The following is a 144,179-nucleotide window of genomic DNA, read 5'->3' as shown; positions in this document are numbered from 1 at the left end:
TACTTGGAAGTGACTAAGTTTAAGGACTCCTTCGACCATTCACCTAACCAAAAAACATCCAACTCCAGGCGAAACTTACTTGGAAATATCGTGGAGAATGTCCCATGTCCCCTTAAAAAAGTGAAGCATCAGTATCCATACCCGCCTTGGATATTCCTGTTGGCGAGAATCTGATTCAGGATTCAGTTCTATTCCCAATTATCAATTTCTAGGCTACCTGTGCTTAGATAACATGAACCTTGTTGAAGATTTATTGTTTCAATAGACAAGTGAATTGATGGTGTGACTCACTCACACAGTCATTTGACATTCATTATCTCGTTTTTTTTCACGCAGAGCTCGTTCGGTTGAATAATCTAGAAATTCCGGTCACCATCGCCATACCTGCATTCAAATGATTGCTGTTACCACACTTACCCACACAAGCAAGAAAGAGATAGGAAAAGAGAGCAAGAGAAAGAGCATTTATCGTCGTGTCACCCGGCTGTTTGAGTGTTGAGCTCAGCACCCTCTCGCGTCAACTGCGTATGTATCAACCAAAATTCGGATCCAACGATTCGATCACGACTGGCGCTGTCAGTGAACATTCAACGATCGGGTTGATGGTGATAGCTGACTCTCAAGTTTTTTCACATGTCAGCAATTCCTGGCTTTGACCCTTTTGAGCATTGCTATCGAATGTAGCATTGAGCTGTAAATATACCAAATAAATAATTAAATATCGTTATTTTGACAACCGTTTTTTTTTGCTTGGTTTGGAGTATGGCTACATTTAAAAAGGCGTAATATTGAATTTTTGGCCCTTTTGAAATGTTAGTCTTGATTTGAAAATTTAAAATATTGTTTTCGAAACGATTGGAAAACTTCACAAATGATGCATATTTTAACATTGAAAATCGGACATCAATTTTCCTGTTTTCGTATCAACAATGTTCAGAAAAGCAAAATACAGAGAATTTTCTCGGCTTTTCAAAAATATTTTTTTGTTCAAAAGTGGGCGAACATGGGCACTAATTTAAAAAAATGAATAACTGCGACTATTACTATTAGTTACCTAAAAATGACTATAACTTGCAAACGGTGCACTTTATCAAAATTGCACTAAAGTACTTTTTGATTGGCAATTTGATTTTACATCAAAAAAATAAGTTTAAAAATGTTTGCGACTGATATTTCGTTTTTTTAAACAGGTATTGATTCAAAAATTCATAACTCGGTCAAAGATTTTTTGCATAATCTAGAAATTTCTGAAAAGTTGGCATTTGATGTCGTTATTTTGACAACCGTTTAATTTTGGTTAAAAAAAAAATTGATGACATCTGATGTCCCCTAAAACATATTAAATAATAAAAAAAATAGTGTTTTTTTGCAAATCAAGTTTTAGTGACAAAAGTTAAATAAAAAATCACCATTTTTTTACTGTGTATCATTTTTTTCAGTATAGTCCTTATCCATACCTACAATTTTGTCGAAGGCACCAAATTGCTCAAAAAATTACTTCAAAAGAAACAGATTTTTTAATTTTCATACATCATTTTTGTATGGACAGCTGCCAAATTTATAAGGAAAATTATATGGACAAACTAATGATGTAAAATGGCTTCTTTGGGCATACCAAAAGCACCGCAAAAGTTTCAGCTGGATTGAAAAATACAAAAAATAAAATTCTGAAAAAGCCCGATTTCGTACAGAATTTTTGAGAATGACCCATTTTGACCATCTCTGAAAATATTTTTTCAAAGGGATAGCAAAATTAGGTTTCTGAGTTTTCTGACCGATTTTCAATGTCATAAAAGCCGTGTTTTTTTCGTTCGAATGTTCTATCAAGGAAGCACAATTTCATACAATTTGGAAATCAAATCAATAAAAAAAGTATCCATTTTTTATATCTCGTTTTTGGATAGGTTTTGGATCACAACAAAAATGCAATATTTCATTCATCAGATTTTTTTAAAACAGTGAAAATTTTCGATTTTTTCAGATGTTGAATCAAATTTGCAAAAGTACTTTATAAAAATTTCAAAAAGTGATTCAATTTTTCCAAGATGGCAGCTAAAATGCATAATAAAAATGCATTTTATTATTTACTAGGCAATCAACTATTTAAATTTAACTAAAATGGGGTCGCAGATCTCGATTTTAATGTTTTAATCAAGAAAAAGAAAAAACGTTTTTTTTTTTGTTCGTGATTCGATTATCCGAAGTCCCACACAAGCCTTCGGATAATCGAAACTACTTATAATCGAGGCTTCGGGAAATCGAGTCTGGACTGTATGGCCACTAAAAACAGCTTTTGCGTTTAATGTATGATTATTTCTAGTTGTAGAAGTCATAACCATGCTTTTTTTTAGAAAATATTTCAAAAAAATTTGCGTTAAATTTGCTCCAAAGATATTGAAGATTAGACCGACGGTTGTTGAGATCAAATCAGCAATCAGGAAAATATTTTCAAAAATTTCCAATCTCTGCATTTGAAAGGCCCATAAAAAACACAAATTTATTGACATAGTCATGTTTAAGGTTAGTGCCATTAAAATTAAAATTCCGAAGATTCGATCTTCAAATTTGATGTTTTAGTTGGCTCTTCAGATAACCGAATAAGGAATATATTCCGACTAAAAATGTGGACTGCAATTTCTCATATTTCCAAGAGTTAATACCGAATAAAAAAAACAAAAAGCTTGGTTTCAATATTGAATTAATAATATTTTCTTTCAAGTATATGTAAATTTAAAAATGTTAAATTCATAAGCAAAAAAAAACGACAATATATGAGAAACAAAATTGAAGAATATTTTCCATGAATCCTTTCAACAATTTATTAGATTATTTAAAACTAAGCTCAGGAATCGAATTGCACATGCCTCGAGACTCAGTCATTTTGTTTGCCTATCCCCTCCTGTTTGTGGAAATAGATCTAAAATCCCACCAACAGTAATCACTCACACTCAAACGCACACTTTCTTTAATCCTTTATAAAAAGTAAAAAGTAACCACTCATAACCAGCCACTCCCAAAACCTCGAAACAAATACACGCGCACATACTTGTCCGAAAACCGCAGCCGCAGAAATATATTTTAATTTATTCACCGCAAAATTATCATTTCCCACTCTTCGGCGCCGAAAAACCGCAGCAGGCCAGTCCGGGCGTCTTCAAGCTCTCATTGGTCAAGAATTGCACTCACACACACTCTCGCTCACATGCAATCATTATCACGGAACAAGTTCCACTTGTTAAACAGGTGTCCATTTTGTTTCCAAATTTTCCGAGGTGGTGTGAGGTTCTCGGGTGCGGTGAGGCGCAAGTGTCTGATTTGCGGTTTTGTCAGATTTTTCCTCACAAAATACACACTCACACAAGTGTGCAACCAACACAAGCAAATTGCGAACACGAACGAAAAAAAAAGTGGATGGAAGAATTTTCACCCTCGTTCCAAAACCGCAGAAAAATATATATTTCCATTTGTAATTCTTTTCACACACGTACGAAGGGGTCGAAGTAGGCGAAAGGGAACGAAGCGCACTGCCACCGAAAAGTCAAACAAAAGAGAGCCGGACACAAAGTTATTGTTTGTTTTCTTTCTCCTCCTCCTCGTATTCTTCGCGCCGAAGCCTGCTTCGGTTGAGCTCGCGCGCGTTCCAATCGGTCAGCCGGTTTGCGGTTTTGACGAATCGTAGCAGGCCGAGAGAAAATTATGCATTCGGAATATGACTGTATGTGTGGGTGCGAAGGGCAGACAAAGGGAAAAATCGATGCGCGACGTCTTACGTTTGCGGTTTGATATTTTGCGGTTTCACACGCACACATGCTCGCTTCGAATCACACACACACTCGGGTGATAAGCGGAATATTGTGGAATTTTCCGACCGTGTAGGCGGAGACTTTGCGGTTTTCGGTTATTTAACCGCAGCGATTGGTTTATATTTACGAGCGGAAGAACTTTTCCAACGTGGTGGTAGTAGGCCGCGATTGATAACGATGACGTGTGGGTGTCATTACTGCGCCAGAGAAACACTCACAGCAAGCTGTGACAGCTTGAAATGGCGAATTTCACCACCAATCATAAAAAATAGCAAACAATCTGTCAATCAAAAATCCGCGTGAAAAAACGCACATTGAATCAATTTCTTAAACGACGCGACATCTCGCGAAAAGCTCCGCAACTAATGGCGAACTTTTTCTCACGCCGTTTTTTCTCTCATTTTTATTTTCTCACCGAAAGCTAAGACAATTTTCTTGCGTCCGCTCGCGACTCATTTTTTTCAACGCCAAGTTTTCCTTGAGTTTTTCCCCTCATTCTCTCTTCGCTTTTCGGGAAAAAAAGTTACTTCAAGAAATCGGCGAGGGTGGCTTGCTTGGATGTGTGGGTGGGTTACTTTGATGGAGGGGAAAATGTCTGAGACATGACTTCTCGCTGAAGGGAAAGGGTGGGTTTGTGTGGGTGAGGGTTGCAAAATTCTTTTAATGCGCTGTGAAATGAGTGCTGTGGTGGAAAACGGAAGTGAGTTCGCGGGCGCGAAATTCTTTTCTTGAAAGTTTCTTTTCTTTGCGATTGAGTGACGGCGGTGGTATTGGTAAAAGGGGTGGGAGAAGGGTTGTTTCGTGAACCGAGCAAAAGATGGCACTGGGGGTTTGAAATTGAAGTGACTCGATTTCTAAGTTAGTTTAAAAAAACTAAATTCATAATTTTGGAAGTCTTAAGTTTGTTATGCAGCAAAAACTAAAAAAATGCTCACTTGGCAAGTCTAGGAAAATTTACAACGCTTAAGTATATTTCTGGAGTTTTTTTTTTAAAAGGACCAATAAACCAAATTTCCAGTTTTTGCTTTTTGGGTGTTTTTAGAACCGCCTTGAGTCAGGGGTATTGAAAAACACCCAAAAAGCAAAAACTGTAAATTTGGTTTATTGGTCCTTTTCAAAAAAAAAAAACCCAGGTTTAATTGATTTTATAAAATCTGGTATAAACTAGATTATTTTGCTATGTAGTTACTTTGTGGCTGCAATGTTGCTGATTTTTCACTGATTTTTTTCTTAATATTTCACACTAAGAGGAGAGTTTGGAGGTATGACCTTAGCTAGAATATCATCAATGACTTGGTTAAAATAAGAGGAAAAAAATCAAAACAAAACATAACCAGCTCAACTAACTACACTTTAATTGTGTAGAGTTTATTCATTTATGGGTTGTTTAATAAACTTAACAATGGTTTTCAAACTTCTAACCTGATTATCGTAATTAAAAGTATCACACATCATTATTTTAAAAAATAAAATAAGGAATCAACGATGTATTCTTAATGGTATACAATCGAGTTTACATTATTTTTTTTAAATTGAAGTTTCAGTCAATATTTTTTTAACCCAATTTTGAGAGTTTTGTTAACATGATCATAATTTGGCTATTTGAATGGTTTTGAATGTTTTAACTAATTCTATTTAAATAATTTTTAATGTCTCATAAAGCAGTTCTAGTTGTAGCCAAAATAATTGTAATTTTGCAAAAAAAAAACAAATTGTTTGTCCCTCGGCTCTGGCTGAGATCGAGGGGGGGGGGATAATAATCGAAATTACAAGCCAGAATTTCAACAGTTCAATTGTTGCACAATGAATTATACACTTACAGTCAATCATTAGTTTTTAAAAGAAAAAAAGTTCAGACGAAACCATTTTTTAAGAGTTGACTGTGAAAAATATTTGTAACGGTTTTATGAATTATGAGATCACAGATTGTAAAAAATATCTTAAATTAACAGATATTTTGATTTGCTTAAAAAGGCATAACCTGTATAATGTAAAAAATGAAAAAAACATCAATCTATAGAATTGGAAAAAATCTTCTATTGTTTTAGGTTTTATTTTTTATTTCAGGTATTTTTCGAACATTTTCGTCATTTAAATATTACAACACAAAAAAACAGTTTTGTACAATAAAGCCTCCAATCAGTTGGTTAAATTTAAAAAAAAAAACAGAAAACTAAAAATAATACCCACAAAAATATTATTTTACTGCTTTTCATTGCAACTTTCGTGCCTCAACAATCGTGATTTCACAAACATAACGAAAGTTAAAAGGTTGTATTTTAATTGATTTTTAAATATATTTTAGAAGGAGTGACACAAACGTTGTAAAAGTGTGTAATTTTATTTTTGAATAATGTTCAATCTTTATAATAAATAGTTGCTTGAGGATTTTGTTGGATATCTTAACAGTTTCGTGCTTTAATCAATTTCGAACGTTCTATAACTCAGATCTAAAAATATTTGATGAAAATTTTGACAAAATTGATTCTTTTTAATAAAATTTTAACGTGTTTCCTACATTATTTCAATTAGATGGATTTTTGAACACAATTTTAGTTTCATATAATTGTGATCAAAGTATGGAAAAACCATTAGTTTTATACTAACAAAAACTTCACAAAATTCACAAAAAGCATTAACATAACCTCACTTCTTAAGCAATTATAAAATCACTAACAGATTCGTCAGAGGACCATTTTACATGATCATTCAAAATGGGTACGCGGGCCACAAAAAATCACATCGCGGGCCTCTTACCTAGTACTTTTGAAAATTAGAAATCTTTACTAAATAAGAATTCCTGGGAATGTCTATATTGTATCATACTAATTAAAAAGGTATTCAGAACCTTTTTTTTTTCTAACAAGATCTTGCTATTTAACACGATATATCATAGCAAGGAAATCGTTTTATACTTTTGGCATAACTTTAAAGAACAAATTTCTTTGAATTAGTATAGTGATTCAAAACCTTCTTTAGTAGTTATAATTTTTGTCTTATATTTTAGACTTTTTCAGTTAAAAAAAATTATGTTTGCAGAAAAAAAATTCCTGCAGCATTCAAATCAGGCGGATCTAAATGCTTATCTACATTTACCTAAATTATAGAAAATTGCTCGTAGCGTACGAATTTAAATCCATGGACAAGTTTATATCTTATACAATGAAAAAGTACGGAATGTTTCAAACTATACGCTAAGTTGAAGTTTCCATAACAAAGGTAAACAAATAATTACACATGCAACTAGTTTCCCCTAAATTATCTATTCTGGGTTGCTGACTAGTGAGTAAAGTTTTTTTTTTTGAGATTGCAAATTTTAGAAAAACTAATTTGAACGAATAAATAAAAATAGAAAATAACACATAATTTCAAAAAACATACCCCAGTGGAGTAAGCTAGACCCCAAAAAACAGGCAAAGAACCATAAATTCTGCATCGTTCACTCTTCCATGGCTTGGCTCAGACTCACTGGAGCGCTCGAGGAACGAATAAAATAAAACGCTCATGAGACTTGGTTCAACAATTTTGTGGTTTGCTCCGTTTCCAAGGCTGCTCTGCACAGTTTCCGGGTTTGAGCAAGAAAATCCTCCTCGTCCGGGGGAAAAACAGTATGAGCTTGCAAACCATGCAGTTGGGTGGAGTTTTTTTCTCTCCAGCAAATCCTTTTTTAGAAGACTTGGTCCTCGTTCCCTTGATGGAAATGGCGTAAATTTTCCACAGACGACCAGCAGAACCCGGGGAAGAATCTTGTCGTGGATTAGGGAAGATAGTTGGTAGGGTTGCTCAAAATTTGAATTTCCAAAATCACCCTGCCAAACCCTCCGAAACTCAACAGTGACCACTTCTTCACAGCGCTGTAAATCACCCCCAGAAAACGAGGGAAAAACTCGAGCCCAGCTCGTCGCTTAATTTAAACCCTTTTTTCCCATCCTTTGCGTCCAGAGCAGAGTCCCTTGATCTGGCTTAGTCATGACCCGTCCCGCTCCAGATAGTTGGTATTTATCCAAACGAGGAGCTGCTGCTCCTCCTTCTTCGCCTTTTTCAAAAGTCCCGTTTTTGCCGCTTTGTCCTTATTCATTTTACGTGCATACATTTATTCATGTTTTGTGCTGCATCGTCGTCGTCTTTCATTAAAAAGCAGACCAGTCTGGAGGGAAGAGGACGAGAAGTACATTTTATAGAAAATAAAATAATTTAAAGTGTGTGTTTTGCTACCGTAACTTAGACATCGAACGAAACTGAGAAAAAGTTTGAAATTTGTAAGAAAATCCTATTTGCATAACTTCAGGCGTTTTCGCCACACGATTTTACTGGAGCAACATTTTTGTCATTTTTGTTATTTTTGTTATTTTTGACATTTTTGACATTTTTGACATTTTTGACATTTTTGACATTTTTGACATTTTTGACATTTTTGACATTTTTGACATTTTTGACATTTTTGACATTTTTGACATTTTTGACATTTTTGACATTTTTGACATTTTTGACATTTTTGACATTTTTAACATTTTTAACATTTTTGACATTTTTGACATTTTTGACATTTTTGACATTTTTGACATTTTTGACATTTTTGACATTTTTGACATTTTTGACATTTTTGACATTTTTAACATTTTTGACATTTTTGACATTTTTGACATTTTTGACATTTTTGACATTTTTGACATTTTTGACATTTTTGACATTTTTGACATTTTTGTCATTTTTGTCATTTTTGTCATTTTTGTCATTTTTGTCATTTTTGTCATTTTTGTCATTTTTGTCATTTTTGTCATTTTTGTCATTTTTGTCATTTTTGTCATTTTTGTCATTTTTGTCATTTTTGTCATTTTTGTCATTTTTGTCATTTTTGTCATTTTTGTCATTTTTGTCATTTTTGTCATTTTTGTCATTTTTGTCATTTTTGTCATTTTTGTCATTTTTGTCATTTTTGTCATTTTTGTCATTTTTGACATTTTTGACATTTTTGTCATTTTTGTCATTTTTGTCATTTTTGTCATTTTTGTCATTTTTGTCATTTTTGTCATTTTTGTCATTTTTGTCATTTTTGTCATTTTTGTCATTTTTGTCATTTTTGTCATTTTTGTCATTTTTGTCATTTTTGTCATTTTTGTCATTTTTGTCATTTTTGTCATTTTTGTCATTTTTGTCATTTTTGTCATTTTTGTCATTTTTGCCATTTTTGCCATTTTTGTCATTTTTGTCATTTTTGTCATTTTTGTCATTTTTGTCATTTTTGTAATTTTTGTCAATTTTGTAATTTTTGTCAATTTTGTAATTTTTGTAATTTTTGTCAATTTGGTCATTTTTGTCATTTTTGTCATTTTTGTCATTTTTGTCATTTTTGTCATTTTTGTCATTTTTGTCATTTTTGTCATTTTTGTCATTTTTGTCATTTTTGTCATTTTTGTCATTTTTGTCATTTTTGTCATTTTTGTCATTTTTGTCATTTTTGTCATTTTTGTCATTTTTGTCATTTTTGTCATTTTTGTCATTTTTGTCATTTTTGTCATTTTTGTCATTTTTGTCATTTTTGTCATTTTTGTCATTTTTGTCATTTTTGTCATTTTTGTCATTTTTGTCATTTTTGTCATTTTTGTCATTTTTGTCATTTTTGTCATTTTTGTCATTTTTGTCATTTTTGTCATTTTTGTCATTTTTGTCATTTTTGTCATTTTTGCCATTTTTGTCATTTTTGTCATTTTTGTCATTTTTGTCATTTTTGTCATTTTTGTCATTTTTGTCATTTTTGTCATTTTTGTCATTTTTGTCATTTTTGTCATTTTTGTCATTTTTGTCATTTTTGTCATTTTTGTCATTTTTGTCATTTTTGTCATTTTTGTCATTTTTGTCATTTTTGTCATTTTTGTCATTTTTGTCATTTTTGTCATTTTTGTCATTTTTGTCATTTTTGTCATTTTTGTCATTTTTGTCATTTTTGTCATTTTTGTCATTTTTGTCATTTTTGTCATTTTTGTCATTTTTGTCATTTTTGTCATTTTTGTCATTTTTGTCATTTTTGTCATTTTTGTCATTTTTGTCATTTTTGTCATTTTTGTCATTTTTGTCATTTTTGTCATTTTTGTCATTTTTGTCATTTTTGTCATTTTTGTCATTTTTGTCATTTTTGTCATTTTTGTCATTTTTGTCATTTTTGTCATTTTTGTCATTTTTGTCATTTTTGTCATTTTTGTCATTTTTGCCATTTTTGTCATTTTTGTCAATTTTGTAATTTTTGTCAATTTTGTAATTTTTGTAATTTTTGTCAATTTGGTCATTTTTGTCATTTTTGTCATTTTTGTCATTTTTGTCATTTTTGTCATTTTTGTCATTTTTGTCATTTTTGTCATTTTTGTCATTTTTGTCATTTTTGTCATTTTTGTCATTTTTGTCATTTTTGTCATTTTTGTCATTTTTGTCATTTTTGTCATTTTTGTCATTTTTGTCATTTTTGTCATTTTTGTCATTTTTGTCATTTTTGTCATTTTTGTCATTTTTGTCATTTTTGTCATTTTTGTCATTTTTGTCATTTTTGTCATTTTTGTCATTTTTGTCATTTTTGTCATTTTTGTCATTTTTGTCATTTTTGTCATTTTTGTCATTTTTGTCATTTTTGTCATTTTTGTCATTTTTGTCATTTTTGTCATTTTTGTCATTTTTGTCATTTTTGTCATTTTTGTCATTTTTGTCATTTTTGTCATTTTTGTAATTTTTGTCATTTTTGTCATTTTTGTCATTTTTGTCATTTTTGTCATTTTTGTCATTTTTGTCATTTTTGTCATTTTTGTCATTTTTGTCATTTTTGTCATTTTTGTCATTTTTGTCATTTTTGTCATTTTTGTCATTTTTGTCATTTTTGTCATTTTTGTCATTTTTGTAATTTTTGTCATTTTTGTCATTTTTGTCATTTTTGTCATTTTTGTCATTTTTGTCATTTTTGTCATTTTTGTCATTTTTGTCATTTTTGTCATTTTTGTCATTTTTGTCATTTTTGTCATTTTTGTCATTTTTGTCATTTTTGTCATTTTTGTCATTTTTGTCATTTTTGCCATTTTTGTCATTTTTGTCATTTTTGTCATTTTTGTCATTTTTGTCATTTTTGTCATTTTTGTCATTTTTGCCATTTTTGTCATTTTTGTCATTTTTGTCATTTTTGTCATTTTTGTCATTTTTGTAATTTTTGTAATTTTTGTCATTTTTGTCATTTTTGTCATTTTTGTCATTTTTGTCATTTTTGTCATTTTTGTCATTTTTGTCATTTTTGTCATTTTTGTCATTTTTGTCATTTTTGTCATTTTTGTCATTTTTGTCATTTTTGTCATTTTTGTCATTTTTGTCATTTTTGTCATTTTTGTCATTTTTGTCATTTTTGTCATTTTTGTCATTTTTGTCATTTTTGTCATTTTTGTCATTTTTGTCATTTTTGTCATTTTTGTCATTTTTGTCATTTTTGTCATTTTTGTCATTTTTGTCATTTTTGTCATTTTTGTCATTTTTGTCATTTTTGTCATTTTTGTCATTTTTGTCATTTTTGTCATTTTTGTCATTTTTGTCATTTTTGTCATTTTTGTCATTTTTGTCATTTTTGTCATTTTTGTCATTTTTGTCATTTTTGTCATTTTTGTCATTTTTGTCATTTTTGTCATTTTTGTCATTTTTGTCATTTTTGTCATTTTTGTCATTTTTGTCATTTTTGTCATTTTTGTCATTTTTGTCATTTTTGTCATTTTTGTCATTTTTGTCATTTTTGTCATTTTTGTCATTTTTGTCATTTTTGTCATTTTTGTCATTTTTGTCATTTTTGTCATTTTTGTCATTTTTGTCATTTTTGACGACCAAACTTCACCCGTTGCACGGTACTCCTTTTGTTTTCCCCCCTCCCGGAACGGCGACCGGTGGCCATGAATTATAGAGTTGAGAGCTGAGGCAGGTTCCTCGGGAGAGTGTTATTCAATTTACGGGCCCTGCTTCCCCCCGTTCGGGGAGCGCTCCAACTAGGGATCATCAATTTTGGCCGGCATTCTCCTTATCAATGGGCTTCTCTTGAGAGAAGCTCGAGTGTGGTGGGTGTACGAACTAATGAAAGTGTTGCGAAACTTTAGTCATTATAAAAAGGAAAATTAGAAGGGGTAGGGTGATGTGGTGTTTTGATTTTTACGTCAGATTTTAGTGCAAAATGTGAAACTTTACCCCATCGAGATGGAGGGTGGCTTCATGTGTGTGAGCTCGCTCCTTGAGCACACTGTCGTTAATTGAACGTGGCGATAATAAATTAATGTGTTTTGCTCGAGAAAGTGGTCGAAATTTATCACACATTGTTTCTTAGCCTTGCATGTCGAACTGACAGTGAAAAATGAACTTTCGGTTGGAAGAGACTTTGCTTCGCCAGATTTGGGTGGATTGAAGATTTTTTTAAATTTAAATATTTATTGGTTACGCTTTTATAATTTTTGTAACTACTATGCCAACCTTGATGTACATGACCCCCATGTACCGCTGTAAAGAGAGTCCAAATGACAGTTCGGCAGATGGCCCGACGCACCTTAACCTCAATCTTTTTTCGTGTCATACACGCAATTGTCTTTTGCAAGCAGTAACCAAGCATTTTGGCACCCTCAGCAAACGTCAAATCAGCACAAATTGCAACCGGATTTTTTCCGGGAGAGATCTGGTAGCAATTTGTATTGATTTGACGTTTGCTGTGGGTGCTGAAAAGTTTGGCTATGTTCTGCTTGCAAAAGACAATACAATCAACTCTCTGGTTGTCAATATCCAAGGGACCGTCGAGGATGAGAATCATCAGTTTACAGAACGATGCAAAATGAAGACTCGATTGAAAATACAAACAAATGTCAAACACCCTTCAAAGCTTCGTTTCTCAAAGAAAAATGTCTATGCAAGCCATGAGAATATGAAATTATTGACAACCAGAAAAGATTTTTAGAGTAAAATTGATTCAAGGGACCGTCGAGGAAGAGATCCTTCAAGCAAGAAAAAATATCGAGGAATGAAGAGAATCGTAGTATGCAGTTTGAAGGGACTGAAAATTTCATCGGTAGATGGAGCAATATTGAAATCAGGAAGATCGACAGCCAGAGAGTCGACTGTAGTACAATGTGCACGTCGAGCGGACTGCCGAACTGTCTTTTGGGATCTCTTTACAGCGGTACGATGGAGTCCTATACACCAAGGTTGGCACCGTACTCATAATTTTCTTTTTTTTAAATAAAGTATGATTCAAAATTAGTAATCGTCAAGTAGAGGCTGGTCGTTACCACAACTGGCCAGTAGCTGACTAACTTCATTCGCCCTTCCTCTCGAATGCCCAGTAGGGAATTTCTAAAGTTACAATAATATTTTGTGCTAATATGACGTAAACTTCAAGCTGATTTTTTAGATTCTCATAGATATATTTTTATTTGGATAAAACTTTATGTTTTGTCAAAAGATGCAAAAAAAAACTTTTTATTCTAAAAATATTTAAACAATCTATCAACTCTCAGTTTTGTTTAAAGTGATTCTGGTGTAGGTCCCAACCGGAAGCTCACGTACCAACTAATTAAAATCATCAATCATTTTCTAATAAACACATTCACCACTCCATGCGCGCATTTCCCTTCGCCATCGTAACGGCTTCCATTCCCCGATAAGCGTGTAAGCGTACTATGTGTGTGTAACGCGACCCGCGTAAGTGTGCGTATGGCGTGTGTTCCGGTCGCTTTCCACGTGTAGGCGAGGGTACAGGCGAGGTTGAATCATTATAAATTAAAACGTATATCATCCGACGCAGAGGCAGAGCCCTTTGGACGCACAGACAAATAACACATGAATATTTGAAAAGGAAAATCATTTTAACCCACGATAAGAATTTTTCATTTAAGCAAACTGATATAGTTGACCTGATTTCACAATTATTTCCACAAACAAGTTGCATTAAATTTATTTCAAATTTAAGTGCGAACAAAATTTAACAACCGACTATAAATTTTCCTGCTGTGATAATAATTTTGAACTTGATAAAATATTTCGAAAACAAGCTAAAATTCAACATACGTTACCGTAATATTTTTTTTGTTAACTAATGATTGACATTTACACTATAAGGCTTTCTGGTCAGAAATAACACATTCAAAGTATGTTTACATGGCAGCTGAGCGTTTGTTTGCATCAGATTTCCTATCTCTTTCTAGCAAAAGTTTTTTGTCAGGCGTCTTCTAGCTGGTTTTTTTGACTGACCGCCCGATATGTCAGCCAAAATACTTCACAGGGCTGTGACAGCTCGAGCTCGATCATTGTTTACATCAGGACACTGTGACGAGAAGTTCGTAAATTCTGGGTTGAATTATATTTTTTTCACTCGGCCTAGAAAGCCTTATCCAATAAAAAAAAAGTGCGGCAAAAAAAATTAGTTCAATTTTAGGTTAAATTTCACAGAAAAAATAATACTGAATACTGAATACTAAATACTAAAGTTATAAAACGTCAATTGTAGAAGGGGAGATGTTTCGAAATAAATAACGCCAACGCGTTGTGTTTGACTGTCCAAAACGTTCTGATTTTATTGTAATCGAAAAGTCCCCCAGAGCCTCACACACGAGGTACTAAGATTTTGCTTACTGAGCATTAATCGAGTTACTTGCTTTAATCGCGGCGAGGTAAACGAAGTTTAGCTTTGTTCGCAGTTTGGGTTACTGTTGTCGGCTGTGCTGACTATGTTGGTGGCGTCGATCAATTATGCGGAAAGCAATTTCCGTAACTCTCAATACTAAATACTAAATACTAAATACTAAATACTGAATACTAAATACTAAATACTAAATACTAAATACTAAATACTAAATACTAAATACTAAATACTAAATACTAAATACTAAATACTAAATACTAAATACTAAATACTAAATACTAAATACTAAATACTAAATACTAAATACTAAATACTAATTACTAAATACTAAATACTAAATACTAAATACTAAATACTAAATACTAAATACTAAATACTAAATACTAAATACTAAATACTAAATACTAAATACTAAATACTAAATACTAAATACTAAATACTAAATACTAAATACTAAATACTAAATACTAAATACTAAATACTAAATATTAAATACTAAATACTAAATACTAAATACTAAATACTAAATACTAAATACTAAATGAGTCATTCTCCACCAATTCAAAAAGCAGTTGCCCCGGCCCTCTTCGATTTGCGTGAAACTTTGAACATGCGAAAAAAACATGTTTTTCAATAATTTGCAGCTTGAAATGTTGATGAGATGGAAATTTTTTGTAGAAGGGACTTATATGTAAAATTGGACGCCCGATTTGATGGAATGCTCGAAATTCCGAAAAAAACGTATTTATAATCGAAAACCGATGAACGGCCATTATCAACGACAACCAAGTTAGTATTTAGTATGAATAATTTAGTTAAGTAGTTTTTTAAGTTTATTCCAATCAAAATCGATTATTTTTTCGTTCAATTTCAAATACCAGCATTTTTACTTTATTAATAAAATAATGTAGCTGAGCAATTCTCTGAGATTTCGGTCATTCAATTTTTTCTGTATTTTTTAATCCGGCTGAAACTTTTTTGGTGTCTTCGGTATGCCCAAAGAAGCCATTTTGCATCATTAGTTTGTCCACATAATTTCCCATACAAATTTGGCAGCTGTCCATACAAAAATGATATGTGAAAATTCAAAAATCTGTATCTTTTGAAAAAATTTTTTGATCGATTTGGTGTCTTCGGCAAAGTTGTAGGTATGGATATGGACTACACTGAAAAAAATGATACACGGTAAAAAAAATTTTGGTGATTTTTTATTTAACTTTTTGTCACTAAAACTTGATTTGCAAAAAAACACTATTTTTGATTTTTTTTTATTTTTTGATACGTTTTAGAGGACATCAAATGCCAACTTTTCAGAAATTTCCAGAATGGGCAAAAAATCTTTTGAAATCAATACAGATTTTTCAAAAAATCGAATATTGGTCGCAAAAATTTTTCAACTTCATTTTTCGATTTAAAATCGAATTTGCAATCAAAAAGTGCTATAGTGAATTTTTGATAAAGTGCACCGTTTTCAAGTTATAACCATTTTTGGGTTACTTTTTTGAAAATAGTCGCAGTTTTTCATTTTTTTCAATTAGTGCCCATGTTTGCCCACCTTTGAAAAACATATTATTGGAAAGCTGAGAAAATTCTCTATATTTTGCTTTCTTGAACTTTGTTGATACGACCCATAGTTGCTGAGATATTGCCATGCAAAGGTTTAAAAACAGGAAAATGGTGTTTTCTAAGTCCCACCCAAACAACACACCATTTTCTAATGTCGATATCTCAGCAACTAATGGTCCGATTTACAATGTTAAAACATGAAACATTCGTAAAATTTTCTGATCTTTTCGAATACAATATTTTCAAAAATTAAATGAAATTAAATCAAGACTAACATTTAAAATGGGCGTAATATTGAATGTTTGCATATCATAACATATTACATATAAAAAAAAAAAAATAGTGTTTTTTTGCAAATCTAGTTTTAGTGAAAAAAGTTAAATTTAAAATCACCAAATTTATTTTACCGTGTATCATTTTTTCCAGTGTAGTCCATATCCATACATACAACTTTGCCGAAGACACCAAATCGATCAAAAATTTCCTTCAAAAGATACAGATTTTTGGATTTTCACGTATCATTTTTGTATGGACAGCTGCCAAATTTGTATGGAAAATTATATGGACAAACTAATGATGCAAAATGGCTTCTTTGGGCATACCGAAGGCACCAAAAAAGTTTCAGCCGGATTGAAAAATACAAAACTTAAAATTAAAGAAAAAAGACCGATTCCGTAGATAACTGCTCATGTATGAATTTGCAAGCCAACCCGAGAAATCGTGTGAATGTTTAGAAATTTAAAAGTTATCTTCTCTTTGAATAAAAAATGAAAAAAGAAATTTATTTATTTTTTAACACGAGAAAAAAAGGACTTATGCTTTTCACCATTTGACCTTTCGACGTCTTTTTGTCTATGATCCATCGTTCAGAAGCGTTCCGTGCGAGTTTTCCCCAGAGTTACTGCTGGGCTGGGCTGGGCTGGGAAAAGCCCACGCGTGTGTGCAGATTCTACCAGCCGCTTCGTTCCGGCCGGAGAGCGAGCGAATTTTCCGATTCAACTCGTTCGCAAGTTAATTAGAAAATTCGCCGAGTTTTCCCTATTGAGAGAAGACCTCGTTGGCTGAGCGCGGAATTGGTGAGGCCGATTCGATGAGGACGATTCTAATGATGGTGCAGGATGCACTGAGTGAAATCAAAATTGTGATTTTTTTTAAAAGACTTTTTAATTTCAGTTAACCCCCGAAGATATGCAGTTTGATTTTTAATATATTTGCCAAAAACAAAATCAGTTGGGAAACATAGATTTTTGGATACTTTCCGTGCCAACTCCTTCGGTATCTCTTGCCAGAGAAACCCAGTTACGGCCCAGCAGTTGGCTAATTTGCCTAACTTCAGGCGCATTCTTCGATCAGAGTTTCAGGCTCGTTTCTACCGCACAGGTGTGATGATTTGCGCCAGACATTCCGAGCATAATTCGCGCTGCCTCTGCTGCAGAAGAGTGGTTCACACTTCTTGTCACACATACAAACCGACACACACACACACACGTGCACACAGGTGAAGGGCTGCCACTTACACGGCAGTGGTGCTGCTCCTGCTTGGTGCACGGTTTAATTTCCGATTTTAATTAAATATCATCGTTATAATTACTAGAGCTGCTCGGAAAATGCGCTCGCGTAATTGTGTGTACGTGTGTGTGTGTGTGTGCACGAGAAATATTTCAAATCATTATATGTTGCACGTCATGCACGCACACACACACGTGTGTGACACTCGAGACAAAACAATCAAATCGTGCTCATTCATTATTGATTTTCGTGAGGGGGCGCGGGCGGGGACATGCACACGTACGCACAAACACACATACACACGAGTGCGCGACATGGTGGCAATTGTAGCGGCAATTTCACACCTTTTGTCATACGCATTTGCACATTTCCTGGAATGGTGATGATGATGATGAGGATAAAAGGTGGAGTAATAGTTCATTATAAAGTGGGAGGAAATTGCAACTATTGCCGTTTTGGAATGGTGGAAATTTGTGATGACATTGTTACGTGAATGTTTGTTAAAATAAATAATATTCAAACATTCAATGAGGTTGGATTTACAAATTTCAAAGCTAATATGTTAGTAAATAAATATGAAAAAAAAATAATATGAACGTACTAAGATTATTATGATAAACAACCTTTTCCAACGACACTTTCACAATTTTTCACTATCTTTCTCGAAAAATTAACAGAGGGAAGTTGTTTTCAACTTTTTGTTTTAGATATTTCTTCCCATCATTGAAGAAGCCACTTTTGGAAAAAATGAGTTTATTGCTCCAGGTGGTAGAGGATGTTCCATTCAAAATTAGAATTTTCCAATAAATATTTTTACCAGCCCTGTTTGCGATCCCAAATCCATAACCATCTTGTTTGGAAGAGTAACTACACAGAAAAAAATCAATTCTCGTAATCGTGAATTAATTTCACGGATGCGAGAACCACGAAGGAATTTCTTCATGAGTATGGTGCATTTGCACTTAAAAACGTGAATATATTCCTCCGTGGTTCTCGCATCCGTGTAATTAATTCACGATTTCGAGAATTGATTTTTTTTTCGTATAATTGAAGAGAGTTTTAGCCTACCGCGGTCCAAGCTGTTATGCTGTAGCTATCTTGAAAAGCTCTAGTAGAGCTCCTGATTTTTTCGTTACTTGGGTGATTTAATTAAATTCTTATGATTGAATTTCTACAATTTAAAATTTTTGGGTCACGGAAAAAAATGAGTTTTGCTCAAATTAAAAAAAAAAAACAAAATATATTCTCAAAGTATTTCATTTTCTTATGTTTTCAATAAAATAAATAAAATATCTATAAAATAAATAAAAGAGCTTTAAGGTACAAACTCAAACCTTGTGATAGTCGTTTTACAATCATAGTCCAATGCAAATTTATCTACCCCATGTAGCTCCCTCCAATCAAATCCAGATTTTTTTTTGAAAAGGACCAATAAACTATTGTCTTTCATATGTTTATAGGACCTAATAAAAAAAACTCTAGAAATATTTGTCCGGAAATTCCCGGGGGGTATACTGCCTTAATCAAATTCACGAGGATTAGACTTAGGACAGTGGTCAATATGGAGACTTTTATGTAAAATTGTCTGGAGAATCGATTCCCGTATTTGGTTTTTCATAATTTTGACGTTTAGAGCACTTTTCAAAAAACCAGTTTCAGTAAATGATTTTTGTATTATTTTTAGGCGAGTTGCTCCATCCTGCATTTTTCGTGAGTCTTTTTGTAACATCTTAGGCTATTTCCACTAAAATTTTGAACGAAAAAAAATCGTGGGCTCCCCCTCAAATTTGACTTTAGACTTGAAAATCTCATAAAAGTGGCGTGTTTTTTTTTCAGTGTATTTTTCGGAAAGCCCATAAAATTTCCTACAAGTTCGTCTTTGACCACTTTTTGATACGATGAAAAATTTGAATTACGAAACACAAAAATATTTAAAACACTTACGCCCTTCTCAAATGTCATTATCGAGTGATACTGGCTTCATATACACAAAAATATCTTACATAAGCGTAGAATAACATGTCTACAAAGTTTCCTTGAAATCAGAGAGGGTTGACAAAAAAGTATCTTTAAAAATCCTGTTTTGAGCTGGAATTGCTCACACGTGTTCCAACATTTTGGAAATAAGGCTTGACATTGAAATTTTGTGTTGTGCAAATTCAGTTAAAATGTCATATCATGAGCAATTCTCTCAAGAATGACCCATTTTTTTTAAATTTTGTTGCTATATTTATCATTAATTTTCATCGCTTTGTGCGTACCTTTTTCTATAACCAGATAATTTATTTAGTCTTTCTTGTTAATCCATCAAAATCTTTATACAATTGTGGGAACCGTCCATACGAAAAGGTTTTAAAAATATTAAACAATAAGTATCTAGAGAACGGAATTAAATGATCGATTTGACGTCTTCAGCAAAATTGTAGGTATTGCTAGGACTTTTCAGAAAAAAAATTCACTCCATCAAAAATTACAATATTTGTTTTATTTAACTTTTTATTCAAATAATTGGATTGCGCAAAATAACCTAATTAGGTTTGTTTAACCTTACAAATGCTACTTTTTGTGTTATTCGATGTCAAAAAATGTGAAATGTTCGCGAATCCCTTGAATAAAAAAAAATATTTGAAATTTTCTAATCAACCCTTCCATTTAAAAATAACTCAAAAACATATGATTTACGACCACATTTAAAAAAAATGCAAATTGATTTTTTTTTTCATAAAAAAAACTCACAAAGTTTGATCAAAATGAAAAATGCAAAAAAAAAACTATCAATGACATAATGTATAATTGATGTTATTTTTGAATTTTGTCAAAAAGTTGCAAAAAACATAATTTGGCTTCATCCATAAAGTACGTAACGCTCAAATCAGCCAAAATTTACATAAGGTCGAATGCCAAAAGGTCGAATGAACAAAAAATCAAAAAGGCAAAAGGTCGAATGTTAAAAATTGAAACAAATAAATATAATTATACAGCAATTCCCCATGAAAACCGCATGATTCGCAAAAAAAGTTCTCCGATCGGGCTCGAAATTTTTCTAGGGGTTTCTTGGCCGAAATAATTAGACCCGTGTTTTTTTGTTTGGCCGTTAGGGTGACCTACGCCGTTTTAGGGTGGTCCAAAAAATGACAATTTTCGTCGATTTTCGCAAAAACCACTTTATTCAAAAAATCATATCTCCGCGCCATTTCATCCGATTTTAGCTGTCCTAGACGCAAAAGAAAGGTTATTTGTTTGGCTATTTGGGAAAAATAGGCAGAAGTTTCAAAAATCTAGCTAAATAACTGAAAATGTCGTATGAATTCTTAAAATGCTGATTTGAAGTTCTCGGGACCAAAAAGCCTATGTCTGAAAATGTTTTTATAGGATTCCTCGGAAAATTTCACATAATTTATCAAAAAATGGTGAAGTTATGTCTTCATGTGTAGGTCATCGCAGAAATTTTCAAGTTATCGCAGTTTTAGTGAAAAAAGTCGATTTTACCCGTTTTCGTCATATTTCCATTTTTGCGCGTGGCGCGTCGAAAAACCCAGTTTTTATTTTAAAAAAATCGTATCTCAGAGTAGTGAAAACATAACTTCACCATTTTTTGATATATTATGTGAAATTTTCCGAGGAATCCGATCCGACATTTTCAGACATAGGCTCTATGGTCCTGAGACCTTCAAAACAGCATTTTAATTTTTCATACGACCTTTTCAAATATTAAGCTAGATTTTTTAAACTTCTTACTATTTTTCCCAAATAGCCAAACTAATCACCTTTCTTTTGCGTCTAGGACAGCTAAAATCGAATGAAATTGTGCGGAGATATGATTTTTTTTAAAAAAAAAAAGGTTTTTGCGAAAATCGATGAAAATGGTCATTTTTTGGACCACCCTAACACGGCGTAGGTCACCCTATCGGCCAAACAAAAAAATACGGGTCTAATTATTTCGGCCGAGAAACCCCAGAAACATTTCGAGCCCGATCGCAGAACATTTTTTTCCGAATCATGCTGATTTGTGGGGAATTGCTGTATAAACTTCTAAAATATTCACATTCTTACAAAAAAAAAATCCGAGATTTTTCTGTGAGTTTTTCCATCTTCTATTAAGTGGTCATTTTTTTCAATAATTTATTTATAAATAAACAGAATAACTTCTAATCATATTTTGATAAGTTTCTCATTCCTTAAAAAATAATAGTTATCCCATTCTTTCAAACAAGAGCAATTCCTAAAAAAGCGACTTCTCCATTTATTTTCCAAAAACAACCTACTGTGTTAGTTGTAATATTATTGTGAGTTTTTCAATTCTTTCAAACGTCAGCAGATATTTGAAATAAAATCGACTTCTAAAATATTTTGGAAGCTTATTATTCTTAAAAAAAATCTAAACTTGATTGTCAAAATATTTTTGTGAGTTTTTTTCATTCTTTCAAACTAGAGCTGCTCCTAAAAAAATCGCCTGCTGAACTTTTTATTCAGTTTTTGTGAAATAAAAATGATTGGAATATTTTAGAGCCTTTACCAATCTTCAAACAAAAACAGTTCCGAAATTTGAAAAAGTTTCTTTCTTAATTGCAAGTTTGCTATCCTTTTCCAATCTACACAGAAAAAAAAATCATGGTAATATTACAACTGGGAAGGGGTACATCTTTTATGTCAAAAAAAAGGTGTAATTTTACCTCTGGAAATGTGTAATTTTACCTATTTTCTGATGTAATGTCAATTTTTCAGTCTAAATTGAGGTAAATTTACAACATAAAAGAGGTAATATTCAACCTTCCAAAATTACAGCTTCCAAATTTACATTATTTTTTACTGTGTATCCATCATGGTCACATTGGATCTTTGAAATAATTGACTTCAAAAATATAGCTGTATTTATCACATCAACCGTTTTTTGTAAATTTTTTTAATATTCGACTTTGTGTCCATTCGAACTTTTGTCCACTTTCGGCCTTTTGTCCATTTGACCATTTGTCTATTCGACCTTTTGGTATTCGACCTTTTGTCCATTCGACCTTATGCCTTCCGACCTTTTGACATACATTCTCCAACAACCGTTAGAACGTGCTAAACATTCCAGCTATCTATTTTATCTACAATAAGTTGTTATCAACATACCTGCATCACATGAATGTAAGGGAGCGTTATTTTATTACGTAATGCAAAAATTTAGACATTTGTAGCCCGTCGTAACAAAATGTCTATACATATTTAAAAAAAAAAATCGTATGAAGCGTTACACTGCCTTCGACCCACCCCCTCCAACCCAACAACGTAACGTATTTAAAGAACGCTCCCTTATCATTTTTAAGTTCATGATTCAAAAAGAGATTAACATTAATAAACTTACCTTCAAACTCTAGAACAAAACTTAACATAAAACAAACACAAATCAATTTATTTTCAGCATTTATTTATTCCTCAATTTTCTTTGGGGTTCCGATCTTTTTTTATTTATACAGAAAGTAGAAATTATCATTTTCCTACTACAACACCGGGGCTTTTTTTCTTCTTCTTTTCTTCATTGCACATTTTCCTCCTCGCCTACACGAGTGGTAACACTTTGACCAGATCGAACTCTTCACAGGTATTTATCTACTACTCTAATTTTCACCCTCCTTGCTTCGTTTTTTTTTTGTTATTTTTGTTTTGGTATAACTTTACATTTATCATAACACTACGCGCATTTTCGAGAAAGAAGAATTCCACATCGAGATTTTTTTGTTGGGGGAGTTTGTTTGCTTTACGAGTACGTTCTTCGATCTACATTTTGGCTACACGATTTGACTGGGTTTTTGTTTTTGTCTTCTTTGGTTGGACTTACGCACTAGCAATAAAAGTTAATAACAGCTACTACCTTCCGCTATCGTCATCATCAATTGGTAACTACAGTACGCTTATAAGTAAGAGTTGTTTAGTGTTAATTTGGCTGGAACAATTTTCTCTGTTTCTTTCACATTGACTTGTGTGTTTTTTTACAAAGGTATACATTTTTTCAGTGTAAAAGTTCAACTTCTAAGCAGAGTTTGACATCTAGTTTAGTAAGTTTTTAGTTTTGCTTATCTTTTTTTACGTGAACATCAACCGTGGGTTCGAATGCGATCTTTGTCAGTGGTTTGAATCGAGAAGTAACGAAAAAAATTGGCTCTATTTACAGAAACTTTGATTGGGTAAAAAATCAACGATCAGCTGTCAAACGCAGCGTACCGCTGCCAACAAATCGAAACGTGCCGCTAAACCAAAAATCAACAACCTGCTGCAAAACAACTGTCAAAAAGAAAGAAAATGTCGCGTCCCCACCTGCCAGAGAGTGTGTGTGTCGCACCTTAGCCCTACGGTTGAAGCTTTCCTCAGTACGGTCGCCACACGGAGTTCCCGTTCTCGGTCTGGACCTGGCCGCCCTGGGGCGGAACGCCACCCCGGCCGGCCGCGAGCGCCCTCGCGCCGGGTTCGTCCAGCGCTCCGCGTGCCATGGCGCCGCAGTTTCCGATCAGGGACAGGTCCGTGTGCGGGTTATTGCTCATCATTTGGCCGCCGCCGGCGCCCGTTCCGCGGCCACCGTTGGCGACGACCGTGGACGAGGTGAGGTGGTCCATGACACTTTGGAGTTCGCCGGCGTGCATGGAGGCGTTCTGGCCGGTAGCGGTGTGGCTGTTCTGGAGGTGGTGGTTGTGGAAACCGTGCGTCTGGTTGGCCGCCGTGTAGAGTTGGGAATAGAGGAGAGAGGCCGGGAGGACCGGGTAGAGCGATCCGTTGCAGCTGCCGCCGCCGGAGCCGTAGTTGGACTGGCTCTGGTTGACGACCAAGCTGGAGAAGTTCTGGTTGGCGCCGGCGCCCAGGTTGGGCGTGTTGGACGAGAGGAGGTCTTCCTGGACGGGGGATTCCGCTTGGGAGGAGTCGCTCAAACTCCGGGGACCGCTTTGGCTGGTGTGGAGGGCGTACTCGTTGGTGCTGGAGTTGCTCTGGTAGCGTGGAACTAGCAACCCGTTGCTTCCGTTGGTCGTGGTGATGGTGTTGGCCTGCGAGGTCACTCCGCCGTTGGTTCCGGCACTTCCCGGAGTTCCGCTACCCCCGTTCCCGGTTCCAGTCATCAAACTGGGATGCGTCATCTGTGCCGTCTGCTGCGTTCCCACCAGACTGCTCAGGTGCTGGTCCAGGTCGGCGGCCGTCGAGTCCGGAAGCACTGAGTTGCGAAAAAGGCTCTCAATCAACCCGGAAGTCCCCAAAAAAAGCTTCAATCTACTTACTCGGCACGCAATCCCGGCCCGTTCCTCCGGTGGTAAAGTCCTGACCGGCGTTCTGCTCGCCGCTGGAGCAGGTGAAGCCGAGCGCCGGATTGTTGAACTGAGCCGCGGTCGGGGTCGTGCAGGACGTCAGATACGGCGAGTACGGTCCCGTCGAGCTGTAGCTCCAGTGCGAGTTGGCCGTGCCCAGACCGAACTGGGACATGTCTGGAAGGAAGAGAGGGGTTGCACTTCAATTACGGACTTCAAGTTGAAGGTAGGTCACGTCGTATCTCAAGAAACTGCGCATTTCAGGTAAGTACAAGTGAGTGAGTGTTGATTAGAATTCTGGTAAGTACAACTAGTCTTAAGTTACTAACATCTGTCAAACTGTCAATTGTCATCTGTCAACATCCTACTAACAACTCGTAGGTTGCATAAATTCAGGCTTTTTTCACAACTCCATCAAGTTAACCCCTCTCAAATAGACTCCTCCGTAATCCAGTTGATTATTCCAAACCTCCAATCACTGCTCGCTTCGTGCATCATCACCACCTTCATGATTCACAGCTTCACCAGTCTATCCCAGAATGCACCTTTTTTGCAACCTCCACACAAAAAAAAATCCATAAACCCACTTGATTACATCCATCCATCCCGGTGTGGTGCAGTAGATGAATCCCGTGGACAAACAACATCCCTCGGCATTGCTCTGGTCCGACCAACGCTGGATCGACAATTGATCCAAACGACATTGCGGATTAAAAGCCGGCCACCAAACTCGCACCACACTCGAGGTTGACCATTTAGCCGCGGCGGCGGCGTGTATTACTCCATGGTGGTTTGGGGGGGGGGGACCGACCACCACCACTTGTGTTGTACCGCCCGGAAGCCGCGCCAAGAAGAATGTCAATAGCGGCTAGTCACGATAAATCAAATTCTGCGGAGGTTGGAGCGCTTTTTTTAGTGCCACGTTGTCCTGGTATCACTTTTGGGGTGACTTTCAGGTTTGGTCTCGAAAAGGGCTGAAAAGTTGATGTTTTTTTGTAGGTTCAAGTTCTGGTCTCGTTTTGCTGGTTTTATTGACGTAGGTGATACGAATAATTCAAGCTGAGCGGTTCTTTTTTAAAAACGTGTGTACAGTGTTTTTTCCCCTTGTTCAAGGATCAACGGTAAACTCAATTCTGCGTGGAATTTTCGGAGAATGGGGTTCGACGTCCGTTTGAAAGGCATTTCTGATCGAGCAAAGCTTGCTGGTCTGGTCAGTATAGCTTGTTGGAATGTTGTGAAGTTTTTGTTATTATTTTGAAGAGTGGTGCGGCGATAATTCAAGTAATGTTTTAGTCAGCTCTTATTATGAATTAAGATTATTTAATCAGATCAGATATTATATGAAGCAAGTTTACAAAATGGTTTATATTTAACTAACAGATAAAAAAAACTAACAAAATTAAGCTTTTTTTTTGCTGCACACATTGTAAATTGTGGATAGTTCAATGTTTACAGAATATAAAAAATATAATTTGTAACAAAATGTTGTACTCTTAAAATACTCGCTATGAAATTCATAAAAAAAAACTAAATTCTTATACAGTCGACTCTCTGGCTGTCGATCTTCTCGATATCATTAATTCTCCATCGATCGATAAATTCTTCAGTCCCTTCAATCTGCATACTTCCCTTGCTTGAAGGATCTCTTCCTCGACGGTCCCTTGGATTCTGTTTGCTTTAAAAATCTCATCCGGTTGTCAATAATTTCACTTTCTCATGGCTTGCATAGACATTTTTCTTGGCGAAACGTAGCTTTGAAGGGTGTTTGACATTAGTTTGTTTTTCTTTGATGGACCATGATTCTCTCCCATAGCGTGGTATCAAGAAAAAATATTTTCAATCGAGTCTTCATTTTGCATCGTTCTGTAAACTGATGATTCTCTTCCTCGACGGTCCCTTGGATATTGACAACCAGAGAGTCGACTGTATTACATATTACATCTCATGTAATTTGTTTTTTTTACACTTAAATAAAAAGTTTGCTAAAATCTTTGTAACTTGAGTATTTATTTGAAAAATTAATGTTTTGGTTTACCGATTTTAAAAGTCATAAATCATTTAGGTTTTTTTTTTAAATAACAACAAAAAAACAACAAACATCAACAAATTCATAAGAAATTCTCTGCGATTTCAGCCAGCCGATTTTTTTGCATTGTGGGTGCTTTTCGGTGTTTTCCGTATGGCCAAAGAAGACATCTGGCATCATCAGGTTGTCGCTATTATTTACAAAAATGGTATGTAAACATTCAAAAATATGTATGTTTTGAAGAATTTTTTTTATCGATTTAGTGTTTTCGGCAAAATTGTAGGTAGGAATGAAGACTACACCGAAGAAAATAAATACGCGAAATAATTAAAAAAAAAAACAAATCTAAAAAATTTAACGAAATGTCAACACAAAATTATATAATTTTCGTTGTGTTTGGGGACATATAATGCCAGCTTTTAATATAGTTTTGGAAAGGACAAAATATCTTTATTCGGAAAAAAATGATTTTGCATTTTTAAAAATCTAAAAAAGTCTAAACAAAATTTAATTTGCAATAAAAAATTACCATGATGAAATTTTGATAGCGTTCCGTTTTCAAGTTACAGCTATTTTTAGGTTTTTTATTCACCTAACAACAGATGAATAAAATTTTGTTAAATTATCTGCACTTTTCAATAAAAAGCTTTTTGAAAGGGAACACATATTTTTGACATTTAAAAATGTTGGACTAGATCATAAAAATTTTCAACCGGAATAAATAATAAAAAAAAAGATTTTGAAAATAGGCTCATTTTGCAGAGAAATTCTTTCATGTTAATGTTCTCTGTCATGTCATGTTCTCTCAAATACAAAAAGATGATAATTTAATAGAGGTGGGCAAAACCGCTCTTTTTAGGAGCCGCTCATTTTCGCTCGTTCTTAAAAATGAGCCGCTCTTTTGAACGGCTCTTCCGCTCTTTTTAAAAAAAATTGCTGAAAAGACTATTTAAAAAATGGTGCGATTTTTGATGTTTTTCTTAGACTTTATTAGACATTATTAAAAAAAAGCTAAAAACGAGAAGATTCGCTTTAAAATCATAGATCTAAACGATCGAATAAGTGGATGGGGAAAGTACCCAAACTTAAATCTAGAGTTTTTATAGAGAATGCTATCAATTTTACAAAACTGCGTTTATTTCTGCTAAAATTAATAAAATTTTATCATGAAAAAATGTACTGTGAACTCTTTTCTACATTTTTATTTAATAAAAAGGATGGGTAATTCTCTACCAACTCACACGAAATCGGGAAAAGTTGCCCCGACCCCCCTTCGATTTGCGTGAAACTTGGTCTTAAGGGGTAACTTTTGTCCCTGATTACGAATCCGAGGTTGATGAGATATAAATTTGGTGTCAAAGGGACTTTTATATAAAATTAGACGCCCGATTTGATGGCCTACTCGGAATTTTCATCGAAGTTTTCATCGAAAAAAACACTAAAAAAGTTTTAAAAACTCTCCCATTTTCCGTTACTTGACTGTAAATTTTTTTTGGAACATGTCATTTTATGGGAAATTTAATGTACTTTTTGAATCTACATTGATCCAGAAGGGTCATTTTTTCATTTAGAACAATTTTTTTTTAATTTCGTGTTTTTTCTAACTTTGCAGGGTTATTTTTAGAGTGTAACAATGTTCTACAAAGTTATAACGCAGACAATTACAAAAAAATTGATATATAGACATAAGGGGTTTGCTTATAAACATCACGAGTTATCGCGATTTTACGAAAAAATGTTTAGAAAAAGTTACTTTTTGCGTTTCTCTTTGTTTCATCGTCCGTGTCTGTCGCGGGTGACCATAAACGGCCATGATCGATGACGACCAACTTTTTCAAAACTTTTTTTTCGTAAAATCGCGATAACTCGTGATGTTTATAAGCAAACTCCTTATGTCTATATATAAAAATTTTTGTAATTGTTTGCGTTATAACTTTGTAGAACATTGTTACACTCTAAAAAATAACCCTGCAAAGTTAGAAAAAAACACGAAATTTTATAATGAAAATTTTTGTTCTAAATGAAAAAATGACCCTTCTGGGACAATATAGATTCGAAAAGTACATTAAATTTCTCATAAAATGACATGTTCCAAAATTTTTTACAGTCGAGTAACGGAAAATTGGAGAATTTTCAAAACTTTTTTAGTGTTTTTTTTCGATGAAAACTACGTTTTTTTCGGAATTCTGAGTACGCCATCAAATTGGGCGTCTAATTTTACATAAAAGTCCCTTTGACACCAAATTTCTATTTCATCACCGTTTCAGGCTGCAAATTATTGAAAAACACCTCTTTTTTCGCATGTTCAAAAATGGAAGGGGTCGTACCGCCCCTCCGTCACGAGATATCAAAAAATGGACCTCGGATTCGTGATCAGGGACAAAAGTTACCCCTTAGGACAAAGTTTCACGCAAATCGAAGAGGGGTCGGGGCAACTGCTGTGTGAGTTGGCGGAGAATTACCCGGATATAAATGCCAAAGTAAAATCGGGCAAGAAGAGTTAGGATATGGTTATTTTGTAGCTTTTGGGCAAATTTTTTTCCAAGTGAAGCATTTTGAATTACTCAAATTTGTACTCCAGTAATTCTATAATGTATCTTCCGATCAGTTATGCAACGAAAAGTTTTTTTTTTTATTTTGTTAGAAATTCATTCACTATTGTAGTAATTTAAATTCATCAAAAAGTCCACCGTGTACATAGTTCTGACAAATTTGACATAATTTATAAGCATTGAAAAATTAAAATTACGTTTTCAATCCTCAATGGAGGGATTAAAATTAAATTAATTATATTTATAAATTTTTAAATAGACAAAAGTTTAAAAATGATTCCATCTTGGAACGGATCTTCCAAAAGACCAGAGCTTCAAAAAGAACCGCGGCTCTTTTTTTGTTATCCATGGTTCGTTCGCTCTTTTTTGTGAATCGGCTCTTTGAGCGGCTCGCTCTTTTTTGCCCACCTCTATAATTTAAGTTTATGCGAAAAATACAATTTAACACAAAAAAATCTAATTTTACGAAAATCATTTCAAAATTTTATTTAGTTTCACACTTACATTGTTGATTATAAAAAAATGCGTATTCATTGAAATAAAGTTTTTTCTTTCAAAAATATTTTTAATGGCATTTCGAGTTTTTAAGTCTTGTACGCTCACAAAGTAAAAAATCATACCATATTACATTTTGAAACAATTATGGTATTCTTTAAAAAGTACTCAAATGGGACTATAATTTATTGAAATTAAATATAAATACTTTGTTCGGAATCAACAGTGGGAATCTTGAAAATTATAATTTTATTACTCAAGCATTTAAAATGTATAGAATTCTGTATAAGTTGAAATTTTGAAGGTTGAAAATTAAGTTGGTTAAACTTTTTTAAACAAAAAAGAGAAATTCAATAGAATCTGACGAAAGTTCCTGATGTAACTTTTTTAACACAAAATCTGTCACCAATTCCAGATGAAACATTTCCTTAATTTTTTTCTGTACGGAATATCGTTAAATTCATATACATTTTATGTTATTTCGTGCAAATTCTGAAAAAAGTAAACTTTTTGGATCAATCGAGTATTCTACACCGAAATCTATTTGATAACGGAAATTCATTTAAGAGGCAGTATTTGTAGATTCTGCTCGGTTTGTTCTAGAGGTCGTATCGAGGTGCTCCGATTTGGATGAAACTTTCAGGGTTTGTTTGTCTATACATGAGATGAACTCATGCCAAATATGAGCCCTCTACGACAAAGGGAAAAGGGGTAAAACGGGCATTGAAGTTTGAGGTCCAAAAAACATGAAAAATCTTAAAATTGCTCGCATTTCAAAAACTAACGTTGTAAAATGTTTGTTCTAGAAAAATCGTAAAACTATGAGAAAAACTGCGATTGGCCAAAAAGTTAATACCGTAGGCTTATAGTCCATGAAATTCCCTAACTTTTGACCTATGGGAGTATGGGTGTTGGAGGCTGTTGCAAAAAGTTATTAAGGTTTTAAAAAAATCCATTTTTAACAGTAATTTGCAAAAGCTATGAGAAAAAGTCAAACCAATCCTGGATGTCTATAGCACATTTTGAAGGGCTTTAAAATACCTTTCGAATGCATCTAAGAGAGTTGGAATTGATGAAGTTTTACGGAAATGCGAGCAATTTTAACATTTTTCATGTTTTTTGGACCTCAAACTTCAATGCCCGTTTTACCCCACTTCCCTTTGTCGTAGAGGGCTCATATTTGGCATGAGTTCATCTCATGTATAGACAAACAAACCCTGAAAGTTTCATCCAAATCGGAGCACCTCGATACGACCTGTTTCACATCGGTGAAAAACTCGCTCTTAAATTTCACTTTGTTTTATTGGATAGATTGAATTATGAAAATATGAATGTTTTAAAAAATGGACGATTTACAATAAAAATGTTTTTTTAGCATTTTATGTAATGTAAATAAACATTGTTTTTCTGAGAAAATCTTCATCGATAGATTTTTACGATTTCTTAAAATGTATTACTGAGAATATATGTGTTTAAATATTTCCATTAAAAAAAATATTCTAGTTTATTTTTTAAATAGTTTCGATTATTGCCATTTACGTCATCGGTATTATTTGTTAAACAGATAATTTTTTTTCAGGTTTATTGTAGGGACTTATTTTACTTTATTAGTTTTAGAGATCTTTGCAAATACCTATTGTTATTTATGAAAAATTTAGATGTTTAAAAACTGTTTTAATTTTATTTTGCAGAGCATTAGATTTATAGTCAAAGTTGAAGTTAGCGTTAGGGTTAGAGTTAGAGTTAGAGTTAGAGTTTGATTTAGAGTTAGCGATAGCGTTTGCGTAATCGTTTATTAGAGTTAGAGTACGAGATAGAGTTGAGTAAGAGTCACAATTTTAAGTTGAAGTTGGCGTTAGAATTAAATTGAGAATGATATGTAGTAAAGGGTTAGAATTGCAATTTGAAGCAAAATAAAGGAGTTTGGTTAAGCATGTAAATCACATTTAAAACTGCTTCATCTGAATTTGGTTGCCAATTTCCTCACAAACACAACCACTTTCAACCTCACACATACACACACACTCCCCCTTCAAACAGGCCAATGTTGTGCATTTTGTGCAACCAATAATCAACCCGCGCGAACACAAGTGGTGCTAAATTAAAAATTTACTGCAAACAAGCGTTGGTTGTTTTTGCGAAATAACATTTTAATGCCACCGTGCTGCTGGCCAGAGTGGCCTCGTTCCTGAACACCAGCCAGCGACCAGCGCGGACTATCCGGGTTAGTTGACGATGTGGGCTGGTGGTCAAATACGGATACTGTTTTGGAACCATTTATCGCGACCGACAAGCCGTGGCCGGGCCGGGAACCACTCTTTTCGGTGTCTGGCCGTAGGAATCGGGACCGCGCGAGTTTGCGGGGTCAATCGTGAAGCGATAGTGCGCGCACACACACACAAAAACTAGGCGGAGTAATTCAGCTAGTAGGGTGAACACGGGGGTTTTTGGGTGGTGACATCTGGTGGCATTTTTTTTATTGGTGGCTTGCATGCAAGTTGGACGAAGTTGAGCACTGCCATCTGGTGGTCAAAACTCAAAATCATTAGATTACATCAATTTTCTTCAAAAATTGCGAAAAGTAACTCTCGCGGTTCGATCGAACGAGTTTATGCAGTGTTACAGCGTCAGATTCCCACCCACCTCCAAAACCAAAGCTCAGCAATCTGATGGTCAGCTGCAATGTACGGTGCAGTGCCGAGGGCAGTTGCGGTTCATATTAAAAGCAAAGGCTCGCGCTTTTTCGAAGCAGGGTTGATGGTGGTGGTGGCACTAACTGAACACATCCCTTTGGCATGTTTTTTTCGTTCCAAGTTATTATGAACAAAGCGCGACCAACGAGTAGCAGCAGCAGTGTGGGCAGCATGTTGAAATCACAACAAAAAACCACATGAAATATCATAAATATCGAGACTACACGCGAAACTAGTCGTGTTCCGGAGTTCCGGAGGGGAGGTTGGGTGGGGGTAGTTTTCAATTTAGGCAACTGCCCCACCAGAGTGTTGTGATTTTTATTTTGTGGCCGCGAGTGGACGCTCGTTTCTGACGGCCAAACTGGGGGGGCCTTTGATAGTGCGCTTGTGTTTTGGTGATTGTTTTACACCACGCTGACTCAATTAATTAGTGTCACTATTGCGGGCGGAGGCCTATTTCGGAATTACATGGCAGCTGACAGAGTTTTTGTTTTGCGATGCTAGATGGTTTGGTTGAAGGTTGTCATGTAGGAATGTGACAAAAATGGATGATAGATCAAAATTGGTTTAAGAAGATTTGAAAAAATGGAAGCACGGGAAAAGCAGGAAAAAACCTGGTGTTTAAATCAAAGTACCTTTCTTTTTGTTGTCTTTTTCTGCAAACTTACATGCTTAAGAATATTTTTGTACAATTTTATACATGTTTATAGTAGAATTTTGCAATGTCTGAATTGCAAATATATGTACAATGTTAAATATTTATTCAAATGTTTTCAATGTTTTGAGCTTTTAATAGGTTTTTTGAGATGTGTAGGGTTACAACAGTCTTCAAAAGCTAAGAGATGTAAAATTTGAAAACGTTAAAATTTTTGCCGCATTTAAAAATTATTTTTAAAGAATATCGTTCAATTTTCTAGAAAAAGCTTTATTTTTAATTTGGAAAGGATATGGAAAGTGATTTACAAATTTGTAAATTTTCTGGTATTTTTTGCAAAAGTAGAATTTACGATTTTTTTTTTCTAGATAATTGAAACAAGTCTGAAGCTGTAGAAATAAGAATGCATTGGTTTTTATTAAATCCTCAAATGAATTTATGACACTATTTTTTTTAAAAGGGTAAATTTTCTACAGAGTGGGAAAATTTATAAGGAGTTGTAATGATTTTGTAAGTGTTTCTTTAACAAGTTACCAGTATCTTTTAAGTTCTGGATTTGAAGAAATTTGTTCAGAGTTTGACAGCTTTTTAGACTTTTATTTTATTCAAGATGTTGTTTAGTTGGGTTATCCATTTATTTTTTTAGAGCTTTAAATTATTTTGTATTATTGCTTGGAAGAATTGATTTGAGTTGTGATATAGAGTTTTAAAAAGTTTTAAAAAAATTCTAGATTTGTAGAAATTGTTTTTTAATATTTAGAACTCCTGAATTTAAAAGGTTCAACGATATTTTTAAGAGTTTTAGTTTGATTTTTGATTCACAGAGATATTTTTGGTATGACATAGATTTTCAGATGTTTGTTTGCCTTTTTTTTCAAAATCTAGCAAATTTCCGTATAGTTTTCAATTTTTAGAGGTTTGCAGCGATGTATTTGAATAACAATGCATTTTTTGGTTTAAAAAGATTTATTAAATATTATAAAAAGCTTCAAGCTTTATGCGCTATTCATGACGGTTTTCAAATTGTATTCTTAAGCTTTAGAGAGACTTAAACAGTATTGTAGTGCTATAAGAATATTGGTTTTATTTTAGTTAGAAATATATATAAAGTGCAATAATTTTATTGATTCTGAGTTTTATTAAGTTAAAACTAAATGTTAATTTAAAAGCTTCCATTCATGTTTGAATAATTTATATTCTTGCGAAACATGCAGAGAAATGAAGCGTTTAAAATGTTGTAATATTTAGTTTTACATTTATCATTGCAAAATGTATCAATTGGTCTAAAGCGATTTAGAATTTTCAAATCCAAAATGGCGGCCAAAATGGCTGTGATCAAGTATTGAATTAAAATGACATTAGTTTACACTGATCAGGAGTTTACAATTTAATTAATATTTTAGAAAAAATGCTTTTCTGGTTCTCAACAAAGTGTAGTAATTTAAAAGGATATTTCCTTACTTTACATCAATAATAAATAAATGAAATGCAATGAAATGAAAAAAATGCATTTTTTTATTTTAGTTTCAAATTGGATTAAAATAGGGTCGCAGAATACGAATTTATGATAAAAGCAAGAAAATAAAAAAATACGAAATATTTTTTTTGTTCGTGATTTGATTTTCCGACAAAACTTCGGTTAATCGAGTCTGCACTGTATCTCAGTAGAACTTTTTACTGGTCTTTTTGAAAGAGCTTTATTACATTCTTCAGAATTGTAGGTACAATTTCGGAAACTATTGTCGAAAAATATTCGTTTAGTTTCTCGTTGCTAAATTTATTAAAATAATTGCACGGATAGCTTTTTGATGAACTTAATCGATTTTTTTTTAAATATTGCTAACTTTATTAATTCCTCAATAAATTTCACATAGTTTTTTATTGAAAATATTCTAATTTTCATAATTTGCAATATGAATATTAAATGATGCAAAGGCTATGTTGCCATGTAAAATATCGTTTTGTTATTTACCATATCGTGCATTTTTCGAGTATTTTTCAGAAATGCGAGTAACAATCATGTTAAAGTCATTCAAATTTGGACGCCTTGGGCTTCAAGTTATAGTTTAATGTCCCCTGAACAAATTCCTGTACAGACATAGTCCATAAAAGCTTGTGTTTGGGCATGGCAGGGCGTTTTAGGGAGAAAAAATTGTATTTTTTAGCCAAAAAATTTCAAAAATCACTCCCCAAAACGAGCCAAAAAAATTTGCAGCCAAAACTAATGCATTCAGCTTATAGGAAATTTTACGGAGATCATTTTGCTTTTTTTAACATTCAATTTATGTCCACGCAAAGCCGAGATATTTGCATTTTAGTGAACAAAAAGTGACGAATTTTCAAAATTCTTGGTATATAAGCGTTTTTAGCATAAAACATTGGCTACTATGATTACAAACGGGAAGGCATATATTTTGGATATTTTTATTTTGCTCGCTCAAAAACGATATTTGTTAATAACATTTCATGAAAAAACATGAGATTTTCTCACAATGTGACGTAAACGACAAATAATCATAAATCAAAATTAATTTTATTAAAGTTCATATCTCCAAGCTGTGAACGTGATTTTTTATGTATGTACATTCGAATGAAACAAATTCATTTATAAAAAAACTTATTTTTTCAAAAAAAATTACCCATTAGAGCTTTATTTGTTCATATCGAGAAGAGCACAGAACAGTACTTATAAATATGTCGTTTACGTCACATTGTGAGAAAATCTCATGTTTTGCATGAAATGTTATTAACAAATATTTTTATTTTTCACAAAAAAACGTTTTATTTCGAAACTACTGAAATTATCATAATTTGCCATATGGTTATTAAAATACGCAAAATTAAGCGCAGTTTTTCACTGCATTAGATTTTTTTGTTGAAAAATACCAATTTTTTCACAAAATATTTCATAAGCTACAACAATGACGATAATTTTTGTTAAGATTTTCGGTTCACTGGAATTTCGAAAACTCTAAAATTTTCATAATTTGCAACCCAAATATCAAACGACGCCAAATTAAGAACATATATGCACTTCATCCAAGATTTCATTTAAAATACTAAAATTTTCACAAAATACTGAATTTTTTCTAAAACACTCAAAATTTAATAATTTGCAATAAGGATATCAAATGACGATAAATTTTGTAAAAGTTTCCGTTTCGCTGGAGTTTTTTTTTAAATTCGCAAATTTTCACAAAATATCGTATTATTTCGAAAATACACAAATATCCAAAATTTACAATATGGATTTCAAAAGAAGCAAAATGTGTGAAATGCTTAAATTTTAACAAAATGGCGTAATTTTTTTTCGAAAATGCTAAAATTTCCATAAACTGCATGCAATATGGAGATCAAATTACGATAAGTTTAAAATCGCGAGATTTTCAGTTCATTGAAGTTTTTGTGGAAAGTTGAAGATTTTGTGTAAAATACAAAAATATTCAAAAAAAAAGTTTTTTTTAATAAAACAGTTTAGAGTTTTGTTGGTAACATAATAATTTTTTTAATGATTTATCTAGTTTCGTTAAATTTCTTGTAAAATAAAAAGTAGAGTAAGGTAGTTTTTGTAGTCGTTTATACTTTACTCACCTATCGGTGGCATCCGGAAGCTGGACAGCGGGTCGGCCGGAAAGTGGAACGGTCGCTGGCCAAAGGCAAAGTGGAACTGCTGCTGTTGCCCTAGAACAATAAACGGGAAAGAAAGGGGAACAGATGTGAATACCGCAAAGTGGGAAAATTGTTGATCTTTTTGTTCTGAGAAATTAAAGTATTTAGCAAAAACTATATTTTGAGTGTGAGAAGTGAGCATAACTTTAGGCGCTTTCATCTTACAATCTTCAAGGAAAACGCATTTTTTTTATATTGAGTTTGAAGATATTTCGATCAAAATCACCCCATTTTACGGTTCACATAAATTGCATTAGTTATTGAAACAGTAGATGCAGCTGACGATGATGAATGGTATTAGAATGAAACTGAAAACTGGTCAGTCGTCGGTGGTGGTGGCGATTAAGGGGCAGTTGCATAGTGAGGTATCTGTCTGTCTGACTGTCTGTATGTGTGGTATAGTTAGTTGATAGTTGATCCCCTTTCCAACCCCATCGGTTGATGATGATAAATTGAAATTTGCACACAGTACCACCATTGGCGTGTGCAATTTAAAATGACGAATTCCATCGCGCTGCTGCGAGCGAGCGAGTGATGATAGGTATTTTGACAATTGGTTAAGGGGAAGGTCGGTTTGACCCGGCCGGACAAAGTGTGACCAAATTATGTGGTCCTGTTTCGATAGGTCGATGGTGGAATGTGATATGACCATTGAAAGGGGGGTCACCAACCGAGTGTGAATGATAATCTGATTTAGACGGACAATGTTGTCCCCGGCCTGTCCAGTTTTGTCAGTTTGGCGTGTTTTCGGTCAAATTCTGGTGTTGTGAAGGACAGCGTCCATCACAGGATCATCTCGCGCTGGGAGGCGGCTCTGCGGTTATGGAAATGAGTTTAGTGAGACTGATTTGGTCGACTGGCGATTGGAATGCCAACGCGTCTGGAATGGGTCAGATCGTCGAAATAATTCGAGGAATGATTCGATTTGTGTGTGTGTGTGATTGGTTGGCTGCCTTTCCGGGCTCAAATTAAATAGCTGGCGGTGCAGCGCAAAAATTCACGCAAAATCGATTCCAGCGCAGAATTCCGAATGCTGCAATTCACGGCAAACGTCAAGCTCGCAAAATTTAATCAAAATGATTCTGGAGACGGTTGTCCCCAAAAGAAAAGTTTTCCCCATGTGACCATCACAGCTGTCGCGTGACAACAGACACAACGAGAAAAAGTTTTTCCCTCACTCGGTGTGGTTTTCCCCCAAACCTACTTCCCGACGGTTGCAGTGGCGCTCAACAACTTTAATTTATCACACACACGGTCTCTCCATCTCTAATTCTAGAGAAAAGGAGTTGAATAGTGTTTCTGACAGCTTTAAAGGATGGTGCCGTGACACACGGGCATTTTTCACTCGGTGAGAGTTTTGCGAAAAGACATATTGTCGACGGATGGTGGCGCGTTTTGAAATTTGATAAATTTGTCAGATGAAATGGTGAAGACATTAATATTAGTGAGCATGTGCTGGTTGAATTTTAGTAATTTCAAGTGAGTGCCATTTAGATGCAAATAAATAAAATTTTAACAGTATATGTCCCTTAATGTCGCGTTTAACCATTGAGTATGCACGACTAAATTGTCTCATAATTCAAAGTCTTTCTCACACAGCCCTAACTAATTTTGAATTATAAAAAACAAAGTTTTTTCAGATTTTAATTTAATCCCAATTTTCAAATTAGGCGCAAAATGCATCACAAAATCATCAAAGCAAAGATTAAAGATATGTTACTGTTAAAATTATGCAAAATGTTTTTTTTTAATACGCGCAAAAAATTTTTGATTCTTCGCATTTTTTCTATCTTTGTCACTAAGATTCATAATTTTTAAAGAGCCCAATTAATAAAGAGGAGATATTAACCCCCTACCCCGCCTTTAGACAGGATTCGATTCAAAAAATCGCCAAAAATCAATCAATCAATTTTTCAACCAATTTTTGACCTTTAAAAAGCATTGGAAAGAAGAACCCTTGAAATTAAAAAAAATATGGGTTGGAAGTTTTACTTAATGTATATCACTTTGCCAATGTTTTTAAAAATTAAATTTTTGTAGGGGTCAACTTTGGCTGTGTTTTTAACTAACATTTCCTATATTTTAAGTAAAAAGAAGTATGCAGTAATTTTTCTAGTGTCCCAGATGCATTTTTTCACAATTTATATGATAATGGTGCCATTTTATAACAGAAAATGGAAACAACAACAAAAGTTGCTCAAAATGACCTCCTAAACACGGGAAAAATAAAAAAATTGGGTGGTAGAGGGTTAACTTCAAGTTAATTTTGTATTGATTTCATAAAACAATTTAAAAATATTCCTGCAAAGAAAAAGGAAAAAAACTGTATCAACTTTCTTAAAAAAACAAAGGACGTGATAGAATTGATCATTTTTGAAATCAATAGAATATTCAAAATAAATACTATTTTTCCCTATAATCAAATCGTTGCTTACGTTCTATCTTGTACCAAAGACCATTTTGGTAAACAATTAGTAAGTTGTGACGTTTTGCTTAACGCAACAAACCCTTCTCTTGGAAAATTAGACGATATTTCTGATGAAAATATTTGGAAAATATTTCATATATTTAAAAATCTAGCCAAATATTTGATAATGCCAAAAATAAGTAATTTTAACCCTTTGGAAACAAAAGATATTCTTCAATAAACTTCAAAATTTCAAAATCTTTTCTATTGAACTTTTTTTTTACAAGATTATCGTTTTATAAAAGGGAAAATCGGATCTAAGATATCGGTGATTAAAAAACGAGTTCCTTCTGAGCAACACGGAGAAAAAAGGCCTTATCAACAATGTTTAAAATAAAAAAATGGTTTGTAATTTTCTAAGCTTTTATTTTTTTTGTTTAAAAAATTAGCACTATTAAAACAATATAAAAAAATAACTATGACGTATAGCAAAATATCAAAGATGTGTCTGGCTTGAGAACAGTTAATTTTACCAAAATTTCACTTAAGTGATTTTTTTTCCATTTTTTTTACATAAAAAATAAAAAAAAACATCAAACATTTTTTGACCATTTTTTTATTTTTTAGATTTTTTTGAATCATCATCAATTTTTTTTCAAAAAATCATAACTTAGTTAAAAATTAATTGTCTATTCTAGAGTTTTCTGAAAAGATAGCATTTTATGTCCTCAGAAGCAAAACAATTAAAAAACCTAAAATTAGTGTATTTTTGGAAATTATTTTATTGTGGCATATTTTTGAATTTTTACATACAATTTATGAAAGGAATTCGGCTAAGTTCTTTAAGGAAAACGATATGGACAAATAGATGATGCAAAAAAGCTTCTTTTTTATGCTCAATAAGGCCGTTTCAAATATTTTTCAAAGTTTATGTCGCCCCCCTTGGAAGTCGGCCCGAAAAATATTTTTTCGAAAAACTTCATAATTTTAATGAAAATTAAAGTTAAATCACCTGAAAACCAGGTAAAATGCATTTTCCTGCGTTTATAATCATATTTAGCATGTTTGAACTCCTTTGAAAACATTTTAAATTTTCATGAAACACCAATGCACAGTCCGACGTATTTGTTTTCGCGAAAAAAAAAATCGTCGATACCTCGATATTTTGCGTTGAAATGTTGAAACCTAGCCCCCCCTCCCAACTATGGTCAGAGCCGAGGGACATAACCTTCAAAAAATATTTGCAACGGTCTAAAGGCACCCAGAAAGCCAGATTAAGAATTACAAAAATTGAAAAAATCGAAAAAGGTCCATTTCGTAATAAAAAATGCTAATCTGTGTCCCTTAAAAAGTCTTTTCCTCAGTTATTTTTTTTTCAAAATTGATCCTTATTTAAAATTTTGTAAAGTACATTTCAAATTTCATGAAAATTTTGATTTGCATTTATGATTCCAGTAAGAACACGATACGTTCTGTTCCTAGGTCATTTTTTTTTAATTTAGAAATAAATTGTCTTCACCGATTGACAAAAAAGTTGTGTTGCTAATTAGATTTTTGTTCTGTAATTTTGCGGTAAATAATTCAATATCCTTGATTGATTCTTTGCAAAAATATTCCCTTAACTAATCATCAAATATTTGCATCGAATTGTATGAATCTGCAAACAAATATCAGCCGTACACACAATTTTAGACTAAAGAGAAACGAGATATTCTCTACTGTCAAATTTTTTTTAGAAATTTTCAAAATCCAGATTCAAACTGAACTTGGCAGAAACAGAAATAGCTAGAAACAAATACTAAAATTTTGATAAAAAAAATCATTGCTGATCATAAAACCATCTAAAATCGAAATCTGAAAAAAAAAAATAGAAATATGTCTCAAATTTTAATAATTTGCAATATGGGTGTCAAACGAAGCGAATTTTTTTGATCATTTTTAAACAAAAATTAACACAAAAAAACAAAGCAAAATTTGTTATGATTTTTCACATAATAAGTGTTTTTTTAATGCAAACATTTTCATAAAATACCGTATTTTTTGACAGTACTAAAATTTACAAAAAAAATGCAATATGGGTATCAATTGAAGCAAAATTTTATATGAAGTTAAAAAGCATACGAAATTTCGTTTCGTTTGATACCCATATCGCAAATTTTAAAATATTGAGTATACAGTCCAGACTCGATTATCCTAAGGCTTCGGCGAAATTTCACTTCGTATAATCGAATCACGAAAAAAAATATTTTTTTTTGTTCTCTTATTTTTTATTGTTGGGTTTTAGTATGCCCCTAAACCCCTTAACTACTCCTAAGTGATTTAGAGTTTTTAAATCCAAGATGGCGGCCAAATTGGCGGTGATTCGACAAAAATGGGGTCGCAGAACTCGAAATTGATGTTTAAAGTAAAAAATGAAAAACACGAAAAAAATTACAAGCAAACCTTCGGATAATCGAACTGTTTGCAAATTTAGACAATCGATTTGTTTGCAAATTCAGAAAATTGAAGTATTTTCGAAAAATAAGGTATTTTGTGAAATTTAGGTATATTTCAAAAATCTCTAATAAAGTGATACATTATCAAAAAAAAAAAATCTTAGTAAAGTCATTGAAATTTAACAGGATATGGTTAAATTAATCGATTTAGAAAGATTTGAACTTGAGTTATCTTCATACCCTAAACTCAAAAGTTGGCACTTTTTTACCACTAAAACATTTAAAAAAAATGAAAATAATCGATCGGGGTAACATTTGTCAAAATTGATTTTTTTTTGTGGTAAATAGATAACATTTAAAAAAAATTTGTCCGCCTATTTTCAGAATAGTCCTAATCATAACCTACAATTTTGTCAATGAAACCAAATCGATCAGAAAATCCCTTCTGAAGTCACAGATTTTCGAAAATTTGCAAAGCAATTTTCTTTTGAAAGCCCCATCATTTGTATGCCGAAATCAATTTTGCAAAATGGATAATTTTGACTTAAGTAATCGATGGACAAAGTTTCATCAAAATAAAAGAAAGTAGATTTACGAAAACGTAAAGAATTGCTAAGATTATTGAATTTACCTTTGAAATTTAATGCATTGTTATTCAAAATTCTTGAATAATAAAGGTTTCAATGTTTTAATGAAGAGGGTAGATTGGTTTGAGAAAATTGCTTTCAAAAAAGTATGTGAAAAAGGCAAAGAAATGGATAAATTCCCGCAAGGTAAATGCCAAAATTCAGACCAAATAACTCAAACAAGTTAAAACTCAACTAAGCCACTCCATCCTTAAATTGTTGGCAGCCAACACAACCCTTCCGCACCGCTCCCTCCACAGGTCAAATCCCAAACTTTCCGAGGGGTCTAATTATTCAAAACCCCGAAGAATCACATCCTTGTTCGCACTTGAAACGTGATTCCAGTCCAGTCAGACCCGGTCCTCGGCAAAGGTCCGGGAGGTCATCCCCCGAGGGAAATTTGCAGAAATTGAAATTCAACTCCAACTCAACACCGACACACCGGGTTCCGGATATGAAATTAAATTAAATAATCAACAGCAGCTCCCTTTTTTGTTTTTGGGAGGAGAAATTGGCCCTTTTTAAAGTGTTATAATTCATACGTCAACAAAATGAACGGGGGGGGATTCAAGTCCTGGGTAGAAAATGCGACTTTCAACTTACTTGTCTTGGAGCGGGGTTCCCGGGGTCCGTCGACGGTCACCTTGATGGCCTTGTTGTAGGTGGCCACCTGGGGCGGGCTGGTCGAGACCGTGATGGTCAGGGTGAAACTCTTGCCTGCGAACGAGAGTGAGTGGAGGTAAGTGCAATACTTGGTGGTACACGATGCGCTAGGAATGAACATTGAAAGGTTTTGGACGGAGCTGCCATTTTCACTTTTTGAGATTTGATGAATTAAAACGGCCACAAAAGCACTCTGTTCCCGGCTCTGGACACGGCCTGAACTTTGACAAACAGAGAAGGGGGCCACCGATTTTGAGTTTCACTGTTTGCAGAGTTCACCGTTTTGGGGTTTGTTTAGCTTGCGGAACGATGCGGACAGAGTGCTTTTGTTTGAGATGTTTACTGTCAATTTTATGTCGTTGTAAGAAAACAAATTCAAAATATTTGTGCCAAATTAAACTATTTTTTTTATAACGAAAAATTAAGATTTTTTAAACTAACATGCCCAAAAAATATTTCTGTAATTTGAAGAATTTTCTAATTACTATTTCATATTTCCTATTTCTTATTTACTTTTTCCAATTTCCTAATTTTTATTTCCTATTTCCTAATTCATATTTCCTAATTCCTGTTTCCTATTTCCAATTTCCTGTTTCCTATTTCCAATTTCCCATTTCCCATTTCCCATTTCCCATTTCCCATTTCCCATTTCCCATTTCCCATTTCCCATTTCCAATTTCCAATTTCCAATTTCAAATTTCCAATTTCCAATTTCCAATTTCCAATTTCCAATTTCCAATTTCCAATTTCCAATTTCCAATTTCCAATTTCCAATTTCCAATTTCCTATTTCCTATTTCCTATTTCCAAATTACAATTTCAAATTTTAGTTAATCAGCCTTATTTTGAATAAACTGAAATCTTTCATTAAACTTAAAACACATACGAAATTATCCAAAAATGCAACAAGCAAATTTATTAGCTTCTTCCCAACCTGTCCACACTCCTCGGCACACACAACTAACCGAAAAAACAATTCAGCGCCAACCCGCAAAACCAAAACCGAGGTTAGTAAATTCACTAAACGTTTTGACACACCACGTCAAAGTGCCCTCCCCTCCCCAAATACACCTTCCCCCACTCACCACGCCAAACGCCCACCCACGCACCTCTACTATTTATTAGTAAACAAAACACACATTCACCTGTCTCGTTAATTCCGCGGCGGAACTCGTGAACTCGTTCGTTTGGACACATGAAAAAATCAACAACACCATAAATTGTCCACGTGGCGTGAGAGGGGGGAGGGGGTGCTAAAACATGTGTGTTTTTCCTCGTTTCTCGTTTTTTTTAACGGACGATGAAAAAACTGGGAAAGCGTTTTATGGCCTCTGTCGTGCTGGAAATCGAGCAATGTTCGAGCCCGTGGCATCACATGCGTTGAGCGTTTATGAGGATTTTTTTTTGTCTCGAGGGAGGATTTTCTGGTTTGAGGGAAATTTTTGGAGGTTAGCGGAAGGATACTCAAAATATGTGTTTTTGGTTCACCCATATTTAACCTCAAATCAAAACCGGGGTTTGGGTAGGGACACATGGTTAACGGGGGAAGGTACTATGTCGCAGTGTTTTGTTCAGTTGTGGTTATTTACTGGAAGTGTAGACTAATTGCTGATTAGCACACAAATTTGGTGTTTGGTTCAAACAATAACTTGGTGGGTGATGCTTTCTGTCTATTATTTCAAGACTATTTTTTAGTGCTGTGAGAAACAGCTCATTTGACAAATAACTGAAGAGAAACTTTCTCACTGTGTGATTTACACGTTGACAAGAACTTGCCCAAATTGGAATTTACACATTGACAGTTGACAGACTAAACTAAGTTCCAAAAACTTACCAGAGTATTCAGCTACAGCTTGAAGAACTTACCTGAACACTTACCTTGTTATATTAAACTATTGTCTATCGTTTCAGATTAAGTCATTTAGCTGTATCTTGAAGTCCGTAATCGAAACCTTCCTGCTACAAACCCCTTCTAAAAATCAACGTAGAACCAAATGTTTGAAGTCCCTATAAGAAGAGTCACTTTTTTTTTTTTTTTTTTTTTTTTTTTTTTTTTTTTTTTTTTTTATTAAAGACCGAATTGCACACTTCTCAGCATTTTGCTGGAATATTCACCTACTCCAAGATTGACCTGGGGTTAGGCTCGGCTGTCTTTTTAAGTTTGGGGATGGGCTCCCTTCTTTTCAATTGATCTTTAACCTTCCACAATAATCTGTTGCACTAGCCAGTGAGCCTAAGCTCTTTTAAGGCAGTGCATTTTCCAAGTCAAAGAACCACAAAAACATCCCAACCAATCCAAGGCAATAAAATTTTAATGAAAATTGCCTCCTTCCCAAAAACAAACAAAAAACATAAGTGGATCAGTATTTATAGCTCGCGGTTCGTCCTTCGCCGGCGGCGCTAAAAGGATAACACACCATACCGAACTCCACTCTGCTCCGGGGTAGTCCAAAGTGCCCACCGACCAAAGGACATGACCAGAGCCCAGAGTAGAGCTGCAATTTTTGTGAGCACACTGCAGATGACGGCACCGTAAATTGGATTGCAACGCGCGCCGCAGACTCTCCCGGACCGGCTAATTGCACTGACCGCGGACACTTTGTTTTTCGGGGCTGGTTGGAGATTTCGGTTCGATTGAGCAAACTCGGAATCTTAAATTAGAGTGTTTACGGGTTTGCCCTTTCCGCAGCAATCAAGCTGTCCATTTTCGGCATCAAGCCTTAATTGGATTCGTGTCGGGGCAGATTCCTACCTTCTCAGGAATAAATCGTAAAAAGCCTGCGGACCGACTCCGATGTGGTTTCCCCACCATGTGTCAACCAGATCCGGGCAGGACTTGACACACGACCACGACGACATAATTTCCAAGGCATAAATAGAGATGAATGCACCGCAGCACCACCGTTGACCGTTGTCGGGCACGGGTAGGCCATTCGCGGTAGACTAAATGCATAACCTTTCTGAAACCGAAGTGACTGCTGGATTGGTTGGTGGCAGTGGTGCCAGAATTGCGGATGTTCTAAGTAGGAAAATTGGGATTGGTTCAGTTGCTGCCCATATCACACTTTTGTGAAGTTTTATTCCAAGTGAACTGATAGCACCAGGCAGTGTTCCCAGATCGCCTGAACTTTTTTCATGTTTTAATGTAACAATTTTAAGGTCAAGCTAAGGCTGCTTCACCAACTCATTAAACATCTGGTCTAAGAGAGTTTGACTTCCGATTGAAATGGCAATATCTTTTGACAGGGTTGCCAGATCTCCAGAATTCATGATAAGTTAAAAAGTACAGTGAAATGGTTGCGAACGTTATTCTTACTGAAAACTTGAAAAACCTTAGTACTCATCATTTTAGAAATTCTTCTATAATTTCTTCAAATTTATGTTGTTTTGAGTGTCAAAAATCTGAGCCGAAACAAGTTTTTAGTATGATATTGAAACTGAAAAAAAACCTGGTCAAATCTTTATTAAACATTACTTAGTTTGGTGATGTTCTTCAAACAACAATTTAAATGGGCACACAAAAAGTTTGATTTTGAAATAACCTCAAATTTTCCTGGGCCAATGTCCTCCTACGGATACATTTAGAAACTATCTTTTACAAAGCTTTATTCTTGGTTGGCTTTTTGCATACATTCTGGCGCAATCAAGATAGCAAACAGAAAGCTTATGCAATTGATTTGTGAAATCGAGGTAAAAACGGACTTAATTGATGCCGGTCAATTAGATCATTTAAACAAGACGCTTCTTATGTGAAAAATTCCGAGGAATCGATTGGTGTTGATGATAACCCGCAAAATGTACCTGAATCTACTTTCGATGGAGTATAGAAGAGAAAAGAAAAAAAATATGTCAAAGCATTGAACATTTCAGCAACATATTTAAACCTAAAAAAACAGCAAAAAGCAGGGTAAATCGGTGACCTTAAACGGGCCTTACACAAATTTCCGCGGGTTCACCAATCACCAATCGATTCTTCAGATTTTTTCACATAAGAAAAGTATCGGTTGAAAGTACTAATTGACCGGCATCAATTAAGTCCGTTTTTTGCCTCGATTTTTCCCGCTGTGCCGATGGTTTAAATATGTTTTTTTTTCAATCGTAAAAGTCGGCCAAGATGCAAATTTGGAAATTTTGCAGTAGAATAATTAATTATTTAATAAATTAAAAAATGACCATGTGATGAATTCATACCTCTATTAATCAAAGATTTATCAAGTTTTGAAACTCTGAAAATCGCAGTTGAGTTTAATATCAGTTGACATAAATATTGGGATCAGTTTCTGCCACTCACACATAATCGGAAAAATTATGAGCCGCTTCGATTTGTGCGAAACTTTGCTCCATGGGAAATCCGAGGTTTAATCTTCGATATCTGTTTCGTGAAGGAAGCCCTTCCATGTTTTTTAATCCGTATTTGATGTTATTTGACAAAAACGGTTTAAAACGACGTTATCAAAAAACACTTTAAATATATTAAAATTCGAGTTAACTCGATTTTTTAATTTGTATTTAAAAAAAAAAAGCTGCGTGAGGATATGATGTGCTTTCAAATTTTGTCAAAAATGGTATCGAAAATCTGTATTTTGAGAAGGAAATTTCTAATTAATTTGGCGTCTTCGGCAAAGTTATACCGGTTTTTATTTTTCATTCAGAAAACAATAGTTGTTATAAGACCTTTTTTTAACTAATTTGAAAAAGTACAAATACAGATTATCGAAATTTCCCGAAGAGGCATCTTTTGGGAACTAGAATTTTTAAGACAAATATTATTCTTTTTAAGATAAAAATCTAAATTTCTTTTTAATAAATCCTCACTTTCAATTTTTTGATAAAATGGTGCACATAATGTGAATGAGTTGTGATGTCCTGGGTCATCTAAGGACTCCCTGGAGTTAAGATCTGTGGGTCTACCACCTTAACAAGCCAGAGGTCGACAGTTTTTTTTACCCCGGAACATACCCGCATAGCTTCAGTGAGTATTGTAGACTAATTTGCTGATATGTTGAGATGTTCTGGGTCATCCAAGGACTCTTCTGGAGATATGATAGACCACCAGATCTTAACTCCAAGGAGTCCTTGGATGACCCAAGTCAGCCCAACACATCAGCAAAGTAGTCTACCATACTCACTGGAGCTATGCGGGTATGTTCCGGGGTAAAAAACCGTCGACCTCTGGCTTGTTACAGCGGTAGACCCACAGATCTTAACTTCAGTGAGTCCTTGGATAACCCAGGACATCCCAACTCATCAGAAAAGTAGTCTACAATACTCACTGAAGCTATGCGGATATGTTCTGGGGTCAAAAACCGTCGACCTCTGGCTTGTTACGGCGGTAGACCCACAGATCTTAACTCCAGTGGGTCCTTGGATGACCCAGGACATCCAAACTCATCAGAAAAGTAGTCTACAATACTCACTGAAGCTATGCGGATATGTTCCGGGGTCAAAAACCATCGACCTCTGGCTTGTTACGGCGGTAGACCCACAGATCTTAACTTCAGTGAGTCCTTGGATGACCCAGGACATCCCAACTCATCAGAAAAGTAGTCTACAATACTCACTGAAGCTATGTGGATATGTTCCGGGGTCAAAAACCGTCGACCTGAATTTCGGGAGAGAGTCAATTGAGCATTTGAGTGACTTTGTGTGGCGCTCATTCATTCGTGTGTGTTTGAGCGAAAGCAGAATGTCTAGGTCAGGCAGACGTAGCGAAAATGAGAGAAGAACTCAATCAACTGTCAGAAAAAATGTCGATCCATCACAACCCCTGGGTAGCAAAGCAAGTGAAACAAACGGGCGCATATGTAGATTGCAGCAAATTTTGATAAAACGTAAATGTTCAAAATGGCATATCTCCGAAAACGCAAAAAATCGCAGGCTGGAAATTTCAGCAATGTTAGATTATGATCCAATCTTTCAAGTGATCTTAGTTTCATGTTTAGCATCGGTTAGCAAAAAAAGTACTCGATTAACAAACACAAAAAAATAAGTTTTGTCAAAAACATGCTTCAGTTATTCAATGAAAACTTCAGTTTTTGGTTTGGAAACAACATTTTATCTATTAATAGTTTCAAAGCTTATCTCATTACCTTTCCAACGATGTATAATTGTCCTAATAAAAAATTTAAAATGGCTGAGCTATGTTAAAATTAAACAATCAGCCTTTTTTTACGAAAAACGCTAGTTTTTTACTCCATTTTTTGACTTTCAGCTTGCGTATCTCCGTAATGAACAAACTTAGAGCTTTGAAAATTTGGATTTTTTTTAGTTAGAATGTTTACTTTCGAGAAAAAAATACCAAAAAATATTTGGAGAAGGTCACTTTTTTGAAACTTGGCCACCCAATGTACCATAGTGCGCGGTGGCGTTACAATAATTTTGCAAGCTTCAAAATGCGTTTGGTAGATCTGAACAAAACCTACAAATTGCTTTTAAAAGATTGCAAAAATGTTCCGTCGTTCCAGCGAAATCGATAATTTAGAAAAACGTAACGCACCGCGTAAAAAGAGGATTCTCTGTATCTAATGTAATGGTAGATTTGAAAATTTTCAAACAACTTTTTCGTTGTTTTTAAAAATATCATTTTTTTTTTGATAAAATTACAACTCTGACAAATTAATTTTGACTAATTTGTGCCAAAGCTCAAAAGATGCCTTTTTTGTTAGCCAACATATGCACAAATGAGAATTCAAAAATGTTTTTTGTGCAATATTTTTTTTTTATTAGAAAGGTTCAATTAATAAAAATGGGTAAATAGTGTTAGAGTGCAACTATTTTATTCTGAAAAGTTTTATGCAATACCTACAACTTTGCCGAAGACACTAAATTGATCAGAAAGTCCGTTCTCAAGATATTGCGCAATTCCCATTAACTTGGACTTCGCACTGAATTATTGCTATCGATAGCAGTTTTGTGACTTGTCAAATTGGTTTGGGAAATCTAAAATAAAAAAAAAAACAATTTTATAGTGCGAAAGTCTAGATTGGTGGAAAATGCGACTGGAAATGTAAATAATCATTTCATGATTAATGAACGATTTCATGTTGTCAAAAGGGCGAGTTACAGTGCATCAATCAATACAGATTTTTCAATAATTTAATGATATCCGTTTTCACAATCTATCATTGCTTTTAATCTAACGCAGTAGGCCTGGCCACTAAAATAGTTGCCGTAGAGCCGCTGTCAGTGCACCTGCACAAGCTTGAGGTTGTGAGAGCAGAAACTAGAACATGCGAGAAAAAGCGGGTTAAATGAGACAATCTGGCAACCCTTTCCCCACAAGACTGATTGTGTTCTCAAACGTCCAACGAGAATGCTCTCTCGTTAAAACGCGCGACAATTTCCGCACAATCCACGTCACACACACGCACTCACACACTTGACTAACCTCAATCGCTTGGTCAGAGTGGCGGTTGGTTCTCTGAATTGGTGAATATGGACTTGGTTTGGACTGACCAAGTTGCAGCACGCACTCACACGTGGTCCTGGGTCTGGTCCCAGTCGCGAAAAGGATATTTTATAAATGGATTCTGCGAGATGCAGCAGCTTCAGGACCGTCGTGAAAAGTTGTTCCGCAGCAACAACCCGGGACAGATTGCGCGCCAAGCTGTCAACTCGGTTGGAGGGGCCGACTCTTCAGGACAAGAGCGTTGTGTGTTTGGACAGAGAGCGAGTGCGACGTCGCGTGCGCGCGCTTGTTTCCGAGATTTAAATTATATCCGTGCTTAATTTAGTGCCGGGACCATGCACGGTCCGTGTTGACCAACCGGGACGCCGTCGTCGTCGTACGAGGTCCACATAATGCGATTGGTGGTGTGTGGCCACCGGTTAGGATTGTGGCCGAAACAAGATTGAAATTGATATTTTCGCGTGCGAGCTCAATTTACAAACAGCGCGTGCCTCCTGTGGAATCGTCGTCCGGGAAGACCAGCATCGTTGAGTTGGATCGACCGGTCCCGGTCGTCGCGGTAATTGCGAAGATTTAGGCAAATGTTGACCAACGGCGCCGCGGATTGCAATCTGTGTCGGAGACAGGGCCCTGTCGGTTGGCTCGTTATTATTATTGACATCCGGATGGGCTCTCTGCCGTTGCTCGCCGGAACATTAGCGAACGTTGTGAAGTCCGTCGGGGAAGATGCGACCCGCGAGGTTAATTAGTTTTTAGGCAACTTGTCACAACGGTGACTGCGAATGGACTTGACGACTTGCTTGGCGATGTAGGTTGGAATTATTGATGGGTTGTTGAATTTGATTAAAATCTTTTTAAAAAGCTTAATGATTTGGACTGAAAAAGACCAGACAAAGACCAGAAAAGAATAGAAAAAGACAAGAAAAAGACCAGAAAAAAAACAGAAAATTACCAGAAAAGACAAGAAAAAGACCAGAAAAGACCAGAAAATGACCAGAAAAAGAACAGAAAAGACTATAAAAAGACCGTACAAAGACCGGAAAAAGATCAGAAAAAGACCAGAATAAGACCAAAAAAGATCAGAAAAAGACCAGAAGAAGACCAGAAACGATCAGAAAAGGACCAGAAACGATCAGAAAAAGACCAGAAAAAGACCAGAAAAAGGCCAGAAAAAGACTAGAAAAAGGCCAGAAAAAGACCAAAAAAGATCAGAAAAATGCAAAAAAAAAAAACAGAAAAAACCAGAAAAAGACCAGAAAACGACTAGAAAAAGACCAGAAAAAGACCAGAAAATGACCAGAAAAAGATCAGAAAAAAACCACAAAATAAAACAAAAAGAGACCCGAAAAAGACCAGGAAAAAAACAGAAAAGGACCAGAAAAAGACCAAAACAAGATCAGAAAAAGACCACAAAATAAACCAGAAAAAGACCCGAAAAAGACCAGAAAAAGACCAGAAAAATATCAGAAAAAGACCAAAAAACGACCAGAAAAAGACCAGAAAATGACCAGAAAAAGACCGGAATAATACCAGAAAACAGACCAGAAAAAGACCAGAAAAAGACCAAAAAAGATCAGAAAAAGACCAGAAGAAGACCAGAAACGATCAGAAAAAGACCAGAAACGATCAGAAAAAGACCAGAAAAAACCAGAAAAAGACTAGAAGAAGGCCAGAAAAAGACCAAAAAAAATCAGAAAAAGGCCAAAAAACAGAAAAAAAGAAAAAGACCAGAAAACGACTAGAAAAAGACCAGAAAAAGACCAGAAAATGACCAGAAAAAGATCAGAAAAAAACCACAAAATAAAACAAAAAGAGACCCGAAAAAGACCAGGAAAAAAACAGAAAAGGACCAGAAAAAGACCAAAACAAGATCAGAAAAAGACCACAAAATAAACCAGAAAAAGACCCGAAAAAGACCAGAAAAAGACCAGAAAAATATCAGAAAAAGACCAAAAAACGACCAGAAAAAGACCAGAAAATGACCAGAAAAAGACCGGAATAATACCAGAAAACAGACCAGAAAAAGACCAGAAAAAGACCAAAAAAGATCAGAAAAAGACCAGAAGAAGACCAGAAACGATCAGAAAAAGACCAGAAACGATCAGAAAAAGACCAGAAAAAACCAGAAAAAGACTAGAAGAAGGCCAGAAAAAGACCAAAAAAAATCAGAAAAAGGCCAAAAAACAGAAAAAAAAGAAAAAGACCAGAAAAAGACTAGAAAAAGACCAGAAAAAGACCAGAAAATGACCAGAAAAAGATCAGAAAAAGACCAGAAAAAGATAAAAAAACAGATCAGAAAAAGACCAGAACAAGATCAGAAAAAGACCACAAAATAAAACAAAAAGAGACCCGAAAAAGACCAGAAAAAAAAACAGAAAAGGACCAGAAAAAGACCAAAACAAGATCAGAAAAAGACCACAAAATAAACCAGAAAAAGACCCGAAAAAGACCAGAAAAAGACCAGAAAAGACCAGAAAATAACCAGAAAAAGACCAGAAAAAGACTAGAAAAAGACCAGAAAAAGACCAAAAAAACCAGAAAAAGACCAGAAAAATTAAAAAAGACCAGAAAAAGACAAGAAAAGACCAGAACAATATTTGAAAAAAGTCAGAAAAAGATCAGAAAAAGACTAAAAAATACCAGAAAAAAAAACCAAAAAATACCAGAAAAATACCAGAAAAATACCAGAAAAATACCAGAAAAAATACCTGAAAAAGACCTGGAAAAGACCAGAAAAAGACCAGAAAAGACCAGAAAAAAACAGAAAAAGACCAGAAAATGACCAAAAAAGACCAGAAAAAAAACCAAAACAAAAAACCCTAAAAAGATCAGAAAAAGACTGAAAAAAAAAGACTGAAAAAGAACAAAAAAATACAAGAAAAAGACCAAAAAAGACCAAAAAAGACCAGAAAAAGGTAAAAAGGTAAAAGGGTAAAAAGGTAAAAAGGTAAAAAGGTAAAAAGGTAAAAAGGTAAAAAGGTAAAAAGGTGAAAAGGTAAAAAGGTAAAAAGGTAAAAAGGTAAAAAGGTAAAAAGGTAAAAAGGTAAAAAGGTAAAAAGGTAAAAAGATAAAAAGGTAAAAAGGTAAAAAGGTAAAAAGGTAAAAAGGTAAAAAGGTAAAAAGGAAAAAGGGGAAAAAGGTAAAAAGGTAAAAAGGTAAAAAGGTAAAAAGGTTAAAAGGTTAAAATGTAAAAATGTAAAAACGATTTAAACGGTAGAAACGGTAAAAACGTTAAAAACGGTTTAATCAATAAAAATGGTAGAAAACGAAAAAAATGTTAAAAGTTATAAACGGTAAAAACTGTTTAAATGGTAAAAGGTAAAAACAATTTAATACGGTTAAAAGGTTAAAATTTAAAAAAAGGTTAAAACGGAAAAAACTGTTAAAACTGTTAAAACGGTAAAAACGGTAAAAAGTTAAAACGGTAAAAAATGTACAAACTGTCAAAACGGTTAAAAACGGAAAAAAGGATAAAAACTGTTAAAACGGTAAAAACGGTTAAAAACTGTAAAACTGTTAAAAACGGTAAAAACGTAAAAAGGTAAGAATGTAAACTGTTGTAAAGGTAAAAAGGTAAAAAAGTAGAAATTAATCAAAATGTAAAATTTTAGAACTACTTCTGCGAACGAAGTGTGAAAAAGAGTAAATTTGAAAATTTAATTTCATGTCGACTCTTCAATTACGGACTTCAAGTTGTACTTAAGAAAGCACAAATATGAGGATATCAATGTGTTGTAAAGTGCTTTATGTAGTGATGCTGATTGAATTAGATTTGGTAAGTACATTTTCTAGTGTAGCCTGTCAACTGTCAAACTGTGAAATGAGCTGTTTCTCATTTATGGATTGATTTTCAAGCTGATTTATGTTATTTGTAAATTATATCTATTCATTCAAAGTTTTACTAAGCCGAAATTTAAAATTTTGACAAAAAATATTCAGACAACAGTTTCAAATCTTCTTTGCCCCCTTCAAATAATCATTAATCCTGAATGGAAGATTAATTATTCACCGTGTGCCGCCGGGGCCACATTTTCCACACACTTGGCAGAGCGTTTCCGATTGATCTGATAAACGACACATGTGAGTAGTGAACCCTCTTCGTCTGGAAACGAATTATTCAAAAAGTGTCACCGAAGGTAAAGTTGTTCCTCTCTCCGTGATAAAGGAAAGAAATTAAATTAATCGTCTCTCACTCTTTTTTTTTGTTATGAGGACGATGGCGTTGGTTCGAAACAAAGAAGCTGGATAATTTTGTATAGTAAATCTCGTTTTTTTGTTTTAATTTTAAACCATGTGTGAAAAGGAGGGGGGACGTCGCAAAAAGCGACCTTTTTTACGGAATCTTCCAACCCAAAACGTGAGGAGTGAAATCGTTTGTAAAATAGAAACACACTCATTTGCAATTCCAAGTTGGAGGTGGCAAAAAGGGAAAAAGTGTAGCAAAGTTTTTCACCACCAAATTTGCGAGTGAGAAAGAAGGAGTACAAACTTTGGAACGATTCCGAATAAATTTTACATCGGTCGATTTAATAAAATTCCGATGCCGATTAATTAGAGAAGCGTCTGGGTATTTTCGGATGGAGTAAAAAAAGATCGAAGGACCCCACAATGTGTAAAGATAACGAAGATAAATTAATAGACAAAATTAGATTGGAAAGATCGATTAAGAGTGGACCCTTCTCCAGCTTCGCTGGCAAGCGATGAATTTAATTAAACTCGTTCAATTTTGTGTGTACATTGGCGTGATAGTTTTAAAATGCTTTTTCCTTTGAGCTCGAGCAAATTCGTGCCCGAGATGCAACGGACGATGATGAGGAAAAACCGCAGGGGAATTTTAATAAAAATCTCATCTTCCGGAAGAAGCGTCGCGATTTTCTCTCCCTCGGAGGATGAGTGCATCGTTGAAGGCATAAAATGAAGCTTCCGGGGAAAAGAACAACAAGGATCACGCTGAGGAAAGTTTTGCGATGAAATTCAAATCACTTGGAAATTGAGCGGTGTGGAGAGCTATTTTTAATTTCGGCCGAGATTGCTTCTTGGGAATTATTTTTGCAGCGAGAGAAATGCGGAGGAAGTTGGACTGAAATAAACAATTTCAATGAAGCTAAAAATTTTAAGGAAAAATTTAATAACAATTCTTGCAATTTTGAATAACGTCATCTCAGTTACGGACTTCAAGAAGTACTTTAGCAAAATGGATTTGATGCAGAATTGACTCTTCAATTACGGACTTCAAGATGTAGCTTATTGAAGTAAGGACGCGAAGTCAAGTTAAGTCAAGGTAAGTCAAGGTAAGTCAAGGTAAGTCAAGGTAAGTCAAGTGAATTCAAGTGAAGTCAAGTGAAGTCAAGTGAAGTCAAGCGAAGTCAAGTGAAGTCAAGCGAAGTCAAGTGAAGTCAAGTGAAGTCAAGTGAAGTCAAGTGAAGTGAAGTGAAGTGAAGTGAAGTGAAGTCAAGTGAAGTCAAGTGAAGTCAAGTGAAGTCAAGTGAAGTCAAGGTAAGTCAAGGTAAGTCAAGGTAAGTCAAGTGAAGTCAAGTGAAATCAAGTGAAGTCAAGTGAAGTGAAGTGAAGTGAAGTGAAGTCAAGTGAAGTCAAGTGAAGTCAAGTGAAGTCAAGGTAAGTCAAGGTAAGTCAAGGTAAGTCAAGTGAAGTCAAGTGAAATCAAGTGAAGTCAAGTGAAGTCAAGTGGAGTCAAGTGAAGTCAAGTGAAGTCAAGTGAAGTCAAGCGAAGTCAAGTGAAGTCAAGCGAAGTCAAGTGAAGTCAAGTGAAGTCAAGTGAAGTGAAGTGAAGTGAAGTGAAGTGAAGTCAAGTGAAGTCAAGTGAAGTCAAGTGAAGTCAAGGTAAGTCAAGGTAAGTCAAGGTAAGTCAAGTGAAGTCAAGTGAAATCAAGTGAAGTCAAGTGAAGTCAAGTGGAGTCAAGTGAAGTCAAGTGAAGTCAAGTGAAGTCAAGCGAAGTCAAGTGAAGTCAAGCGAAGTCAAGTGAAGTCAAGTGAAGTCAAGTGAAGTCAAGTGAAGTCAAGAGAAGTCATGTGAAGTCAAGTGAAGTCAAGTGAAGTCAAGTGAAGTCAAGTGAAGTCTAGTGGAGTCAAGTGGAGTCAAGTAAAGTCAAGTGAAGTCTAGTGAAGTCTAGTGGAGTCTAGTGGAGTCAAGTGAAGTCTAGTGGAGTCAAGTGAGTGAAGTCAAGTGGAGTCAAGTGAAGTTAAGTGAAGTCAAATGAAGTCTAGTGGAGTCAAGTGAGTGAAGTTAGGTGAAGTCAAGTGAAGTCAGGTGAAGTCAAGATTATTCAAGTCAAGTGAAGAGGAGTTAAGTCAGTCCGTTTTTTTTCAAGGAGTAGAGACAAACTTTTTTTTTTCAAAAAAGATACAATAGCGTTTTTTTCGAATTCCAATCAATTAACAAAAACCAGCATGCACTCCACATTTCAGACATTGAAACAAACTGTCAGTTCGCACATTTATGCACTGTCACACAACCAAGTCACCGCCAGTAGCGGCTTCGTGAAACAATCAAAAACGACCGCGGAGGCCACAACTTTCATACGGCCAGGGGAGGTCCTCAGTGGCAACACAATAACGGGTCAAATTAGAAAATTAGTATCATTTGCTAAAATGCCACTGTGGCGAACGGCGGCTCAGCATGAATCAGTCATTTCAGCGAGCCACCAAATCATTAAAATCCCCCCAACGCCAAGCAAAATATATACCCAGTCAGACACTATAATTTGAATTCATTGACTGGTCTGCCCTCCCTTCCCCCACACTGATTGTCTGACTGACCGCGCTCGCTCCTAAAAACTAGCATTAGCTAGCTGTAGTTCGAGCGAAAAATTTATTAATTATTTTCACAATCCGGATAAAACGAAAGCCAATTCAATTAATAATAATTTCACGCACACACAGCGCCCGAGCGCCAATTTGCGCTCGCCACACCAGGTGGCGTAGGTACAAGTGTGTGTGAGTGGGATTTTATGCATGTGTTTGTGAGAAAAATTAAGCTTTTTGGGGTCGATTGTGGGGCGTAAACATTTCGAAGAAATCAGCCAAATTGTTTGAAAAAAATATCTCGACACTTCTAATACGGACTTCAACCTGTACTTAAGTAAATTGAGGATTTGAAGAAACTGATGTGTTGTAACGTGAAAAAAGGTAAGTTTTGAATGTTCCAGCAAAAGTTCCACAAACCAGGTAAGTTAAAAATCAATGAGTCTGTCAACTGTCAATTTTCAAAACGAGCTGTTTCTCGATTTTAATGTTTAAACTTGACTCAAATTCATGACCAAACATTCAAAGTTGCTACTTGATATGAATGACCCCTCTTAGTCCCCTCTCCCCAAAAGTACCAATCAGCTCAAAAGCCATCCCGAAAAACGGAATAATTTCGCTGATTGAAAATAATTCAACGGGGGCCACTATACGTTAATGAAACCCGACCCGGCGGCGCGGTTAGTTGATTTTCTAAACTCACAGGCCACTGACCGCCGCCATCGATTGAAGGGTCAGTAGTTTGGGGAAAATTAGCGAAATTGACGGCTCTCCAGGGCTTCTCGACGATTTGTGCGAATTAATTGAATTAAATGACAGTTTTCAATTTTGGAATACGCCTAGTTAATGACGCATCATTTTTAAGAATATCTCACAAAATCGTATTCTCAAATAAAAAATCAAACGCTTCAATTACGGATTTCAAGATGCACTTCAGTGAATCATAAATTTCGCAGAATCTGAAGTGTATTTTCATTAAGGTAAGTCAAAAAGTGATTAGTTGAAGATTTCAGGTAAGTTTTTATCTAGTTTTAGGTCTGTCACCTGTCAAATGTCAAGTTTCTGTCAAGTTATTCAGTATTGTATACTTTTAGGCGTTTAGAACTCTTCCTTCCAATTCGTAAAATTTCTGTGTAATCCTTCATTTCAAGCTTCAATTTAATTCACTTAGTCCAATGATTGCCATCAATTTCGCGGTCTGCTAAACACTCCAACTTGCCAAAAACATTTTCACTTAGAGTCCAACTAAAATCCCCAGCCCCATTTTGCACCAAAACCTTTCCCATCATGCACGAAAGCGCATTAGTTGTAATGATTGATTAGTTTAGAAAAACCCACAATTGGCTGTACACACGCCGGCGTGTGCATTATACCGTCCCGTGCACACAACCGACCCCTGACAAACCGCGTGGTTGATGTGCTTTGAAGCCCCGTGCTGGATCCCGAATGCTTTTGATATCGCAACCCACCCACCAGCCATCAAACTAATGTATTTTGTGCGGAGCAGCAGCTGGGAGGAGTGGGCTCTCTTTGTATAATGGGGAGTGGCGTTTAGGGTGGTTTGCTGGTTTTAGAAGTTGAAATTATGCATTTGTAAACATTTATGTTTGCAAAAATATTTTCAATACCAGAAAAGTTAAAAATGAAAAGTTATAGAATGTCTCTACACATATTTAAGTCTTAATTTAAGTATTTAAATGTTCTTGAAAATTTAACTAAGTGAAAATGCTATTAAATTTGTAAACGCTCAAATAATTAATACTCTCAAATGTCACAAACTCAAATAATCTTTCAAAATGCCAAGTCTCCAATGTTTGGAAAAAAATCTAGTTATAAGATTCCTACATCACAAGTTATAATTTAAAATTGTATCACCTCTTTAGCCTCATTTTTCCAAAAACTAAAAAAGTCTACACAAGCGACGAGATTTCCAAAAAAATATCAATTATTTTGAAGTTTTTCACAGTCTTATTAATTATGTTTTTGAAAATTGCAAAAACCAAAAAAAACTCGTTAATTCTAAAAGTCTTTCTAGCTTGAAAAGTCTACACAGATTAATACAATTAATTCTTCTGGACGCAAAAGATAACAAACATCAAATGCTTTAAATGTGAAAAGTCTACACATTTTTTTCTAGCTAAATTAAAAATCCATCTCCCAATTTTGGTTCAATTTTAAAGTATTCTTTTTATTTTAGTTACTCTCAATTGCTCTTAAAACTCTTGTATTTCATTATTCTGCAAAACTTTCAGAATTGAAGAGATATGTCTTCTGAAAACAATAGAAATATTTCAATTATATTTAAAGAGCCTTGAAAAATATTTCTGAAAAAAATAATTCACGCAATTTTAATTCTCCAATTCAAACTTTTATTTTTCAAATCTTATAAATTTGAAATCTTCCTGTTTCCAAATAATTAAATCTTTGAAAATTTCAATTCTCTATGCCTTTTTGTCTTCAAGTCATTCAATCTTCAAATCTTCAAATCTTCAAATCTTCAAATCTTCAAATCTTCAAATCTTCAAATCTTCAAATCTTCAAATCTTCAAATACAGCAATTCCATTTGAAAAGAGCCTAAACCGAAAAAAAAGTTCTCCGATCGGGCTCAACATTTTTCTAATTAGACCCGTATTTTTTTGTTTGGCAATTAGGGTGATTCGAAAGGGTGGTTCGAAAAATGGCAATTTTCGTCATTTTTCGCAAAAACCACTTTTTTCAAAAAATCATATCTCCGCGTCATTTCATCCGATTTTAGCTGTCTTAAACGCAAAAGAAAGGTGATTAGTTTGGCTATTTGAGAAAAATAGTAAGAAGTTTCAAAAATCTAGCTTAACATTTGAAAAAGTAGTATGAAAACTTAAAATGGCGTTTGGGCCGTGTCTGGGCCAAAGAGCCTATGTCTGAAAATATTTTTATCGGATTCCTCGGAAAATTTCACATTACATAACGAAAAATTGGCGATGTCGAACCGTACGTTTCCGAGATATGATTTTTTGAAAATAAAAACTGAGTTTTTCGACGTGCCACGCGAAAAAACTGAAAAATGACGAAATCGGCAAAAAATCAACTTTTTTCACTAAAACTGCAATTACTTAAAAATTTCAGCGATGACCTATACATGTTAGGGTACCAAAAGTTGCGTATTTTAATCACGAAAATTGCATAATTAAAAATCCTAGTAGTAGTAAAGTATGAAAAATTCTAGTTTTTATAACAAAATGACACATATTTAGAAAAAAATCCGTCTTAAAAATTTGGCATTGCTTTGACATTTACTACAAATATAAATTCTGAAACATGGTTTCTGAAACTGCACAAAAAACCCCCTTTAAATACTCAAATTATTTTTTACCAATTTTTCTTTACTTTACACAGTAAAAAAAATCATGGTAATATTACATCTTATTACAAAAATGTGTAATTTAACCACCGAAAATATGTAATTCTACCTCTTTTCTGGTGTAATGCCATTTTTCCAGTCAAAATCGAGGTCAAATTACATCATTAAAGAGTTAATATTCAGCCTTCCAAATTTACACAATTTTTTACTGTGTATGTATAGTTTTTCTGTGTTGCTTACCTTTAGGTGTAATAAATGTAGTTTTTAGAATTTTTACGTCTAAAAGTATTCAAATTTCTTGCAATATTGGAACAAAGAATAAAAAGAAAATTCTCTACATGTTTTTTACTTTAAGCTCTAGTCTTTAAAAATTTTCATTTATTTAAAGTTTATTTAAAGAATTCAATGTTTATGAAAATTTGAAAGGGAAAACATGTTTTTAAACGAGAAAAGAATGAAAAAATAACGCTTCAAGTACGGACTACAAGGTTGTTCTGAGTAGCTCTCTTAATTTCACAATTTTGCAATTTTTTTAATTTGTTTTTTTTTATTTGGGTGAAATTGTTTGGTAAATTGTAAAAATGTTTCAGAGAGTAAATTTTAGAAAATTTTCTCAGCCCTTTGAAACCATGTTTTTCAAGCTTTGTTTCCATCCTTAAATATTACAAAAAAAAATCCGAAAATTCCAATCAAACACAGACTATAACTTCAAAACTATGCATTTTATAAAAAAAATTATAAATTACTTTTCAATTGCTATTTTAATTTAGTTTGTAAAAATAATGTTTTAAGATGATTAAAAAAAACGTTATCGAATTTTTTTTTCAGGAATTGATATCGTTAGAACCAGCCTTTGCATTATGACCTCTGGCTCAAGCGATGTCTTTTAGTCCCCTAGAACATTAAAAAAATAATCGAAAATACGTTTTTTGAGAATGAAACTTTTAGTGTTGAAAAGTCCAATTTTTTCCGTGTTCCTGATTTTGTTCAAAAAAGTCCTAATCATAAAATGTAACTTTGCTGCTAAGAAAAGCTGATTTGCGAAATCGTACAGAACTACTCCTCTATAAACCGCCCGGGATGAAAATTGCCGGTAAGCGTTTGTATTTTTATTTTTCTGAATTATCAAAATTATTGTTTTTTAATCAAATAAGTCTCCATACAATGTTTAAACTCAATTTTTGTATTCAATTTTTGCTATAGTGTCAAAGCTTTTTTTCAGACATTATTGTAAAAATAATTCAAGATTTTTCCATAAAAAATCTATGTCAATTGTTTGCTATTGGGAAAAATCAAAATCAAAACACTGGAAGAAAAAGGAAAAGTTTTCCTCTTCAAATACGGACTTCAGGTTACAGCTCGTTAAAATCTAAACTTTAGGAAAAACTAAATTGAAATAGTCTTTAGTTATCGATTCCAGGTAAGTTTTTTGTAATGTTAAGTCTGTCAACTGTCATTTGTCCAAAATTGTCTTATTCAGGCGTAACAAATTGCACTTTTCCATGTTTCCAAGCGCCTAAAACTACGCAAACTTCCACGCATCCAAACCACTCTAACCCGTGACGACCATTCCATCACGCGTAATGCCCTTTAATTTCCGTCCCTACGAACAACAGCGTTTCGTACTCTACGGACGCGCACACCTTCCCTGTTCTCCTCTAGCGCTGCTTGCGCCAACATTTGCAAAACCACTGGCATGGGATTACATTATCATTACCGGTGGTGGTGGCGGCTGGAAACCCCGGTTTGAGGGGGGTACCAATCGATGAATCTATACGGACCTCCCCCCCCTTTGTTTCACACACATACGTGCGTTCTTTGTCCGTGGCGGACTTTTTCGCCTTTCCTGGCGAGGGCTGGCCGCGTAGTTTTCATGGAAACTCAATTAGAAGCTCGAAAGGGAACGAGGAAGATTGAGGGGTCCGTTTTGAGCCCAACTATTGCAGAGGACCCCCCCCCCCCTTGCCAGATCTTCACGGTTGGCCAGACAACAATGCATTAGCGATAAAATTGGTATGTATTTTCAGGAGCTGGACCAATTTACGGATGAAAGGTCGTCCCCCGCCCGGAATCGATGAATTATTTTAATTTCCAGCAAGCTCCAGTGAACTCCGGCAGCAGACACCATAAATTAGCGCCAGCAGGTGATTTGGCAATTTTATAATGCAGAAAACGCGTTGTTTCTACGGGGTCTGCGGACACCTGCCTGCATGGCCTGGGGTGTATCGAAAAGCGCGCTCGTCATAATTTGAGCAATTTGCATTTGCGAATCGAATGAAATAATCAGCTCTGCGGTGGCATTAGTGTGATTTCGGCGATAAATTCATTGCATTAGTTATTGTTATTAGTTGGAGGGGATATAATTTCGAAGAACCGAGTCAAGCTGAAGCTTTTCCGACTTTTCCAGCATTCACGTCACTTTTTCTTTTCTTTCCGGGAAAAAAATCGTCCTTCTCTTAAAAAGACGTCGTCAACCCACCAGTTGGAAGAAAAAGGAAAAAGAATTTTCCCCCAAACAGGAAAAAACGAGACGGCGACAGAGCTTGGCGATTGCGAGTAAATCAAGCCCAGTTTTTTCGCCGTCGGCGAAACGAAGCAAAAGCGACAAGGGTGGAAAAACTGCTCAGTTTTTCCTCGGGATACGTCTTGAATGACTAAGCGAGATGGAATGAGTTTTCCAGCATCTTTTCTTGGAAATTGAGAGGGATATTTCTTTTTTCTTTCTTTCCGTAGATGGTGACTTTTAGCACGTTTCTTGGTTGGGGCAGGTCGGGAAATGTTTTGAACTGAGGGTGAGAATCGTGGGAAAAAAGGCCGCCGGCACGGCTTGTGGTGTTGTCTAGGGCATTAGGAGAAGCGTTAAAGATGGTTTGTTGAATTTTACTTGGCGATTTTATCCAGTATAATTTCACGAAATTTTATGAATTTTTATTTTATGTATGACCTGCTCGTAGAATATTTTTCGAAAACATTCGAAAAATTCTTAATAATTTGTCGACAAAATATGGCAGACTGCAAGAAAACTGGTTTGATTCATGATATGGTAAAAAAAAAACAGTTTGAAAATAAAATAAAAAAATCAAATTTCTTGAATTTTGGAAATTTTATACAATTTTTTAACATTTTTGAACTGTTTTTTGACAATATTCTCAATTTTAACATTTTTTACTATTTTTAAGTATTTCACAATTTTTTTTAATATTTTTTTGCAATTTTTTTGCAATTTGTTTTACAATTTTTAACAATTTTTGGCAACTTTTAACAGTTTTTTAATTTTTTTTACAATTTTTAACGATTTTTAACAGTTTTTAATAGTTTTAACAGTTATTGACAATTTTTATCTATTTTTAACAATTTTTAGCAATTTTTGACAATGTTTAACAATTTTTAATTTTTTTTACAATTTTCAACTATTTTTAACTTTTTTTTTAACTATTTTCAAATATTTTCAACTATTTTCAACTATTTTTAACTATTTTTAACTATTTTTAACTACTAATAACTATTTCAAACTATGTTTAACTATTTTTAACTATTTTTAACTATTTTTAAACTATTTTTAACTATTTGAACTATTTTTAACTATTTTTAACTATTTTTAACTATTTTTAACTATTTTTAACTTTTTTTTTAAACTATTTTTAACTATTTTTGACTATTTTTAACTATTTTTAACTATTTTTAAATATCTTTAGCTATTTTAACAGTTTAAAATAAATAACAGTATTTTAACATTTTTTTCAATTTTTAACAGTTTATAAAAATTGCTTAAAAATTTATAAAAGTTGCAAAAAATTGTTTAAAATTAATTAAAATTGTTTAGAAATGTATAAAACTGTTCGAAATTGGTTAAAATTGTTTGCCAAAAATTGCTAAAAATTGTTTAAATTTATTTAAAATTGTTTAAAATTGTTCAAAGTTGTTTAAAATTGTTTAAAACTGTTTAAAATTGTTTAAAATTGTTTAAAATTGTTTAAAATTGTTTAAAATTGCTTAAAATTGTTTAAAATTGTTTAAAATTGTTTAAAATTGTTTAAAATTGTTTAAAATTGTTTAAAATTTATTAAAAAGGTTTAAAATTGTTTAAAATTGTTCAAAATTGTTTAAAATTGTTTAAAATTGTTTAAAATTGTTTAAAATTGTTTAAAATTGTTAAAAACTGTTTAAAATTGCTAGAAATTCAATTTTTTTTAAATTGCTTAATACTATTTAAAATTATTAAAAATTGTTAAAAAAAATAGAAAATTGTTAGAAATAGTTACTTTTGTTAAAAATTAATAAAAATTGTAAAAAATTGTTTAAAATAAATTAAAATTGATTAAAATTATTTAAAATTGTTACAAAATGATAAATTTTTAAACAATTTTAAGCAATTTTAAACACTTTGTACCAATTTTAAACAGTTTCAAACAATTCTAAACAATTTTAATTTATTTTAAACAATTGGGTACTAAAGCCCTATGTCAATTTTTGTGTACAACGGTAAAAAACACGATTAAAAACCATTTCTGATCACTTTTTTTTCATTTTAATGCAAACATTTTTTTTTTACGAGACTACATTTTTTTTAAACTTTGGTCCCCTTGGAACGAGCCGTCAAATAGGAGCTTTTCTGTCAAGAAGGACCAAGAGGTTAATTTTTCAAAATTGATTTAAATATCCATTTTAATCTCTTTGTGGTCGTACAAAGGGTCATTGTACTCAGAAAAATAAGCTTTAGCGCGGTAAACAATAACCCAATTTTTTACATTTTTTTTTAACAATATTAACAATTTCTTACAATTTTTAAATTTTTTTTAACAATTTTTAATTATTTTAAATAGTATTAAGAAAAAAAATAAATTAAACAGATTTAAATTATATCAGTTTTAAGCTTTCACACATTAAAAATTTAAGAAATTCAAGAAATTCAAGAAATTTAAGAAATTTAAGAAAATTAAGAAATTCAAGAAATTCAAGAAATTCAAGAAATTCAAGAAATTCAAGAAATTCAAGAAATTCAAGAAATTCAAGAAATTCAAGAAATTCAAGAAATTCAAGAAATTTAAGAAATTCAAGAAATTCAAGAAGTTCAAGAAATTCAAGAAATTTAAGAAATTTAAGAAAAACAAGAAATTTAAGAAATTCAAGAAATTCAAGAAATTCAAGAAATTCAAGAAATTCAAGAAATTCAAGAAATTCAAAAAATTCAAAAAATTCAAGAAATTCAAGAAATTTAAGAAATTCAAGAAATTTAAGAAATTCAAGAAATTCAAGAAATTCAAGAAATTCAAGAAATTCAAGAAATTCAAGAAATTCAAGAAATTCAAGAAATTCAAGAAATTCAAGAAATTCAAGAAATTCAAGAAATTCAAGAAATTCAAGAAATTCAAGAAATTCAAGAATGTCAAGAAATTCAAGAAATTTAAGAAATTCAAGAAATTCAAGAAATTCAAGAAATTCAAGAAATTTAAGAAATTCAAGAAATTCAAGAAATTTAAGGAATTCAAGAAATTCAAGAAATTCAAGAAATTCAAGAAATTCAAAAAATTCAAGAAATTCAAGAAATTCAAGAAATTTAAGAAATTTAAGAAATTTAAGAAATTTAAGAAATTCAAGAAATTCAAGAAATTCAAGAAATTCAAGAAATTCAAGAAATTCAAGAAATTCAAGAAATTCAAGAAATTCAAGAAATTCAAGAAATTCAAGAAATTCAAGAAATTCAAAAAATTAAGAAAATTCAAGAAATTCAAGAAATTCAAGAAATTCAAGAAATTCAAGAAATTCAAGAAATTCAAGAAATTCAAGAAATTCAAGAAATTCAAGAAATTCAAGAAATTCAAGAAATTCAAGAAATTCAAGAAATTCAAGAAATTTAAGAAATTTAAGAAGTTCAAGAAATTCAAGAAATTCAAAAAATTCAAGAAATTCAAGAAATTTGAGAAATTCAAGAAAGTCAAGAAATTCAAGAAATTCAAAATATTCAAGAAATTCAAGAAATTTAGGAAAATTTAACGAAATTCGAGAAACCTAGAAAAAAAAATACTTTAAACCGTTTATTTTTTTTTCTAACTTAATTATTTTTGTATTTTTCAAGTGAAAATTGACAGCTCCTCTCCCCTCCCCTCCCCCCCCCCTTGCTCCACACTTACTCTTACCTCGTCCGCTGCGCCCCACGAACCGCAGATCGTTAAACTTGGCCACCTGGTTCTTCATGACGGCGGTGCAGTTCCGCAGCTCCGCGCAGTAGTTCTCGTCGTTCCCCGCCCGCACCGTCACCATCGTCCCGTCGCCGACGTCCCCGAGCGCGACGACCTTGAACGCAACCGGAAGTGTTTTATTCGATCGCCAGTGCGGTGGCAGCACCGTGCAAACAAACAGAGGACTCCCGGTTCGAATCAGTTCGCCCGGATGCTCGGAGAGAAAATCGCCCAGCGTCCGTTCGGCCAGAATGTCGGACGTCATCTTTGTGTACGTGTCCTGCAGGATGCTGGCGGCCGACGGTGGACCATTTTCTCCCCCATTCGCCGCCGCGGACCCATTGTTGTTGTTGTTACTGCTGCCACTGTTGTTGTTGTTGCCACTACCACTACTACTCGTGTTGTTGTTGTTACTACTACTGTTGTTGTTGTTTTGGCCGTTGCTTGTGGTGGTGCCACCACCGCTGCTATTGTTTGTGGTGGCACTTGTCGAGTTGTTTGCAGTCAGATGCATTTTTCACTAAACACTGTTTACTACTAAACTATATACTTTGACACCTGTCACTTGTCACACCTCCTTTGGAAGATGTTTACTAATTGACATTCAATGACGATTCACAATTGTCTGAAATGGAAGAGAAAAAAATGGAAAAAAATTAAATTATATTTATAAATCTGGACTTTTTTTTATTAGGTTCTATACTGCCCATAATTGAAAATTCGGCTATTATGCCAAATCAAGTATTCCGAGAAAAACGCGTTTTAGTGTTTGTCACAAAATCTCCGTCAAGGCAATTTCCCATAAGAGTGGCATATTAGCCGTTTGGTTTTTCGCATCGGCAGCCAAGTCTAAACATTATTTCTGTGAAATTCAAGGTTCAGAAGATGCGTTGGAACATCCTCTACCACCTGGTGCTAATATCTCGTTTTTGCCAAAAGTGGATATTAGCCGTTTTTTCAATGGTGGGCAGTATAAGAAAATGTAAACATTGAGTGCATCCCTCTAACACCTAATGTCATTGTCCTTCGGAGTAAGTGGGATACACTCAATATTTACATTTCGATGCCTCTGTGCTCTTTTGTACTAAGCTAGCTGGTTTCCCTATCTAGTTAGCATAAGAGAGCACTGAGGCATCGATTTGTTTATAAGACCTAATAAAAAAATGTCCAGAAATGTACATCGTGTGAGTGCTAAATTGTCGTATGTCATGAAACGAAAACTAAAGCTCGTCCAAGGGTTTCCAGAAGCATTTATTACTTGCCAGTCTGTCAATTAATTACTCAAATTACTGGTCTTAAATGATTAATTACATAAATTACTTTATTACTTTTCACTACGATAAAAAACATCTAATTAAAATTTTTATATTCATTTCTACGGTTCTAAACTAAATTATTTATAAATAGCTCATTCGATAGCTCTCTCAAAAATTACGCTGTTTTTTTTTTTTTGTACCAATCTGGATATTGTGAATTTCGCGTATAATTGTTATTGAAAATAGCTATATAGGCGATAAAACGTCAAAAATGCCTCCCACTAGAGGGCGCTGAAACTTTGGGTGATGTTTACATAATTTCCTACAGCGAGTTTATTGGTTTGAAATTTGGTATTGTTTTATTTTATTATAAAATTGACATTAGTATTTAATAATACCATTTTCAGGTAAAAAATAAGTAGCTCAATTGATATGAACAATAATATTTGTTTTATGGCCAATTTAACCTGTTCATTATCTGATTCGAAATTCCATTATGTTTCACGTTTCAATCATTTGAACGCTTATCAATCAATTGCAAAAAAGATTTTTTAAGTTGACTTACGTTTTTTGAAGTCGTGTTTGTCATAAAAGCAAAAAAAAAAATACTGTACTGTTTTACTTCAAATACTGCCCCTGATCGCATAAATGTCCCATATGCATTTTCATCACTTTTGAGTTATTGATGAAGTTTGGTTCAAAATCGTGTGCCCTTTTAGAAAAGCCTATAAAATCCAGTACTTTGTTCTAGAAATCAGGAGAAAATCCAGTTTTTTCGTGAAAACTTAACACGTAGCCTTATGTGTGGGACAAACTTGTCTTGCGTTTTTCTCAGCTTGCTGTTTTTGCATATGGGACATTTATGCGAACATGGGCAGTATATGAATTTTAATATAATTTATTTATAATTTGAAATTGTTTTCAATTTATTGCAAGTCGAATGCCATTAAAATATAGAAGTTGTTTGAAAAAAGGCCTTCTGATTTTTCGAGACAAACATAAACTTTGACAAATACTTGCAGCGGCTCTTCATAAAAATTGTAAAATTCATTAAAATAACGTTGAGTTTTAAATTTTTTTTCAAACATTGGTTTGACATTACTTTGCATGTTTTTTTTCTCAAGCAAATTAAAAAAAAAATCCGTTACTGAAAATTAGGATAATGTGAAATGTGACATTTTCATTGGATTTAACTTCTGCGTCAGAATTCTAGTCGGGTTTAATCTCACTTGAGTTTGATTTTTAACATTGAAACATTTTTCTCAGAAATATTTGGAATTTTTTTGGGAAAATAGCTTAGCTCTTAATAGAGAGATATTACAGGACTGACAATTTCTGCTGATTATGAAAAAATATTAAAAAAAAACACATTTTTATTTTTATTGATTTTTAAATGGCTATCACTTGAAAACTTTGTATTTATCAATGATAATTCAGTACATTTTGGTTTTAAATATTTGATCCGCATAAACTTCAAATAATTTGGACTGTCTATTGGAAGGAAAGGTATAAAAAAATAATCAATACTTATGTAGTTCTTGCAAAACAAAAACACATATTTCTATAATTACTTCATAAAAAATTAATATATTTCGGATTCACAAAACATTTTTCACTGGGTAATATATCATCGTGTTGCCTTTTATTGTTAATAAGCTTCGATAAACAATATGATAACAATAAATTTTAGGAGAGTTTTAGGAGAGAACTATGGTGAATAAGGCCTTCTACATACAGAACCAGTCTTTTTTAATCTTTGTGTTTCACTCTTATTTGAAATTAATAAAATACTGTTATAAAAGATTATATATAAAAAGTATAAATAGTTTCGTTGAAGAAGTACACTTTAAAAAATCAATTACTTTAATTACATAAAAATTACTTTAATTACCAATTTATTACTTTAAATTACTCTAATTTCCATGAGTTACTAAGTAATTTAAGAATTACCTAATTACCAGCTAAAAATCAAAGTAATTATTAATTACTTGCCAGTCTGAGGCCTTGCTGGAAACCCTTGAGCTCGTCATGTAAACAATAACAAATACAATTTGTTTGGTTGTGCTTTGCATTGCCTCCAAAATTGGTTGATTATTTTAAATTAGATTGGTTGAACCCCGAGGTATAATCAAAAATGTAAACAGAAGACGTGCATATAAGAGTGGCAAAACGGCTGCTGACTAAAATTTCCTTTGGCAAGTTGTCGCAGTCGCAGAATATGTCATTACATGAAGTGTGTTAGAATTAAAACCAATGGGGATCTGCGAAGGTGCTCAGAAAGCTACACAAAATGTGTTCTTAACTCATTTTTACCCTAATTCACGATCTCAACTATACCCAGACACGACGTTCGAGCAGGCTCCTAGCAGAGTTCTCACAGAGGTGGATGTTCCTAGCAGAAATGTTCCACCATTCTAGCAGGATTCTGGCAGAACCAGCTCTGCTAGAATATTTCGTTACGGGCTAAGAGGAATGAATCTAAAAGATCTGGCAATTCTGTCATCGAACTTCACAGACTAAATATTGTAATTTTTGATGACGAATCCCTTCAAATATTTTATAAGTAGGCTTAGTGATTGTTCACGCTTGAGAGTTACTATTATAACAAGACCCATGATTTAAAAACATCAAATTTAACAAAAACGCGACATTTTATTAATGTAACCAGTAAAAAAGTAAAGTACATAAAAAATGTACCTGTTGAAAAAAAGTAATTCTCTATGGCCTTTTGTTTAATTTTAGTTTTTGTATTTTTCAATCTGACTGAAACATTTTGGGTGTCTATCGTATGCTCAAACAAGCCATTTTGCATCATCAATTTGCACAAAAAGTATAAAAATTTAAATTACGAGCCATGGTTTCAACATTTTTATAAAAAAAAGTTTTTTTTAAAGTCATTATACACCTGTCCAGTTGTTTTGCCATCACTAGTTTCCAAAATATCTAAGCATTGACGAAAATTTTTTTTTTTTTGCGAAAAATAAAATTTTTGCGGTGCTGTACATTGGAATTTCATAAAAATTCAAAACATTTTTAAACAGCCCAAACATGCTAAATATGCAGAAAAATGCATTTTAGATTGTTTTCAGTTGATTAGACTTCTATTTTCATGGAAAATTTGAAGTTTTTTGGAAAAATATTTTGTTTGCCCCCTGATTTTTCAGACCAATTTTGAAGGGGGGGGGGGGGGGGTGACATAAACTTTGAAAAATATTTGCAACGGCCTGACTTAAAAATATCTTTAAATCGAGGAGAGAGAAAAAAAATATACCTTATTTTTGAAAATTAAGTCAAATTTTCCATTGAAAATACAAAACGTGAAAAAAGTGTACTGTTTTCAAAGATATTTTTTTAATTCGAATATTTTAGTTGATACGGTGAAAAAACACAGATAAAATGAAATTTCTCAGTATTGCTTAATCCCACGTTTTTGATAACCGATATTAAAACTTATCGTCCGATTGTCCATTTTAAAAAATTAAACATTCGTAAAATTACTGATCTCGAAAACTCATTAAAATCCAAATCCAACCCTAACATTTCAAAAGGGAAAACTTTTGTATAAGTTTAAATGCATTATTTCATACATTTCAAGGGTTAGTTTTAAAATTACAGGATTGTTAGTTTCCGAGATACCGGTGATCAAAAAAAGTGGTTGTTTTTCAAACATGGCCAAAATTCTTTTTTTATTCGAAAAACAGCGAATGCGAAAAATTCTCCCCATTCAAGCCTTCGGACTCCTAGGTTCGAGCAGAAACTTGCAATAGAGACCACAAAAGACCCGGGGGTCGTTAATGTGGATGGTTTGATTTTTTCGAATGCGAAAAAAACTCCTGAAAATGGCTTTAACTCAGGGGTAATTTTTGTATGACCATGTAAAATGACCCTTTGACCCTCTGTAAAGTGATTTCATAATTCTTTGAAATTGATGTTAATTGAGGTTTTTTTGAAACTTTTTAGTTTTTAATTGTAAAAACTATTGATGACAATTATACGAATTTTTGAATGTGTTTTGTTCAGGATTTTGTTTCGCAGTCACGGTTTTTCGATTAAAAAAGAAAGTTGGCCATTTTTGTCCATTTTAGAAAAAAACCCTTTTTTTATCACCGGTATCTCGGGAACTAACAATCCTTTGATTTTAAAACTAACCCTTGAAATGTATAAAATAATGCATTAAAACTTATACAAAAACTTTTCCTTTTGAAATGTTATGGTTGGATTCGATTTTTTAATTTAATCAAATTTTCAAAAAATACAGATATTCCAAATTAATTCCATATTAATCAATAACGCACATTATTTGATCGGCTGAGCCTCAAATTTACTTTATCACTGTAGTTGTTAAATATAAAATAGATTTACTCGCTATGTTTAAAGTATGTTTACCCCTTTTTTATGAGGATGCGATTGCATTCAATTAGTTACAATTTCATCAAATTTGTTATATTTGTGAAATTATGATTGTCTCCAGCTGCAAAAAGTTCAACCTCCCCTTGTTCTTTACCAGACTTGTGAACTATTTACAAAAAAAATCACAGTCGTATTTTTATTATTTGTTATGCGATTTTTTGAGGTTGTTGGTTATGAATAAATTTGAACCAATTGATTTGAAGCTTATTGAAACAAAACTAATAGAAAAATTTATTTTTTTGTCCCTTAATATTCAAACAACGAAAGTGTCCAAAAAACATGTGAAATTAAAAAAACTTCTACTTTTTGGAATATTTTTGGCTTTCTAGATTAAAATTTTTCATATTTGGCCCGCAAGCTCGTGAGATTTTAGAATTTGGCCCGCCATTCTAAAAATGGGCACCCCTGCGTTAACTTTATCAAACTTTTGCTGAAGTATTCTTTGATTGCAAATTGAATTCAACATAAAAAATGAAGTGAAAAAATATTACCTTTTTCTTTATTTTTCCAAAAATCATAACCAGGTCAAAGATTGTTTATGCCTAATTTGGAATTTTCTGAAAAAAAAAATGAAATTGTGTTTTATTTTGAATGAAATTTTTAGTGACAAAAAGTGATATTAAAAATCACCATTAAAAAAATGCAAAAATTCGGTTGGTCAAAACCTTTAAAAAATGCTCAAATTGAATGTATGTATTTACTTTCAAATACTTCTTATTCCTAATTTATTACGTAAAAGAACTTTATTTTATTCGTAGTCCTTAAAATTTTACTAATCTCAAATGAAACAACGTTGCAACTGTTCCTTCTAACCAGATTTAATTCCAACTCTGAATAACCATCCCTCCCAAACACAATTCAAGAAAGGGTGCACGCCTTCGTTGAGGTAGGTTGGGGGGCACTAATCTAATACCACCTGTCTCCGGTAGCATCAGCACAGCAATCCCGGGTTTTGTTCGCTCCGAGTACAAACAATCCTCGCAGTCACGCACAGATGCAGAACTTCTCACAAGCCACCCCTTAACAAGACCCAAATCTGGGTGAGGGGTTCGCCGGAGTTGCCCACTTTGGCCACATATTGCCGGTGTGTGTGGTGGCAGCAGCAGCCAGAAGAGATGGGGCTTCATGATGTCGTCGTTTTAAGGGGGGGGTAGACCCAAGCCATGATGGCTATAGGTCAAAACTGCGTGCAAGCCACGGATCATTGGGAGAGACTGGCATGGAGTGTTGGTGTGTGTGGACCAAAGTCCGTACGCAATGTGGCCTTAAGAGCCAGGTCTAGTCAGTGGTTGAACTGCTTTGGTTTCGGGACGGATGTTGGGAATATCTTGGTTTTCAGGAAGCTTCATGATTTCAAAATAGAACAAAACTGCAACTGTGTTGGTGCACAATGGTTCACTTCTTCAAGGGCCAACCCCACCTCCTTAAAAATCCCTTAAATTACACTCTGAACACAGACCACACTTACGGCTCGTCGATGGCCCTTTCGGTAACGATACACTTGTTCACATTCTGGAAATTCGTCCTTTTTAAAAACAGCAAAAAAATTGACCAGAGTCATTTGAAAGAGTCAACGAAAAAAATCCGGTAAAAAATCTGAATGACAGTGAAATGCCAGTTCCACCTCGAAAAGAGCACCAACGACGACGGTGGTTACATGGCTGATAAATGTACGACACGGTGTCGTCGTACGACGACGAAACGACGAACTCCAGAAGTGCCAGATGAGTCAACCGCCCCACCAAACCTGGTTTTGGTATTTTTTGCGTGTTGTCCAAAGGGACTCATCAATGGAGCGGTTTTTTTTCGCGATTTTCGCCGCACTCTTTGTTGGTTGAATTCTTTTTCGGAGGTATTTGGCACGGAAACTACGAAAACTGTGCAAATCATTAAAGCATTCAAAGTTACAACATATTTTTCTCAAATTAATCTTCACAGCATAAAATTGTGTAAATTTGGAAGGTGTAATTTTAGAAGGTTGAATATTACCTCTTTTATGATGTAATTTTACCTCAATTTAGACAAAAAAAGTGACATTACACCAGAATAGTGGTAAAATTACATATTTTCAGAGGTATATTACACATTTTTTCTGACATAAAATATTTACCCCTTCCCAGATGTAATTTTACCATGATTTTTGTTTCTGTGTTGTTAGAAGTTTTATTTCCATAAAAAAAAATTACAACATTTTTTTTTGTAAAAAAGGAAAATATTGTAAGTTCCAGTGTAACAAATCCAGCTACTGTCTTTCATCGTCGGAGCTGTTGCTAAATGGTGGCCACCCCCCGACACTGACACGTTGTCGTTGTCCTCCCCCGCTAGTGAGTAAAGATGTGTGAACACACGTGTTTTTTCGTCACTCGTGTTTTTTGTCAGAAGCTTTTTTTTTGTTCCGGACACTTCTTCCGCTAATGGAACCATGTTCCGAGAGGAGTCGAACACAAAAAAAACAACAATCTGTACCAGCAGCAGCAGCTGTCCTGAATGGCTTAAAGTGGCGTTTTTAATTCAATTGTGATTAATCATTTAAAATTCATTAAATTATTCCTGTTTCGTGTTTTGTGTACGTGTCCGACACACGGCGACTTAAACGGCCATAAATCCTCGTTTCGACCAATATGGGACCAATGTTTTGGAGGCCGACACACATCTTGCCGTAGCCAGGCAGCCCTTTGGGGCTTTTGGATCCCAATGACGACGTGTTAAGTACTGGTACTGGTTCTGGCTTTGCGGAAAACACACACTGGCCAACTGGCTCTCGGACTTGGTTCCGTTGGCTTGGCTTGGCTTGATAGAGTGGACTCTGGATCTGCACTCGGATAGAGACGTCATGCAGTTTGCTGTGTTGGGGGCCGTTTTGCTCTACGCAGTGCAGAGGGCAGGGATGTTGTGAGGGTTTGATGCTTTTTTTATTTTTGTCGTGGAATGTTTAGCCAAACTTCATGTTTTTCTTTATAATATTACTATCAAAAAATTTCAAAACAACATTGACTTTTTTTTAGATTCTTGAGATATTATTTTCCAATATTTGACTTCTGATTTATTGGAAGTTTTTAACTTAAATAAATTTTATATTGGCTCTTATAATTAATAAACATTTTTTTTGCCCTTACATTCTTTACAGGTCAATCATACTTATACAAAATGCCTGAAATAAGTAACAGTAAATTTACAAATTTGCAAATTGAATATTCGTATTTTTTTAAATTTAATTTAAATTTATTCATTTTGTTAACGTGACTTCTTTACCCGTATAAATCATAACCAAGCTTGTCCATCTTGGAAAATATTTTTTTCAAAAAGATCGTGAAATTTCCTACAAAATTACTTCAAAAATGAGCTTTAAAAAAGATTGTAGATTGGACCAATGTTTGCAGATATACAGCCTCTGAAAGAAAAACAAACAGGAAAAATGAAGTTTTTCATGCGTCACCACAATTTTCAAATAAGGCCGTGCATTTTAAAGGCCCTAAAACACTCATTTTAAACTAATGCAAATGTTCTGGTTGATTTAAAAATTCAACAGGAAAAAAGTAACATTTAAGCCAATATGCTGTTTTTTTTCTAAAATTTTATTTTAAAACCAAATATGTTTTTCGACGTATTTCAAAAATGATAAATCTTTGAAAAAAAAATTGCATTTCCAAATGAATTTTGACCAACTTGTACCATAGTTAAAAAGATGCAATTTTTGTTATCGGAAACGTTCAAAAATTGTTATTTCGCGCAATTCAATTTGTTAGCGTACTAATCTAATCTAATCTAATCTAACACAAACGCAGCCAGTCCGATGAAAGCATGCTGGAAAGTCTTGTGATTAGATTACGCCCCAAGCACTTTTCTTGTCATTATTAATAATTGCAGTACATTCGAGAACACCCGAAAATGTATTACAAAAATTAAAGCGGCCAGCCCTACTACGTTGTGTTTACCGCAGAGAGGATTCTGAGAACGGATCACATTTCAAAGAATCTACAGGGGAGGAAGGATGCGTGGACATACCGTACCAAACGCTCCGATTTATCATTGCATTGGTGTTTTGTAGGGTGTGTCTAGTGTGCGGTCATATAAAAATGTATAATAAAAATATAATATATAATAATAAAATATAATGTAATTGGAAAGTCCTCACCAAATTCCTTGACGATGCTACTCTCCCGATTTGAGCCTTTCCTCTCTCTTTACTCTTTGAAGAGATCTGGCTTTTCCGAGCCAGACAGGAGCCGAACCCATCACCTTCCGCTTACAAGGCAAAACCCGTAACCTCACGGCCACGGTAGCTTGGCGAAACAGTTGCCCTTTGCAAAGTTGAAAAAATCGCTTCTGAAAACATTCGCTGCCTTAACCACTACCTTTGCTTAGGTCACGAACAACTCATTATTACTTTCACAATGATCAATAATGCACATTTTTTTACAATAAAATGTTTATCGTGTTAATATTGTTTCCTTTTTTCGGCAAATAAACACTGCACACATCAAAACAAATGAACAAAACACCTCAAAATCTCGTTATTTCAGAAAACAAAACTACTAAACTTCCTAAAGGAGGAGTGAATTTATTCTAAATCACAACAAACAGAAAAAAAACATCTGCTAGATTTTATCTCAATTAGAAATCGTCCGCAATTCAATTTGTTAGCGTACACAAAAAAACGAATTTAAAGAATAGTTGAATTTTAGAGTGCAACTAATTTTTATGAGAATTCCTAAGCTGTGAAAATCTCATTTAAAAAAAATTCACTCTTAAGTTTACCAGTTTTTTTAAATTTGTTTTTTTTTTGTACGAAAATAAATTGAACTTTGCCGAAGGCTTGGTGATCACAAAACCATTTTTGTATGGACGGACAGCTGTTAAAATTGTTCACTTGAATGGATGAACTAATGATGCAAAATATATTTTTTGGTCATAGATAAAGTACACAAAGTTTTATTTAAATCAAAAAAGTAAAACTATATTTGGTCTGCATTTTACGGGATATGGGGATTTAAAAAAAATAGTTAAAATCCTGGAAAATTCCAGGAGTTTTCAAAGAAAATTTTCAGATTATTTTAAAATTATTTTACTTTTTGTTATGCAGTTATTTTTTAATCAAAGATAAAACAACATGTGCAGTCCATCGCTAATTTTGCACAGTAAAATTTCAAAATTATATTTTAAAAACTTATAATTCGGAAATTTTTTTTATTTTAAATCTTACTGATAAATTATTTTTGTCCATTATTCAGTAAATTAAACTAAGGTTAATAATTTATAGAATCAAAAAACGATAAAAATCAATTAGTTGAAATTTATTGAAATCTTCTTTATAACTTTGATTGAAGTAACATTCTTATATCTTATTTGTAGTGCGTCCATTCCGGGAATTCCCGGGACAAAATTCGCGGGATTTTTTTTATTTGTCCCGGAAATTTCAGAAATTGAATAAAAAATCAAATTTTGCTCTGGAAATTCAGATTTGGTTGTGGAAATAAAAGACAAATTGAATACTTAGTTAACGATAATAATTTGAAAGCACTAAAATTTGTATTCGGCATATACCAGCATTTATTAGGCTTATTCGGAAACATTGTTAAAATTAAACATTTAATATATTTTTAAAAGAATTGGTATAATTTTTACGTATGTTTATGAATTTAAATTTGAAAAAATATCTTTTTTTATTATTTTTCATCAAGCACCACATATGTATCGATTTAATACAGCTATTTAAGCCATTTTTTAGCATAATGTTTTTAAATACATCGGGTAAAACAGGATCAGAACAAAACAAATAGTACAGCGATTTCCAAATTTATTGCTCCAAAATCTCCTGTACCTATTCAGTCTGTAGTCCCGATTTACCCCAGTTTGTGGTAGAAACTTAAAGATAATTTGAAAAATAAGTTTAATATAAAACATGAAATTAAAAAATTATCAAAAAATTAACATTGGCGGGTATAATTTTACTTGTTGTCGCTTCTTGTTATTTTAAACCGTTTCAAAGATTTTTTTTCAGTAATTTCATGGCATGTCCTATATTTAAAAAAATATAAAAGAAAAATATTTATAAAAGACTTAAAAAATACATATTAATTTGTAGAACATAGGATAAAAAATTTAAGTTATTTCAAAGGACAACAAAGAACAAAAAAACATTTTCAATTTTTGTCTATGGAAGTGTAGATTATCACCAATAAATATTATGTAAATATTATTATTATGTAAATTTATACGTAAATATAAATATATTATGAAAATATTATATAAATATAATTATATGATTTAAGGCATGAAAAATACATCAAATATATTGAAAACATAGATTTTATAACTGTTTCAAAAATTTCCAGGGATTCCACAAAAATATTTTTCCCGTTTCCCGGGAAATTCATAACCCGGGAAAATTGGACGCCCAACTTATTTGCTTTAAGAACAATTGAAAGATTTTTTCTTCCAAATTTTGGAAAAACAAACAAAAAATCACGGGAATTGGGAACTGAATGCAAAAGAAACAACTCAACAAAATTTCAACTTTTCATTAAATTAAGGGTAAATCAAGACAAATTTATAAAATATAAAAGCAGAATCGTCTTAAACAAATTGGAAAAAACATCTTTCAGAGCTGTTTTTTTTTCTTCTACCCATTCTGAAATATTACAAATACGGTGGATTCTCTCTGTGTCGATTTTGGAGGAACCATCGAGAGCGGGAAGTATCATAGAACGAAAAATCAAAGCATGCTATTTGAAGGGGCTGTACAAAAAAAAAACAGAAATTAATCCTAATGTTTTTTGTAGGGTGTACAGTATACAGAAAAAATACGTTTAAAAACGAATTAAAACACATTTTCCTGTATTGCCTTTTTCATACCATTAAGGCTCAATCTGAAATATTTCAATTACTGAACTGAAATTTCGATTATCCGAAGTTCGAATTCTGCGACCCCATTTTAGTCAAATTTGAATGGTTGATTGCATTAAAAATTACTAAATGCATTTTTTAAATATTTCCACACCGCAATTTTGGCCGCCATCTTGGATTTAACCATTCTAAACCACTTAAGAGGAGTTCAAAATCAAATGATCAAATATGGACAAAATAAATAGACTTGAAAAAACATTGTTTTTTCACAAATTGACTCGAATATTTAAAAAAAACTGTCAGAAAATCGTGCAGTCCAATCTGATTATCCGAAGTAGTTCCAATATCCGAAGGTTTGTAGGGGACTTTGGATCATCTAATCACAAACAAAAATACCTATTTTTTATTTTGACTGCACCCAACTGGCAGTCGCATGATTGTGATGCATGGCGGCATGAAAGTATATCAGAATCTGCATAAAATCTGTCCTCATGCATTTTTTGCGACATAGGAGTATGACATTTTTGCCCGTTACCAACAATTATCGACATTACCGACGGCTTTTTGGTTGTATTTCACAAAAAAAAAAAAACACTTAGCAGAACGAGGATTGAACCACCAACTTCTTGATTATTGATCCGACACGCTACCACCGCGCCATGGACGCTTGATGAAATGTGAGTGAAAGAGCACCAACATATGCTTCTCTTTGGAGTGTTGCTCGGGGACGGGCCAGTATTATATGTGTTGGTGAGAACTGCAGATCGCTGAAATTTTTACACGCGGGCAAAAATGATCTACGGGCTTGCTGCAAAAAAGGTTATAAAATGTGACATTTTCTGCAGCAAATCCAATGTTGCAGATTTTGAGATATATTTTTCCTTTGGGTGTGGAAATTTGACTGTTTGACTGCCTTAAAAATAAACAAATGCTTTTTTTAAATATTTAATCAGCGTCATTTCGGCCGCCATCTTGGATCTTGTGGTGGACTCAGTAACTGTCGTGTTTTTATTATTAAACTTTTTTTTTTAATTTTCCACCTTCAAACCTTCTAGTCCTGTAAAGCCCTTGACCACACCCCTGTCGCCTGGCGGTCAATTTTTCGCAACGTTCCTCACGTTCCCAGTGGACCCTCGAAAAACAGGAATTGAATCTAACCATAACAGGAAACCGATAATGTAGTGACCGAGAAATGAAGAGCCAGAGTCGGCCATGATGCCGGCCGGAACGAGAGCAAGACTTTCGGTGCCAAAACCAACCACACACCAGAACCAGACCTAGCAGCGGAGTGAGGTGCCACCGACACCAGAGACCGACATCCTGTCCATGCGAAAGGATCAGCACCAGGACACGCACTACATGCGTGCATTTCCGGCGGGTGGGTCAATTGGGGTGCAACGGGGTCCGGATAATAGATCTCCCTCTAAATTATGGTCACCATGAATTGCAGTGAATTATTTCTTAGCTCAACACTTGCAGCGCGCACGTACAAACGAGGTTGGCACACATACGAACGCACGCACTTGGTGGTCACTTGTTGGATGGCGACAAGTGAAGGGGAGACGCGGGGTGGCGCAAAACAGACCTCCCACACTGGGGCAAGCCGGCGATGCTCGGGTGCGTGTAAATGTTATTAATTATTTTTGAAAACCGTAAAGCCCCATAAAACAAAATATTAGTTTAAACACACACACATTCAGAGTTCGAGAGAAAGAGTTGGCAAGCAAGAGGGGAGGGAGGGAAAAATGGGGCTCATAAAACAATGTTTATAAATGTGATGCTCTTGACTGCAGTCAACACAGATTGCCAACTCGCTCCTCTTCCTGGTGTGTGGCAGTCAGTCTCAGTAGGCCTATCAACTAGAGTAGTACAAACTGGAATGTTTTGGAGTCATCATCATCTCGTTTGAAGGAATAATTTATTGGCACACATTTGGGCAGATCGGAACCATGGGGCCTGCTTTGGTGCCTAACCTAACAAATCTGGTCAACTGTGGTGACCATTTTGAGGTTTTTTGGTAAAGTGACGAGGCGTAAGACACGACCTTGTTGAGAGGAATGATTTAGTAATTGTTTTTGAATCACAGATTAAGTGGTCAAACTTATTTTTTTATGAACTAAGTGAAAACAGTAAAGTATCCAGGACGTTAGAAATTGAGTCGTTTGTCATAATTTCCCTAGGAACCAAATTTAGCTAAACCATTTGAAAAAAAAACATATATTTACATATTATGTGTTATTATAGTCTTTTTGTCAGAAAAAAAAAACGAGCCAAACTAGTAAAATTATAAGTTTTTTTTTTTGTAAATACAGTCCAGACTCGATTATCCGAAGGCCTTGGCAAAATTTCACTTCGGATTATGAAATCACAAATATTTTTTTTCGGCGTCTTATTTTTGAAGAAAACTGCCACTTTTCGAAGATGAACAATTTTGTAAACAAAACAAAATAAATTAATTAAAGTGTTTTTTACACTGAAATTTACGAAAAAAACCTTTTATGATTGATTTTCTTTGGAATCATGGAATTTTTTGCACTATATCTGAGGCAATTTATACAAAATTTCACGTTGTTTTTTTTCCTATTAAGGGTGCACAGCAACCAAGGAAGTTGTTGTCTTCTTATTCCAAAGTTGTCAAACTTACGGACCCAATCCTGCAACAATCTGATTGTAAAATTAGGCAAATTTGGCTGTAAATCGCTTTGTAGACAGTACCTTAGGGGATAAATAAAAAATTATTAAAAGATATGAAAATGTAAATATTTCACAAAAATATAGTTAATAAATATTTTTTTTTTTAATATGATTATCAAATTACAAAGTGAGAACCAATGCATTGGATCCAATAGTTCGATTTTCAATGCTGAAATTTTAAAATTTTGTGAAATCTCGCTTACTTTTTCAAAAGGTCGTATGTACATAGGGAACCCATGGCGCATTGGTTGTTTTGAAAAGGTTATCTAGAATTATTTTGTTCAATTAATTTTTTTATAAATCAACCCAACATTTGAAAATGACAAAAAAAAGTATTGTTAGATCATATAATTCTAAATAGTTTTTGTTGAATTAATTTTACAAAACATTGAAAATCGGACCATGAGTTCCCCAGATATCAGAGAACAAATGAGGTGGGCTAATTGGGCAACACTGAGAAAATCTCAATTTTCCCGTTTTTTTTTTTTCTAACTGTGCATATCTTCGCAATTACAGGCCGTATCAGAAAAATTAATAAAAAAAAACAAAAACAAAATTCAGAGAATTCCTCAGCCCTTCGAAAATATTGTTTTCAAGACTCGCAAACATGGCTAATATTTTCAAAAATTGAAAAACTGCTACCTTTTTCAAAAAACTACCTAGAAATAGCTATAAAGCCATTGAATATTTTATATCTTGTTTTTGTCCCCCTCCCTCTTCAAAATGTCCTCAAAAATCAGAGGGCTAAACAATTAATTATTGACTAGAATTGAAATTTTTAAAGAAAAAAAAAAATCAAAATTCGATTGAAAACTATTCAGAAAAAAATGTATGATGCTTATTCAATTGACAAAAAGAGTTTTTAATATTTTAACAAATTTTGAATTTAGGAGCCAGAGATCGGTAAAAAACGTAACAGTTTTGAGAAAAAAATTCATCAATTTAATGATAATTTGCAATTATTTTATGGTATCATAGCTGCAATGATGTATAAAGCATTTTGCGATTCTTTTTGTTTAGAAATTTTGAAAATTACACAGAAATTAATCATGGTAATATTACATCTGGGAAGGAGTACATTTTTTATGTCAGAAAAAATGTGTAATTTTACGTCTGAAAATGTGCAATGTAATGTGAATGTAATGTAATGTGAATGTAATGTAATGTAATGTGAATGTAATGTGAATGTAGGTAAAATTACATCATAAAAAAGGTAATATCCAAACTTCCGAAATTACAGCTTAAAATTTACACAATGTTTTACTGTGTTGGCTAGAAATTTAGATCTCGAACTCTACCAGAGCCGAGGGACAAAAACATTAAATAAAATTTGTACCAGCCGAATATGGAAAATTGAATGTACATAAAAAAAATGTAGTCAAGAATGATTTGATCATTTTCATTGCGTGGTATTTTTTTAACTTATTTTGAAAATTTCTGCAAAGCTGGAATGTTATGCCTCATAAAACGTTTTAAATAGGGAATAGTATTATTTGCTTGGAAATAAATTTAAAATAATGAAAAGAAATCGAAAAAAATTGCTGCTTTTTTCCTTATATCATTTTATCGGTTTCATCCAAACCTACAAGTTGGCTGAAAACACCAAATCGATCATAACATTCCTTCAAAGGATACATATTCTTTGCACAATTCATTTTTGGCAAATTGCCTAATTTGTATGATATAAAAAACCAATGATCCAAAATGGCACAGGAAAGCACCCAAAAAGTTTCAGCCAGATTATAAAACAAAAAAAAAATATTTTAAAAAAAGTATCATTCAATGGGAATTGCTCGTTGGAGAAAAACAACGACTTTTTTCAGCACAAATATTTCCTAATTCAAAACATGAATTCTGAATTAGTAAATTCAGATACAGTTAATCCGAAAAAAAGTAGAGATGATTGAATTTCCTACAAGAATTTAATATTTTTGGAGAGAAAAAATCATTCAAAACAATTGTGTCTGGAACATTGGTCTGGATCACCAATATCAGAATTTTGAAAAAGCGTAGCTCAAAACTGGAAACAATTCAAGCAAATCAGGATTCGGACTTGGATTCATCTGGAGGAAAATCCACTTATATTATTTTTTCATATTTCTTGTATTGAGTAAAAACCCTGTTAAATTCACTCATTTTTTGTCAGGTTAAACCAAAAATTTGTCCCAAACTCCACCATTTTTTTCGGTCTCCAAAAAAACTCACACACACAACACCGCCACATGATCGCAGTGCAAACAGCAAAATCGACTGCCCCCAGCCAGCCAGCCTGGCCCCGGGATTACCACTCTGTGGTCCGCCGGATTAAATGACATTACGAGGCAGATTTACCAGTTTGATTAAATTCGCCAGTGCGGATGTTTTTTTTTTGTTTCACTTTTTTCCTGCACCATACGCACAACGTGCCCGAATGTATGCAACCCGCACACACGTTTTTTTTTGTGTGTTGTTGGCGCCCTGCAGCTGTCGTTATTCGACACTCGATGGCTTTTGGTGTGTGTGCTGATGATTTTTTTGCTGTTGTTTTTGTTTTTACTCGCTGAAAATCCTTTTATTCATGAAGTGTTATCCTTGTTTATTTTCAGTGGGTCTGGTTTATCTAAGCCCACCAAGCTGACCAACGTGTAATTGGCGATTATGTGTGTTTGGTTGGTTTTTGTGAGTGAGTGTGTGTGTGGGTGTGCGGATTGCAGCAATTTTTGCCGCGCGCGCCAATTGCATACCCACAGGCGCACTTGGTGGTGGTGGTGCACTCTGGTGACAATTTCTGGGGTCCACCCGCAATCATGGCGTGCTGTGTGGGTGTGGGTGTGGTGGTGCTGATATGGTTAAATTTATAGACGATTTTATGGTCAGCCAAATGAACCTAATCTGGTCGCCCTGATTGCTTGGTCTGCGTGCGTGGCTGAGGGGGGCTTGGGTTAGAATCCCAGCTTCAATTATGGAGAACCAAATTATTGATCGACTTGTGGGACACTCACACCCACATTTACACTCACACATTTTTGGACACAAAACTTTTCCAAACTAATTCGCCGGAAACCGGCGACGGGGGCCCGGGAAACTATTTTAAACTTTGATGGCCAACTCCACACGCACACACTACTAGAGGGGAGAGGTGAAAAAAGGACATCAAAAAAGTTTAAGGACCTTTCCGGACCTGCTCGCAACTATATCACTCCTCGTTTATCTAATCCTTTTACCACCCTCCCCCGGAAAAACTTCACACATGTGAATGGTGAAAATTAAATAACACAAAAGAGCCGCTCGCTCGGCAATCGTACGTGTATCCTTCATTAAGCTTGGAAATTAAATTGTGTAAAAAGGCTGGGGAGTCCTTACAAAGGAAGAAAAACCCAGACACACCCACCCATCGTGTGAGTGTGTAGAAAGCGGACTTAAAAATGACAAGGGGTTCGGAACGTTGCTTAAGATTGGTAGCCAGGAAGCTCATTAATTTAATCGACCATCATGTGCAAGGATCTAACACGGCGAAGAAGAGCCTGGAATCTACAGCAGCAGCAGAGGGCGCACTTTAAACTGACCCTTTTGTCTGTGGAAATTATATGGTGTTTTTCGTGCCCGGGTTGGAATGGGAAGATTGGAACGAAGATTGCTGGATGCATGATTAAAAAGTCGACGGCCGGTTAAATGGTGGAGATCGAAGAGGGTGGGGATGGTTTCGTTTTGTTTGCAGTGAAGAATGGCTAGGAATTTAAATTTTGATACAATGAAGTTGGAAACGACACAAAACATTTGAAAGTCAAAATACTTAAATCATTTTTCTCGTGAGAATTTCAAAAACTTTGAATCTTCACCCTAAGCTAACTACATTGCTCATAATTGAAAACATAATATTTTTCCAGTGTAGTATAGTAACCTGGATAGTAAACTAGCTTATATCTGTAAGCCCATACATCCAATTGAAATGTGGGCAAAGACAAACTTATGGGAAATTGGACGAGCTTTCCGGTAAAAATATGTTCGAGACTGAAAAATCAAGTCTGTCATATAGAAATTGCCAAACACCACCAAAAAACCTATTTTTTCAACATTTTTATTTTTTAAACCGCTGTAACTTCACAAGGATTGGACTAAGGACAATGGTCAATATGGAGACTTTTATGTAAAATTGTCTGGAGAATCGATTCCTGTACTCGGATTTTGAAAATTTTGACGTTTAGAGCACTTTAAAAAAAACAGTTTCAGTAAATGATTTTTGTATTTTTTTAGAGGAGTTGCTCCATCCTGCATTATTCGTGAGTCTTTTTGTAAAATCTTAGGCTATTTTCACAAAAATTTTGAGCGAAAAAAAATCGTGCGCTCACCTTCAAACTTGACTTTTAAACTTAAAAATCAAAAAAGCTCATAAAAGTGGAGTGCTTTTTTCTTTCAGTGTATTTTTTTCGGAAAGCCCGTCAAATTTCCTATAAGTTTGTGTTTGACCACTTTTTGATACGATGCAACGGCTTCGAGATATAGCAATATTTAAATTACGAAATACAAACTATTTAAAACACTTACGCCCTTCCCAAATGTCATTTTCGAGTGTAACTGGCTCCATATACACAAAAATGGCTTGTATATGCCTAGTATAACATGTCTACAAAGTTTCATTGAAATCGGAGAGGGTCGAGAAAAAAGTATCTAAAAAATTTCAGTTTTGGGCTGGAATTGCTCCTTTTTAAAATATTTTTTAAAGCGCTTGGCATAACTCAAAGAATTCTTTTATCCAAATACCCTTATCAGCCAAACATAGTAAAATGCTTTCAACTCATGCAAAAGTTATTAATTTTGTGATGAATTTAGAAAGCTTAAAGTGAAACCAAAAAAAAGAATCTAGTCTCCCCAACCTCCCCTAAACTGTAACACAGGTCGACAAAGATGAAATCTCAACATGTTTTGCACATACTGGTGAGACTTGTCTCAAGAAAGAAATTAAAAAAAAACACTTAGTTTCCAAAAAAAGTTATTTCAAAGTATATTTTCCTTTTTTAACTGACTAAAGAAAGAAAAACACGTTTGTAACCAAATTTGTACAACAATACATTGAAATTCAAATTTATTTTTGGACCATCTTATTTTAAACTAAACCAATTAAGTTCAGAAATGGTTCAAATAATCCAAAAATTTAGATAATTTTTAATGATTTATGCTTGATTTTAATAAAATAATCGCCAATCTTCAAGATCTGTTTTAAACATAAAAAAGCAGACATTGACCACTTTAATAGATGAAATTAATTATTAATTGAACAAACATTAAAACTTTATTGTTATCCCAAAAATAATCCCTTTAATATGTTCAGTTGAAATTTGGTTTTAAAATGTTGTCACTCGATTCAGAGCATTTTGAAGGGAAAGGGATTATGTTTTTGTATATTTTAACAGTTATGCTACATCTATTTACTTCCCAATGTGAATTAATTTGAAAAAATCGCTTTAGTTATTCAACTCAAAATGGGTGAAAAGCTTCAAACTCTACTTGATAAAATAAAAGCAAAAAAAAAGTTAGTAATTTTATACTTAATAGTTTACAAGTGTATTGTCTCAATTAATTTAATTCATTTTGTAAAGTGGTTAATAACCAAACCGATCATAAAAACAAAAAAAAACAATATGACCAGTATAAATTTTATATGAAATATTTGACTCCCGCATTCATTTGTCAAAAAATCAAAAAGTAATAAAAAAATATTTCTGGAGATCAAAATTTTCCATTGAAAGCAAAAACTTTTATAATCGATAAAAAAACAAAATTCAAAACACTTATTTATCTTTTTTAAGCAACCAGGCAATGGAAAAATGTATTTCTAATGATGATAAATTTGCATAAAACAAGTGATTTTTTTTAAACTCGATGGCAAAGAAACATTGAAGAAAAAAAAATTCAGACATGCAACTTTTAGTCGACTTAATTTTATTCATCTGTTGTTTTCATCCATTATTTTTCAATTTAGCAATCATAGAAAAACAACAAATTATGATTTTTTAAGATATGATCAATTCCATGCCAAATAGGGAATCGGTTGTACCCGACCCTCTCCGATTTCAATGAAACTTTGTAGACATGTTATCCTTCGCTTATATAAGCCATTTTTGTGTATATGGAGCCAGTTCCACTCGATAATGACATTTGAGAAAAGCGTAAGTGTTTTAAATATTTTTGTAATTCGGAATTTAAATATTTCTGTATTTCGAAGCCGTTGCATCGTATCAAAAAGTGGTCAAAGACAAACTTGTAGGAAATTTTACGGGCTTTTCGATAAAAATACACTGAAAGAAAAAAACACCCAACTTTTATGAGATTTTTTGATTTTTAAGTTTAAAAGTCAAATTTGAGGGGGAGCCCACGATTTTTTTTCGTTCAAAATTTTTGTGAAGATAGCCTAAGATGTTACAAAAAGACTCACGAAAAATGCAGGATGGAGCAACTCACCTAAAAAAATACAAAAATCATTTACTGAAACTGTTTTTTTGAAAAGTGCTCTAAACGTCAAAATTTTCAAAAACCGAATACGGGAATCGATTCTCTAGACAATTTTACATAAAAGTCTCCATATTGACCATTGTCCTAAGTCCAATCCTTGTGAAGTTACAGCGGTTTAAAAAATAAAAATGTAGAAAAAATAGGTTTTTTGATGGTTTTTGGCAATTTCTATATGACAGACTTGATTTTTCAGTCTCGTAAATATTTTTACCGGAAAGCTCGTCAAATTTCCCATAAGTTTGTCTTTGACCACATTTCAATTGGATGTATGGGCTTACAGATATAAGCTAATTTACTATCCAGGTTACTATACTACACTGAAAAAATATGATGTTTTCAATTATGAGCAATGTAATTAGCTTATATCTGCAAGCTCATACATCCAATTTAAATGTTGTCAAAGACAAACTTATGGGAAATTTGACGAGCTTTCCGGTAAAAATATTTACGAGACTGAAAAATCAAGTCTGTCATATAGAAAATGCCAAAAACCATCAAAAAACCTATTTTTTCTACATTTTTATTTTTAAAACCGCTTTAACTTCACAAGGATTGGACTTAGGACAATGGTCAATATGGAGACTTTTATGTAAAATTGTCTGGAGAATCGATTCCCGTATTCGGTTTTTGAAAATTTTGACGTTTAGATCACTTTTCAAAAAAACAGTTTCAGTAAATGATTTTTGTATTTTTTTAGGTGAGTTGCTCCATCCTGCATTTTTCGTGAGTCTTTTTGTAACATCTTAGGCGAAACGAAAAAAAATTTTGAACGAAGAAAAATCGTGGGCTCCCCCTCAAATTTGACTTTTAAACTTAAAAATCAAAAAATCTCATAAAAGTTGGGTGTTTTTTTCTTTCAGTGTATTTTTATCGAAAAGCCCGTAAAATTTCCTACAAGTTTGTCTTTGACCACTTTTTGATACGATGCAATGGCTTCGAGATACAGAAATATTTAAATTCCGAATTACAAAAATATTTAAAACACTTACGCCCTTCTCAAATGTCATTATCGTGTGGAACTGGCTCCATATACACAAAAATGGCTTATATAAGCGTAGGATAACATGTCTACAAAGTTTCATTGAAATTGGAGAGGGTCGAGAAAAAAGTACCTGAAAAATTCCTGTTTTGGGCTGGAATTGCTCATATGTTACATTATTTGGCCAGTAATATAACCATGATGTCTTGGGCAATTTTAAAAATAATACTTTTTGCATAAAAGTTTTGAAAATAAGGCATGAAACATGTTTTTGAAGGTTTAATTTTTTTTTTAATTTTAACTTAGCTTTGAATTCAAATTGATTACGTCTTATAAAGTTAAAAAATAAAAAGGCAACAAATGAATGCATACTTTTTTACTGAAATATATTTTATTTAGCCTCCCTTAATTTTCTAATGTCCATTTTGTTTGCTTTTTTTTAAGTTTTCTGGTGGTTATTTTGAGCAACTTTTGTTGTAAGTTTCTCTTGTTTGATTTTTATTGATTGCTTTATTTTATTCAGTATGCATTTATCTTGTTTAGTTCATAGTTGTATTTGGTTTATTCTCACAAACACACAGAAGTTAAGAATTGAATACACAAGTTAATTTAAAAAAAAAATCTGAGGATAATTTAAAACCGTTTTCCAGTTTAAAGATTTCTTAAAAATACAAATATTGTTTGAAAAAAATCTCTTCAATTTATTACTGCTATCCTTCCCCATCCGTTTTCAGAAATTATTTAAAAAAATACGTTAAAACGTTTTATACGTGAGTTTTAAGTATTAGCTACATCTATGTTAAATATCTTTAAATTTTGAAATGTTCTAAAAAACAACAATTGCTGTTCTAACTTAAAGATTGTGATTAATATGATTGGATTTTTATTGCATCCTCAATCTCCTCTAATAATAGTCGAAATTCCTTTTGGCTTTCTAATTTCTTCATATTTTTATCAGTCACTTTTAAAATTGTTTGCATGTTTTTTTTTTGGCATTTTCTGCTATTGAATGATAGCATCATCATTTAAATTGTTAAAAAATGTGTAGATGCATAGTCTGGGACACAACAAAAATAACAAAGCCAAAGTTTTCAAAACATTACCAAAGTTACATAAAACAAGTCAAATTTACAACCCTTAAAACTAACATATATATGTTAAGAGTTCTTCTTCCCAATGCTTTTTAATGATCCAAAGTTGGTTGAAAATTTGATTTTTAGCTAATTTGTAGATCGAATCCCGCCTAGAGGCAGGGTTGGATTGTAGAGGGTTAACAAAGTTTAGATCCGCTCCAAATCGACATAATTACATTTCAGTTCATTTATAGCCAGTACTAAACGTTACAAATTTCGAGTATAAATTCTATGGAGCTATGGTAAGAAGTCAGGCTTCTCCATCGATTCATTCATGGATATTTCAATGGAGGCGCTTGGTACTGACTGGGAAAAAAACTAAAATGCAATTCTCTCGATTCTGGAGGCCAGAATATTACAGCACTTACGTGAAATCAGCTCAAGAGTTTATTTTTAAAATATAGAGTTCTCGGATTAGTTTTCAAAATGACGTAAGAGCCATTGGTAAACAAAGCATTCTATTTTAAAAATAAATGTAATGAAATTGTTTCAATTTGAAGAAAAACTAAAATTAGTGTCGGAGGTCACTGAGGTTCTTACGGCTATTTGTAAATTCACCGAGAGTTGTATTAGCAATAAATAATCGTAATTTTCAGCTTTTTATTTTTTTATTTGATTTGAATTTTGTTGATTTTTTTTCATGATCAGATGGACTCATGAGGATTGTGTATATTTTAAACGTGTATAACATCAATTCATTCTTCTCTCATCTGAAAAAGTCTTGACTAAGCTTCTGCTATAATTTATTCCCTTAATCTTACTCATCATTGAACTGATCCCGAATCAACCATCAGTATCACTTTCATTGACTACCAAAAATCCGTTCACAGTTATCGTCCACCGTCCGCCATATGATACCCTCTAATGAACAGCTCCACTACACAAGTCTTCAGTCCAGCGTACACAGCACTCAATTTAACTCAATCTCCAACCTACACTCCATGAAGACCAGGGGGAGCATTTTTTGTTCTTCGTTCCATGTTCACCAAGTCAGCTCATTGACTGTAGCCTTCCATCGGCAAAACTCCGAAACTTACCCCCCACACACACGCGTAACACGTTACACACCTTTTGCAAAACCAGCGACCACGTCCGTGACTACGATATCCAATCAACCAGGGCACCGTCCGTCGATGCCTCACTGCTGCTGCTCTGGTAGTCGTCGTTCAACGAAACCACCAATTTACAGGTTTTCACCTCTTCAAGCTGGTGGCCGCCTACGGCGGCAACGGCGACGTTGTAAAAATTGCAAATCCCACAACACACCCAGAGTCCCGGCTTATTTACCGATTACCCGCGCGGTGGTCTTCTGAACTCCGTCGACGCCGGAACTCACGGGTTGGAAATTCACTTATCGATTCCCCCAGAACACACACACACTGCTTGTGGACGGCCACAATTGGCCTGCCGCAACTGCGTTGCTTTTCGCGAACGACACACGCCGTTGGGACAAACTCCGGCGTTCAACTCCAACTCCACACGCGCGCGGAAGTCTACGACGACGACGTCCTGACCGAAACCGAACCGACCGACGTGTGGTGTGGTGAGATAGTGCCGTGCCGGAACGCCGTCGTTGGCCACGCGTCGACCTGGCCAAGAGAGATTCAGAGAGAGGGAGAGCGAGATTGGCCCCCTGAACCCCTCATCCGCAGAAAACCGATCCGACCGTGGACCGACGACCAGGTTGGTTGAGGCTCTGTGGCGGAATTAGAACATTTCCTCCGACGACCTTCTTCTTCATCGGGAGAGAGAGCGCGCCAGCTTGCATCTCTTTCGACAAACCTAACCTTAAAAAGTGATGATGCGGGAAGAGTGGGTTCAGGACGGGACGGGGGGACTCCTTCGTGGCCACAATGGCAACGGCGGCACCGCACATATGTGTGTTGTTAGAGGGAAATCTTTTACCCTTCCGGCCGCCTTCGGCGGCTCCCCTTGAAACTCTGTTCATCACAGTGAGAGTAAGAGAGAAAAAGAGGCGAGAGAAAGAGACAACTCTACTCAGTTCGATGGGAGCGAGCGTGCGCGAGAGTGGGAGAGCGTGTTGGAGCTTGGCGGAGGAGAGAAAGGGAGAGAAAATGAAACGGTGGAATTGATGGTGGAGTGTGGTGAGGTTAGGTTTGGGAAAACTCTTTTTTCTCGAAACGTGGAAAGGATTGTGAAAAGCAACCAGAATAGAAGACGATTTGGATGTTGTTGTTGATGATGATGGTGATGATGACGACGCGTGCCGGTTGATGTGGATGAAAATAGTGCTGGAATAGTTTATGTACAAGAGCTACCGTCATCACGCTGGATAAATAAATAAATCATAAATGTAAGAAGAAAAAGTTTCAAGTATATTAGGCTGGTACAAATATTTTTAAACCCCCCCCCCCCCCCCTTCAAAATTGGTCCGAAAAATCAGGGGGCAAAAAAAATATTTTTACAATAAACTTCAAAATTTCAATGAAAATTCAAGTGCAACCAACTAAAATCAAATTAAAATACATTCTCCTGCGTTTAAAATTATTTTTAGCATGTTTGGGTTTATTAAAAAATCTTAAGATTTTTTGAAAATTTTCGATGCAAAATCTTTTTATTCGATATAATTTTTGTTTTTGTCAGATCTAGGGCGTCCAATTTTCCCGGGTTTTGAATTTCCCGGGAAACGGGAAAAATATTTTTTGAATGCCGGGAATTCCCGGGATCCCGGGAAATTTTTGCAGCAGTCATAAAATCTATGTTTTCATTATATTTGTTACGTTTTTCTAGTTTAAATCATAGAATTAGCTCAAAACTGTTAATGGTGATAAGCTACACTTCAATCTGAACATGGACAGCAGTCTTTAGATAGTGTAAAACACAATTTAAAAAATGTGTTCTTTGATGTGCTTTGGAATTTAATTGAACCAGAATTTTGAATATATTTCTTTTATTTTTTTATGTATATAATATAACTACAAAAGCTTATACAATTTCATTGAAAGTGTCTAAAACAACAAGAAATAAAATTATACCAGACAATGTAACACTTTGGATAAGTTTCAAATTTTATGTTTTATATTTAAAAACATATTTTAAAAATTATCTTTAAGTCACTAACAATCAACTACCAACTGGGGATAATCGGGACTACAGTCTGAATAGGTACAGGAGATTTTAGAGCAATAAATTTGGAAATTTGTGTACTAATTGTTTTGATCTGTTCCTGTTGTAATCGAAATCAATCAAAACAATCTGAACATTATTCAAAAACAAATTAGCTTAAACAGCTGTCTTAATTCGTTACTTTTTCCTGATTTGCTCCAGATGCCGGTTTATGATGAAAAGTTAAATAATTTTTAAAATATTATGTTTTTTTCAAATTTAAAGTCATAAATGAACGTGAATATAATAATAAGTCTTTTTTTAAATAAATAAAATTTAGTAGAAAATCTAAGGCGCAAAGCATTTTGCGGATCTGTAAACAAAAATTTTAACAATTTTCCCTGCCAAATTAATGTTGTTATATGCCGAATAAAAATTTTAATGCTTTAAAATGCTTATCGATTACTAATTTCCACAACCAAATCTGAATTTCTAGACCAAAATTTGATATGTTTTCAATTTCGGGAATTCCCGGGACAAAATATGAAAAATCCCGGGATTCGGGAATTCCCGGTTTTGGAAAAATCCCGGGAATTCCCGGGATGGACGCACTAGTCAGATCTTAGATTTTTTGAAAACTAATGATTGCAAAACAACTGAACTAGTGTAAAATGCATTTTAAAACACTTTTTTCATTTAAATGTGAAGACTATGGCTTATTATTAAAATTTTTATATTTTTTTATTTTTTTGCCCCCCCCCCCCCTTGACCTCGGTCAGGGCCGAGGGACAAAAACTTGTTTAAATATTTGCATCGGCCTTATAAATAAAAAATAATAAAATCAAAGTATTGCGGAAAACACTGACATTTGACCCGTTTGATATGATTTCTTATGACGCTGTAAATAAAGATAATTAATGTCTTAAATATGGAAATGGGAACAGATTTTATGTGACATTTGCATATTTCTCGTGTTACTGAACTTTTTCCACAAAATTTAACCTAAAATCACATCAACAAAGAAGAAATATCGCACCACCAAATTTAACACCCTCCATTTTTTTTAAATGATCATTATTTTAGGTGGTACATAAGGATCAATTCTAAAAGAAAAATACAGAAACAATTTGAAAAAAAGAAGAAAAGTGCAATTTTGAACGCTGAATAAAGTACGCATTGTTCTTAGCAAGCGAAATTATTTGTTTGAATAGATTTTTGTTTAATAATTTTTGTAACAACTATTGTAAAAATAAAATTATTTCTTACATGCATCGTAATCTGATTTAATAATTCAAGCTTTTGCAATTTGTGTCAAATTCTATCAATTATTGGTTTGGTTGAAAGATAGAGTGGTTAACGATGGGTGACTTTGAAAATCTAACTTTTCAGGAATATTGTTGGGATTTTTTTTCTTGCAGAAAGTTGTTGGGTTTTCCAACCCCAGCAACTTTGTCGAACCAAATTTAGAGACAGTTATAATTGGGTTTATATGGTAATTTTACATGGTGATGTAAATTACACATCTGGAGTTTTTTTTGAAAAGGTCCAATAAACCAAATTTTTAGTTTTTGCTTTTTGGGTATTTTTGAAACCGCCTTGAGTCAGGGGTATTAAAAATCACCCAAAAAGCAAAAACTAAAAATTTGGTTTATTGGACCTTTTCAAAAAAAACTCCAGACATGTAGCTGAGAAAAAATATCACGTTTTTCCAAGGTCTCTCAGTCGCCAAAAACGAAATAAAAAAAGGTACAGTCTAGACTCGATTATCTGAAACCTCGATTATTTGATGCCTTGATTATCTGAAGTTTCGATTATCCAAAGTCCCTGATTTATGAAATGGCCTAGATTTTTATTCAAAAAAACTTGTGAAAAAATATTGGTAAACTTTCATTTTTAATAAAATCGTATACATTTGAGCATTTTACAAATTTTTGGAACACAGATCGGATATAGAAGTTAAGGAAAACAATGAATTGACATTTGTTTGTTATTGTAAGAAAAAAAAAACACTATAAATAAAAATTTTGCAATTCCGTCGTGAAACTACTTACTTTTCCTGTCATTCTGGAACGACGAAATAGCCTACTTTTCTGTACCAAAAATAACAGAATCGAATAGCAACACTTTTCAAAATAAATGCTGAAAAGTTCTACTTTTCAGCACTCAAATGGGTGCTGAAAAGTTGAACTTTTCAGCGCTTGTTTCGAAAAGTAACACTTTTCAACATTTTTTTGATTTAAATGATTTATTGACAAAATACATGAAAATTTGACATGAAATTTTACTCAGTGTGTGTTTTTTGGAATTGCAAAAAATGTTGTATGGAACTCGTTGCAAAACTTGATTTTTTCAGCACTCTTCGTATTTATCCAACTTGGTGAACCTCGTTGGATAAATGTACGACTCGTGTTGAAAAAATCCTCTTTTTGCAACTTGTTGCATAAACTACTATTAATTGTTCTTTAGATCTAGTAGTTCAGTTTATGAATATTGTTACGTTTTTAATTTAAAGTCACGATTGTCAATATTTGTTTTGTACAAATAGGGACATCATATCAATTTGTTTCAAACCATCGTAGAACAAACTTACCACCTCGAGAAAATGACAAGCAGGAAAAAAATCATTAAAAAAATCGAAGCCAGGTCATAAATATATTTAGTATACTATATTCTATTCTCGCAAAACTAATTCAAAGTTATTTTTCTTTCGAAAACTCAGATAATCAGTCAACCTAAAAGAAATTCATGCCAAACTGTGATTGTTTCCTTTTTTTATTTCCTAGTTTATTTCAAAGGGACCATCCATAAACCACGTGGACACTTTTTTGGGATTCTCAACCCCCCCCCCTTCGTGGACAATTTTCCATACAAAAAAATCTTTTTTGTATGGAGCGTGGACAATCGCCATACTCCCCCCCCCCCTTAAGTGTCCACGTGGTTTATGGATGGTCCCAAAGAAAAAATAACGTTAAACATCTTTTTAAAATAGACCTGCAAAAAGTGGTTAAATTGTTAATTTTAATGTCAAGTATCTTATCGTTGAAATCAACATAGTTTAATAAAGGATACAAGACAATCGTGAGCAAATATAAGGCATTTTACAAAGCCATTTCATCTACAAATTCTAGAACTATGATTATTTTCTTAACTTTTGTTTTTTTTTTCACACAAAAAACATTCCACCTCAAAGTCACAAGGTTCAGCCAATCATCTAGGTAAATATAAAGCAAAAAAAATCATTTAAATCTAAATATTATTACTTATAATTGGAATTTCTTCCCTTAATAATGTTAAAAATTATCAGATTTCAGAAATATGAAATAGTTTTTCCATTCCTCAATATTCTGAATCAATAATATTTAATTTATATACAAATTTGTATTAATTTTGCCTTCCTCCAATTTTAAAATGCACTTTAACGTTTAAAATTAATAATTTAACATTTTCAAATTGAAATATCGGTATTCATTTTTCATCTGTATTCACTATTTCCCTGCTCTGTTTCTGAAACTATTGCTGACAGTATTTGCACTAAGAGTGTTTAGATGATTTAGTTTTTCTTTAAGTTTCAGCAAAAGCATAATCCGTATATTTTAAATGAATTCTTATAAATCATTCATTCAATAAATTTTCTAAATTTCCTTCTTATAAATAAGTTAACTACATTTCGAAATTTTATATTTTACATTAATTGAAAAAGCTTATAACTTTTTTTCTGGCTTCCAGACATTCTTAATGTTTTTAAATATTGGGAGCTATTATTTTGCACTTTGTGATCATTTTCTTTTTTATAGAACGTTCAATAAGAAAGTTTTGTTTTTGGTTCAAAAATGATCGAGTTAAAAATTTGTTAAATTGGTATATTTTTTTTTTCAAATAAAAGTTTTATCGCAAATGTTACAAGTTTATGGTTTTCTCATCACGAGTCGTGTATTGCCATAATAAACTTTTCAGCTCTGTTATTTTTGGTGATGAAAAGCAATCCATTACGTCACTGTAGAATAAAAGGAAAATAAGAATATTCGAAACGGAATTAAAGATTTAAAGCGTGTATAAAAACGACATTTCAGTCAAAGGGAATAGTGAGTTGGGTAAATTTACTTATGATATATTTCAAGAGCCATTTAATTACATCATCAAAAGCCGTTTCTGCACAAACATCATATGCATATCATTTTCTCCAGGAGTAGACTGGTTTAATAAAATTGATGTCATAATTTCATCTCCACGTTATGCAGAAGTCCCCCAACTCATATATCTTCGAAACACCATTTCAACAAACAGAAATGAAGCAACACGGTTCCAAAGAAATCATTGCCCATAAAACACACAGCCAAACAAGACTAAGACGCTGTATGCATAACCAATTTCTGTGCCAAGAGGAGCAACCCTTTTTCATGATCCATGTAAGACTTTTCTCCATTTTCCACTTTATTGTCTGCGAAATCGTGCTGCTTACAATCGTACTCAAGAGTGCTAAATAAATTTAAAATACACACACATCTCATTCCACACCTGCTGCTTTTTTGGTGCTCTCAAGACAAATATCATATTCACTGCTCGAAAGAGTCCTGCCCTCCTTAAGTGCCTCCCGAAAAAAGACGGCATCTTGTTCGTACTCATTTGTTTCCTTGGAGACTGAGTCAGCATCAAGACCTGCTAATTCATATTCCGAGCAGAGATCAGTTTGCAAAATTTGCCCTCCTCGGTGAAATTAAACAACTTTCCAAACTTTCACACTCGTGTAACACGCGAACTGCTGGCAACACTGCCATTTCTACCACTCTCAAATTGATAATGAAGCACAACAAACAAAACTCGTGTTCGAACTTTTACTGCGCCCTTACCGCTTTCGAGGAAAAGCCACTCTCACTCGGGGAAAACTTTTCCACTCGCGACGGCGATGACACTTTTCCACTTGAGAGTCGTCGTCGCAAGTCGCAAGGTGATAATGCCTGCTAATGACGTACATATGTAAATTTGGATATGGCTGGCAAAATAAAAATAATAAACACCTTAAGCGGAAACAGCTTGGTGCGAGCGTCTTGAACAACAAACAACCCTTTACTTTCCTCGCGCGTCGTGAGTTTGAGTTGGAGGGTGAAAGCTGAACTGAAAGGGGGTTTGTTGGAAAAGCAGACAAGTGGCTTACACTGGGATTTGGATTCAAGCTCCCAGCAGGGAAAGCGATACTTGGCATGACGGCGTCATGTGAATAATTTTTACTTTTTGAAGAGCAGCACACACACGGATTTTGAAATTGGCGGAAAATGGAGCGTCGAAGCGGAAAAAGCAAAGATCGAGCAAACAGATACTTCTGGCAAAGTGGATTTGACGTCCCTCTTGGGAATGATATGGTAATAAATGAAATTATATATTTGATTAGGGCAGATTTCAAACATTGGTGAAGAAATTATCTTGAACGTTGAAGAGCGTAAGGTGTTCTCAGGTGACACTAAAATCTGTCGATAATTAACGCAAAAATGTGTTATTTAAGAAAAAAAAATGTACAAGAAAGTTATTTTAAAAAGTTATCAGTTGTTAAAAATACAAAATATTTCCCCCTGACACAAAATATTCATGACAACAAAAATTATGAGCTCAATTTTATAAAATTTTGCAAAAATTTGTAGAATACTCATTAGCAGATTTTGTGATTCAGTCATCCAATTTTTACTGAGATTCTAGAAATTTAATTTGCTGAAATATTTATAAAAAAAAGTACATCCTTAATTTTTTTTTTACTAATCACATCCTAAGGGATCGTGCACACACAACATGGCCTTTAAATTTGAAATGTTCAAACTTCTCTGTGTGACTTTTTCTCCATACAAAGTGGCAATCTTTTGAAATGTGCAAATTATGCTTTAAAAAAATTCAAACAGCATGAAAAAAATGTGTTTAAAAAACCCTAGATTTATGCTAAAAAATTAATTGTTTTGAAACCTTTTTTACGTTTTGTTCAATTTTTTCATCGTTATTTAAATGAATGTTACAAAGATTTAAAAACGAAATAGCTAAAACTGCTCTGCTTGGTCTTCTTGGTCGTTCCTAATGTAAACATCAACTGACGTGAGCAGGATAGTCTCTTTGTTTACACTTCGTCATTGGCCCATTTGCATTGTTTTGCTAGAGTTCCAAAAATCTTGCGGATTGTTCGAATCAGTGTTGGTATTTTCGCGCTCTCGCGAGAAAAAAATCCTCGCTCTCGAGTTCTCGCCGCGAGTCTCGAGCTGCCGAGAGAAACTCACCGCTTGCCCGTGCTCTCCTCCGCTCGCGAACGGGCTTTCTCGCGAGCCAGAATTGCCCGTTCGCGAAACGAACAAAAAACAACACCGCGATTGAAGTTACACCTTTATATTCTCGATTGCACTGAGATCTTTTCAAACACGCACGAAGCAAAATGACCATCGTTCGGTCAAAACGTTCATCGTTTGTGCAAAACAAGAGAGAATTGAGACAAAAATGTCTATTTCCGGTCTCTTTTCGCTCAATTCTCTCCCATTTATCATCGAATTCCTTCATTTTCTTGACATTCGCGTCCTACTTCCTACTCCCTGATTCCTGTTTGTGCCATTTTACGTCATTTGAGTTCATCGCTCATCAATTTGAGTTCATTGTAAGTGTTCTTTTTTGCCTTCGTCTCTCGCTCGGTTTTCTTCAGCCTTCGATTGGAATGCAAAGTGAAAATTGAAACGTCAAACGACTTGGCGCGTTTGTTTTTTTGATGGCGCTTGCTAATTTATTACATTTTTCGGGATTATTCTTCAAGTGAGTGCCTTACTAATGATCAAAAGAACATGTTGCCGGTAGTTGGAAGCAATTTCATATCTTAAGCGCCGTGAAAAAGTAAGCGAAAGTGAAAAGTTAATTTTGGCGATATTCATTAAGCGTTTGAGGGATTCTCGTGTGTGTCACTGTGTGTGCCAACAAAATGATGAGAAGTGGTCTCGCAAAATACAAATTATGATCAAAAGTGCATTAAATGTGCTCTTTTTGGCCAGTAAGTGGCATACATTTGAGTGCTTACTCGAGGCGGTGCTGTTGCTGGTAAGTTTATAGCCCAAATAGTATTTTTGGAGCTTTAATCGAGCATCAAACTCTCCATATGACGAAGATAGGTGTTTGATTGGAAAGGGTAGATTTCCCCTACACTGTATTTTGACAGTTAATCATTTTGAATTTCGCGGTATTTACCAAATTTCACGGATTACGCGGCTTATGCGAAATCACGAAAAATCACTTGCCCTACAAAAAAAACTATAAAAATCGCTTTGATTTAGAGAAAAAAAATCAAATAAGAATCAGAGGTCGTGATGGCTGTTACGATGTATTACAAACTAATTCGAGAATGTATCTTATTTGGAGTCACTGAACTAGAATTTAACCTGTGAGAAAAAAAAGTCATTCAAATTCATTTTTTTTTTCCTAATTATTTTAAAATGAAGAGTGACATTTGAAAAAGCTCAACATGGCTTCGTTGGAATCGTTGGAAGCAACGACGCCAGATTATTTAATAAGAGATCTGTATTTTCCAGAAAATAAATCTGTACTTTATCGGTATCATGTTAAATTCAGAGCCATAGAAGAAACTTTCAAATTGGAAACAGCTAATTTAAGCTTTGTAATCTTAGTAAAACCCTGGGTGCTGAATAGTGGTTCGCAAAACGGCCTCAATTTTGAACTGTTAAATTGGAACCAACTTACTGTTCGCCTAAAGTAGAGAGTATTGTTATCGAACATTAAAACGGGTTTTTATTTATGTTTTTTTTATTTATTTTTTTTTGCAAGAATAAGAAAGTTGAAGGCGAGATCGATTTTTTTTAAATTATGAATGGATGTTGTTCCTGTTGTATGCATCCAGAAGTTGTCCTTTTTATGTGATTCCGTTTGAAAACCTGGTTTAGTGAAAATCTTCTCTGTTTGTTGGATAAGTGACGCTAGAATTAGTGATGTTTTTTCACTGGACCAGAAAGAGCTTCAGGATTCCAAAATCAGCCAAGGAATTTATCTGCAACATCGCAAAATGAAACTCACGCCGCAGTTCTTCGTCATCAGTAGAAAAGAAAAATCTCTTCTAACCGATTGAAACGCGACAATTTTCCAGCGAAAAATATCCAAAACTAGACAAAACAATACACATACTACTGATTATAAAACAGCTCATTTACCAGTAAGAAAAAAGTTAGCTTGTGCTTGAACAGTCTCATACTTTGTAGATGTAAACAAAGTGGGATCATTCGGAAATCACGTTACGCATTCTCTCTATTCATCACCCAGGTAAAACCTAATCCAATTACAAAATTGTTGGAATTATTGAATAAAGTCATTATAAAAAAATCTGCATATTTTGATTTTTATAATTTTTGGGATCAACGAATCTGTAAAATACAGATTTTTCTGTATCTGTATGTGGGTTTCTATTTTTTTTTTTAAACTCTTAATGTGCCAAGAACATTGCATACCTCTAAATCTTAACCCTGAAGTGCTACGCACAAAAACATATTTTTTGAAGGTTTGCTTAGATGCTTTCTATAAATTTGGTCCTAGACGGCGAATAATGCGAGAAGAAAATGGTATTTTGGACTAAGTTGCTTGGATTGAAAAAAAAAATAAAGCAACCTTATCGTGAACCACCCTAATTTTCAATCAACATGAACATATAAACTTTGGCAAATATAACAGCCTTCAAAAAAACTAGTTTCGAAATTTTGTTTGTTGCAATTTGTTATCTGAAATTCATATTAATTTATCATTTTTAAGCAATTTCACGAATTTTTAAATTAAATGATTGTCAAGCTATTTTGTAAATTCATTTCATAAAAAATACACAACAAAAAAGAGTAATTAAAGTGCGTATAAAAGGCTTCTGGGTAACGTACAGTTTGAATTATTTCATGTAATTCATTTTGTATTACAATGTATTATTTTTATTATTTTTCATCAAAAAGGGCCTATAAAGCTAGCAAAACACTGTAAAAGGGCCGAAGCCGAAGTGTAAACAAAGTGTCTATCATGCTCGTTCCTTATGTAAACATCAACTGACGTGAGCAGGATAGACTCTTTATTTACACTTCGGCTTCGGCCCTTTTACATTGTTTTGCTTGAAAGGCTTTTTAAAAATCAAATTTTCTGGACCACAGAAAAAATAAATTTGAGTCTTATGTAACCTTACACAGAGGCAGTCCAATAAGGATTTTTTTTTAAAGAAATTCATTGATATTTTCAAAATTTTAAAGAGTAGTACACTGCCCATAATTGAAAATTCGGCTATAATGCAAATCAAGTATTCCGAGAAAAACGCGGTTTAGTGTTTGAACGAAATCGGCCGATTTCGACCATTTTTATTTTTTGTATTTTTTTATTTGACTCAAACTTTGTGGGGGCCTTCCCTATGACCAAATCAGCTATTTTGCGTCATTGGTTCACCCATACAAGTCTCCATACAATGTTGGCAGCTGTCCATACAAAAATGGTTTGTAAATATTCAAACAGCTGTAACTTTTGAGTGAATTTTCTGATCAATTTGGTGTCTTCGGCAAAGTTGTAGGTATTGTTGAGGACTTTTGAGAAAAAAATAGGTACACGGAAAAAAATTTGGAGATATTTTTATCAACTTTTTTTTCACTAAAACTCAATTTCCCAAAATACGTATTTTTTTGATTTTCGAGATTTTTTGATATGTTTTAGGGGACAAAAATCCGCAACTTTTGAGCCATAGAGAAACATGGTCAAAAAATCTGCCACCGAGTTATGAATTTTTGAAAAAATAGTGATTTTTGGAAAAAATCGAAGTTTTATGCAAAAACAAGTTTGACATTACTTTTTAATGCAAAATTGAATTTGCAATCGAAAAGTACTTTACAGATTTTTTGATAAAGGGCTCCGTTTTCAAGATATAGCAACCGAAAGTTTGATTTTAGCGAAATATTTGCAGTTTTTCAATTTTTAAAAATAGTGACCATGAGTGACCATTCCTAAAAATATTTTTTTTGAAAAGTTCAGAAAATTTGCTATAAAATTGACTAAGAGACATTGAAGATTGGAACTCGGGTTGCTAAGATAGAGCCGCTTTAAGAAAAAGAAACACGAAAATTGAAGTTTTCTAAATCTCACCAAAACAACCCACCTTTTTCTAATTTCGATTCCTCAGCAATTAATGGTCCGATTTTCAATGTCAATATATGAAACATTCGTGAAATTTTCTGATCTTTTCGGAAAAAATATTTTGAAATTTTTTTAAATCAAGACTAACATTTTAAAAGGGCCAAATATTGAATATTACGCCCATTTAAAATGCTAGTCTTGATTTAAAAATTTTCAAAATATTTTTTTCGAAAAGATCGGAAAATTTCACGAATGTTTCATGTATTAACATTGAAAATCGGACCATTAATTGCTGAGATATCGTCATTAGAAAAAGGTGGGTTGTTTTGGTGAGACTTAGAAAACTTCAATTTTCGTGTTTCTTTTTCTTTAAGCCGCTGTATTTCAGCAACCAGAGGTCCAATCTTCAATGTCTCTTAGACAATTTTATAGCAAATTTTCTGAACTTTTCAAAAAAAATATTTTTAGAAATGGTCACTCATGGTCACTATTTTTAAAAATTGAAAAACTGCAAATATTTCGCTAAAATCAAACTTTCGGTGGCTATATCTTGAAAACGGAGCCCTTTATCAAAAAATCTGTAAAGTACTTTTCGATTGCAAATTCAATTTTGCATTAAAAAGTAATGTCAAACTTGTTTTTGCATAAAACTTCGATTTTTTCCAAAAATCACTATTTTTTCAAAAATTCATAACTCGGCGGCAGATTTTTTGACCATGTTTCTCTATGGCTCAAAAGTTGCGGATTTTTGTCCCCTAAAACATATCAAAAAATCTCGAAAATCAAAAAAATACGTATTTTGGGAAATTGAGTTTTAGTGAAAAAAAGGTGCAGGTGGTTATGTTACACATGACCAGTATGACAAAGAACTTAGCAGAAAAGCTTTTAAAACTAAGCCATTTTGTTGAATTATGCGTCAGATAAAATCAAAGCATCATTGGATTTTATTTTCGCTCAATTTCTCTTTATGCTTTGTATAAATATTGTCCGAGCCACGTAGCCTAGTGGTAACGCTCCCGCCTAGTAAGCGGCAGATCGGGGTTCAAATCCCGGCTCGGACCAACACAACTGGTGATCTTTTCCCTTCTGGATTCGATTGCTTAGTAAAGGGAAGGTAGTGTACCGTCACAAACTGGACCTTATCACGACACCTTAGGGAGGCGACCTATGGAATGTTAACATTAACCTTAACATGTTAACATTAAGTTGAGAATGAAATTGCCACTGAATCCGCTTTGTAAATGCCGGCCCCGATACTCTTTAAGGGTGTTCCCCTCAGGAACAGGGAAAGATTTACTTTTTTTTTTTTACTTTGTATAAAAAACCATGATATCTGTATGGTTCGATGTTTGTCCCCCAATCAGAACAATCGTGAGGTAGCGGCCTCTCCAGATTGTGGCCACTTTTTTCGAAATGGTTAGTATTGAAAACCATGAGTTGTGATACCCATATTGCCAATACTCGTTGGTTCAGTAGACGTCTCCCCGGGAAAACTTTCCTTTAGGGAATCGGCCACTCCAGCTTTTGGTTAACTTTTTCTAAATTGCCATTTTCATTACCAATATTGAAAACCATGAATATTGATACCAATATTGCCCAAAATCATATGGTTTGGTAAATGTCTTCCTGAGAGAACCTCCCTGAGGGCACCGGCCACTCCAGGTTGTGGCCAATACTGTCAAAATGGCCATTTGCATAACCAGCATTGAAAATCATGAATTTTGATACCCATATTGCTCAAAATCGTTTAGTTCGTTAAATGTCCACATGGGACAACCTCCCTGAGGGCACCGGCCACTTCAGGCTGTGGCCAATATTGTCAAAATGGCCATTTTCATCACCAGTATCAAAATCCAAGAAGTTTGATACCCATATTGTCCAGTCTCGTATGGCCTTCCCGGAGGAATCTGACCATTCCGGGTCTTGGGGCCAGAATATTCCGGTGGCTCTCAATAATTCCGGCTGGCCTGCCTCCGCTTGGTCTGCTCCAAGCTCCAGGCTAGCTGCTTTTCGGCCAACTGCTTTTGGGCCTCCAGGTCATCTGCTTCCAGGTCCAGTTTGTTGTTTACTCCTCGGCGTCCAACGATAGATTGATTTCCCAGGGTTGACCGAGCGGGCTTATATTGGCTTAGAATGGAGACGGATGCCCCGCCCCTTTGCGCCGGTTATCCCATTCCTACGTCATTCGCTTTTTTAATGCACTGGTGGGGATGGGAAGTCGTAAAGGCAGCATTTTTGCCAACGATTTTCATTCCATCGTCATCGTTCGAACCGACAACATCGTAGCAGCAGCAGCGGAAAAAACAACGACTGAAGGAAATCAAGAGCGAGCTCCGAGAAGAAGAAACACGCCAGCGTGTGCGTGAAATTGCTGCCAAAACGACGTCGAAGGAGAAAAGCAAGGCCTACTTGGATGGACGCTCGAGGAGATGGCCACAAGAATCAACTTCTGCTGCAATGCAACAAAATGGCGCTTTTCAGGGCCAACGAAAAATTCACGAAAGAGTTATTGTTTCAAATGATTCATGCACTGCTTTTGGTGCATTTTTATAGCTTTTGATGCTTGGCGTTTAAATTAATTTAAATATTTCCCCCAAAATTTTCATTTAAAAAAAATTGAACGAATATTAACAATTTTCGCTTGCAAGTGTCAAACGTCCAACGATCACAGTTGGCCTTGAACAAGCAAGCGCGTGCTTTGACCCACACAAAAAATCTGTCCGCTCTCTGATTGGCTGTTTTGTTTTGCCGTGGAGTCGTGAAGGCAGCATTTTTGCCAACGATTTTCATTCCATCGTCATCGTTCGAACCGACAACATCGTAGCAGCAGCAGCGGAAAAAACAACGACTGAAGGAAATCAAGAGCGAGCTCCGAGAAGAAGAAACACGCCAGCGTGTGCGTGAAATTGCTGCCAAAACGACGTCGAAGGAGAAAAGCATGGCCTACTTGGATGGACGCTCGAGGAGATCTGGGACGGGACGGCTGGATAGAGTTTTCTTTTTGAGTGTTTACGTTTGTATTCTTCTTCTGTTTCTTGCAAGAAAATTCGTGTTCGAATACAAATTTCAAGCAATCTGTGATTCAGATAGCTTGACAATTCAAATTTTCTTGATGATGTTTTTCAACTCAGTGCTCAAGCATGCGGATGACTTTTTCTTTGGTTGAAATGTTGTTTAGTTTTTCCTCGAATATTTTTTCGAATTTGGCTGTTAAAATTTGCGGTTGGACGTGGGTGGAGAATCCTGAGTTTATGTTCCTTCGTTTACTGTGGATCCGTTCATAAGGAGCTGCCGGATACAAATCACTAGAAATGGTTGGCAAATCAAGGATGACTCGAGGTCACGCTCGAAGTAAATGATACGATACGATCACTTACTTCAATCTAAAAAAAAATCCTAAAAAGCCTGCAAGTAATTAAATGGGAGGGGAGATTTTTTCTTAGATCTACTCCTGTTGTTGTCCCGTTGCGCAAAGAAAGTAAATAAATCTTTCCCAGTTCCCAAAGAGCACACTTGAAGAGTATCGGGGCAGGCATTTACAAAGCGAATTCAGCGGCAATTTTTACTCAACTAATGTTGTTAGTGCGAAAGTTAACATTCCATAGGTCGCACGCCCTAAAGTGTCAGAATCGAAAGAAATGGCTGGTAAAAATTCAAATTTGTACCAATTCATTCACTTCAAAGAGTAAAAAGTTTGGTATTCAATTTGTGGCAACGTGTTGAAATGAAAATGTGCGAAAAAATCAAATAGGCTAAACTGTGACCATTTTTCGTTTGCTTTTTAAATCCAGTTCTACGATGTTGTTCCGTCACGCCACATTTTAATTTCACGGGAAGTACAGGTTTAATATTGTTCAATCTAGATGACATTTCTATGAACCGCGCAAAAAAATAACAATAGTTTTAAATGGGCAAAAGAATCGTCAGTTTATGAAATGTATTGTTTTTTAAAATGAAAATGCTGATAGTTCAACATTCGGTGTACGATGTGTGTGTGTGTGCAACCAATCAAACGGGACCACGCGGCCGCTTCTTACAAATTGAGTTGTTTCCATGTATTTTAGATTTTATATTCTATACATGCAAATAACTCGCATAGGCATTTGGAAGGTGTTAGCTCTGCCGAGCTTCGGTGACCCATTTCTACGCTGGCTAGCCGAGCGCGAGGTACCTCCGCTGAACCGACAAGCCCCGCCCTAAAGAACGGTTGCATCAATTTGATCCAAACGTTATTCAGAACTTCCGGACCCTCGTCAAATGGACAAAGATCCAGCGCGTATATAATTGTTAGCAGTAACAGTATTCCTAATTCCAGTCATAGCTCATACGCCGCGAATCTGGACAAGGGATCGAACCCCGCCTTGAGCAATTTTGATTTTTTGTTCATGTTCAGGAATTTCAAGAATTTATATTTCCTTAACTTTCTTATTGGGAGCAGATGGGAATCGAACCCAGAACTATTCGCTTATAAAGCGAACACCGTAACCAGTCAGCCACGGCCGCTCTTGCAACACTTGAAAATTAAATAAGGATGCAAAAAGGAAATTCCTCAACGGGTTTGAACAACACGATCTCGAACAGCCGTTCTTTGCCGCGGAAAGCACAGATCCAAATCCCTCAGCTCCACCTAGTTGTACATATTAGCCAACTTCCACTAGTCTTCTTCAGACCAAAATTTGATATCAATCGCCACCCAGCGCCGTCCGCTATAAAGCTGTCCGTAAAGCGAATTTAGTAATTCACTTGGTTGATGGCCGGCGCTGACAAAATAGTTTCCTTCTTCACCAGGTGCACAAGTTTTAAAACATTCACAAACCGTTCGAATAATTTTGAACACATTTAAATTTTGTCTCAAACATTAAAAAAAAAAACTCAGTTCAACATTCGGTGTACGATAGAAATAAATTCCTTTCAATTGAAAATATTTTAATCAATCTATTAATGCAATTTACAATTATTTGTGAAATTGAATTAAAATTGTTTTATTTTTTTATAACTCAAATTACAATACTTCTCATTTCCTCCTCATAAGAAAGGACTGGTTTAGGTTGACAGAAGCGGCCATGTTGAAAGTGGTTTAGTTTGACAATATGTTTTTTTCTCTTTGTTTATCCCATCCCAGGAGGAGATGGCCACAAGAATCAACTTCTGCTGCAATGCAACAAAATGGCGCTTTTCAGCGCCAACGAAAAATTCACGAAAGAGTTATTGTTTCAAATGATTCATGCACTGCTTTTGGTGCATTTTTAAAGCTTTTGACGCTTGGCGTTTAAAATAATTTAAAATATTCCCTCAAAATTTTCATATTAAAAAAAATTGAACGAATATTAAAAATTTTCGCTTGCAAGTGTCAAACGATCGCAGTTGGCCTTGAACAAGCAAGCGCGAGCTTTGACTCACGCAAAAAATCTGTGCACTCTCTGATTGGCTGTTTTGTTTTGCCGTGGAGTCGTGAAGGCAGCATTTTTGCCAACGATTTTCATTCCATCGTCATCGTTCGAACCGACAACATCGTAGCAGCAGCAGCAGCAGCAAAAAAAAAAACAACGACTGGAGGAAATCAAGAGCAAGCTCCGAGAAGAAGAAACACGCCAGCGTGTGCGTGAAATTGCTGCCAAAACGACGTCGAAGGAGAAAAGCAAGGCTTACTTGGATGAACGCTCGAGGAGATGGCCACAAGAATCAACTTCTGCTGCAATTTAACAAAATGGCGCTTTTCAGCGCCAACGAAAAATTCACGAAAGAGTTATTGTTTTAAATGATTCATGCACTGCTTTTGGTGCATTTTTAAAGCTTTTGACGCTTGGCGTTTAAATGAATTTAAATATTTCCCCCAAAATTTTCACATTAAAAAAAAATTGAACGAATATTAACAATTTTCGCTTGCAAGTGTCAAACGATCGCAGTTGGCCTTGAACAAGCAAGCGCGTGCTTTCCCGAGCATGGGTAAATAACAAGGGAAATACGTAATAATACCTTTCTCTGGTATCAATACCAAATTTTGGTATTCCTGGACCCTTAAAAATTTGTCTTAAGGATTATGCAAGAGCAAAATGTGGTATCATACCAATTTAAGGTATTGTTTTGATATTGCAAAATTGCAGAATTTGTCAATGGTCGAACACCACATTTTGGTATTATTTTGGTATTAAAGTGTTTTACCAAATTCCTCTGAAATTATGGGAAAATTTTGACCAATTTTGACAAAATAATTAATTTTGCGCTAAAATGATTTCTCAAAGCGAATGCTTTCATTGAAAACCGGAAATTTCAAACTTGATTTTAAACATTTTTGATAAACCCCCTACAGAAATGACTTGAAATTGTGGAAAATTTTCTAAGTCAGGATGGCACATTTTGGTATTATTTTGGTATTAAGGTGTTTTATCAATTTCCTCTGAAACTATGGGAAAATTTTGACCAATTTTGACAAAATAATTAATTTTGCGCTAAAATTATGTCTAAAAGCGAATGCTTTCATTGAAAACCGAAAATTTCAAACTTGATTTTAAACATTTTTGATATACCCCCTACAGAAATGACTTGAAATTGTGGAAAATTTTCTAAGTCAGGATGGCACATTTTGGTATTATTTTGGTATTAAAGTGTTTTATCAAATTCCTCTGAAACTATGGGAAAATTTTGACCAATTTTGACAAAATAATTAATTTTGCGCTAAAACGAGGTCTCAAAGCGAATGCTTTCATTGAAAACCGGAAATTTCAAATTTGATTTTAAACATTTTTGATATACCCCCTACAGAAATGACTTGACATTGTGGAAAATTTTTTAAGTCAGGATGGCACATTTTGGTATTAAGGTGTTTTATCAATTTCCTCTGAAACTATGGGAAAATTTTGACCAATTTTGACAAAATAATTAATTTTGCGCTAAAATGATGTCTCAAAGCGAATGCTTTCATTGAAAACCGGAAATTTCAAACTTGATTTTAAACATTTTTGATATACCCCCTACAGAAATGACTTGACATTGTGGAAAATTTTTTAAGTCAGGATGGCACATTTTGGTATTATTTTGGTATTAAGGTGTTTTATCAATTTCCTCTGAACTATGGGAAAATTTTGACCAATTTTGACAAAATAATTAATTTTGCGCTAAAATGATGTCTCAAAGCGAATGCTTTCATTGAAAACCGGAAATTTCAAACTTGATTTTAAACATTTTTGATATACCCCCTACAGAAATGACTTGACATTGTGGAAAATTTTTTAAGTCAGGATGGCACATTTTGGTATTATTTTGGTATTAAGGTGTTTTATCAATTTCCTCTGAAACTATGGGAAAATTTTGACCAATTTTGACAAAATAATTAATGTTGCGCTAAAATGATGTCTCAAAGCGAATGCTTTCATTGAAAACCGGAAATTTCAAACTTGATTTTAAACATTTTTGATATACCCCCTACAGAAATGACTTGACATTGTGGAAAAATTTCTAAGTCAGGATGCCACATATTGGTATTATTTTGGTATTGAAAGGTTTCATCAATTTTCTCTGAAACTATGGATTTTTTTAAATTTTTGACGAGATAATTAATTTTGCGCTAACTTGACTTGAAACCCAAAAATGTTAAAGCTGATTTAATTTTTTTTTGTGATATACCCACTAATATTTTTTTCAAAAACGTTGAAATTTTTCTAAGTTGGGATAACCAAATACTTTGAAAAACGAGTCAATCAACAGATTATTGAATTTTGGTGAATTTCAATCCAGTTTCATTTTAATAATACTTATTTTTCAATCTTGTTATTTTTCAGAAGCTTCAAGAACTTCAAGTACAGCCGTTCATCAATGACAAATGTATTCGGTGTGGTGAAGAATATCACTAAAAACAACATGGAATCATCAGGTGAGTAGATTTGGTTGTTGCATAAGGATCATTTACGTTTTTTTCACTAACTGCAACTGCTGCACTAAAAATGGTATGAAAATAGCAAATTTTGGTATTACTTGTGCAAATACCAGCAACCAAAATGTGCTCTTGGTTGCCCAGTAATAGATGGTAAAATACCATGAAATCAAACCAATATCATGTTTGTGGAAGACCACAGGAATACCAAAATATGATTTTCCAAGGGCGCGGGAATACCTACAATTAAAACCATGACAATACCAAGTTTTGGTATTCAAGCAATGTTCAAAAATCCAGAAGACCTCAACTTGGTATTGAAATGATTTTATTTTGTGGTATTATTTTACCTTTGGAATAACATGGTATGGTATTGTTGTGCCCTTCCACATACAAGCTTTTGGTATGATTTCATGGTATTTTACCATCTATTACTGGGCAACCAAGGGCACATTTTGGTCGCTGTTATTTGCCCAAGTAATACCAAAATTTGGTATTCCCGTGTTATTTACCCCTGCTCGGGTTGACCCACGCAAAAAATCTGTCCACTCTCTGATTGGCTGTTTTGTTTTGCCGTGGAGTCGTGAAGGCAGCATTTTTGCCAACGATTTTCATTCCATCGTCATCGTTCGAACCGACAACATCGTAGCAGCAGCAGCGAAAAAAAACAACGACTGGAGGAAATCAAGAGCAAGCTCCGAGAAGAAGAAACACGCCAGCGTGTGCGTGAAATTGCTGCCAAAACGACGTCGAAGGAGAAAAGCAAGGCTTACTTGGATGAACGCTCGAGGAGATGGCCACAAGAATCAACTTCTGCTGCAATTTAACAAAATGGCGCTTTTCAGCGCCAACGAAAAATTCACGAAAGAGTTATTGTTTCAAATGATTCATGCACTGCTTTTGGTGCATTTTTATAGCTTTTGACGCATGGCGTTTAAATTAATTCAAATATTTCCCCCAAAATTTTCATTTTAAAAAAAATTGAACGAATATTAAAAATTTTCGCTTGCAAGTGTCAAACAATCGCAGTTGGCCTTGAACAAGCAAGTGCGTGCTTTGACCCACGCAAAAAATCTTTCCGCTCTCTGATTGGCTGTTTTTTTTTTGCCGTGGAGTCGTGAAGGCAGCATTTTTGCCAACGATTTTCATTCCATCGTCATCGTTCGAACCGACAACATCGTAGCAGTAGCAGCAGCAGCGAAAAAAAAAAGACTGGAGGAAATCAAGAGCAAGCTCCGAGAAGAAGAAACACGCCAGCGTATGCGTGAAATTGCTGCCAAAACGACGTCGAAGGAGAAAAGCAAGGCCTACTTGGATGAACGCTCGAGGAGATGGCCACAAGAATCAACTTCTGCTGCAATTTAACAAAATGGCGCTTTTCAGCGCCAACGAAAAATTCACGAAAGAGTTATTGTTTCAAATGATTCATGCACTGCTTTTGGTGCATTTTTATAGCTTTTGACGCATGGCGTTTAAATTAATTCAAATATTTCCCCCAAAATTTTCATTTTAAAAAAAATTGAACGAATATTAAAAATTTTCGCTTGCAAGTGTCAAACAATCGCAGTTGGCCTTGAACAAGCAAGCGCGTGCTTTGACCCACGCAAAAAATCTTTCCGCTCTCTGATTGGCTGTTTTTTTTTGCCGTGGAGTCGTGAAGGCAGCATTTTTGCCAACGATTTTCATTCCATCGTCATCGTTCGAACCGACAACATCGTAGCAGTAGCAGCAGCAGCGAAAAAAAAAAGACTGGAGGAAATCAAGAGCAAGCTCCGAGAAGAAGAAACACGCCAGCGTATGCGTGAAATTGCTGCCAAAACGACGTCGAAGGAGAAAAGCAAGGCCTACTTGGATGAACGCTCGAGGAGATGGCCACAAGAATCAACTTCTGCTGCAATTTAACAAAATGGCGCTTTTCAGCGCCAACGAAAAACTCACGAAAGAGTTATTGTTTCAAATGATTCATGCACTGCTTTTGGTGCATTTTTATAGCTTTTGACGCATGGCGTTTAAATTAATTCAAATATTTCCCCCAAAATTTTCATTTTAAAAAAAATTGAACGAATATTAAAAATTTTCGCTTGCAAGTGTCAAACAATCGCAGTTGGCCTTGAACAAGCAAGCGCGTGCTTTGACCCACGCAAAAAATCTTTCCGCTCTCTGATTGGCTGTTTTTTTTTGCCGTGGAGTCGTGAAGGCAGCATTTTTGCCAACGATTTTCAATCCATCGTCATCGTTCGAACCGACAACATCGTAGCAGTAGCAGCAGCAGCGAAAAAAAAACAACGACTGGAGGAAATCAAGAGCAAGCTCCGAGAAGAAGAAACACGCCAGCGTGTGCGTGAAATTGCTGCCAAAACGACGTCGAAGGAGAAAAGCAAGGCCTACTTGGATGGACGCTCGTGAAGATGGCCACAAGAATCAACTTCTGCTGCAATGCAACAAAATGGCGCTTTTCAGCGCCAACGAAAAATTCACGAAAGAGTTATTGTTTCAAATGATTCATGCACTGCTTTTGGTGCATTTTTATAGCTTTTGACGCATGGCGTTTAAATTAATTCAAATATTTCCCCCAAAATTTTCATTTAAAAAAAATTGAACGAATATTAAAAATTTTCGCTTGCAAGTGTCAAACGATCGCAGTTGGCCTTGAACAAGCAAGCGCGTGCTTTGACCCACGCAAACAATCTTTCCGCTCTCTGATTGGCTGTTTTGTTTTGCCGTGGAGTCGTGAAGGCAGCATTTTTGCCAACGATTTTCAATCCATCGTCATCGTTCGAACCGACAACATCGTAGCAGTAGCAGCAGCAGCGAAAAAAAACAACGACTGGAGGAAATCAAGAGCAAGCTCCGAGAAGAAGAAACACGCCAGCGTATGCGTGAAATTGCTGCCAAAACGACGTCGAAGGAGAAAAGCAAGGCCTACTTGGATGAACGCTCGAGGAGATGGCCACAAGAATCAACTTCTGCTGCAATGCAACAAAATGGCGCTTTTCAGCGCCAACGAAAAATTCACGAAAGAGTTTGTTTCAAATGATTCATGCACTGCTTTTGGTGCATTTTTATAGCTTTTGACGCATGGCGTTTAAATTAATTCAAATATTTCCCCCAAAATTTTCATATTAAAAAAATTTGAACGAATATTAAAAAATTTCGCTTGCAAGTGTCAAACGATCGCAGTTGGCCTTGAACAAGCAAGTGCGTGCTTTGACCCACGCAAAAAATCTTTCCGCTCTCTGATTGGCTGTTTTGTTTTGCCGTGGAGTCGTGAAGGCAGCATTTTTGCCAACGATTTTCAATCCATCGTCATCGTTCGAACCGACAACATCGTAGCAGTAGCAGCAGCAGCGAAAAAAAACAACGACTGAAGGAAATCAAGAGCAAGCTCCGAGAAGAAGAAACACGCCAGCGTATGCGTGAAATTGCTGCCAAAACGACGTCGAAGGAGAAAAGCAAGGCCTACTTGGATGAACGCTCGAGGAGATGGCCACAAGAATCAACTTCTGCTGCAATTTAACAAAATGGCGCTTTTCAGCGCCAACGAAAAATTCACGAAAGAGTTATTGTTTCAAATGATTCATGCACTGCTTTTGGTGCATTTTTATAGCTTTTGACGCATGGCGTTTAAATTAATTCAAATATTTCCCCCAAAATTTTCATTTAAAAAAAATTGAACGAATATTAAAAATTTTCGCTTGCAAGTGTCAAACGATCGCAGTTGGCCTTGAACAAGCAAGCGCGTGCTTTGACCCACGCAAAAAATCTTTCCGCTCTCTGATTGGCTGTTTTGTTTTGCCGTGGAGTCGTGAAGGCAGCATTTTTGCCAACGATTTTCATTCCATCGTCATCGTTCGAACCGACAACATTGTAGCAGCAGCAGCGGAAAAAACAACTTCTGCTGCAATGCAACAAAATGGCGCTTTTCAGGGCCAACGAAAAATTCACGAAAGAGTTTTTTGTTTCAAATGATTCATGCACTGCTTTTGGTGCATTTTTATAGCTTTTGACGCTTGGCGTTTAAATTAATTTAAATATTTTCCCCCAAACAATTTCCATTTAAAAAAATAGAACGAATATTAACAATCAAACGTCAAACGATCGCAGTTGGCCAACTTATGAGGCTGTGGCCAATACTCTCAAAATGGCCATTTTCATAACCAGTATCGAAAAACATGAATTTTGATACCCATATTGTCCAAAATCGTACGGTTCTGTAAATGTCCTCTCGGGAGTACCTACCTGAGGGCACCGGCCACTCCAGGTTGTGGCCAATACTGTCAAAATGGCCATTTTAATTACCAGTACCAAAAACCAAGAAGTTTGATACCCATATTGCCCAGAACCGTATGGTTTGATAAATGTCTCCCCGGGACAACCTCCCTGAGGGCACAGGCCACTCCAGGTTGTGGCCAATACTGTCAAAATGGCCATTCTAATTACGAGTACTAAAAACCAAGAAGTTTGATACCCATATTGCCAAAAATCGTATGGTTCGGTAAATGTCCTCCCGGGACAACCTCCCTGAGGGCACCGGCCACTCCAGGTTGTGGCCAATACTGTCAAAATGGCCATTTTAATTACCAGTACCAAAAACCAAGAAGTTTGATACCCATATTGCCCAAAACCGTATGGTTTGATAAATTTCTCCCCGGGACAAATTCCCTGAGGGCACTGGCCATTCCAGGTTGTGGCCAATACTGTCAAAATGGCCATTTTAATTACCAGTACCAAAAACCAAGAAGTTTGATACCCATATTGCCCAAAACCGTATGGTTTGATAAATGTCTCCCCGGAACAACCTCCCTGAGGGCACCGGCCACTCCAGGTTGTGGCCAATACTGTCAAAATGGCCATTCTAATTACGAGTACTAAAAAACAAGAAGTTTGATACCCATATTGCCAAAAATCGTATGGTTCGGTAATTGTCCTCCCGGGACAACCTCCCTGAGGGCACCGGCCACTCCAGGTTGTGGCCAATACTGTCAAAATGGCCATTTTAATTACCAGTACCAAAAACCAAGAAGTTTGATACCCATATTGCCCAGTCTCGTATGGCCTTCCATCGGAACACTCCTGAGGGTTCTGGCCACTCCGTGTCTTGTGGCCAGAATATTCCGGCTGGACTGCCTCCGCTTGGGCTGCTCCTTGCTCCAGGCCAGCTGCTTTTCGGCAAACTGCTTCTGGGCCTCCAGGCCATCTGCTTCCAGGTCCAGATTGTTGTTCACTGCTCGGCGTCCAGCGATAGAATGATTTTCTTGGGCTGATCGAGCGGGGTTTATAGGCTCGAAATGGTGACGGATGCCCCGCCTTTTTGTGCCGGTTATCCCAAACCTCATCATTCGCTTTTTGTTTCAACTGTGTGGAAAATTCCACGCAACAGTGCTTTGTTGCGTCGCAGACCTCTTCCCCAGTACCAAGCATGCAACATTTTCGTAACGCGCGACATTTTTCGGTTTTCTGGATTGACACCTCACCAGAATAGAGCCCTTAGGACAAAGTTCTTTGTCAAAAAGTTGATAAAAAAATCTCCAAATTTTTTTCCGTGTACCTATTTTTTTCTCAAAAGTCCTCAACAATACCTACAACTTTGCCGAAGACACTAAATTGATCAGAAAATTCACTCAAAAGTTACAGCTGTTTGAATATTTACAAACCATTTTTGTATGGACAGCTGCCAAAATTGTATGGAGACTTGTATGGGTGAACCAATGACACAAAATAGCATATTTGGTCATAGGGAAGGCCCCCACAAAGTTTGAGCCAAATCAAAAAATACAAATAAAATCCATTTCCGGTTTTGGTAGAGAATTGCTCGTTTGTCACAAAATCTCCGTCAAGGCAATTCCCCATAAGAGAGGCATATTAGCCGTTTGGTTTTTCGCATCGGCAGCCAAGTCTAAACACTTTTTCAGTGAAATTCAAGTTCCAGGAGATGCGTTGGAACATCCTCTGGTGTTAATATCTCGTTTTTGCCAAAAGTGGGTATTAGCCGTTTTTTCAATGGTGGACAGTACAACTATAACTAAGAATTTTTGAACATTTCGATTCCACATTTTGGAAGATAAACTTGAAATTCAAAATAATGTTTTTTGCAGCATCCCGCTATTTCCAGACCAGAGTCTAGGAACAAAAACTATAAATAAAATAACTAGCCACAGCCTTATTAAAAATCATTGAAAGATGCTACACTCAAAAAAATGAGTTCGCGTAAACGTGAACAGAGTTCATGCCACCAGGAACCAGGAAGAAACCCGTTCAACTTTTATAGTGCATTGCACTATGAAAGTGAACAGTTTTCTTCCTGGTTCCTGTTGGCATGAACTCTGTTCACGTTTACGCGAACTAATTTTTTTGAGTGTTTAAAAGGATAGACAAAATATTAGTAAAATAAATAGGGACCATCCATTAATCACTTGGACACTTCAGGAGGGTACCTTGACCATAAATTTGATTTTTATTTTTTTAATTGTTTCAAAGATGAAACCACCTTTCGCTGACAAAACAAAACAAAACCAAACCCGTTAGCTTAAATAACTTATTATGTTATTATTTTCCTTTGATGTTCCCAGCTTCGTGCATAAAATCGCGTGCGTGACTTCCCAATTGAACCATAAAACTTCGCTTCATGCCACCACTTCATCATTACAAACGCCAACCATTTACGTGCGTTTCCATGTGTTACAAAGCACGCCACTCTATCGATTTTTTTTTTGTCTCTCCTTTTTCTGGCGAACATCCAGGAATGCACCCACAAAACACATCCGGAACACACGTATGGTCGTGCGTTCTCCAAGCAACAGAACGCTGTAACGCTCCGATGGCACTGCCTAAAAATCATAAATCATGTAAAACGGCACCATCTAATTACCTCGTTAACGGGTTAAAAACAGACCGTTTTATGGTCGAGTGACTCTCAACTCACTCGCTTTTGGTTGGTGTCCTTTCTGTACGCAGCAGTTCCTTCACAGCGCGTTGTGGTGGTGTCACCTTAAGGTTGTCTCTCTTGAAGGTAATAACTCTATTCAGCAAAAAGTTTTCTCCTCCTAAGACGCAAAGTTGTTGAGTTGTTGATCTCGCTCTCATCTTGAGCTCGACTCGAGCGATAATACCTTTTGAACCCCCAAAAACTGCGACTTTTCCCTCAGACGTCGTCGTCGTCGTACAATTTTCATGTGTGCTTCTGCGGTTTCGGGCATTTTCTTGAAACTTTCCCCGCAACAACGAACGAGCGAAGAAGGTCGACTCTGGTGTGTCGTAAATCTCGTAAGGTCTGAGCTACGCTGACGATGTTTCTTGAATGTCGTTAAAATTTCATGCCAGCGCCGGGGCAAAACTTTGAACAATGTTGAAAGTCATACAGCGTGCCGAATCTGGGAGGGAAAATTTGCGCCATTGAAACGTTTAATCCCGATGGATTGTTTACATAAGTGGCCGACATGCTTGGAGACCACCCAGGCAACATTTTCATCATGATCATTATAATTGTATGTTTGTATCAAAAGGCATACCGAATGTGAGAGCGTTCTGCATTGGTAAAGCAAAACAAAACATACGGATTGGCTGTAAACAATTGAAGGCGCACTTGAAATCATGCTTTGGAAAGAGAAACAAATGCAAAAAATATCAAAAGATGGTATTTACAATGTATTTCTTACAATTTAATTAAATATAATGTAAATTTTAGACAACTTAGCTCAATCAGTACCTTTTCACCACTTGCTCCACTAGAACTTTCACTTCTACCGTTAATCCAAACCTGCTCACCTTAATCACTCTGCACCACCGAATCAAAATCACCATCTCTAACCGTCACCTTTTCACGGACCTTTTCATCGTCGCCATCAATCCAGGTGGGTTCCACCAACTCACCACCCCGGACTCAACTTTTCATTCTCACGCATGAAGCAGATCTGTGGCTTTTCCAGTAGTGTATTTTCCGCAATAAATCCACCGGAAATCCTGCTACACACGAACGAACTCTTTTCAACCGCCGACACCACCACCAACGTGACTCTCGGTACGGTCGTCGTCACCCAAAGAACCACAAATCAATCCGCAGAACCCAAAATATACCACCACCAGCAGCAGCAGCACCGACAAAAACCACCAACTTGCCGACGGAAGCAGTTGACACGACCACGGAACTGACCACCTCCAACTCCCCCCCCCCCCCTCCAAACCACCAAGAGAGCGGGGAAAAACTTGATAAACCACGCAAAAACAACGGCCTAGAGGAGCGAGAGAGAGAGACAGTCCTGATGGATGTGTCACCGTGTCCACGCCGCAAACGCACACACTCACCCACAGATGATGTCCTTCGCTGGTTTGTTGATGAAAGGACGGACCGTCGGAATGTCGTTCGGGATCTGCAGGAGTACCTACAGCAAACAAAAAATACGCGCCCTTTCGATGAGGCCCGCAGTCGTGGCCAAACTGAAAGTAACGCAATTATACCACGACGCACTCTGTTGGGTGGTGAATCGACGGAACACGGAGAAAAAAGAGTTCCCAAAATCGTGAACAAGCGTTCATGAAAATGAGAACCTCGAACAAAGTGTTCAAATTCCATGGTACGATTTTGAAAAACGTACCATGAAATTTGAACACTTTGTTCGTGGTTCCCATTTTCATGAACGCTTGTTCACGATTTTGGGAACTCTTTTTTCTCCGTGAAGGGAGTCGTTTTTATAGGTAGCTTTTCATCATTTGTTCGATGTTGGTTATATTCGTTTCAAAATGATCTCGATTCACCAAAAACATAACATATACACATAATCTTCAACTTTAAACATTTGTTTTTTTAATTTGCTTTCTCAGTTAAAATTAAACAATTTTTAATAGCTGAGTACACGGAGAAAAAAGAGTTCCCAAAATCGTGAACAAGCGTTCATGAAAATGAGAGCCACGAACAAAGTGTTCAAATCCCATGGTACGATTTTGAAAAACGTACCATGGCATTTGAACACTTTGTTCGTGGTTCGCATTTTCATGAACGCTTGTTCACGATTCTGGGAACTCTTTTTTCTCCGTGTAAGAAATTAACAAGCAAGTTTTTTCAAAAGTTTATTACATTTGAATGCAAAAAGTGTTTTAAAATGCATTTTACACTAGTTCAGTTGTTTTGCACGCATTAGTTTAAAATAAAAGTATGATATGACGAAAACAAAAAAAAAATGAAAAAAAAAACACTTTTTGTGATACTAAACATCGAAAATTTTCAAAAAATTCAAAAGATGTTTAAATCAACCCAAACATGATAAAAATTATTTAAAACGCAGGGGAATGCATTTTAAACCAATTTCAGATGATATCACTTAAATTTCCTTTGTAATTTTTTGACCCTAATTTTTCGGGCCAACGTTGATGGTGGGGTGGGGGTGACAAAAACTTGATATAAAATTTGTACCAGCCTTATCTGTTTAAATAAAAATTCCCATTACAAATATAATTCTAAATTTTTAATATTTGTTGTTTTGGTACCGGAGATAAACAAAAAAAAGTTTTTTCTGAAAGTTTAAAAAACTATTGATGTAAGAATTTCAAATATAAGTCAAAGTTTTTTCCCATGACTCTAACAAGAAAAGGGGGATGGGGGGTGGGGGTGGATAGAAAATACAATAATTGAAATTACAATCCAGAATTTTAACAGTTCAGTGAAAAACCACTTGAAAATGCAATATACATACACCCGTACAGTTGATAAGCACTCATTAATTCTCAAAAAATGTAAGATTTGACGAACAAAAATTGCAAAAAAACGCATTTCTGGTTTAGAACATTGAAAATTCAACAAAATTTAAAAAACAATAATTAACCCAAACATGCTCAACAATGATAATAAACACAGGGGAATGCATTTTAAATTGAAATCAGTTATATCATAACAGACTTAAATTTCCATTAAAAATTTAAACTTTAAATTTTTTTGAAAAAAAAAAGTCTTTTTTGCCCCCTGATATTTCAGGGCAACAACAAAGCCTTATTTATTTTTTGATAATCGTTCAAAAGTAATGGCATTTTAAGGTATTTTTTCTTAAAACTTTTTTGTGGTTAAAAAATATAGGAGGAGAGGGGGTAATATGCACCCCCTGCTTTTCTCGGTATTTGGAAGAATTTTTCGAGGAAAAAATCATAGAAATTGGAAGCTTAACGTTGCTAAACCATGCTGGAAAAATTTGAGCATCGTAGTATAAAAACAGCTTAAGTTATTTGCAAAACCTTAAAATGTTGTGTTTTCATCTAATTTTCATTGAACTTTCATTATGATTTTTGGACAATATAAAAAGCATTTATTTTTATTGTTAGTGTTGAGGTATATGGTTTTTGCCATAATCTGCATCATTCTGTAGATAGATGAGTCCAAAAACATCAAAAAAATGCATTTTTAATTAAATTTTCTGCAAAAAGCGTGGTCGGGGCAAAATGCACCGCTGTGAAGCTCCTGTGTAAAAACAGCGGTGTCATCTAGTGGTGACTAGTGAAAACTGCTTTTACCTGGAGCATTTTGCCTCATGTTGTGGTGCATATTGCCCCGCAAAGTTGTTTGTAATGAATAATTTTTTTTTAGAAATTTGATATTTTCAAACAATTTTGCGGTTTTTTAAGACTTTTTCCACATGGATGACGAAGAATAATAGTTGTTTTAGAGCATCGAACAAAATTTTTCCACAGTAATGCTGTAACGGTTGAGAACTCACAGTTTTCCCTTAGGGGATGCATATTACCCCCTCTCCCCCTTCTTCATGAAGAAGCTACTCCTGCGAAAAGTATTTTCGAAAAGCTGTGAAAATATCCTATATTTTTTTATCGATTTGGATCGGACTGCTGATTGCTCAGATAAAGCAGCTAAAAGTTTTAAATTTTGTGAATAATTAGTTTTTCTCAGTGTCATTTAATCAACAATTATTGTTTAACTTACGATATTTCCGAACTATTGGATTGGTTTTCAATGTTAAGCTAGCCCAACAATTTAAAATGACCAAAATGACCCTGTTCAAAATTTTAACCCGACCTTGAAAGGAAAGGAAAAATATATCTCAAAATCTGCAACAGTGGATTTGCTGCAGAAAATGTCACATTTTATAACATTTTTGCAGCAAGCCCGTTGATCATTTTTGCCCGCCCCACCAACACATACAATGCTGGCCCGTCCCTGAGCAACACTTCAGAGAGAAGATTATGTTGGTGCTCTTTCAATCTCATTTCATCAAGCGTCCATGGCGCGGTGGTAGCGTGTCGGATCAATAACCAAGAAGTTGGTGGTTCAATCCTCGTTCTGTTATGTTTTTTTTTTTGTGAAATACAACCAAAAAGCCATCGGTAATGTCGATAATTGTTGGTAACGGGCAAAAATGTCATACTCCTATATCGCAAAAAATGCATGAGGAAAGATTTCATGCAGATTCTGATATACTTTCATGCCGCCATGCATCACAATCATGCGACTGCCAGTTGGGTGTAATGAGCAATTCTCTGAGATTTCGGTCATTCCATTTTTTTTGTGTTTTTCAATCCGGCTGAAACTTTTTTGGTGCCTTCGGTATGCCAAAAGAAGCCATTTTGTATCATTAGTTTGTCCATATAATTTTCCATACAAATTTGGCAGCTGTCCATACAAAAATAATATACGAAAATTCAAAAAATTGTATCTTTTGAAGGAATTTTTGATCGATTTGGTGTCTTCGGCAAAGTTGTAGGTATGAATAAGTACTAAACTGAAAAAATGATACAGTTTAAAAATTTTTTGGTGATTTTTAATTTCACTTTTTGTTATAAAAACATGATTTGCAAAAAATACACTTTTTTTATTTTTTGATATGTTTCTAGGGGACATCAAATGCAAACTTTTCAGAAATTTCTAGAATGTGCAAAAAATCTTTGACTGAGTTATGATTTTTTTTAAGCCTAATTTTTCGATGTTAAATGAAATTTACAATCAAAAAGTACTTCAGTGAAATTTTGATAAGGTGCATCGTTTTCAAGTTTAAGCCATTTTCAGGTAACTTTTTTGAAAATAGTAGCAGTTATTCATTTTTTTAAAATTTATGCCCATGTTTGCCCACCTTTGAAAAAAATATTTTTGAAGAGCTAAGAAAAATCTCTATATTTTGTAATTTTGAACTTTGTCGATACGACCCTTAGTTGCTGAGATATTGCCATGCAAAGACTTGAAAACAGGAAAATTGATGTTTTCTCAGTCTCACTCAAATAGCCCACCATTTTCTAATGTCGATATCTCAGCAACTAATGGTCAAATTTTCAATGATAAAATATGAAAAATTCGTGAAATTGCCAGATCTTTTCGAAAAAATATTATATTTTTTTTATATTAAGACTAACATTTCAAAAGGGCCAAACATTCAATATTTCGGTTAGCTCTTCTGCACCATCATTTCAAACGCCAATAAAGATCATGAACTTCCTGCAGCTCAGACCTCAACTGCATTACCTCGAGGTTATTGCCTGCCATCACCACCACCACCATCATCACATCGCGCTGTCATCATCTGGATTAAGTTCCATCAGCTTATTTTATTTATCCCTCCTCTCCACTTGCTTTCCCCGCTTGCCTTTCCAGCAAAACCAAACCCCGCCGCGGCCACAATATGGCCGTGTGGCAATAATGGGCTCACTTTAAGGTAACTGTATTAAATCGATTTTTTTTGTTCGCCGTTCAAGTCCCACTCCCTTAATGCCCTCACATGACCACGCAGCACAGCACTGTCCGGAGCCATCTCACCCTTGGGGGTGTAAAAGTTGGCCCCTCGTGGGACACGTGGGTGTCACGTGGGGGATTAGTGGGGAAGGGGAAAAAATAAATTAACATATTTCATTTTTTTGCTCGGTGCGTGGCACTTGTTTGTTTCGCGAGTTCGCACGATTTTTTGCATTTTGTTATTTTTTTTTCTCTTTCTCACTCTGGTCCAACCCGGGCCAAAGCCACCAACCCATGGACATATTTAAAAACATTATTATTATTATCTCCCGTCCATTTAACCCCACGCGGGTTGCGAAGGGAAATCGCTTTTGGGAGTGCTTTATTATAATGAGCTATGGCGTTTTATACACACAAACCGTACACAAAGGGAATAATAATGAAAAAATAACGCAACAAACGCATACAAAATTTAATTAAAATTCAAAATGAAAATGAGATTTTTTTTTGTCCAAGTTGTGTAATTTTTTTAAAGCCCGCCAGCAATGGCGTTGAAAATTTGTGCTCAACAAAAAAACAACAACGACAACAATGGTTACAAAAATCGTGTCTGTTGGCCGAGGTTTTGGGAAGGGAGGAAAAATATCATTACACACCCACTGCTGGTTAAGGGATGACACCGGAATGAAATCACCACACCGAAAGGGCAACAAGGGATATTGGTTGGTTTAACTGAGGGCGAAAAAAACAACATAAGCAAGATCAGCGACACAATTTTTGGAAAATTATAGCTAGAAGATTGAACTGTATTGAGTGTTTTTGAAAATACAAACTAATGCTTTAAATTAATTGATCTCATAAGTAGTAGATAAATTAAAAAAAAAAAAGAACAAAAAACATCCGATTTTCTCAATTTTATCAATAAATTGGAGTTCAGTGAACCCATTTTTCACAAATTTTTAAGGTTGATTGCATGATACATTACCAAATGCATGTTCTCAATATTTCATCATCGGCATTTTGGCCAGTATCTTCGATTTACAATTTTTGAATTACTTTAGAGAATTTTTGGGGATAACAACAACTCAAAAATAGAACCGATGAAAAAAATATAAAAGATTCGTGATTCGAATATCCAAAGTCATTTTTTTTCCAAGGACTTCGAATAAACATCTGGACAGCATTGCCAAAATTTTGAGAGAAGAAAATATATTGTCATCTGGGGCAAATAAGAAAAGCTGTTTTAGCCAAGTATCATCCCTCCAATATTATCCCTCAAAAACCTCCAATATGCTTTTAGAGTATTTTCATCTTTTAATAAAAGTTTTCTAAAATGGACCTTTCCTTGAGTTTTTTTTATTGGGATAAAACCCCGTAGCCTTCAAATTTTATTTTTTTTGGAAAAAAATAAGATTTTTTGAAAGTATCGATCTTTGGCAAAGTTGTATGGCATGATTAGGACTTTTAAGAAAAAAAAATAAACGGATTTTTATTTCTAATTTATTGTCTTAAAAAATAAAAATAAAAGTTTTTTGTTATTTTCATTTTATTAAATGTTTAAGGCTCAGAAAGGCATCATTCCCGATCGGCCATTTGACGGTCACATTCAAAAGAAAAAAACATTCAAATCTTGATTCAGAAAGTTTCGGGGGTGGGTTTCTTTGTGTTGTTTGTAGCATTTTAAATATAGTGATTATTTTTTCATTTCAATTTACTATTTCTGGACCCTGAATTCAGAACCATCATTGACAGTCATTGCTCCACAAATAATAGACACAATCTACCACCTTAAAATGAGCATGAGCATGAGCATGGTTGACTGCCAATGAGCTGCTACTCCGTTATTGACAGATCAGCTGAAGTTAAACAATGAATCAAAAATGATCAGTGGGAGCCAACCATCCGTTCACTGTTTAACCCCTGAAGACCCCGACTTTATTAGTCAATACCGGCGCCCTCCCAAGAAGCCTGCAGTTCAACAAAAGGGAGGAATGTTAGTCCGATAATTGAAGTTGCAGACTCATCAAGCACATAGTTTTTCGCTATATACTTGTTGATACCGCTTGAGACCGTTGAATCCACAGCATCTCCTTCAAGCATCACGTGATTATTTTTTTTTGGGTTAGTAGGATAAGGTATTGGCTTTTCGATGCCTCCCGAGCTACGATGCTATGGGGAGGACTTTCATAACAAACCCGTCGGCGAGCCTTCCGAGCAACGATGCTATGGGAAGGTCTTTCTAATTAGCACACCAAAACACTCGCGCACAGGTATTTAAATACTGAATAAATGTAATTTTTCATCACGATTACACAGACGACATTGATGATATAGGAAGGCCTTTTTTACAGTCATTTACAGTAATACTTAAACTTATTTTAATGCAACAATTCACACGACGTCGTGCCTCCCGATCAACGATGATGTAGGAAGGACTTGAGCAAGCTAATCAGGATGAAACACGAAATAAAATTCTTTTCTTTTCACACACAATGCCACATAATTGACCGCGTCACCACCCAACTAATTGAACTGATTTTCTTCTGCTTGTGGGCAAGCCAACCAGGATGAAACACGAAATAAAATTCTTTTCTTTTCACACACAATGCCACATAATTGACCGCGCGTCACCACCCAACTAATTGAACTCACACAATCTACCACCTTAAAATGATCAAAAAAGGCATCATTTGCGCTTGAGGATAGCAATAAAAATCTGAAAAAAAGATTTTTCGAAAAAATCAAACATAAAAATATTATTCTAAATGCAATCGGAAATTAAGCAATATATTTTTGATAATAAATCCTCAGCTCTTCATAAATTATGTGCAGATTTTTTTAAATAGTAAAAAATGCAACATTAAAAAAAAATTTAGCCTGAAAATACTGTGAAGTAATTTTCATTTTCGATTGCAAACTAAATGTGAAACCCAAAAAATAATTTTCATTATTTGGGGTAATTCTCTACCAACTCACTCGAAATCGGGAAAAGTTGCCCCGACCCCTCTTCGATTTGCGTGAAACTTTGTCCTAAGGGGTAACTTTTGCCCCTGATCACGGATCCGAGGTCCGTTTTTTGATATCTCGTGACGGAGGGGCGGTACGACCCCTTCCATTTTTGAACATGTGAAAAAGTAACTTTTTCAAAACTTTTTTTCGTAAAATCGTGATAACTCGTGATGTTTGTGAGTAAACCCCTTATGTTTATGTATCAAAATTTTTGTAATTGTCTGCTCTACAACTTTGTATAACATTAATACACTCTAAAAAATAACCCTGCAAAGTTAGAAAAAACACGAAATTTTAAAATGAAAATTTTTGTTCTAAATGAAAAAAAGACCCTTCTGGGTCAATGTAGATTCGAAAAGAACATTAAATTTCCCATAAAATGACATGTTCCAAAATTTTTTACAGTCGAGTAACGGAAAATGGTAGAATTTTTAAAACTTTTTTAGTGTTTTTTTCGATGAAAAATACGTTTTTCCGGAATTCTGAGTACGCCATCAAATCGGGCGTTTAATTTTACATAAAAGTCCCTTTGACACCAAATTTCTATCTCATCACCGTTTCAGGCTGCAAATTATTGAAAATCACCTAATTTTTCGCATGTTCAAAAATGGAAGGGGTCGTACCGCCCCTCCGTCACGAGATATCAAAAAACGGACCTCGGATTCGTCATCAGGGACAAAAGTTACCCATTAGGACAAAGTTTCACGCAAATCGAGGAGGGGTCGGGGCAACTGCTGTGTGAGTTGGCGGAGAATTACCCATATTTAACAGAAACCGAAAGTTCTTGATTTCTTTCCGTATTTTTTTTTTTTTAATAATTGAAGAGTTCAAGTGCACGAACCAGTTTATTGCTGTTCATATTATTTCTACATAAATTATAAATATTGATTAGTTAGAAAATATATCAAATACTTATTTTTTTTTTATATACTAGCTCTACGAAATAAAGTTAGCAATTTCCATAACGTCATCTGGGGTGACATTAGGTCTGGGGGCTGAGATTTGGTCATAGAAATTCAGCATTTTTGTGCTGTTTTGAACGGATTTTTGTTGAAATAAGTTATAATAGTAGTTTATGCAACAAGTTGCAAAAAGAGGATTTTTTCAGCACGAGTTGTACATTTATCCAACAAGGTTCACCGAGTTGGATAAATACAAAGAGTGCTGAAAAAATCAAGTTTTGCAACCAGTTCCATACAACATTTTTTGCAATTCCAAAAAACACAAGCACTGAGTGAAATTTTATGTAAATTTTTCATGTATTTTGTCAATAAATCGTTTAAATCAAAAAAAAATTGAAGTGTTACTTTTCGAAAAAGTGCTGAAAAGTCCATCCATTTGAGTGCTGAAAAGTAGAACTTTTCAGCATTTACTTTGAAAAGTGTTGCTATTCGATTTTGTTATTTTTGGTACAGAAAAGTAGGCTATTTCGTCGTTCAAGAATGACAGGAAAAGTAAATAGTTTCACGACGGAATTGCAAAAAAAAAAAATTCGTACAGTTTACTCCTTAAAAATAGTAGCGTTTGTTTGTAATTTAAAACTTAGTTCAGGAAGAAAATAAAAAAGCATTGCTGAAATAACCTAATACAGTCGACTCTCTGGTTGTCGGTCTACTCGATATCAATATTGCTACTTCTACACAGTAAAAAAAAATCATGGTAATATTACATCTCGAAATAGATGCATTTTTTATGTCAGGAAAAACGTGAAATTTTACTTTTAAAAATGTGTAATTTTATCACTTTTCTGGGTAATGCCACTTTTTCAGTCTGAATAAAAAATTCTTCATTAAAGAGGTAAAATTTAACCTTTCAAAATAACACCTTCAAAATTTACACAATTTGTTACTGTGTACCGATGGATCTTCAGTCCCTTCAAACTGCATACTTCGTTTCTCTTCATTCCTTGATATTTTTCTCTTGCTTGAAGGATCTCTTACTCGACGGTCTTTTTGCTTTACATCTCTCTTCCGGTTGTCAATAATTTCACTTTCTCATGGCTTGCCATTCTTTATGTAAAGTAATGTCAAACACATAAACAATGACTTTTAAATACCGCCGTTTGACATGCATGATTTATAAAACCCGCCAAACAAATCGCAGCACACTGGGGGTTGCTGGGGGGAAAACGTAAAAGTCCTTGTCAAAAATTTTCTGTTTTCATTTGCAACGGTGGTGTTTTTTGGAGTCCGGTTTTATATCAGGACGGATTATCCGGAGAAAACTAAAAAAAAGATTTTGCGATTCCGAATGCAGATCGGATGATGAAAAATTATGTGATCCACTCAACCGCTTCCGGCAGACCGTGGAGTGGAAATGAATGTAATGTTCGTCAAAATGTTTTATGTGAAGCTGAAGCAGAAGACTTATCATGTGTTATTTGTTTTTAGGTGTAATTTACAAATTTTCAAAGAAAATAAATATGTTTCAAGGGGGTGGATCTTGTTGTTGAAGAGTGTGATTAAATTCGAAATTGTATCGAATTTGTGTAGCCATATTTTTACATCTCGATCGTAGAAAATTATTAAATATAAAATAAATAAAGGTTAAGGATACAACATGAAATAAACAAAGAAAACAGCTGTGTTATTTCTTTTCCTTAGCTTGTCTAAAGGACTTTTATTTTTGTTTTTCGTCATTCATTTTTCGCTTAAATCAAGACAATAAGCAAAATAGCAACTTCCTTTCTTCTAAAATCCCCCCTTTCCGCTGCATTGCAATCATTCACTCCAGAAAAAGAATAACAGGAAGCAAACAAGAGTTTTGTTTCTGGCGTACGGTCTTTCTTCAACATTTTTCAGCAACCCAAACTCCCAACCAGAATTGCCATTACGTTTTCCGTTTCATAGGAGTGCCGAGAATTTTACCAACACAAATAAATATATTTAAAAACATTTTTTTTTATTTCACGTGTTTAACATCCAGGACAACTAAAGGACGTTTCAACACTGTAAAATGAATTGATGGAACTAGGGATTCGGATTCCTAGAATAACTTGGTCAGTTTTCTCCGGACCCCGAAAAAACACCACCGTTGCAAATGAAAACAGAAAATTTTTGACAAAGGCTTTTACGTTTTTCCCCCAGCAACCCCCAGTGTGCTGCGATTTGTTTGGCGGGTTTTATAAATCATGCATGTCAAACGGCGGTATTTAAAAGTCATTGTTTATGTTTTTGACATTAGTTTACATAAAGAATAGGCATAACATGCGAAACGAAGCTTTGAAGGGTGTTTGACTTTTGTTTGTTTTTGTTTGCTGGACACTGCCATGATTCTCTACCAAAGGAATGAACAATGTAAAATATATTTTCTATCCAGTCTTCATTTTGCGTTCTGTTAACTGATGATTCTCTTCTTCGATGACCCCTTCATTGAAAAACGGAGAGTCAATTACCTTATCAAGCACACCATTACCACTTTCGCCTCAATCAATCAATCAATTCCACCTACCTCGAAACCCAAAAACCAAAACACCAAACACTCAACGCCAAACCTCAGTCGTGCCACCCCAAAAATTCAAGACAAAACCTCCCTTTCAATCCCCCACCTCTCGCTCAACCCCAAAATCCTTTTAATCATCACAAACCATTCTGGTTGACCATCGGCAAAAAATGTCGTCCTCCCCACTACACTACTCTACCACGCAGAGAGAAAAAAAAATGTTACCCACCAAAACCTCTGATTTCAACCATCACCGATTGGTGGCCTACCAAATGTGTGTCTGTGTGTGCGCGCCTTCGTTTGTATGTGTGCACCGCGCGCGCGGTGGTCAAAAACAGATTTAACTGACTCCGCTACTCAATTAACAAGAATTCAACGACAAAAAACGCGAAAAAAGTCGCCAAATAACAAATTGAGAGCAAAAAATGTTATCATTTTCCACTTACTTTTCGGCTTTTTGTTGTTCCCAGGAAAAATTTAACTCGCTTTTTTTGACAGCTCACCAGCAGCGCGCTGCGCTGCCTACTAGATCACTCACTCGTCACTTGTTTTTGTTGTTGTTGCGTCGTTTGACGTTTTTCACACGTCCGCGTCAACGCCGCTGTTGATTGGTCTCACACACATTGGTCCAACATCCGGCCGACGACGACGATTCGACTGCGGTTTCGTCGTGTTGGTTTTTTTTTGCCTCCTCCTTTCTTCTTTTGTTCTCACCCGTTCGTCGTCGCCTACTCAGTGCGCGAGACGCCCACAAACCCAACCGGCCGTATGTGTGTGTGACCTCTGCGTGTCGAGGTTTCCGCGGCCGTGTTCCGCCGTGGCCACGTGTCACACCGACGACAACACTTTCCGCGACCAAACCAGCAAACAACGAAAAAAAATGGCCGCGACAATTGCACTTTTTCACTGTTGTTGTTGTTTTTTCGGGATTGTTGTCGAATCACTCGTCACCCGTGGGGTCTCTGTGTGAGAGCGCAACTTTTTTTTCGGGGGAGCACCCCCTTCGGGAATTGAACCGTCGTCGTTGACCGACCGCTGGCCGCCACTCTGCGGTGTCCACGTGAGCGAGTGCGTGCGTGCGTGTGTGTGCGGTGAGGGTATCAAATCACACAAATAAATATGTTTTCACAAGTGTTTTGCTCTTGTTGCTGTTGTGAGTATTTTTTTTTTTCGGGTCGTTTTCACTCCTTTTTTATAATTGTTCGTTTGTGGGAAGGTTCCTGCGGGGGGAGAAGAGTGGGAATGTGTTCAACACTTGACATTTTTGTCACTGCGTGCCAATTTTGTTATTTTTCTTTTAATAGGGAATAAAATTCGTACAGAAAAGCTTGAAAATTAAGGTGGTAGAAGGTGTCCATCACTTTTGGGGCAATGACTGCCAATGATGGTTCTGAATACATGGTCCTGAAATTGTAAATTGAAATGAAAAAATAATCACCATATGTAAAATGCTTCTACAAACAACACAAAGAAACCCATTTTTTGATTGAAAACTCCTGTATCAAGATTTTAATGTTTTTTTTCTAAAACAAACATGGCCGCCAAATGGCCGATCGGAATGATGCCTTCCAGAGCCTTAAATAGTCAGGTTTCATTACTAGAGCATTCAAAAAAAAAAAACAAATTAGGAGTTTACTCCATCAATCTGGTTTAAAAAACATTTTTAATATTTTCTTAAACGATGCCATTGGGATTATCCAATCTTCAAAAAATCGAATGACAACAAAAAGTTGTTTTTTTTTGTGGTTGAGCTCAAATATGACCCTCGAAATCCGTTAAGTTATTTGGAAATTTTAAATGCAAATTGGTGGCTAAAATGAAGGAGATTTAATATTAACTTTCAAATTTGACTCAAATTTCGTCGCAGTAGTCGAAATTTATTTTATATTATCTTATCAACCGTAAAATTAATAATCTTGTAAAATTAATTAAGCAAATAGAAAAATCACGCATCAAGAAAACAAATCTTTTCTGAATTGGTTTCTGATTGTGGTACAAAATAAAATAATTCATATTTAAAATTCAAATTGTTTCAGATAGATTTTAAATGTAAAAAAATTCTAGGAAAAAAAGAAAAAATGCATTCAAGCCAGGTTAAAGCAATGGTACACAATTTGTTTTGAAGTATTTTCTATGTTTCATATGTTTAATGACAATTACTTTTATTTTTTGAAACACCTACAAATCTTGCTTAGAAAAACTATCAACTGTCATTTGTAAACAATTATTATCGTTCAGCCACTGCAAACTTCATTTCATGTTTTTTTTTTTGAGAAATATTAAAAGCAGAGGAAAAAAATATTCTCATTTTTTTATTTAAATAGTAAAAAATTGTGTTAATTTTGAAGGTGCAATTTTGGTAGATTGAATATTACCTCTTTTATGATGTAATTTTACCTGAGTTCCGACTGAAAAAATGGTATTACACCAGAAAAGTGGTAAAATTCCACATTTTTAGACAAAAAATATTTTTTTTTCTGACATAAATTATGTACCTCTTTCCAGATGTAATATTACCATTATTTTTTTTCTATAACTATATTGATATATCTGAATACTTTTTAACCATTTGTTTTAAAATGCTTTTAATATTTAAAAAAGAAGAAATTTTTATTATCTTGCATTCTTCTCCTAATGACATTGAGATGAAAAAGAGAATCTTGGATAAGATTTTTTTTTCAATAGAATCTTTTTAATCCAATCAGTAAAAACAATCATTGTAATATTCCATCTGTGAATGAGTACATTCTTATGCCAGAAAAAAGTGTAATTTTATCCCTGAAAATGTGGTAATTTGACACTTTTTCGTTGTAATACAACTTGTTCAGTTTAAGTCGGGGTAAAGTTTAATCATAAATGAGGTAATATTCGTTCTACATTTAATCATAAATGAGGTAAAAAATCCATTCAATTTTACACACTCCAAACGGAGAACTTCCATTCGAGCAGTTTTTGCTTTTTCGGCAATGTTTTTCTTATAGGAGAACTGTCATTTCTACCACTTGAATCGGGTGTTCCATTTACACAATTTCTACTGTGTATTTGAAAACTTAACTAGAATAATCAAAATACTTTAAATATTGATTTTCCTTTTTTTATTTGTTTTACTCAAAAAAATAAGTAATTAAATAAAAGCTGAATTTAGAAAAAATAAAATAAAAGCTGAATGTTACATCTTTTTGATGTAATTTTTACTCAATCACCGTGATATCTATGCAATAATTGCACATGAAACATGTAAAATAAAACTTGTTCAGAGGCGAAATTACTTTTTTTGACAGAATATCTGTCAACATTCTGAAAAATGATATTAGCATGTTTTTTACTACGTAGTTGAAAAATATTCAATATTAGGCCGATGCAAATATTTTTCAAAGTTAACATAATCATATTTAGCATGTTTGGGTTTGTTTGACAATGTTATGAATTTGTATGAAATTCCAACATACAGCATTGCTAAAACTTTTTATTCGCAAGAAATAAAATTTTCGTCAATACTTAGATCTCTTGGAAACTAATGATAGCAAAACAACTGAACAGGTGTATAATGCATTTTCGAACACTTTTTGCATTTAAATGTTGAAATAATGGCATGTAATTTAAATTTTCATACCTTTTTTTTTATTTTCATGCAGAACTCCCTCCCACACCCCCCCCCCCCTCGTTCGGCTTTGGTCAGATTTGAAGTCCATAAACTTCAAGTAATATTTGCAACGGCCTTATTAATTAAAAAATAAAGGTTGAATAGAACTTTAAAGAGTTTTACAATTTTTAATCATTTGATTTTCCTTGAGAAATCTTAGAAGCAAAAAAAAATAAAAATAAAATCAAAATTTAGCACATTTAGCATAGTATTCATAATAAATTAAAAACGCATTTAAAATATCGCTCCATTGGATACCCCAATTGTTAATTATGATAATTTTAGTATATTCAAAAAACGGTATTTTGTGAAAATTAGTTTTATTATTATTTAAAAACTGTAATATTATATTTTTTGTAAAATACTATTTTTTCACAAAAAAATTTTTTTTCAAAAATACTCACATTTTTATAATTTGCAATATGCAATATAAAAACGAAGCAAAATTAAGCATCTTTTGCACGTAAATATAGAATATTTTTGGTAAAAAGCACATTTGGGAAATATTGTATTTTAATTTAAAATTTTAAATTAAAAAAATTGTATCAAAAATCGTTTCATTCCTACACTGCGAAGAATGAAATTTTGAGTACTTTCGGAATACGTTTCACTGATTTTTTTTAGTATCTTACAAAAACAACTCTCATGAAGGGAAAATGCATACAAAATTTCGATTCGTGACATCCATATTGCAATTTTTTTTTGAATTAAAAAAAAAAGGAATTTTGTTTATTATATTTTTATTTATATTTTTATTCATACGAGAACATTTTATCGAGTTGAAAAAAATATATATAAAAGAAGCGTTAAATGGTGAAAAATAAATCAATTGATCAAAATTCCATTCTATCTTCAGATCATAACTGGAGAAAAGAGATTTTGTCTATGAAAAAATCCTCTCCGAATCAATGGCATTTGGTCAATATTTTTTTGCATTTGAGGTTAGAAATCGCATTTAAAGCACAGAGCAATTGTTCCAAAATAGTTTTTTTTAACGACTTGACATAAAAAATGTTTATTGCAAAAAAAAAATTATTGTAATGAATTGCTGAAAAAAGATCATTGCAATCACTTTAAAGAGAATCAAATTTTATGAATATTTTAGAAAACAAACGTTTTATGTTTGTTTTGAATAGAACATTGTACATTTTAATTCTTTTTTGATATGTTCAGTCTAGTGCAGATTTTTAAACTCCCCGTCGATTTTTAAAATTAAGATAAACAGTAATAATGTATTTGATATTAAAGAACACAGATCTTCAAGTAAATGTCTTCATTTATCTTTTTTTTAAATGCCATTTCCTGTTCCTTATACATTGATTACTTCCCATCCCTTCTAGGACGATCACTCTCGAACCCACACACTTTCACCACCCAAATTCCGTCGGTTCTGGGTGCACTGCGAATTTCCAGTCTCACTTTTCATGCCCCCAGTTTTTTTTTTAGCTCCGTTCCCTTTCCATCAACCGTGTGTGTGTTGATGATGTCCAACCGTTTTTGGCGCGCACTTTATTTTTTGTTTTCCCCTTTTCATCACCATCATCACCAGCCCCAATCGAATTGTGTGAAGCCTCCTGGATTCCACCACCACCTCATTCACCACCAAACCAAAATTTGGCAAAACTGGAAACACTGGGAAAAAAACTCGGCAGCCCAGCGCGTGGCCACAGGGCCGTGGCCAGTTCACCAGAGGGCGTCACACTCTTCTCGGGTTTTTTTCCTCAACCGCCGCCACCACCAACCGGGGAGTTTGGAGCCAGAACGAACCGCGACCACCGCCGGGGGAGGGACACCGCCAAAAAACAACAACCGACCACTTTACTCTATTAAGGAGGGTGACTCTATTATTTTGCTTTTTTTGTTAAGGGGTAGAGTGGTGTGGGGTCACGCGCGATTTTTTTTTGGTTTTTTGGTCAACCTCTTCGTTGAGTCTCAAATGACCCACAAACTCTACCTCAATCACTACTCTCGAAGGCGGATTCCACAGGCTAGGAAGTTGGTAAGCCAGGTTGGCCGTCCTGCTTCCAAAGTCAACGAAGCGCAGTGTTAGACTAAAATCGCTTTTATGGTTTTGTTGGCCTGGTCGGGTTGGGAAAATCCAGCAGCATTCCGGACGGAACCATATACTCTCACCTCACCGTACGCACACGGAACCACTACCTTCCCAAGACCCAAACCCCGCACAAGCCGCCCCCGAACCGGGGGGGTTCGTGCTATAATTACAACAAGAGTTGAAAGTTTTGTTGGGAAAACGCATCGGGGATCCGAAACCCGGGCGAACCACCGGTGGACCAAACCGGTGAAGGTGGTGGCGGCGTGGCCACCCAACAACATGGTTCTCCGCCCCGACACCCCCAAACTTCGGGAGAGCCGCTCAGCTGGTTCTCTCAGCACTCCGTGGACGTCCTGGGATGATGCAATCCAGGCGGAAGAAGCGAAGGGTTATTTATTTATACATAATCATGTATCGCCCCAACAGAGGGCGGCTTACCCTACCTCCCCCTCGAAGCAACCCTGCCTTCCTTCGGAAGAGTGTGTGTGGTGGTGGTGGTGATTTTAATGTTGATGCTTATGCTCGCATGCTCCCGGGGTTTTGCTCTCTGGGCAGAGGACTTTTTGCCAGCGGATTGCAGGGTTTGTGGGGGTGCGTGGTGGGAGTACATACAACACTCGCAGACACGATTTCATGGAAGGATTTCAAACTCTTGGACCTTGGATTGAACCCTGTCCACATCGATGGTCCAGCCGCGTTGAAGGTGAACGGGTTAGGGAAGGAAAATCAGGTTGAGTTTGAAAATTGTTGCTACAATAATTATTTTTGCGAAATTATAGGAAACTTGAAAATTCAGTATTTTCAAAAATTCAGAAATTGGCGCCTTTCAAATAAAACGCAGCATTTTTCAATGAATTTGGAAATTTTTCGTAAATTGACCGGTGCCCTCAGAGATGTTCCGATGATAACGATTATACACGAAAATTGTCATTTTGACAGAGTTGGTCACAGCTCTTTTTGTTTAGATTTTTTTCAATATTCTTTGCCATGCTGGTCATGTCTGTAACATATCTTACTGCACCATTTAACAACAAAATTATCATACGTAAATATTCGAAAATATGTAACTCTTGAAAGAATTTTCTGATCGATTTGGTGTCCTCGGCAAAGTTGTAAGTATTGCTGGGGACTTTCAGAAAAAAAATAGGTACATTGATTTTTTTTTTGAGATCTTAATTTTTTTTGCACAAAAATTCAATTTCCCAAAATCAATACTTTTGGATTTTCCATTTTCTATATGTTTTATGGGACAAAACACCGCAACTTTTGAGACACAGAGCATGGACAAAAATGTGACCACCGAGTTATGATTTATGTTAATTGTGTTTTTTGGAGAAAATATAATTTTTCTGACTTCAGTTTTCAATGTAAAATCTAATTTGCAATCGAAGGTACTTCAATGATTTTTTGATATAGTCATTGTTTTCAAGATATAGCCACTTAAAGTTTAATTTCAACTGAAAGCTTCCCATTTTTCTTTTTTTTTACTTAGGGTCCATGATTGTCCAAACCCGAAAATATTTTTTTCGAAAAAATCCAGAAAGATTGCTTACGAGATATTGAAGATTTGACTTCTGATTTCTAAAATACAGCGGAAAAAAGGAAACAAGAATGTCTTCGATTTTTTAGTCTCATTTAATCATTTCCAAGTTATCAATGCCATAATCTCAGCAACAAATTGACCTATATTCAATGTTGAAAAAAGTTTTTATAACTTTAGCATCAAGCCTAACATTTCAAAAAGGTCAAATATTCAATATTACACCAATTTTTTAAATGTTAGAGTCCACAGCAAAATTTTAAAACTATTTTTTTCGAAGAAATCAGAAAATTTTACAAATGTTTTCGTTTTTAACATTGAAAATAGTACCCCTAGTTTCTGAAATATTGGTACTAGAAAAAAAATGCTGTTTTGATGAGATTTAAAAAACATCAATTTTCATGTTTCTTTTTCATTAATCCACTGTATTTCAGCACCCAGAGGTCCAACCTTCATTGTTTCTTATGCATTTTTTTTGATAATTGCTGAACAAAACATTTTTAGGAATGGACAATCATGAACACTTTTTAAAAAAGTCTTGTATTTTTTATCAAAAAATCAACGAAGTTTTTTTTTATTGCAAATTCGGTTTAACATTAAAAACTGGTCATACAAAATGTGTATGTAAATGTATAAAATTCTGTAACGTGAGATAAAATTTTTGAATCGATTTGGTGTCTTCGGTAAAGTTGTAAATTATGATTAGGACTTTTCGGAAAAATAGGTACCGTCATCAGAGGTGACATTGGGTCAGAGGGTAATATTGGGTCATAAAAATTTCAGCACTTTTGAAATGACCCAATCTCACCCCTCAGATCCAGTGTCACCCATGATGACGGTACAAGGAAAAAAAAAATTTTTCGGGCAATTACAGTCATGCCCCGGTTTTGCACTGCCCCGGTTTTGATTCGTTCAGCTGCCTCGGTTATGCACGGTCCAGTGCATAACTGAAGTACAGAGCTTATGGGATTTTGGCTATATGGGAGATATTGGCTATAATCGTATGAAAAATCATGCAAACATCGAAAAATTATAGTGTTTTGGAATCGGGATGATGTCAGCTATCCATTAAAATTATAATTTCATGAAAGTTTTCACAAAAAAAAGTATTTTTCCTGTATTTTGAAAATGCAATGTTTCTCGAAAAAAAATACTCAAAATTATTGTTGTTGCAATATGGGTATTAATTGCTTAGAATTTTTTTTATACATTTCAAATGTTAAATAATTTTTTTTAGAAAACACTCAAAATTTTCACAAAACTACGTATTTTTGAAAAAAAACTCAATATTTCAGTTTTTACAATATGGGTATCAAACGATCGGGATTTTTTCATACATTTCGAATGTAATAAGCACATATTTTGAAAATACTAAAAAAAATCACAAAACTACATATTTTTGAAAAAAATACTAAAAATTTTCGTTTTTAGAATATGGGTATCAATCGATTGGGATTTTTCATACATTTCGATTAAAATAACATTTTTCGAAAATACTCAAAGATAATTGAGTATTTTTTCGAAAATACGTAGATTTATGAAAATTTTAATATTATCACATATTTGCGTTATAAATTTTGAAATGTGTGAAAAAATCCCGATCATTTGATACCTACTTTGTAAAAACATTAATTTTGAGTTTTTTTTCGAAAATGCGTAGTTTTGTGAAAATTTTGAGTATTTTCAAAAATTTTGTTATTACATTCTAAATGTATGAAAAAAAACCCCTGTCATTTGATACCCATATTATCAAAACGGAAATTTTGAGTATTTTTTCGAAAATACGTGGTTCTGTGAAAAATTTTAGTATTTCCAAAAAATGTTGCTATTACATACGAAATGTATGAAACAATCCTGATCGTTTGATACCCATATTGTTAACACTGAAATTTTGAGTATTTTTTTTCGAAAATACGTAGTTTTATGAAAATTTTGAGTGTATTCAAAATATGTTTTTATTACATTCGAAATAGGTATATGAAAAAATCCCGATCGTTTGATACCCATATTGTTAAAACTGAAATAAATTGTTAAAATTTCTGAAAATTATAACCTAGAAGTGACTATAACTTCAAAACGGTGCACTTTGAAAAAAAAAATCGGTAAAGTAATTTTTGATTGCAAAGTTGATAAATTTTACAAATTTGTGGGACCATTTTTTCGGTACTTTAAAAAAAATCATATTCTGATTTTGCACCATTTTTGAAAATCGTGTTTGGGGAATCCAACTTTAAGTGAAAAAAATTTAAATACAGAACTGGAAAATTCTTATTTAAAGTCTATTTTTTTCAGAATAGTCCTAATTATAATCAACCACATTGCCGAAAACACCAAATTGATCAGAAAATGGTATCTCAAGGTACAGATTTTCATAAATTTCCGTACCCATTTTGTATGATCAGTCCGAACAATTATATAGAATTGTATGGAAAAAACCAAAAATATGTGTAGTCCTTATCCATACCTACAACTTTGCCGAAGACACCAAATCGATCAAAAAATTCCTTCAGAAGATACAGATTTTTGAATTTTCATACATCATTTTTGTATGGATAGCTGCCAAATTTGCATGGAAAATTATATGGACAAACTAATGATGCAAAATGGCTTCTTTAGGCATACCGAAGGCACCAAAAAAGTTTCAGCCGGATTATAAAATACAAAAAATAATCGAATGACCGAAATCTCAGAGAATTGCTCAAGTTTAGAAATGTCAGAAATCATTAATACCTCATTCACCTGCTTATAAATTTATTCTTTGTAAAGTAATATGTCAAACATTACCAAAAGGCTCTAGTATTTTCAACACATTCTTCATCAAAGCATCGGCGTTTATCAAATTAGCTCGTAAAGTGGTTGACATATTTCCAAACACCCTTTCTTCACCTTCCCCATTCAACGCTGCTCCAAACCTCTCAGAAGAGGACACGATCCCACACGTGTTGGCACTCTTCACACACAAATACCTCACGTGTGTAAGCCCTTTGCCAACAATCAAGTGCAAGCCCCTAACTGCAGAGCAGCTGCTTGATGCTGCAAGGGAAAACTCCCGGAAAATTCCGGTTTTTCGATCAAATCACGTCACCCCCTTTTCCGCTGGAAAAACGCGCGCACGGTTTGTCCTTAAATTAATGTTTCGTGAGCGCTGCCGCTGCCGTTTTGGCCCAAATTTTTATTAAACAATTTCCCGAAAAATTCGGCGCCACTTTCACAACTAATGCCGGCTTCAAGGAGGGATTTTCCCTCTCGTCGCTTCCGAGAAACACGAAAAACCCGAGAGGATGAAGCCATCATTACTCATTCGTCAGCACTAAAAGTAGTTTTGCGAAGGGATTTCGAGGATTTAGTGTTGAAACCATCGACTTAAGTTTGCTTGCTTGCAAGATTCGCCCCTAAAAATAATTTTAAAGCTTTATCGATTAGAACAATGTCCGACGCGTTTAAGGGTCGTGATTTTCGGACTGTTTAAAATCCCCGCCGAAACCAAAAAAAAGAAAAACTCATGAATGAAAATCAATAAACATATTTACTCGCACGCGTCGTCGTCGTCCTGACCTACCTTTTGTTTTTGCGTCATTTTTTCGAGAGGGTCGACGATGGCCACCGGTTTGGTCAGTTTGGTCGGAAGGAGAGCGTATTTATTTTTATGAATTTAAAATCCTAACCCTTTTTTTGTGCTGGCTGTCTGCTGACCGGTTCTAGCTCTGTTGGGGGAGGAAAATCGGACTCTTTTCTATGAGATCACGCACACACTCGTTCACGTGTGTGTGTGTTTGGTTGAGAGTGTTCAAAATTCGGTAGCCAATCCTGGGGGATGTTTTTCCGGGGAAGAATGACTGGTTTTAGGATAAACGAGGGAGTTTGAGTCGAAAATCTAGTAGATTATTTTATGGAATGGAATCTTTTTAAAACGCAATTTATTTTTAGAGTTGTGTATTTCTGAATATTTAAGAAATAGGGTCAATCATATTAGTAAGAAAAAAATAAGTTTTGTATGTTTGAAAATGTGATGGTTTTTTGGAAGAATGTGTTTTTTTTTATTGTTTTGCCTTTCTTACATTTTAATATTAAATTTATTGCCTTTTAAATATTTCTTGAATGAGAAGCAGTCCTGCAAAACATGGTCGAAAAAAATGAGAAAATTTCTTATAATACAGTCCAGATTCGATTATCTAAAGTTTAACTATCAAAAGGTTTGTATAAGACTTCGGATAATCAAATCACGAAAAAAAAATCAACGATAAATTCTAGTTCGGTGACCCCATTTAGCCAAATACGAAAAGCTGATTGTCTGTATTGAATTACGAAATAATTTTTATCAACATTTCAGCACCACCATCTTGCATCTTAGTCTCAACTAAAAAGCTTGCATTTTTCATCAGACGATATTTTGGAAATAGTTAGTTTCAATGATACATTTTTTTGTTAAAAAATAAAAAATTACATTCAATATTTTTTAATTAAAAATTTGTTGTGAAATTTTTAACTTGAAAATGTATATAAACCGTTGCAATCCTATTGCAAAGTTTATGTAGCTCTCCCTCCAAAATTGGTTAAAAAAATCATATGAGACAATCTATAAACCACGTGGACACTTTTTTGGCGCAGTGCGTGGCCGAATGGTTACGCTGTCCGCTTTGTAAGCGGATGATTCTGGGTTCGATTCCCATCTGCTCCAACCTTCCATCGGATGAGGAAGTAAAATGTCGGTCCCGGCCTTGGTTGTTAGGCCGTTAAGTCATTCCAGGTGTAGGAGTCGTCTCCATATCTTAAGTACAAACAACACACCAAACCAAGCCTACTCCGGTGGAATCGCTGGCGGCGGTTGGACTCGCAATCCAAAGGTCGTCAGTTCAAACACTGGGGTGGAAGGTTCCTTGGAGTAGAAAGAGGTTTGGGTGCTCTCCCCATTCAAGCCTTCGGACTCCTAGGTTCGAGCAGAAACTTGCAATAGAGACCACAAAAGACCCGGGAGTCGTTAATGTGGATGGTTTGATTTTTTTTTTATTTGGACACTTTTTTGACTACTACCCATTTTCATATTCCCGACTTTTTCCGACTTTTCCTGAAACTGAATAAAAGAAATTTCTAATTTTACGACTGATTTCGAATTGAAAAAAAAAAACAAAAATGAATGTTAATTGATCAAACGTCAAATCAACGAACATAATTTCTAAATATTTTGATAAAAATCAGGCAATTGGTAGTTTTAGTGAACTTAACAATATATTCTTATAAACAATACTAAAAAATTTGAAGCAATCATTTTGATATTTTTTTTATTGATTTGAAAAGGGGATGGCAAAAAGTTAAAGATAATCGAACTTTAATTTTTATTCATATTTTTTTTTGTTCAAAAGAACGTTTTAACAAGAACATCGTTATTAAAATACGTTCAACAACATGATTTCGACGAGTTCCCTTTTATTTTTTTGTAAATTTCAATATTGTAAATCATTGTTCATTCATCAAGTTGTCAGTAATTAAATGTTTCGTTTTTTTAAATCAAATACTCAGTGTGATAAGATTTCATGCAAAAAGTTTGAAGAATTCATATTTTTTCTTGTTTTCAAAACGATTCTTTTGTTCATTCTGAACGAAAAACGTTAACGATAGCTGAAAACAATGTTTATCTATGGTAATTTGCCCTTACTCACAAAAAAGTTTAACAGAATCTGGAAAAAAATATTTGATATGACTGACTGATTCTGCAATAATATTTTAAATATTTTGTCAAATATTGATCCAATGTTACAATATGATTTTGTTGTTTTAAGTTAGATGTTATCTTTTGTTTGACACTTTTTGTGTGTGTGTGTGTGTGTGTGTGTGTGTGTGTGTGTGTGTGTGTGTGTGTGTCCAATCCAATACCCGCTAACCGGTAGCGATATTATGGGAAATTATAATTTGTATCAGACTTTGTATATGCCTTTGTTGTCCCGCCCGTGTGGATCAATCGGACCGCGCACTGGACTCCAAACCAGAGGTCGACGGTTCGAATCCCGCGGCGGGCGCTCTAAAATTCTTTGTGTAAATATGGGTATTCGGCGCTGTCACTCCGTGCCATACTTTCATACACTTAGGAGCCCAGGGCGGCGAAGTCCTTGTAGATAAAAAGGAAGACACTAGTGGTTGCTACTAGCAATGGTGGCCGACAACTATAAAGTCAACTTCATTTTTCGTATATGCCGAATGCTGATACAACTTATCTCAGTCCCGGGTATTAGGTGGTGACAGCCCTCGCGCTGCTTCCAACGACCCATTTCAGAATGACAGAGCTCCTTGCGGTCCAATTC

General features: G+C 34.6%; 1 protein-coding gene across 2 annotated transcripts; it reads right to left on the bottom strand.

The window, feature by feature from the left end:
- Window positions 1–23,300: 23,300 nt before the first annotated feature.
- On the bottom strand, window positions 23,301–136,350 carry LOC120413307 (probable serine/threonine-protein kinase DDB_G0277071). 2 transcript variants are annotated; one of them, XM_052711644.1, is made up of 7 exons: window positions 136,245–136,350; window positions 131,094–131,867; window positions 66,651–67,317; window positions 42,944–43,057; window positions 36,795–36,884; window positions 24,756–24,959; window positions 23,301–24,691 (listed from the first exon to the last, which is right to left on the bottom strand). In XM_052711644.1, exons 3-7 carry the CDS (start codon window positions 67,204–67,206, stop codon window positions 23,859–23,861), a joined length of 1,797 nt encoding a protein of 598 aa, XP_052567604.1. In that variant the 5' UTR covers window positions 67,207–67,317; window positions 131,094–131,867; window positions 136,245–136,350; the 3' UTR covers window positions 23,301–23,858. The 2 variants fall into 2 exon arrangements, with proteins under 2 accessions (XP_052567604.1, XP_039430003.1); XM_039574069.2 differs by lacking the exons at window positions 131,094–131,867; window positions 136,245–136,350 and adding an exon at window positions 91,568–91,831.
- Between the last annotated feature and the right edge of the window lie 7,829 nt (window positions 136,351–144,179).

This window comes from Culex pipiens, chromosome 1 (assembly GCF_016801865.2).
Source record: "Culex pipiens pallens isolate TS chromosome 1, TS_CPP_V2, whole genome shotgun sequence".
Classification (NCBI taxonomy): domain Eukaryota; kingdom Metazoa; phylum Arthropoda; class Insecta; order Diptera; family Culicidae; genus Culex; species Culex pipiens.
This window is presented reverse-complemented; position numbering and strand designations above follow the sequence as displayed.

Coding starts and splice junctions, on each gene's coding strand:
- LOC120413307 (XM_052711644.1), bottom strand. CDS start 67,206: ATGCATCTGACTGCAAACAACTCGACAAGTGCCACCACAAACAATAGC. Junction 36,885..42,943: donor GGAACCCCGCTCCAAGACAA/GTAAGTTGAAAG, acceptor TTATTGTTCTAG/GGCAACAGCAGCAGTTCCAC. Junction 24,692..24,755: donor GGGCCGGGATTGCGTGCCGA/GTAAGTAGATTG, acceptor TTCGCAACTCAG/TGCTTCCGGACTCGACGGCC.